General features: G+C 46.7%; 3 protein-coding genes, 1 non-coding gene and 1 pseudogene across 4 annotated transcripts; 1 reads left to right on the top strand and 4 right to left on the bottom strand.

The window, feature by feature from the left end:
* Positions 1-24,589: 24,589 nt before the first annotated feature.
* Positions 24,590-29,911, bottom strand: Hlx (H2.0 like homeobox). Its single transcript, XM_036202406.1, has 4 exons — positions 28,954-29,911; positions 28,097-28,276; positions 27,240-27,424; positions 24,590-25,449 (listed from the first exon to the last, which is right to left on the bottom strand). The coding sequence occupies exons 1-4, from the start codon at positions 29,540-29,542 to the stop codon at positions 24,964-24,966; spliced, it is 1,440 nt and encodes a 479-aa protein (XP_036058299.1). The 5' UTR covers positions 29,543-29,911; the 3' UTR covers positions 24,590-24,963.
* A 51,904-nt stretch (positions 29,912-81,815) lies between these two features.
* Mtarc1 (mitochondrial amidoxime reducing component 1) lies at positions 81,816-104,134 on the bottom strand. Its single transcript, XM_036202840.1, has 7 exons — positions 103,848-104,134; positions 99,697-99,870; positions 96,797-96,959; positions 94,955-95,095; positions 88,982-89,043; positions 88,824-88,895; positions 81,816-81,942 (listed from the first exon to the last, which is right to left on the bottom strand). The coding sequence occupies exons 1-7, from the start codon at positions 104,132-104,134 to the stop codon at positions 81,816-81,818; spliced, it is 1,026 nt and encodes a 341-aa protein (XP_036058733.1).
* A 3,376-nt stretch (positions 104,135-107,510) lies between these two features.
* Positions 107,511-143,536, bottom strand: Mtarc2 (mitochondrial amidoxime reducing component 2). Its single transcript, XM_036202886.1, has 8 exons — positions 143,172-143,536; positions 138,353-138,526; positions 130,161-130,329; positions 128,829-128,969; positions 117,532-117,593; positions 117,376-117,447; positions 114,462-114,609; positions 107,511-108,233 (listed from the first exon to the last, which is right to left on the bottom strand). The coding sequence occupies exons 1-7, from the start codon at positions 143,441-143,443 to the stop codon at positions 114,483-114,485; spliced, it is 1,017 nt and encodes a 338-aa protein (XP_036058779.1). The 5' UTR covers positions 143,444-143,536; the 3' UTR covers positions 107,511-108,233; positions 114,462-114,482.
* Positions 125,935-126,999, top strand: LOC118593224 (annotated as a pseudogene).
* Positions 132,323-132,426, bottom strand: LOC118593622. Its single transcript, XR_004946284.1, has one exon. It is a non-coding gene; the product is annotated as a U6 spliceosomal RNA (small nuclear RNA).
* Positions 143,537-144,179: the final 643 nt, after the last annotated feature.

The raw sequence follows: 144,179 nt of genomic DNA, 5'->3' as shown, positions 1-144,179 counted from the left end.
ATAATGAAGTAAGTGATTATTGAATTATTTTACAATGAAAAGATGTGCTGGGGAAATGGCTAAAGGTTAAGAGCACTTACTACTCTTGCAGAGAATTAGGATGCAGTTCCCAGTACCCACATGTCAGCTCACAACTGCCTATAACCAGTTCTGTGGGATCTGATGCCCTCCTCTGGCCTCCATGGGCACCAGGTATGCACATGGTACACAGACAAAACACCATACACATAAAATAAAAAATAAAATTCAAACTATTATTCAGGGGGGAAAAAACACAGCATGAAAAGCACCCAGGGATAAAGAGGGCCTTGGTGTGCACATCTGTGATCACAGCTACCAGGAAGACTGGGGCAGGAATATCGAAAAGCTCAAGGCCAGGCAACCTAGAGAGACCCTGTCTCACTATTTTAAAAGTACAAAGGAGCTGGAGTTGTAGGTCAGCAATAGAGTGCTTGCCTTACACATGATACTCTGGATTCAATCCCCAGCAATGAACAAAAAGAAAAGGAAAAGGGTCCTTTTCAAAAGGTTCTCATAGATAGACCCAGAAACTATCTCCTGGTACTTCTCAGGCCCAGCAAGTTGACAATCAGTGTAAGCTCTAGTCAGAGAAGAAAAATCCACAGAAACCCAAAGAAACCTTTGACCCATCACATCATCTTATTCTGGGGAACCCACCCGAGGGCCACACTTCTAAAGAGGAATACAAAGATTTGTCTGTAAATGTGTCTATTGCAACATTATATAGGAGAATTGAAGAGCAAATTAACCCTGCCAGGCATCGTGGCTCACAATTATTATCTCAGCATTCAGGAATTTCACAGGAGTGGGAGGATTGTGAGGTCCAGGCCTGCCTGGCCTACATAGTGTGGCCTTGTCTCGGAAAACTATTGGCTAGAGATATAGCCCAGTGATAAGTTATCTGTGTGCCATACCCACAGCCCTGGGTTTGATCCCTAACACTCCAATGGAAAAGAGAGAGAGAGAGAGAGAGAGAGAGAGAGAGAGAGAGAGAGAGAGAAATTAACCTAACCTTATGTTGTCAGTGACAGCTTATCTGCCTAACGCTCTTGCAGGGCAAATCTTCCAGCAGACGCCCCCCTGTGGTGGATATAAAGAAGCAACACAGACAAGGCAGGAAGTAATTTACACATGTTACTATAGACTCCACGACACAGTTTCTAAATGTTCCCATCAGAGCATGCATTGTTTTTATAATCGACACCAACTATTCTGTGTCAGAAAAAAAAAAAAATCAGACTCTCTCTTGTCTGAGTGTCATAATCCTGGTGATGTAAGAGGACTTCCAGTCATGTTCCAGCATTGGCACACACTCACATACACCTCAGAGAATCATCAGCAATACTCTTCAGCTGACAAGATGGCTCAGTCAGTAAAAGTACTTGCCTTGAAAGCTCATAAGCCTGAGTTCAAGAGCCAAACCTCACATTTAAAAAAAAAAAGCCAGATGTTGCTAGGGAGAGGCTAGGTGAACAGTAAAATACTCCCTGCCAAGCTTGATGACCTGAATTTATCCCCGGAGTGTTAGAAGGAGATAGATAATTCCCACAAGCTGTCATCTGACCTCCACATGTACATGATGATACTGCTCTACACACAAATAAATAAATGGTTTCACAATGCCAAATATGGTAGCACACATCTGTAATCCCAGCAGTCTTACTTCAAGATGGGAGATGGCAGCGTTATCAGAAACACACGGGCTAGCTAGCTGGGGAAACACATGAGAAGAGAAACCCTGTTTCGACGAGGTGGAAGCAGATAACTCCGAACGTTGTCCTCTGACTTCCGCACATGGTCCATGGCATGTGTACATGCCAATCACACACATTATAACATTACATATATATATATATATATATATATATATATGTGTGTGTGTGTGTGTGTGTGTGTGTGTGTGTGTGTGTGTGTGTGTGTGTGTGTGTGTGTATTCAGTAATAATAGTAATAAAATTTTTAATTTAAAGTCATACTGTCAGTACATCATCAATAACCTTTCTGGACAAACCTTGTTCATAAAACCAATAAAAAAAAATTTTATGACTTCAATGCCCTGTGCAAATACTCTGATAATAACTTTACAAAGCCCCTCAGAGGGAGACAGCGTAGTGTAACCAGTCTGTAATCTGAGCACTTCGAGCCAAGACAGGAGGAATGCAGTTTCAAGGCCAGCCTGGGCTACACAGCAAAACCACCTTCTCTCAAAGGAAAGAAAAAAGGGAGGGAAGGACCACCTGGCTTCACTGGCATGTCCCCTTTCTGTGGCCTGCTTCTGGGGTGCGGGTGGCTCACAGCCCCAAGCCCTAGCCTTGTTGTCTCTGGAGTTTTGTCTCTTGCTTAAGGACAGTGACGCTCCCTGCTGTCTCTCCAACTACAGACTGGTACTCTCGCTGGCTCCTTCCACATCTTTCCTAAGAGAGCAGCAGGAACCTATCAGGGCTGAGGAAGGTTAGACGGAGTCTTGAGGAGAAGTTTGGTCAAGAAGGAAGTTGTAGCTCAGCCAGAACTGCCAAATTAGTCTCCAGTGTTTCATCAGCTAAGATCATTCCCCTTCACACTGGGCCAAGAACCAACCAGGGGGACCTGAAACCCCAGCTATTTCATGCTCAATATTCCCTCTCTGATTGATGTCTTACTGCAGAATGGCCCAACTCCTTTTGAGAGAAAATAAAACAAATTTATAATCTACATCTACTTTTGCCCTACCCTCCCTCATGACAAAAAGACCTAGGCCAACCCCCAGGCTTTGTTCAGACTTCCCAAGCAATCCAAAACCCGTCCCCCATTTTATCCCCCTTGTCGATAATGTTCCCCATCCTCTGAGGCCTAGCATTGATATTGCCTCCCTCAGGCTACCCTTGTCCTGCCTGCCTCCCCACAGCCCAAGCAGAAGCCACGGCACGTTCACCCATGGCCCCCATCTCATGGCACTCACCAACAGTGTCAAGATCTGCTGCTCTCTGCTTCTGCCTCCACTCCACTGTGTGAAGACCCTCAAGAACAATGATCAGGACAGTGTTGCCATGTGACAATTGTCCTCCTTGGTCCTCTTGGAAGTCCCTATGAAAAAGCCAGAGAATTGCCACTCACCACAAGACAGAGAGGAAGTTGGGATGACAGACTCCACTGGAAGATGAAGGACACAGCTACAAAAGATGCAGCATGGGCACCTTGCCTCCCTGGTTTAAGAAGGACCACAGATTTGAGGGAGGTCTTCACAAGAGAAATAATATGTCCCTGGAGACAAAGTCAAGCAAATGGGGTGAGGGGAGCCCATCTCAAATAGCCACACAACTATCTATAAAGAAGAAATGAGCTCCACTAGACTATACTCGAGTCTTCTGATAGAAGAAGCATGGCATAAGCAAACCCCCAATAGGGCAGTGCTCCATGGTGCCCCATCTCCATGTTTGTAGAATGAGCTGAATGGTATCCACTCAATTGCCAAGGAACCAGACAGATTATAGAAGAGAATACAAACAACCTGTATATCAGTGTCCCATATAGGACATTAGAGGAGAGAAAAGACATGCTTTAAGAAATATGGAGGTACTAGACTAGCTCTATAACTCAGATCCCAGATCCCAAGCCATTGGAAGAAAAAAAATTAACCTCTCCCTCAAAGTAAATCAGTTTGGAAAATAGTCCAAGCTAGAAATTATGGAGAACTTGTGAGTAGGAAAATATAGATATATTGTTGAATGCATTACACTTAAAATGTCAAATTTTTTTCCAAGAGTTTTCTGGTATGGATTTTCAAATATGCAAATCTCTTGATTATTACAATCCAATAGTTAGTGAGGAAGATACTAAATTATGGCTGAGATGGGGCTAGAATAGTGGCTCTGAAGTGATGGCTGAGTTCATTATTGTCTTCAGTCACACAGAATAGTGTGCATTGCCTTCATCTCCAACACACATCCAAAGAGCTTAGGCATGATTCCAACTCCAGCTTTGTCATGAAGGTTGGTAAGTTTGGGAATCACTTTACCACACTCCACATTCAGCTTCCTCAACTACAAAATAACAGCAGTGACATTTGTGTATTCATTTGCTTCTCTGTTGCTACGATAAAACACCATGAACAAAAGCAACTTCAGAAAGAAAGGGTTGATTTAGCTTGCAGGTTACAGTCCGTCATCAAAGAGCTCAATGATGCCCAAGCAGGAACCCGGAGGTGAGAACTGGAACACAGACCGTGGAGGAAAGCTGTATATTGGCTTGCTCCCTCTGGCTTCTTAGCTTTTCCATACCCACCTGCTCTGGGACTTACCTGCTCACAGTGAGCTGGGCCCTTCTACATTAATTAGAAATCAAGAAAATGCCCCACAGACAGGTCCTCAAGCCAATCTGAAGGAGACAATTACTCAGTAGGCAGAGGGGTCCTTCCTCCCAGATGTGTCAAATTGGCAACTGACACTATGACATCTGTCTCTGAGATACCTGAAGAGAAATCAACTCTTCTCCTTATTTGTCCTCCTCTGTGTCCTACTCAGAATGTCTAATCAGAGTGTGGGGAAAGAACTGCTGCCTGGTGTATGGGTCTCACAGCTGCATAAGTGGAAGGCAAGGTAAACATATAACTTCTGCTGTGAAAAGCATAAAAAAAAAGTCAGTAGACTGAAAACCCCTGACGTAAACCACATCCAGGGGCAGGGATGGGGGAGAGTCTAAGATGATGGGTACAATGAATCAAGACAAACTTCCTGTGAGATGTGCAACATACAAAGAGAAAAGGATGTGAGCTTACTGGAAAGGAGGAAGAACTGGGAGAAGTCAGGATACCAAAGAAGGAAGGTTTTGGACATCTAAACCATAACGTCAACTGCAAGCTTTAGCGCAGCACTGCCTGTTAAGCTTTTGGGTCTTGTATTCAGAGGACAAGAAGAGAAAACACAGAGGTGTGGAGGCTATTCTAACAATTATCACTCCCTCGTCATCCAGAAATATATCTCCTTAGGCACATGAGTCATAGGAAGAGGATCCTTGAAGACAAAAGTTTTGTGTGGTCCATCTTGGTGGCCACTCGATGCCTAAATCAGAACTGCGCATCACTGTTAAGTCAGCTTTCCACTTCCCCATCTGGGAGAGATCTGATGGATGCTTTCTAACTTGAGTCTCCATCTACACCCACTTCTTACTCCACATTGTAGGATCTACCACAACTTCTTCTAGACCTTTGAAGATGCTTCTCCTGCCTGGAAAGCACTGCACAGATCCTAAGTAGGTCATGACATCCTCCAATAGGCCTTCTCTGTCACCCACCACAACACCTGACGACTTCCTCAAGCTCCTACCATGTGCTAGTATATTATACCATGATTTCCTGCCCCTTACCTGTCTCAGGGTCTGGTCAGGTTCCCTGAGGTCATATAAATTATTTTACCAATTTTTGTTTCCTAGATACCACATGTAATCAATATGTATGAATGGTCCATAATATAAACATAGTGGAATACCCCAAATCCTAGTCCAAATGGCCTAGAAATGAAGGAACTTGAAAGGTCTGTCTTGGCTCTGACATGTCTTTGCCCCTGGCAAGACAATTGTGGAATACAATGCTACCTAGTAGAGTATAGCTCAAGGCTAACCTTAGCCATTACATCTGTGCCTCCTCTGAAACTACAGAGTTCCTAGATGGGGCATACACCACACCCCACTCAGAGTATGCTTCTGTGTGATGGACATCCTCCACAACTCGACAGTGTCCTTTAATCAGCAAGCTGCCCAGGACAGACCAAGATAGCCCACGATTGTATCATAAACTCAATAACTTGAAATAAAAGGCTCAACTCACTGATTTTCTAACAACAACTAAGACAGGCATGGCTATAACCCTCCTCATCAGATCATAATGTGGATGCTCATTGGAACACCCCACAAAATCCAGGAATACAAAAGAAAAAAACACAGGCAGCTTGAGAAGTGAGGAGAGAGTACCCAGCAGTCAGTATAGCATTTCTAGAACAATCTATAAAGCAGCATAAAATTCCCCCAAAGCAGAAGCCCAGCATGATTCTCTTTTGATGGAGCTCTGCTGACATGCTAAAAATCCAAGTTTCCCTCTGCCTTCCCCCCTCGCCCCCTCCCCGCTCCCCCACCCCACGCTTCTATCTGCCTTACCAAAGAGAATTCTATGTCCCCAAATCTAGAGGGTGTGTGATGGTGCCTTCCAGAGAAGACATCTGTTCTGGAATGCATGAGAGGTGTCACCAACAAGAACACAGACTCGACAGCAGCCCAGCAGTGGACTTCAAAATCAAGCTAATTTTGAATAGCAATAACAGTTTCCTTAAATGCAATGATGTAAACTCACTTACTCTGCATTGCTCAGTGGGATGTACCTTTACCTCCAGCCCAACTTGACCAAAGTGGCCTGTTTCTGCTAGGAGATATCCCAGACTGTTAGATCATTTATCCCTTGATATCACTGTCAGATCTATGGTTTCTGATATGTGTATATCCATAGGTAGTGGATGCATGACTTCCTTAAGTGACTTTGGTTAAGGCTGCTCTGGATGACAGAGCTCAGTCCTCTGGAGTCCCTCATCATTTGCCTCTATCCTTTGCCCCCTCCAGACCCCTTTTTCAGTTAACTGCCTTCAAAAATAGACCATGACCACGAGAGTCTGTGCTTATAGGCTCAGCTGCATAGTCCACTTAAGATATAATTACTCCCGCCCTATGAACACGAGTCTAGCCAAGCAAGATCCCCACTCTATCAATTCAACCAACCCAAGTCATTTATCAACAAGATGGCTGATTCCTGGTGTCGGGGTAAGCAGGGAAATATTTCAGGAAGACATTTGACACTGTCCTTTGAAGGGTGACTGTCAGCACTATGAGTACCTCTGACTAACATCTCAAGGCAGCCTGCCTTCTCTGAAATTGTCCCTCTGTGGAGCTGCTCCAGGTAAATCCAGCTGGCTCCCACTGTAGGGACCTCTACCATTTCAACCCATTCATCAGCAATCCCATCTGTCCCAGTTCAAGGTGTTCTGTGTGTCTATGGGTCTGTTATGTCTGCCTGGCTTCTTCAAGAGTCCCTGGCCTCTGTGCAAGGCCTAATCCAGGCCTGTCATCTTTCCTAGTGATGGAGTTGAGACAGCTGTTGCTTCTTCCTAGATGGTAGGGTGGCTGCCAGGATGCCTGAGGGGCCCACCATTGTAATTTCCATGCTTCAAGAGAAATCTGCATGTGCATGATCTTTTCCTGAAACTGTAGGAGAGGGCTATGCCCCTCTGCCTTTCACACCAAATTGATTTAATGTCTTTCTAAAGAGCTCTGAGCTCATCTCCATGCCTGCTCAACTTCAAACGGCCAGAGATCTCATTAACCTAATTGCCTGGCTTTAAGTAACTTGCTTAAATTACCAATTAATGGATGACAATCCAGGTCCAAACAAGACATTTTTAAAGCTTTCCCACTAAAAAAGAAATCACTTTCAACCATGACAGATGACTCTCTCCCTTTGGAGGATTATTACAATAATTAGAGTCGCTATGCTTTAAGCCCTAAGGCATTTCTAAAAGAAAGGTACAAGTGACAAATTCCTGCAGACTGTGGGATCGTTCTCCTGTGATGGCATTTGTGGAAGGTATGCCATTCAACCAAGCCACACTGAATTATAAAGTCAGTTAGGTGTTGGTTCTGAAGAACATTTGTCCTTAGAGAGAAAATGTCCCTCAGGAAGAAAGAATACTGCCAGAAGCCCCTGTTGGCTACATTAAAACTAATAAAACTCCTGATGATAAATTCCTCAGCAATGAGGAGTCCCCGCTGTGCTGCCTCTGCAGTCTTTAGTCACAGGGAACAGGAGGCGCGGAGGTTGAATTATCGGCTAGACCGGTTTCATTGGTTTGGGTTTGGGCGGGGTGGGAGCAGTGGTTATATGAAGATTCTTTTCATGTCTTGCTTCCCACCTCCCTCAAGAAGCAGCTGGTTTTGTCTTTAGTTTCAGATGTCAATAAAATAATATGTCAGAGCCATCATTAGAAGGTAAGAATTTGGACATGGGTATTTCCCAAAACACCTGAGGCCAATCTCAGCCATTTTGCTAGGAAAAGACATTCAAGACTCAACTAGAGAGAGAAACTGAGGGGAGGGGAATGGGGGATAGAGAGCTGTGGTCCTGGCTGGTAGGTGGCCCTGGGGATGGAGAAAGAAGGATACCTAATAGGAAATGGCAAAAAGGAGGAAAGGCTGAGACATTATGGGCTGCTGGGGCTGCAGCAGCCCAGTGGGCTTACTCACCTCCCAAGCCAGGTTCCTCTCTCTTGTTGATCCAAGTGTGGTTTTAGCTGTCACTGTAGAAATGACAGCTATGCTGTGCAAGGTATCAAAATTCCAATGCAAGTCTCAAGGACAGTGTGGGGCAGCTGAAGACAAGGTGGGGTGGGGGTGAAATTGCCTGGAACTGTAACCTTCTCAAGGAGGCCCAAGGCTGGTGCTGATTTCAGATTGATGTGGATTGCTCTGTTGCTTAGGGACCACTCACTCTTTAGTCCCTTTCAAGTCAGCCAAACAGCTCTTCTCCACTTTAGGTTAGGCCACTAAGGATAATAAAGAGAAATCCAAAGCCTGGACTGAAATGAGTCTCCATCTCTCATCCCATCTCCTGAGGATGCATGACAACCCTGTGCAACTACAGCACAGGACCTACTCTGAGAAACACTGTTCACCTCAAGGGCTGCAATCATGCCCAGTGCTTAGCAGTAGCTAGTATTGATGCCCACCTGCTCACTGATTTCTCCCACATCCGTTCTCTACTCTTTTCTACATTGCTTGGTACCCAGAAGAATGACTTCAACGGTCCTCGTCTTCATCCATAGTTGTCGAGATTCACCGGTCGGAGACTAGAGCAAGAGATCAGGGTATTCCCCCTCTTCCCTCTGCTCTGCATTCTGACAGTTGCCCTCTACCCTCAATTGTGGGCTACGACAGCCCCACTTTGAACAGCAAGTTGGGTAACAGTCTCTGAAGATAAGCAAGCAGTTCGTTGTCCTAGTTTGGTCTCTGTTGCCGTGATAAACACTGACCAAAAATGACTTGAGGAGAAAAGTTTGCTTGGCTTATGGAGTTACAGACCTCCAAGGAAATCCGGATCAGAAACTCAAGCAGGAACCTGGGGGCAGGAACTGAAGCACAGACCATAGAGAAATGTTGTTCACTGTTCTTCCTGCTGGCCTGTTCAACTAGGGTCTTTATCCAATTCAAGCCCACCTGTGCACAGGTGGCAACGCCCACAATAGGCTGGGCCCGCCCACATCAATCAGCAATCAAGAAAATGCTCCACAGGCCGATCTGATGGAGGCAATTTCTCAACTGAGATTCCCTCTTCTGAGGTGTCTCTCTAGTTTAAGTGATTCATAAGAGAAATGGAGTTCATGGTATAAAATTAAGGTCCCATCTCAAGACTGGAAGGATGTCATCAACCACATGTGGTATACTCTAAACTTGCCTGAAGATCAGAGAACAGAGCCAGCCACAGAGTTAGCCACAGAGGTCAGGCAGTGGTGGCACACACCTTAATCCTAGCACTTGGGAGGCAGAGATCAGCCTGTGTAGTTCAAGGCCACCCTGAACTACATGAGATTAATCCAGTTTAAAAGAGAAACAGCCAGGCAGTGGTGGCACATACCTTTAATTCCATCACTTGGGATTACACACCTTTAATCCCAGTACTTAGGAGTCACACACCTTTAATCTCAGCACTAGGAAGGTTGAGGCAGGAAGTGATGTGGCTGGGCAGAGAAAGGAACATAAGGCAGAAGAGACAGGAATTTTAGGCCCTTTCGACTGAGGACTCAGGGGCATTCAGTCTGAGGATTTGTGGAGAGAGGATCAGCTGAGGAGTTGGTGAGATGAGAGGTAGCTGTGGCTTGTTTCCTCTGATCTTTCAGCATTTACCCCGTTATCTGGCTCTGGGTTTTTATTATAAGACCATTTAGGATTGGTGCAACAACAGATGGGATCCAGGGCATACAGTTTATAGCTTTTTGGTAGGTTGACAAGGGTGTTCATCAGGGAAAATAAAATAGCATACCTGTGCCCTAATTGAAGATATGTACAGTAGTGGGTTCCTGAATTCCGTCTTGTGTTTCCATCCCCTTTTCCTCTTTCCAAATCCCCTTCAGTGTCATTTGGGGAATCTCCGTGGACAGGAATGAAGAAGCTAACAGTGAGGCAAGCAGTGGCCTTCAGCAGCATAGTCAAACCTCTTCCTAGGGATTCCAGCGACAGCCAGTTGGTAGTGCAGCTGGTGTAGCACACACAGAAATGGAGGCTTGGTAGTGAGACAGAGGCCAGACTGAATGTTGGAAGACACAAGGAGAAGCATGGGGTAAGACCCTCTCACACAGAACCATGCTTGAAACTTCCTTCACCACCATGAATCTCCAATCATGTGAACTACTAACTCTCCTCTCCTGGCTACACCATCTTAACTTGCATCTAAAGGCACTACAGCCATTGCATTTTTCCAATATTTTTATTTAATTTTTAATTTTGTGGCGGGGGGGGGGGGGGGGGGGGAGGGGAGTATGTGCACAGGCATGTGGGTGCCTTAGAAGCCAGAAGAGGGTGTAGGAGCCCCTTGAGCAGGAGTTACAGGCACTCGTGGACCACACAGTGAACCACCTCAACACAGTGACCCATCAACCATCACCTCCTCCCTAGACCCAGCATTAGCACTGACCCAGGAGCCACCCAAAGGTATGCCCAGCACTTCGAGGAAGGGGTGAGAGCTGATTGCATCATCAGCATCTGGCTGTCCTTTCCCAACTACTCCAGCTCTTTGAGAGACTGACAGACTTTGATTCTCAACTGGGGTGGTCAGCTCTTAAGAAAATCTTTCTGATCCAAAGCCTAAGGTTTGATTGCCATTGATATAAAAATATTATTTGTGGGGAGGTTTCAGTTTTGTGTTTTCATTCTTTGACAATTTTATTCTGAATTGGAGGCATCTTTGCCTTCGTTACCCTCCCTCCATCTCCCCCCACCAAGCCCTTCTCAATAAGACCCCAATTTTGATGCCTCCCACTTAGTTTAATTGTGGCTGCTGACATGAATATGAGTCGGGGAATATTTACTGGCAGCTTATCAGTGGCTACACTACTCAAGAAAATTACTTCCCCTCCCCATCACCCATTAATCATCTACAGTCCCTCTGTGAGGAGAGAGGCCTCATGAGCCTCCCATGTGGGTAGTTTTGTTTGTTTGGTTGGTTGGTTGGTTGGTTGGTTGGTTGGTTGGTTGGTTTGGGTTTTTGGCTTTTGAGACAGGGTTTCTCTGTGTAGCCCTGGCTGTCCTGGAACTCACTTTATAGACCAGGTTGGCCTCAAAGGCACAGACATCTGCCTGCCTCTGCGTGCCACCACATCACCACCCCTGGGTTATGGGGAGATTTTTAATGTAGAGAGTGCCAGCTTTGCCAAATAAAATTGTTCTGAATATTGTTACTCTAATGTGACCCCCTTGACAATGCTAAACTATATACTTACACCTTATTGTCACCCTTTATGTATGGAGTATGTATGTATGTATGTATGTATGTATGTATGTATGAACAGAGGAACAGTTTCAAAGAACTGGCTACTGGTGCTCCCTTGGGCAGCACATACACTAAAATTGGAAAGAACTGGCTCCTGTTTGAACAAAAGGATGGTTACTGTTAACCTTATTACATAATGTGTCCCTCACAACATCCCTAAAGAAGGTAGTAGTGTTATCAATACTGTTCCCATTTCCTTGATTTTTTTACAGATTTTTAATTATGGGTAGGTGTGAGTGCAGTGCCCTCAGGGGCTAGAAAAGAGTATTAGATCCCCCAGAGCTATAAATTGTCTGACCTGACTTCTGGGAACTAAACTTGGGTCCTTGGGAAGAAAAGTGCTTTTTTAACCACTGAGTGCTTTTAACCATTTCTCCAGCCCCCGATTTTGCTCATATTTACAGAAGTCTGGTTATCCCCAACCGACAACGAAAAGGAAAAATTAGTTTTCTCCCGTGGCATTTCACTGGGTATATAAACCATACTCAAGGGCAGCCCCATGCCCAGCAATAGATGGCTACCCCCCCCCAAAAAAAAAAGAACCCAGTGGTATTTGGGGGAAATTTTTTAACCTTACTGGTCATATATATGGATTTTCTGTGTGGGCATGTGTCTCTGCGTGTGTATGTGCTTCTCAGGCTTTTTTTTTTTTCATTTTTTGTTTGTTTTGTTTCTCTGTTTGCTTCTATTCTGGTTTGTTTGTATTTTTTGTTTTCTAAAAAGTGAGAGGGGGGGTGGGTGGAGTTGGATTAGTGGGGAGGTGGGAGAGAACCTGGGAGAAGAGGAAAGAGAAATTGTGATCAGGATATATTGTATGAAAAAGATTTATTTTCAGTTTAAAAATGTTTTTAAACAAAACCAGACTGAGGCTTAGAATTCAAAGTAACACAACAAAGATTACAAAGACAGCAAGCACGTAACCGACCACACAGCCTTTCCTGCCTGGGAGGGGGCTCTCAAGACTTCGCTGACCTCAGAACATCTGAAAAAGTTACAGTGGAGACAAAGAGGTGTTTGTTTTTGTCATTGTTGTCCTGATATGCTTGTTTGAAACAGTCTCAGGTAGCCCAGGTTATAGCCTCAGACTAACAATGTAGCCCAGATCTCAAATTCCTCATCCTATTGCCTCTTGCTCACAGTAGGAGATTGTACGTGGTGTTCGTTGGTGTGATTGTATCTATGTTCATACATTACCCGTGAGCAGTGGAAACCTATGATAGTAAAGTCTGTGTCTCCCCTCCCACCCACCATCTAACCGCAGGGCGCTGTGGAGCAATTCAAATACAGCAGCTGCAGTCCACAAAACCTATTTTTCATCTCGTGCTAAAGTAAATGTGAACAGTCCTACGACAGGTATATTGCAACATGGAAACATAGTTTTGAAAAGCATTCTACTGAAGTATATTAAAAAAAAAAAAACTGAAACGTTTGTAAAATATTTTAAATGCACACAGGATGATGTCACCACTACAAACGTGGCCCCTGGGAGACTAGTGCGAAAGGTAATAACCTTTCATTGTGAAAATAGTTTTGACCTCAGGGATCTTCGGAAAGGACCCATCAGGGGCCCGGGGACCACACTGTGAGTCTTGGGGGCCTGACAGAGCTTTTCTCCCCCAGGCTCTGGAGGAGTCTGCCATCCTTCCTGTAGGAAATACCTCCTTACACTTTTTCTTCTTTTGCCAAATGCTCACTCTGGGTCCTTGCAGTCTGCTAAGGGTAAGAGGGCAGTGGTCGGGGCTGGGCTGCCTGGGGAGACTCAGCCCACCGGGTTCCCAAATCCGCGAGGGAGATCAAAGAAAGAAGCGCCTCAAGTCTGAGTCAAACTGCAGTGTGCTCTCCTTCCAGCAGGGAGGAAAAGGGGGGCCTCTGAAGGCTGGCGTGCGGGCTTCACCGGGTCTTCTGGGGCAACTTAATCAAAGAAATTATTTTCCCACAGACGAGGCCAAGAATATCTTAATGGCTTCTCCCTGATTGAGGGATAAATCTATTAATGCATGGCCCATCCGATCAGTTGTGTCAACTCCGCCCACTCTGTGAGAAATGCTTCAGAATCCCACCTATCTTTGTGATTTCCTCCTCCCTAATTCCCCTTCCTTTTTACCCCCCATTCCTCCTCTGCTTCACCCTAGTCCCTAGCATTTGCTCCAAATAAATCGCCAACTCTCCCAGTTGCACCCCATCACCCTAGGAAAAGTTTCCAGGAACAGCCAAACAGGAAGGGCACTCCCCACCTGCCTCATACATACAAAGTAAAGACATTAAGAAATTAAGCAGAGACAGTGTTCGCGGCAAAGCCCTGGGTTCCAGCCCCAGCACTGGGGGGGGGGGGGGGGGACACCTGGCTTGCCTAAAATCCCAGAACTGGAGTGCAAACAGGAGGCTCAAAAGTCCTAAACCAATCCTTGGGTGCATAGCAAGCCCGAGGCCAGCCCTGGCAACGTGAGAAAGAAAAAATTAAATTGTATCCGAGAAAAGATGGAAAACTCGGGTTTGGGGGCTGTGTGGACACGGGCATCCTGGGAGCTGGCTTCAAACAAGCCGGGTTCCTGCAGTGCGATTGGGCGCAAAGATCTGACCCCAACAGTAAATCAAAGCCAGAGGAGAGAGAAAAGCTGGTGTCAGGCAGAGTCAATTAGCACGCCCCGGGGGTAATTGCTAAACAGCTCCGCTTTATCTCCTGGACCACCTGCGTTGGCTGACCTACGCTGGAATCTTCCAGCGCCAGGGCCAAGGAGCTCGAGCTCCCTAAACTGAGGGACTTGAATGGTTAAAGCGACCCTAGCTCTCCAGTAATCCAGCTTTTTGTCGCCAGCAGGAGTTTTCGTATTACTGTAGAATACTTGTAACCTGGGCTGTGGGGAGAGGGAGAGAGAGAGAGAGAGAAAGAGAGAGAGAGAGAGAGAGAGAGAGAGAGAGAGAGAGAGAAAGAGAGAATCTCTTCCCAGTTCCACTTCGCGTCTGTCGGCAAGTTCATTTAACTGTCTTAACCTAATTTACCTATCCGTTAAACGAGGACAATAGAAGGAATAACATAATTGAAATTTTGGTTTAACAAAGCAAGTGAGCAAGTAGGTTTAGAACAGTGCCCAGCACATAGGAACACAATTTACTGTGTATAAATTGAAAGCCGTGGCTGGTACTGTAAATTCAACCGTACGGGGCTTCACTCCCGTTACGTCTTCACGGCGGGAAGAATAAAGAAGTCTATGGGGAGCCGGCAGTTCAATTTAATGCTGTTCCTGTGCTCGGGCGTGGCCTGGCACCCGCGAGCGGGAACCACACTAGGGCTCTGGCTTTACAATGTCAGCCTGGCCGATGAAATAATGAAATGGGACCTCTCTGTTCTCAAAGGGACTTCTGTCCCAGACGGGATGCTCCAGCCACTGTCACCGAAGGCCCACAGAGTTTTCGCACCCTCCCAGACTTTGGGGGTTATTCTTTACTGAAGCCACGAAAGAGCATCGCATCTGTGTGGTCCAGGCAGCCTCTGAAGTCGAGGGCCTTACACTCCAGGCCTGGTAAGCTGTCTTCACTTTGGACCACCACGCAGACAGTCCTGGGCCTACAGTTCCATCCTGACAGCGCCGCGCCCAGCTGCAGCCAGTATAGATGAGCCCCTCTTCGGGGAGGACCACTCTTCTGTCTCCCTAGGCTTGTCTTGCAGCAGCAGAGCTGCGGAGTCTGCGACCACTTCTCGCCTGGAATGAAGTTTTCAGCCGCTCCCGCCAAGAAGGGGATTGCAAAGCGACAGAATGGAGAGCTCCGGTCGGACACCGTAGGTGGCAGTGGCGCCCGCTGCCCCAACTCAGGGTCTGGATCTCCCAGGGCCTCAGCTTTCTGGTGCTCAGGGCTCTGGAGCCAGAAAGTGTATACACACCATAAATTTCCCCGCCCCACCCGGCTTGGCGCTCAGCGGTCTCTCAGCTCCAGCCGCCTTCTCCCGCACAAGTAACTGCAGCCTTCCGGTCCTCAGCAACCCTGGGCAGGGCTGTGCAGCTGTCTCTCCCGTGCAAGATCGCAGTAATAGCGTTAAGACTCTGCTCATCATCTGCAGGAAGCGCCCAGACACTACCTACCTAGGAGCGAAGATTTGGAGAGTTCAATAGAGTGGAAAGGAGGTGGAAGGGAGGGACTGGAGACCAGATGAGGATGGCAAGAGAGGAAAGAATCCTGGAAGGTCTGTGGCTTCTACACCCAATGTGTGTGTGTTCCTACGCTGTCAACCCACACAGGCACACAGTAAACAGCCCTTTGCTCAAACATGTCCTTGCTGTGAGCTCTTTCCCCATCCGTTTTACAGATACATCAAGAAGTCGCTTTCCCGGGGGATGCCACAGCTCATCGTTTATTAAGGATTTCTCAGAGTGGCAGAATGTTGCTTGGTGATGGGGAGCAAACATAAGTGGCTCTGGATTTTACACACACACACACACACACACACACACACACACACACACCACTGTAACCTAAAAGAAAACTTTTTCCCATAGTTGCCTTGAGCCTACACTCGGATCTACATGGTGTTTGAAATGATGACCAAAATATTTCAAAAAGAAAAAACAAAGCTTGACTGTGGACTTTTCTTTCCCCTCCTCTGAGGGAAGCATCATCAAGTCCCCTAGTTCTGGAATTGGGACAAGACAAAACATTTAGAAACTAGGGGAGGGGCGTCTTTGTTTTGGTTTGGTTGTCGATGACACTGGAAGGTCTTACAATGTTGCCCAGGCTAGCCTCCAAATCTCCCAGCCTCATCACCAGTGATTGCTGGAATTGCGGGCTTGCCTGTGACAACCTCTTTCCTCTGTTCTTATGCATGTGTAACTAGATGTAAGTTTATTAGTTCGGTGGTCAAACTCTTGTCTAGCATGTGTAAGGCCCTGGCTCCAGTCACCAGCATCTTTTCTCAGTTCTGCCTTGTCATCTTGCTTCCTCTGTGTCTGGCCGGCGACTCCTGACTCCTCCTCTGTTCTTTACCTACACACCCCATTGGTGATTTCAAACACTCAGTATAATGGTGTACTAGGGACAATAGCTTAATTAAAGAGTTCACAGACCCCCAGATTCCGTCCCCTCCAGTTGCCATGAGAGCTGTGTGTGGTTTATGATCCTGCTCAGTATCTGGTTCGAATCTCCCATCCTTCTGCCTTCAGGTCGCAGAGTCAGTTGGGGGTGGGGGAGGGGTGGAGATGGAGCAGGACATTTCATGGGAGAGCATGGGTAGGGGAAAGGTGAGATTGCTTTCCTTGTGACTTTTCTTTCGCAGGGGAAAGATAGGAGAACAAAGTGCAGGAAGAAACGTCCAGTTTCCAACTGGTAAAAGCTTGGGCTGAGGGAAGAGACCTCAGAACATTCACACATCTGTCCATTCCCAGACACCAATTGCTCCTGACCCAAAAGGGGTTGGTGTGCAAAAGAGTGGGAGCTTACACCACAGCTGTTGACAGATGGTGCTGAGGGTGTAGGTTGCTCAGATGTCCTGATTTGGCCACAGGCTTTCGAACAATGCCTCTGGAGAGAATGGAACGCTGCTGTGTGTGTGTGTGTGTGTGTGTGTGTGTGTGTGTGTGTGTGTGTGTCTCACTTGCTTGGGAATTGTGCACACCCATTAGTTTTTAAATAAGCTTCCTGAAACTGCTGCCTTTCGCTGTGTGTTGGTCACAGGCTACCCTACACCACCCTAGGAGTATCCCGCTGCCTGGATGCTCCACCACTCACACACCTTCTCTGTGGTCATTCCAGAACATGGCAGAAGGAGGTAAGGATGCCTCCTAAAATCTCAATAGGAGCTTTGAACCATTTCAGACAAGAAGGAAGGACAGAATACTGGGAATAGATCAAGGAAGAGGGAAGAAGCGCTGAGGACGTGAACATTGAGGAACACAAGGATGAGTGAGGAGAGGGGTGTCTGAGCTGTGCTGCGTTTGATTTCAAGATGGCACAAAATGAGTCGCCGTTAGTCGGCCTGCTGCTTTGATTGCTTGTCAAGGTGCCCCCACCCCAGCCTTAGAGGAGAAGCTAGGCCTAGGAGAGTTGTGGGTGAAACTCAGGGGAAGGAAGAAATGGGGAGTTTGAATTGTACCATCTTGACTGCCTCAAAGCGGACAGAAGAGGGGCAAGAGAGGACAGGATTTAGATTGCTGAGTACGTCCAAGGTGGGATGCACAACGATTAACTCTTCTCCACCGTGGCGAGGAGCCTCGGACTGGGAGCTTGCTCAGGACTAGAAGTCTTGCTTCGGGCTTGAGGATTCAGGATCTGGAACTATCCCCTAGACTCGAACTAGTCACAATCCAGGCAAACACAGAGAACCTTGTGTGGTAATGAAATCTGCGAAGGCAGGTCTGCTCGGAGCCTCCGGCACTCCTTTGGAGACCGCTTGGGGCTACCCCGCGTGCACACACAGATCTCAGTACAGATGAAGAGCCCAGTTCCCAGTTAGTTCACGCGCTGGGTTTCTCCCGCTTCCATCACGTGCTGTTCTGGCTGGAAGCCTAGTATCTCTCCCAGATTCGGAGAAACAAAAATAAACAGTCCTGTCAAATCAAAGTGAGGCTGAAACGTCCAGACCAGAAAAGGGGGGGGCGGGGTGGAGGGGGCGAGTGTGACAGAATAGCTAGCCCGCATTTAGCCCCAGCCCGACCTTGAACTTCTCCCACCTGAGTGCTGTCCTTACAGGCTTGGGCCAGCACTCTGGGTTTATGTGGTTGACGTGACTAACAAGGCTAGGGCGCAGGCAGTCCCAGCTCTCAAGTCCAAGTCTATGCTGTCTGTTCTCACACACACAACACACACACACACACACACACACACACACACACACACACGGCCCCCCACCTCCCCACCCCACCCCCGTTCGAAGACAGAGTTCTCCCTTGAGGGTCAGTGCTTTCTGACCAGAGGAAGAACTGAGGCTTTCAGGTTTCTGTCCTGGCTCTTATTTTGGTAACCAAGAGGAAGGTTGACCTCCGGCATCATTTAACACCTCCATAGTCGTATCCACCTACAAGCTGAGGCCAAGGATGCCCGTGGGCACCCAACTCCAGGTGAACCAGCCAGGAGTACCCGGAGCCCTGCCTGTGTACTCTCCCATGGCTGCACTGCGATGGTCTCAAGCTGACCCCAGATCCCTAGCGTTTTACTGCCCCAACACCCTTCCAGTGTCTCAATGATAGCTCCTTGCCACATCACTTGGCTTCCTCTTGTGTATGCAACTCGTTCACACTACACACAAGAGCCACAATAATTGTATTCATTTCTCCAGTAAATACTTTGAGGACACCAAGTACTGTGATAAGTGCTAGACTCTTCAACCACTTAGCAGAGACCCCATGAGAGTATCTGGGGGAGAGCATTTGTGTAACAAGCATGAGGTACTAGGTTCAGATCCCAGCTCCACAAATCATCACCATCATTATCATAACCATCTGAGGGTCTTTTCGCCCTTGAAAGTCATATAATTAATTTCCTGTTTTCTGTGTTGACCCCCCTTCTTACTATTAGTTAAGATCTTAAAGCTCCCAAAGCGCTATCTGTCCTGGCACATGTCAACAGCAGGCACATAACTCCCACCAGGGGACCCCATGGTAGCTTCAACTTCCATCAAATCCTGTGTCAGAAAACTCTAGTATCTTCCCCTTCAAACTCCCAATCACACCTACAAGGGCTGTAGTGAAGGTCTGTTGTCTGTGCCACAAGGGCTGCAGTTCCTGGAGCAGAAGTGCCTGAGGGATCTGATACTGACAGTGGGGACAAGTGACCCCGACACCTTCACTCAAGGCCTTCAAAGATTTCCAGCGAACGTTGGACAAAATGATCTCATACTCATAAGCTTCATTAGCTTCAGATGATTTGGTTTCTTGATGAGTAAGAATTACCTCGATTTCTTTTTCCCCCTACAATGTGAACACTAACAGAGATCTCAACAAATACTGCAACAAATAAATAAGTAAAAGAATATATCATGTCTAATTGTACACTGGCTACTTCCTTTTTTCTAATACAATTGATCTTCATGGCAATTTATGATTTAAGTTCATTTACTTGTATTGCATATAGAATTGGGGAAAACTGAAGCTAACGGGTTGAATGAATTTCTCAAAGTCAATGAGACTAATTGTTGAACCTGTAAGTGAATGAGTGCTTCTGGAGCTCATTTGGATCCTCCTCTACTGGCCTAGGATCAAGAGCCCTAGCTCCCAGCTATATGCACTAACCATTTGCCATACCCACCACCACACTGAAAAAGAAAGTGAGAAAGTCAGTAGAACTATCCCAAGGTCTAAATCAGGTGATGCCTCTTCCAAAAACCAAGTTAAGTCTGAGGGAGGGAGGAGGAGGGATGGAGAAATGGAGAGCGAGGGAAAGGGAGGGAGGGGGCACTGGAACCTCAGTACCCCCAAGTGCTAGGTGTAGTCTGCTTCCTGCCCAGAATAACAGAGATGACCAAGGACAGCTGAAAGGTACCACAGATAGTGTCAGAACCCCCGGAGCCCAGATGCTGCATAGCCAGGGACATTGCAAGTTGGAGAGCAGGGTGTCAACCAGCAGACAACCAGCAGGCCACCTCCAGAGAGACAACCTCTCAGGGACACACAGTCACCACCTCCACCCCTGCGGGGAGGGAAGAGTTCCTAGCCCTTGGTTCTGAGACTTTCATTCTCCTCTGCGAAAACCCAATGATCAGAATCTATTAGGCAGGCCTATCAATAGGAAGCTCTCATATTCTTGCATTCTTCAGAAGACGCAGATCCCAAGGTCCACATTGGTCCTGGCATTCATTCACTGGGTGACCTTGAACAAATGTGTTTACTTTTCTTCCTGTCGCTTGCCTCCTCCCTAGAATGCGGGCATCAGAAGTAATCATAGTATGGGAGCATCTACCTTTGTTTTCTAAAATGATGGAGAGGGAGGAAGCAAAGGGTGCCAGGGTCCAACAGTCCTGAGCTGGCCTGTTTGGGGAGAGCAGGAGTCCCTGCAGAGCCTGCAGCTCCGTGAGAACCGAGGTGGGAGGGTACTTTACCAAGTGCATCCCCACTCTGGGAAAGCAGGCTGGACTCTCCACGGGATGAAGGCATGCCTTATAGAAGAGCCTCCATTTGCCTTGGGGACCCTGAACAATATCAAGACATTTTAAATGACATGGTGTTCAAGATCTGTTAAATCCAGATTTTTTATCTCCCCTTTCTTAACATAGCACCTTCAGGTAGAGTTCTTAGAACCCAGCTCCCGTTCTCCACAAAGACTGTCAGGTGCCAGGTGTGTTGCCTACTCTACCTCCCAGAGGCTAAAGAAGAAGGAAGGCATTGTCTTATATGTTTAGGGGCCCCTGAGACTGAGTTCACATTATCTCCACCTGTTCTTCAAAAGGGGTGGGGGGGTGGGGGCTAGAAAGGAACCGGTGGAAAGAGGGTATTCCACCATCCACCTAAGCTTCTGGCCTCTTTTGTTGCTTGCCCCAAGCCTATCCCACCAGTCTGCTTAGAGATGTCATAGCTTGAAAAGAAGGAGGTCATATTCTTGAACTGGTTAAAATTCCGTAAAGTAAGGTTTGATTCAAATACCCTGCTAAAAACTGAGGCTCCTACCTTGCTTCTGGGGATTTCCCACCCTCAATAGGCAACTGCCAGTCTTTGTAGAGGAACTTGGGCCCAGTTTCAAGGTTCTTGGATCTCTGGTACGTTGAAGAAGAATGCGTGCCTGAGACTAGCAATATTACCTTGCTTTTTTTTTTTTTTTTTTTTTTTTTTTTTTTTTTTTTTTTCTTTTTTCCATTGGTGCAGTCTAGCCCAGCCACCATCCCTGCCAGGGGCTGGAGAAGGACAACAGCCAGAGAAAAGACTCCAGAATTCCTGGGTTTTCTTTTGGTCCCCTCTGAGGTTTGGAGGATGTGGGATTTGTGAGGCTTCCTCCAGTCCTTGGAGGGGTGAGGAGTGGATGAAGCTAGGGAGTGATTTCCTTGGCTGAGTCTGCTAGACTCTTCCTTAAATACTTGGCCTTGATATCGCTTAGAACCTGACATCTTTGGCCCCAGTGGGACTGGAAAGCAAGCGGGGTGGCACACTCGACGAATCCAGGTTCCTCCCCGCTTTCTGCAAATGCAGAGGTGGATCTGGTTTTCAGTGGTTTGGGTCTGTGACGCCAAATGCTACCAGACAAGCGTCCCACCCACAAAGACAGAATAAGGTGGTGTGAGGATCCTCTCCTGGCCTTCTTTTGCCATACAGAGGAGAATGGAACACACACACACACACACACACACACACACACACACACACACACACGACTGTTAAAACAGACAGTAATGTTTCTGTGAGCGGCTGTGTTTCTGTCCCTGATGGGTGTGTGTGTCAGTGAGTGCAGGGGCGGAGGTTGCCTGTCAGACCCCCCTACTCCTTTGCCTAGGGAAATTCACCCCTGCCTATGTTTTCCGAAGGCCGTGGTACCTTGGTTAGTGCAGTGGGCTCCTCATTGAGGGGTGCTCCTGCTAGGGATAAGGAAAAGCCCAACTCTGTTCAAAGAGTAACTGCTCCTTGAAGGAAGCCTCCGAGCCCGGCACCGCAAGCCTTAGTGCCCAAGCTTTAGAAGGACACGGGCGACGCAAGCCTAAGAAAGGGGACCCACCCGGACCTTGGCTGCCTTTTGCTCTGCTCGGCTCCAGACCCTCGCACGCCCACCTCCTCCAGGCTCCAGCCAGCCCCGAGGTCTTGGCGTCAGCTAATCTTCCACACTTAGCCTTCTCCTCTTCGCCTCAGAAACCTCCACCCTAAGCTACCCAGGCTAGGATCAAGCGCTTCCAGAAAGAACCCTACTGTCCAGGAAGCAGGCTCCAGCACAAAACCACCAGCCCCAACAGGCAGCTTTAAGTCCAGGGGCTTACGGAGGGGTGGGGGTTGGGGGTGGCTTCTCTCTGCAGCTGCCCTTTTTCCAAGTAAACGAAACTTCCCAGGGCTTGTGACATTGTGGCTGCTGGTGGAAGCGAGAGTTTCACGAAATAAATGGTCCGACACTAGAGGGAGAGGCGACAAAGCGCTCTAGAGCACCACCCTCGGACTACCCACTCCGGGTGGGACGCATTCGATTTCCATACTACCTCCTCCAGGTGACAGGCGCCGGGGTAATTTTGTCCCAGCTCCCGCGAGTTCAGGGCTTTGCCCAACCAGGCAGAAAAAAAAAAAAAAGGCCGGAGGTCTACCGGAAAAGCACACCATCACCTTATCCTAGCAAGGGTTTCTTTCCATCCTTTACTAAGTTAGAAGCCAGCAAGAAAAGCTTCTGCGGCCGGGTTTAGAAGAGAGCAGAGGAGAGGCGCCCTGAGCGGGAGACTCTGGGAAGTTTGCCGAAAGCACCGCTCCTCCCAGTCTCTCCCTAGACTGGCCCGGCTCCTCCTCGCTTAGGTAGATAGATACACCCGGGCTCTGCTCTCTTTAATGTCAGAACTGGGTTTAACTGTGTCCTAATTCGGCGTCTTTTCAATGTTCGGATTCCTAGTTTTAAATATGTTTGGAGTTGAAGAGAAAGCAAGGCAATGACTGCAAACTTGAGGTACAGGGGACATACTAAAGTTTGAGAAGGAAAGACCAATGGGAGATTTAGGAGCACTATTACACCCCGACCCGAAGCCCGGGGCTGTCTGTCGTAGAGGCTGCTGGTCGTTGTGGCCCCCAACTCTTGTGAGTAACTAGGGATAAATAGCTAGTTCACACTCCTCTTTAAATTGGGTCCCTAGTGGGGATGTTCAATCTTGATCCATTCTTGCTTTTCCCCAACTACTTACTCTATGATCTTTCTAAAAAAGTATCCCTCTTCTTCATTCCAGCCCTGGGCCACAGGTCCAGAGCCAGAATCCGGGAGCTAGCTCCAGGGAACGATGAGTCAAAGTGGAGAGGAAGATAAGCAAGACTGGGCTGACAGACCCAAACCTTGCAGTGCCTTCCCGAAGGAGAGCGCCTTCCCGAAGGACCCTCCTAGGGCCTCTGGAATCAGCACTGTTCCTCCCTTCCTCGGGCTGGACGAGTTCCAGGGCTTAGATGCTAAGGGGACTTGTGCCCTGCCATTACTCTGTGCCAAACATTGTTGGGGACATCTTTTTGTTGTTGTTGCTGCTGTTTCAATCCCCCCACCCAAAAGATGGTTACTATTTTAACGCTTTTCACATCATTTCAAGCGAAGCAGGTGTTAGAAAAGGGCTTCTTCACATTTTAAAAGGAAAGTATTCATCCTCGTGGCTGCAGTAAAGCGTCCCACTGTAATGGACACTGTCTCCTGCCTCCCCAAGGCTTGTAGTGGGTGCCTCCAGCGGAAGAATTGCAAAGGGAGATTTTATCTGGGTGGTAAGTATATTGCACAGATTCACTGGGCAAACGTGGGCAAGGTGGTCCACATCTGACTTCACCTCTGTCTAACATTCAAAGTCACCTCATTACTGCCCAATTATATTAGCCTCTTTAGCACCAGGGCCTTGGCACTTGGAAGACCTGGTCTCCCGTCCCTAACTATTGTGACCTTTCTTCTGTCTTTTCTTGAGATGTTGCTCGGGTTTCCCTACTTCTCCACTGCGCAGCTGCACTGGTCCAGCCCCCACACTCCAGGCTGGGAGCTCAGCAAAGGCCTAGTGAGCAACGGCTGCGCCTGGTTGAATTCCAGGAGCAGAGCGGGTTCCACGCTAACTCCGAGCTCTCCGCAGCCACGGAGAACGGGGAACGCAGGCGCGTGTGCTCCCTGCATCGCGACCCTGCTTAGGGAAGCCATCTGCAGAACAGGCCTAAGATTCTACAATTTGTCCCTTTGCAGGCCTCGCACCCAAGCAGTCATAGGTGGGGGTTGCCAAGGACTTCAAAGCTGAGTGAAATCGCTACCACCCTACGGGGGTCTCTGCAGTGAGGTGGTTCCGGGACGGCTTTCCTCCTCCTGCAGCTGCTGCCGGCTGCTCTGTGTCGGGGCTAAGGTTCTGGTCCCCGGATCTTTGGTACTTAACAACCTCACTACCCCAGCAAGCCAGCAAGCCAAACGGGCCTTTTACAAACCGTAGTAAACATTTTATTTACAAGTTAAAGGCCTCCTAAGTGCAGCGTGTCCTTGTGTCAAGCCCCCTGGTGCTCAGAGGAACAGTTCCATCCAACACTTCACAGTGTGAGCTGCTTGGGTAAGGAGAACAGTTAAATTCTTTGGCAGGGGAGCCTCACAACTCTCCTCTCATTTGGGAGCTGTGGGCCTCAGGCAGCCTAGTCAGCCAGAGAAAGAAAGGGTGTGAACCCCCAAGAAGCTGCCCTCGGCGGCGTCTCCCGTCTTGGCGACCCTGGCCACCAGCTAAAGCAGGCACAAACTCCGGCCAGTGTTGGGGAAGCTGCATGCCATGCCATGCCATGCCGTAGGTACCCTCGGTCCAGTCTACAAGCCTGCAAGCGGGCCTTGGGCAGGCTCCGGGCTCTGGGGATTGCTGGTGACGGATGGCTGGTGAGCCGGGAGGAGCTCCGAGCAGCTGCCGCCAAGGCTGTTGGCAGACCCGGCGCCGCTGTTGCTACTACCCAGGCCGCCGCCGGCGCTGCTGAAGCCAAAGCCCCCACCGCCAGCGCTGCTGCTAGCTGTGAGGAGGGCGCCGGCGGCGGAGGCCTTGATGACCGTAGTTTGGTGCAGGGACCGCTCAGTACCCTCAGTCCGTTCCGTGTCGCTGGGGGCCATGTCCAGGGACTCCGAGTCGCTACTCTCGCTCTCGGCCTCGCCCTCGGAACGGCTGGGGCTTCTCTCTTCCAGTTCGCCCTCGGCCGGGGCTCCGCCTGAAGGCTTTTCCATGGCTTCCTTGTCCTTGTCCTTCTGCGCCTGAGCCTCCTTAGAGTGTCGCCACTTCATCCTCCGGTTCTGGAACCACACCTTCACCTGTGTGCAACATCACAAGAGATGCGAGATAAATAACGAGCTCGCTACACCTAGCGTTAGCCCCCCTAAGACAGGATAGCACATGGACGCTTGCTACACCTCCGGAACCCAGACACCATAAAGCATAAAGATCCAGGAGCTATCAAGAGGTGAAACCGGCCCAACCCATTCTTTAAATGTGGCCCTCAAACCTCAAGCCTGAAATGACCTGGGCGCAAGGGAAGGACGGATTTCTTGTGAATTGCTTCCTAATCTCACCAAATTCAGGACTCCCATAGGACTGATTAAAATTAAGGAGTCCTGGCCCCAAAATTGCACATATACCCCTATTGTGTACACCATGTCAAGGATTTGGTGAGTCAATATTAAGAACTTCTGAGGGCCCTTGTCTCCAGGCATTCAGTACTCAAAGCAATTCACTGCAAAAATAAATTTTAATTTAATTTAATTTAATTTAAAAAAATCACTGTACCACTTCCATCTCCTTAGGATTTTTGAGACAGGGTTTCTTTTGAACCAGGCTGGCTTTGAACTTGAGATCCTCCTGCCTCTGCCTCCTGAGTGCTCAGATTACAGCCCTGGGCCACCACTGTTTGTTTTAAGGGTGGAAGTGGGCAAAGGACAAGGGAATCAAAGAGTTAATCCCACTGGAATGGGTACCTGCTGGGCTTTAAGTAAAGGAGAATCACCTTGGCATATTTTCACCTAAAAGTTGATATAGACCCTGTCTTTGTGTGAGACAAACTTATTCTCCTGGGGCTCAGAAAATGCTGGAATTAAATGTGCAGCGTGCAGGAATCGGGAAGAGATGGAGGGGAGAATCTATATAAATATACCATCCCCTAGGGGACCCAACGCATTCACACAAGTTCCAGCTTCCCCTTTAAAAATAACATGCACAGCTGGTAGAAAGCGGCTGGGCTTTCCAGTAGGTCTGTGTGTGCTGAGGAAGCCTGTTGTGTAATGGAGAACAGAAAGACAGGAGGACAGACGTCCAAACCAGGCAGCTAGAAAGGGAGCAATGAGCTTTGGCTTTGGCTCTGTGGGAGTCAGGAGTGCAGAGCAAGAAGAAAGCAAAGGAAACTCTAACTCTTGAAATTGAGAGAGAGAAAAAAAAACATTTCAGGACAATAGATTTCCTATTGTCTTAAAAAAAAAAAAATCTGCAGGACCTACTGAAAGACTTCTCCTCTAAAGTTCTAAGAGAATCTTTCCTTCCTTCCCTCACCCAGCTCCATCACCGACAGACACTCTGCTCGGAGGCCCGGCTGTTAGAAGGTGGGACTGTGGCTGCCCCAAGCCCACTCACCCCTGTCTTAAAGCGACTTGAAGCCATTCCGTTTGAAATTATATTTTCAGTTCCTCACAAGTGGGATTTCACAATCCAGTGAAGGAAGGCGGGGACCAACAATAAACTATTGACACTGGATTTTTATCTCTTCTGAAATAAACTGCCTCCTACAGCGAGGCGCACTCCAGTCTGGTGCATAATTATCATCTCCCTGGCCTATTGGCTTTCTCCGCGGTTCTTTGGCCTCTAGGCCAAAATAAACATCCAGTGCTTGTTGACATACATCTTCAGGAATGGGCTATTCTCTCCGTCGCTCTCCTCCATCTCCACCCCTACCCGCCTCTCTTCTGGCTTTGAGTTGCTACACCACAAAGCCTCATGAAATTCAAGACCTTATGTTTTGACTGCAGAAGGTGAGGGAAGACGTGGAGGAGGCCTGCGGGTCCCACGCTATTTGCTGTTCACTGCCTGCGGGAGAACAGCCTGCCTGTGGGCTTACCTGTGCGTCTGTGAGTCCCAGCATGGCTGCCAGCTGCTTTCGGTCTGGCTTCGTCACGTACTTCTGGATCTCAAACCTCTTCTCCAGGCCTTTCCTTTGCAGATTGGAAAAGACCGCGCGGGACCACGAGCGCTTGCGCTTGTATGTCTGCGGCATGGTGTCCTTGGTGAGCACAGCATAGGGACCTGCCAACCATCAGGAAGAGAGGTTCAGGGCCACATTAGTGTTAGGGCCTCAGCCTGCAAGTCTCTGGTTCTCAGGGATATTTGAAGGTGTTTTGAGTTCACAGTCGCCTCCCAGCTCCTTTCCCTTGTGCCAGTTTTTAAACAGACCTTTGCAGGACCACTTTAGGCCTAAAGCCGGGAAGAGCCCGCTACTCTGTGAATTCGTTCAAGAGAAATGCATAAACTTAACGGACAGCCACCAGACCTGATGAAATACTTGGAACTGTCTCTGGGGCCTGAATGACCCGCCAGTGACAGCCTTATACTCCCCGGCATTTGTCTTTCAGAGAAGATATAACCAGCAAAGCAAAACCGTGTGTGTGTGTGTGTGTGTGTGTGTGTGTGTGTGTGTGTGTGTGTGTGTGTGTAACCTGCATCTTTGAATGCTTCATTTTCAAACCACCCTCTCCGAGCGAAAAGACTAGGGACAGTGACTCACACCCATGTACACACTATCTTGGCTCCCCTCTCTTCTCCAACTGTCCTGCTAAAAAGAACATTCAGTTTCTCTCCTAGGACTTAGGAGGCTCCCACTCCATTTTACGGGGTTTCGATGCTGCCACTGGCCTTTGCGGAACCAAGCTGAGAGGCAAGGCTCAGAGGCTCACGGACTGAACTCGGGAAGTTTTCTACCTGGAAATGAGTCCTGGAATTGATGCTGAACAGAATTTCTTGGGTTGGAGCTTAAGGGGCTGAGGATAGCAGTCGCCTCGTTAATGGGATCTAGAGATGCGAAGAACTGTCCGGCGGAAGGTTGTAGGCCAGCTAGGTGCACCCCTGCAGGCCGCCCACCAGTTAGCAGCGATGTGAGATCTGGGGAGCGGGAAAGAAGAGTCAGTTACACCTTGGACAAACTCATACCCTCTGGGAAGATTTCTTCCTGCCTTTCCTTCTACCTTGAACCAGTTGTATCCAAGAAGGAAGTCAAAAAAGACCCCCGTATCTACTGGAAGCACTTCCCCCCACAGCCGCCAAGGGTGGGGCCTGAACGGCCCCTGCATGTGTCTGTCAACTATGTCCAGTCCACCCCACAGGAAGAAAAGGCTTTTCTTAAGCCAGTCCTAAGGTGGTAGGCCCCTCACTCTGCCTTCTCCCCTCAGAAGCTTAGACTAGCAGTTTTGCTTCCCCACAATTCTTGGGAAGAATTGTATTGGAAACCAAATAAATGCAAAACGTCCTCACGCTGAGATTTCTCTGTGACAAAGGCCTAAGTCTTTCTGTAGATACGTCATTCAAAAGATAGATTATACCCACCCACTTTTGCAAAAGTTTACAGCAATCAGTGTTGACACCCGTTCTGTGTTGTTTAAACATCCGAGAGTCACTTTTTACATGGAGTAGTTGAGTTTTAAATGCCTCATAGTTTTCTTACGGTTCATCTTCTCTCTCATTCTATTGATTTGCCCTTAAATGTAAAAGCACCCCAAACCCGCATGGGATCAGGGCCCTCATGACTGGTTGAGGCCTGAAGCCTCTTAGCCAGGACGTACCTCTTAGCGTGTTGCCTTCCTTGACTTTTGGGTCAAATTCTGCAGACAAAATTCGGTCGATTCCAAATTTGAGGTCTTTGCTGGAGGGGGCAGGGGCGGAGCCGCTATGGTGGGGGGCCACCCGCGTCCCTGAAGCCGGCGGCTGCAGGGAGCCCGCCCGGGGTGGAGGCGGAGGCTGTTGCTGCAACTGTTGTTGCTGCTGCGTTGGTTGTTGCTGCGGGAGATGCTGGTGGTAGGCAGCGGAGAGCGGGGATAACCGCTGAGGGAAGCCAGCCGGGACTTCTGAGGGCGCCACCACCGGGGTGGGACGTAGCGGGGACCTGGCGGCAGCTTGGAAGGAGGCGTGCGGGTGCACGGAGCCCAAGTGCGCAGTGAGGGCGGCCGAAGCCCCCACCAGTCCCTCCGCAGCCGGCCCCGGCTCCCCGACGCCGGCGTGCAGGATGTCCGCGATGCAGAAAGAGGGCTTCTTGACAGCGGCCGGGTCCAAGGGGAAGGAGCAGCCGCCCGGGCCCCCGGCCGAGGAACAGTAAGCGGCTGACCAGAGGCTGAAGTTGGAAGCGTAGAAGGGAGCCAGGCCGGCGGCGAACATCCTCGCAGGATCCTGGCGGGGTCCTGGGTGAGTGGGTAAGTGGGTGGGTGCTCGGGGAGAAGCGGTGCCCAGCCAAGCTCGATCTGCTTTCGGTTCTCCGCCCGCACTGAAGCACGGGGCCAGCCGGGAGCCCGGGCGCCACCGAGAGAGGAGACGACAGCCGGGTCGCCTCCCGCCACGGCCTGGGCCCCTGGCCTGGCTTGGAAGGCGGCGCGGCGAGCGCGCTCCCCGCGGGATGGAGACGATCGCCGGGTGCTGGAGCGGCGAGGCGGGTGCGGCCTCGCTCCGCTACTCCGGAGAAGCGGGGGGGAAGACAGGAGCCCGACACCGAAAGAAAAACCCAAACAGCTAAGCCCTGAGAGCTAAATTTAAAACAACAATAATGATCCGTTAGTTTAAAAAAAAAATTAAGGAGGAAAAAAAAACCAAAAAAAACCAAAAAAAAAAACTCCTCTCTAAAAACTCCCAAAGTTTTGGCAGGAGCTTTCGAGTCAGACTCGGGGTAGGACCTTGATCCGGGCGCTCATTGGACGTCTGTGTGACCAATGGGACTCAGGAGTGGAGGGGAATTGGGACAGAGGGGGCGTGGCCCGCCCTCAGCCACGCCCTGGCCACACCAAAGTGTTTTCTGCGGCCGCGTGGGCTGAGCTGAGTACTGTGAGTCCCCGGGAGCCGCTTAGGGGCGGAGAGTCGGCTCCTCCGGCCTCTGGCTGTCCTCTATCCCCGGCTGCAGCTCGGGGACCCGCCACCGGCAGAGAGGAGCGGGTCTCAGGAGTTTTCCCGGAGCTGCCGAGGAGGAGGGGAGCGGGGGAGCTCCCAAACTCGGCAGTAGTGCACAGCTTCTCTCTCGCCCCGGAGCAGGCGGGCGGTCCTTCTATAGTCTACTTTCACGCGAATCTTCTCCTCTCTGCTTTTATCCCAAGTGCTAGTGCCCTAGGCAAAGGCCCCATCTTTTCCGGGCCCCTGCAACCTAGAATCCCGGTCCAAATCTGCGCTCGGTCGGTCTGCCTCTCAGCTCACCGGGAGCTCCTCAGAGAAGCCAGAAGGGGGGCTGGCCGCAAATTAGTTTTATTCTGAGCTGTCATTCCGGTGACAACTTGAAAGAGTGACTTTCCAAACAAAATAAGATAGATGGCTCCAAACGTCTCCCCGAGACACATCCAAACTTTTGCCCGGAGCCTCGGAAACGACAAAACCGGCTTTCTCGCCAGGCCCGGGAGAGCAGCGCGCGCGTCCCCTCCCTGCACCTTGTAGGAAGTGCCACCCTTCGCGGCCACCACTTCCCCGGGTCACGTGGATCTGATATTTTGCAAGTGCCAGGGAGCGGTTGCCTTTGAGATTAAATACCTACTTTCAATTGGTGGCCGTTTTTCCAGGATCCGCTTTGGCCTGTTGGCGGGAGGCGCTGTCCCAGCCGCCATAGTCAGCGCCTTCCATTCTAGCCGGGTCTTTAGAACTCAGGGTAGGTGTAGTGGGGATTTTCTGTCACATCAACATCTCTATTTTAAGAATTCGTTCTCTTTTAAATTATAGTCAGAATGGATTTCCCCGCCCCTCTCCCAAACAGACCACAGGCCACCCAGATGAGCTGTTCTTGCACATTTTCAGGAAGAAAATAAAATAATGACAATAACGAAACCATAAAAAAAAATTGTTTTCGATTGTCCAAATAAGTATCTCCTAAATGAGATTCCAAGGCATGCTTTATTTCTCCTCAGCTCTAAGATACCAGTTAAACCCGAAAACGCAAGGGAACGTTGTGCCAGGCTGTTATCAGTTCAGGATTGGAGTGGGCTCCTGAGTTAATTAATGTCTAGCAGCTCCGTGGCCTTCCTCAGCGACGTTGCCATCATCAGCGGTTGCCTTAACCGCAATCAATGGCTAATCGATCACAGGATCTGCAGCCTCTGAGATTCTTCCTCTCTCTTCCCTCCCCACCCCTCTGGTCTTTCCTCACTTTCCTCCGGTCCCCTTCCCTTCCCTCACAGAAAGGCTCCCTGGTCCTAAATCCCGGCGACAGGGACAGAGGTAGTAACTGTTTCCAGAGGCAGGGGGGTATGGACAGCTGACGGCAGCGGTGCCTGGGGCGAGAGAGGCAGGAAATCGCGTCTAGCTAGCAGGGTGGGGGGTGGACTTGTGACAAGTACAGGGCCCGGAGGTAAGACTTTGGCTAAAGGTTCTGATGTTTCGAGGTGAGAGAGAAGTTTCACTAACTTCATTGGATGCTAGGGAAAGCAAGTCTAGGCTCCCCTGCTCACTCGCCTCTTTTCTAGAAGCCTTGCCATTCGCCATTCGGTTGCGATCCCAGTTTGACCGCAGACGTCCAGACAGTGAGCGGCCTAGACCAGAGTCCCAGTTCAAAAGGACTTAACGCTTTACCCAGAGGCCTACACCTTCTCCTCCCCTAGAAATAAGGCTCCCACCCTTTCTCGTCTTTGCGCTGTTTGAGACCCGCTGTGCAGAGGTGTGAGTGCAGAACCCGAACGCTCTAGGTATCTGGCAGTGTTCACGGTCGAATAGAAGAAACCAGGAGTGGCTGGCGGCTCAAAACCTGGATAGACAGCAAGGGCTTCTTAATCTACAGCTCCGGCTGCTTTACAGGCTCGGGGGCGATCCTCTATTCTCCCAGGCCCGCGGCATCATTGCAATCGTTGCAGCCCAGCTGCAGGCTCACCCGCTACCCAAGGCCTAATCGGAGCTCGGGGGCCGGGGCCGGGAGTGGGGGGGGGGGGGTGGAGGTGTGGTAGGGGAGCGAGGGGAGCGAACGCAGAAGAAAAATGAAAAAGACAAGACAAAATGAAGCCTTTAGGTTGGTGGGTCTTTCTTGCCGCAGGCCCAAGCCTCACCCCTGCAGGCCACTTAGTTGCCTTAGTGGGAGCCCGGACACTGCCCTCCTCTTTACCCCCTACCCTTCAGAACCAAGAACGCAGCAGGAAACCCAGGGCTCGCCAGGAGTTCAGGTCATCTCCTGTTTTTTTGATGGGCTCAAACTTGGACTAAATGAGCGGATATGCCTGCGAGATGGGTCTCAAAATAGAAGCGGTCCTAGTATTTTAGGATACTGCAGAAATCCTTATTTCTTCCGGAGAAAAACTCTATAATGACTCCTAGCACTTCCCCTTTCAATATTTGTGCAACTTTATCTCCACCGGCAAGTTGCTGTGGTGACGCAAATCCGCTCTTCTGTATTACAACTTCCAAAATAAATGCACGGAAATCAATTCCCTTCTAGCAATGAAAATATAAATACACAGCTGTGACTTTCGCCTTTAATCTTTGCTTTCCGAGCGGTTCGGGGCTGTGGCGAAATGAACTAGCTCAGAGCTGCTGTTGCCTCAGCAGGGAGGCCCTAGGGGCAGAGGCGTGGACTCCCGAGAGACCTTGTAACCACTAGGGATAGAAATGGGCCCGATTAAATCAAATTGCTTGAACTTAGTTCACACACGCGCGTCCTTAAAAACACTATCGCGCCTGGGGCGGCTGGTCATTTGTGATTCTTGTCTATACAGCCTGCAGCCAACCCCCTTTATCTTTGCCAGAAAAGACACAGCCAAATACTACTTCACAATACCAGGAATAGTCAAGGTCTAGGTGGGTGCCTTCTATAACTGACAATGTGGTTTATGAGGATTTAAGACTGATGAAAGCGATGGGTGCAAATATTCACACAAGAGAAGGGTTTGGATCTCTCTTTGGTTCTCTCTTGTGCTCAAAGGGGCAAATTCTTGCTTTAAACCCAGGGACACACACGGTCCTTTAGTGAGCACGCTAGGCATTCCTTATTGAGACTTTGGGGAATATAATATGTAAAGTTACTCCTATCTCTACATGGAGCTTCCCTCTTCCAGTTCACTTTAAAAAGTCTTTCCAACATACTTCCTTCTCAGGGTTTTTGTGTTGTTTTTATAAGGACAGAGAAATAAATGTCCACAGTCAAAAGGGGGAGGGAACACAGCGTGCCCTGGTATTTCAGCATTTGAGAGACTCTATGCACAACTCGGTGGGAACCTGTGTGTAGTGTGTCCATCCTTCTGCCAGCTGAGGTTTGATTTATAGACTGCATGCCCAGCTCATGTTTAGTGGTGAATGCTGGACTTTTCTTTCCTTGTGGGTTCTAGATAGCACAGTTTAGTAAAGTGGGGAGGTATTCTCAGTAGGCTCACCTCCCTTTCCTGATCTCCTTAGGGTTACTTGGGTTGGGGGAAACTAGACTTTCTATGAGGTGGGAAGAGCAGCAGGCACCTGTAACCATGTGATTTATCCACGCACACACACTCCTCCCCCACTTCCCACTCAGGTGTGCCAGGCTCTCTGGTGACCCACCCTCTCCTAGGACCATAATCTTTCCCCTTTAAACTTTATTTATCCCACAGGTCTGGCACCCAAATCTCCAAAGGGTCTATGGATCTGATCCCATTTGCCCTTTTCTGGAGGGCTTGGGGGGGGGGCACATCTCTCCTGTTCCCTTTTCCTGTTTCTAGGATGTGTCACTTCGCAGACATGTAGACACTTGGCTCTCTTCCTACCCCCTCATGTCACACCTTCCCCTCTCTCCCCCTCCCCCTCCCCTTAGAGATGGGGGAGTGGTAATCAAGGTAAGTGGTTTAAAACCTGCTCCTGATGCAGCCAACTCATCTTTAAATGCAGAAATGCCTCAGGCCTCAGAGGAGCTGGGGTAGAACCTACCCCACCGCAGATGTGCATTGGAGCACATCCATTTGCATCGAAACAGAGAGGATGTCTGGTGCACTGGGTACCGTTTGCTCATGGTCAGGTGTGCTCTCCAGCTCCCAGGGAATTAGCCATTGACTAGACACTGGGGTTTGTTTCCTGAATTATTGAGTCTGAATGGTTTGCTGCTGAGGGGGAAAGAAGGAAGTCTGGGTACAATAAACAAATAACTCCATGTTTAAAACAAACCTGCCATCCAGAGCAGTGCTTCTTTAAGGAAACACACAATGCAAAGAGAGTTGACATGGATTTTCCAAGCTGCTTCATCCTAGGGCAGAAAGGGGCCCCAAACTCACTCTTTAGTAATAAGCTCATTCCTGCATGGTGGGGTTAATTTCTAGGTGGGGACGCAGCTCTCATGACCTTGTTATGGTACGAATATGAAATGTTCCCCATAAGTTCATTTGTCGAACACGTGGTCCCCACCTGGTGGCATTATTTTGAGAGGTAGTGGAAACTTTGGGAGGTGGTGTCTAGCTGCAGAAAGTTAGTCACCGAGGGCTGCTTCTAGGTTCTGTGGACAAAGGCAGGAATGGGAAGAAACCAGCTGAGGGGTAAAAGATCCTGGAGAAGGACTCTGTAGATTGAGCCAATGGTGTATCTCCCCCTCAGAGCTCTGAATCTGCACCACCCCCACCCCTGAATTGGAGCAACTGTGAAATTATAGCCGAATCCACCAGCCCAGGCTCACCACTGCAGACCTGGGCATCTTTTCCCTTCCCTCTGCTGACACCTGCTGGACCATCCCTACACCAGCAACACTATTGAGATGAAGGTTGACTCTTTTACAAAAATGTGGGTTTCTAAAATTGGCTCTGACCTACAGTCATTTCCTTCCCTGTTGCCGACTGTATGGGAAGCCCTTAGGTCATGAGTTAAAAGTCACCAGACAGGTCGAGGGAATCAGTGGGTACCAGCAATAACACTGTGCTGCATCTCACCTACTCTTAAAATAATGGACCGCTAGGTCGTGGGAGAGAGAGTTTTTGGGCTTAGGAAACTGATACTCTGAGAGGTTAAGTGGCTTGTCCAAGGTTACAGTTGTTAGGAAATGATGTTTCAAGGAATGGGGGCTTGCATTCTGAAGCGCCTCCATCCACGCTATTCAGCACTAAGTGGTTGTGGAAGATTTCAGTGCCTTTCAACTCCATAATGTGAATTACCTTTTACTTCTGAGGCCCAAAATCACTCACACACACACACACACACACACACACACACACACACACACACTGCATATCATAGCCTATGCATATAGTCTGAGTGTTAAGTAACACTAGTCTTTTGAAAGAGAATTTGAAACAGAAGAAGTAGAAGAGCAGGCCGGGAATCACAAAAGGGGTCTTCCTGCTAAGCATTGTCCTGCTGGCTCTGCCTTACTTTAAACTGTCCTCAAGAAGATGGGAGTGGCATTGAATGTGTGAGATGAGGTGGAGTGAAGTGTGCAGGTGGGGGGCTGAGAGGATACTGGGTGACTCCATCCTTAAACAGACCCTGCCGTGGATATTTTTTGTTGAATGAGTGTGTACAACATTCCCTTCTTCATTGTTCTGCTTTCTGAGGTTTCAGTAACCCACCACCAGTTGCAGTCCAAAAAACATTAAGTGGAAAATTCTTGGAAATAAACTATTTGTTTATAAGGTTACACTTCTAAGTATCGTGGTGAAGTCTCACACCAGCCAGCACCATCTTGCCTAGAACACACATCATCCACACTGTGTGGATCACCCGTATGCTGGCCATCGTTTTGATATACAGTCCTGGAAGTAGAAATGTCTGCACCCTCCTGATAGCTGTATAATGTTCCCTACCCTTCCCAAGACAGCCCTTCACTCCTTAGCGCTCTCTGGGGCTCAGATTTCCTGGGCTGCCTTGGATCTCTGGATATCAGTGTCTGCATCAAGAGCCTGATGTGAGCCAACTAACTTTCCTGACAGCTGAAACTTTGACTTTGCTTGGATCTTGTTCTCAGCTCTTCTATTCTCATTTAATGATACCACGGCTGAACATGTCCAAATTTTAAGAAAGAAAGAGAGAGAGAGAGAGAGAGAGAGAGAGAGAGAGAGAGAGAGAGAGAGAGAGAGAGAGAGAGAGAGAGAGAGAGAGAGAGAGAAGAAAGAGAAAAAAGAAAGAAATGAGAAAGAAGGGGGCAGTAAAATTTAACTGCTCTCCAACCAAAAAGCTACAGTTAATTCTATAACAAACAGGCAGTAGTGGTTATAACTCATAAATATAACTCTGAAATATATGTTTAAAATACAACTGTTTAATAAGTTCAGTTGTAATATTATGCGGAGGGGGGGTGATACATGAAAACATGTGTACATGGATGCATGCTCCTGTAAGTCCTCGGAGAGAGGGGGACATTGGGTGTCCTGCTCTGTCACTCCCCACCTCATTCCCTTGAGATGGGGTCCTTCACTGAACCTGGAGCTAGGCTGGTGGCCAGCGAGCCCCAGAAGTCCTTCTGCCTCTGCCTCTGCCCTGAATGCTCGCAGGTGTACAGGGCCAGCCCAGGTCTTTCTGTGGGTGCTGAGGATCTAACCCCAAGTCCTCACTCAAGCCCAGCACGTGTTCTTCACAGAGCCGTCTCCACACACAGTGTCCTCGTTCCCAGTTCCCTTCTAACGTTCCCGATGTGAGGGCTGTGTGCTTATTTGGTGTAGAAATCTCTCAGGTTTTTGTTAATTTGGACATTTTCTAAGAACTAGAGAAAAATGTGACTATTTGTAAGGTTTCTTATCCTCATTTTAGTCCTATGACTGGAGACTATGTATTAGAGGGGGTAGCAGATTCTCAGACCAATGCCAGAACTAACAAACTCCTTGTGCCTGAGCACCATGGAACAGGAAAGATACCCAAGAAAGCCAGGATGGACCCGGGATGGAGCCCAATTGCTGGAGTGCCTGTCTACTGTGCATAACGCTCTGGGTTCAATCCCACCTGGTTGGGTGTAGTGACATACACCTGTAACTCTAGCATGTGGAAGGTTGAGAGAGAAGGTTCAAGGTTATCCCCAGCTACATAAAACGTTTCATGTTAGCCTGATTTACATGAGACTCTGCGTCCCCTCCCCCACTTTCCCCTTCCCCAGCAACAACAACAACAAACCAAAATGGCTGCACAGAGGACTTGTAACTAGGCTTTCACTGCACAAGAACTTATTCTTTTCCCTTCAAATGACAGATTTAAACTTTTAGTTGCACTTATTTAGTGTGTGTGTGTGTGTGTGTGTGTGTGTGTGTGCGCGCCTGTGTGGAGGCAGAGGATAACTTAAGGGAATCAGTTTTCCCCTTCCACCATGTGACTTCTAATATTGGACTCGGGTTACATGCTCAGCCTGATCAACACGCACCTTTTCCTTCTGAGCCATCTCATTGGCCCTGCACAGATAAGCTTTATACTATAGCTGGAAGTCACAAAGATGAATTCCGAGAAAGCAACAAGACTCCTAAAAGTGGCACAACATCGGCAGTTAAGAGCACTTGCTGCTTTTGCAGAGACCCACATACATGATGGCTCATAACCATCATAGCTCCTGTGGCAGAGAACCTAATGCCCTCTTCTGGCTTCTCTAGGTACTGCATGCACACGATGCACATACAAGTATGCGAGCAAAACACTTAGACATAAATAAACACATATTTTTATAAAAAGGGTTTCAGAATGACTAGAACCTAGGGAAGGGCCAGACCTTCTAAAATAAGTGTCTGAGGTGACAAAAACTTGGAACACTCAGTCCCAAATGGGATGTCTTCATCAAATCTCTCCCTTCAGGGTTCAAGGACCTCTGTGGAATCGAAAGTGCAAAGATCGTGAGAGCTATTGCAGATGGAAGACACTATGGAAACAGTGCCTTCTAGATACAACATGACTGATGTACTTAAGTGCTGCACGAATTCCTAAACGGTCTTAAAAAGAACCTGGAGCCAGATATTGGGGTAAATGCTGATCAGAGAGACAACAGAACAAGCCACTAGACAAACTTCTCACCACTACTGAATCCTCCGGCTGAAAGGAAGGCGAGACCCTGTCTCCACAAATCCTAAGACTGCAAGCCTCTGGGTCCTCTGTCAAAAAGGTCTAGTTCCTGTCTCCTCACGCCTTATATACCTTTCTCCACCCAGCCATTACACTTGCTTCCTAGTGCTGGGCTTAAAGGCATGTGACTCCCAAGTATTGTGATTAAAGGTGTATGCCACCACTGCCTGGCCTCTATGTTTAATCTAGTGCTGCCTCTGTCCTCTGATCCTCAGGCAAGCTTTATCTGATACACAATATATCACCACACTTAAGAATTCACAGAGACGGAGGCAGCATGCACAGGGACTCCACAGGTCTAAGGGTGAGGTCTCAGAGCTGAGAGGGAGAAATGGTAATAAGTTCCCATCCTTAACCCAGAAGTTATCTCCAATCAAGAATGGCTTACAGTGGAAAACTTAGTTTCTTCCAATGGAGTCTCACTGGGTAGACAAACCACACTGAAGGGCAGGTCCCATGCATAGCAGTAGATGCAAACACAAAATGAACTCTGTGTTAATTTTGGAGGGGTTTGTCTCATAATGCTTTGTCTGGGTGTTTTCTTGTTTTTGATCTTACAGATCTTTTGCTCATATATTATTGTTTCTGGTTTTGTGGTTTTTCGAGATTTCTCTGTGTGTGAATGTGTGTGTCTCTGTGTCTATATGTGTTTCTTGTGCTATTTCTTTTTTCTTTTTCTTTCTTTCTTTCTTTTTTTTTTTTTTTTTTGAGCTGAGGACCGAACCCAGGGCCTTGCGCTTGCTAGGCGAGCACTCTACCACTGAGCTAAATCCCCAACCCCTCTTGTGCCATTTCTTTCAGCTCTTTTTTCTGTTTGTTTTGCCCTATTCTGGTTTGTTTTTATGGTTTATTGCTTTATTTTACTTTAGATGACTGTTTTCTAACGAGAGAGAGCAAGAAAGGAGGTGGACAGGTCGAGAGATGGGATCTGAGAGAGGGAGAGAAAGCTAAGCAGAATGTGTTTTATGAAAAGAATCTATTTTCAATAAAAATTAAAGCAAACAGGGCTTCTAAATCTACCCGAGAAAACGTGGCATAGTCCAATTCCTACCATTCTCACCAGAAATGGTGGAATCCCACTAACAGCTCATAATCAGAACTACACATGGATTGTACTTCAGGAAGTCTTGTTCTTCAGGAAGAAGGATTTTCAAATTGCAGATGGATTTTTAAACAATTAATGTGGATTTGGAGTTCTAATCTAGTACACACCTTGAAAATAAAAGCAATTATTGTAAATTGGTTTGGTCCCTGAGCTTGGATTCACAACCTTTTCCAAAACATTTAAAACAATTCTGATGTAACCTTAGAGTCACTATTGACTACATTTTGGGGAATTTATGAAGAATGTAATCTTAGAGTCATTGTTGACTGCATGTGGAGGAATTTATGAAGAATGGGAAAATGGCCAAAACACAGAGACCAAAAATAAGAAAAAAAAATCCTCCAAATTTTAAAAGAGTTTTAATCCCCAAACTAGTAAATGTGATACTATTTCCTGGAAATTCCAGCCTAGAGTATTAAGTATCATTTATCTGCATTCTGAAAAGCTTACAGGGCCCATTGAAGCAGAGAGCTCGTTTTTTTCTTAAGGAAAAATGTCAAACCAGTAGTATTCTTATTTTTAAAAAAGATTAGTAAGTTGGTTAAGGGATTCACTCATTACATCTACACACACACACACACACACACACACACACACACACACACACACACACATATATTGAGCTGGGTCCTATATGCCAAGAACTCCTCTAAATACTGGGAACCTCAGCAAAAAACGGAAACCTCTTGTCTTCAAGAAGCACAAGTTCTTGTAGCAAAACAGGAAGAAAAGTGGCCAGATGTGTCATTGCTAATAGTGACAAATGCTGGGAATAAAAACAAAGCAGTGCCAGCGGACAGACGCTGAGAGGTGGGATATGGAAAAGCTGCATTTTCTATACGCAACCCACGGTGTGGTTGCTGCACACTGCAAATGTAGCGCAAGGCCTTGGATGCGACTGTGGGATGTCTGCTGATTGAATCCTTCAGCCTGACACTCAGTAACTGACTGGGTTCATTCAAGATCATAGATCATCTTGGCTCTGGTTCAGGTTTGATTAACACTAGTCTTTATGGTTAGATGGAGCTGCCCAGACATTATACCAAACATGCAGGGCAGCAAACACGGAGGATATGGTGTAGGTAAGGAGTGAGTGACACTGGGAGAGGAGGCAGGTTCTCAGAAGGGCACCTAGGAGACTGGGGAGATGGCTTGCTGTGTAGTGTTTGCTGCTCAAGATGAAGGTCCTGAGGGTCCCCAGCACCCACATGAAGACTGGGTGTGGCCGTGTGTACCTGGAATTCCAAGCTGGAGAGATGAAGACAGAAAGATCTAGTCAGAGCTCACTGGCTGGCTGCTGAAGCCAAATTACTGTGTTCTGGGTCCAGTGAGAGACCTTGTCTCAAAAGGTAAGGTGGCAAACTGCTTGTGGGGGCACAAGCCTTTAACCACAAGCTGGGGAGGGAGAGGCAGGCAGATTTCTAGGAATTCTCTGATAGACTGGTCTACATAGCCAAGTCAAGGCCAACAAGGAGTGCATAGTGAGACACTCTCTCAAATGAGAAAAAAAAAATGCTAAAATGGAGAGCAATAACAGAAGACCCCTGACACCAACATAAGGCCTCCACATTCACACACATGAACACACACACACACACACACACACACACACACCACCACCACCACCAACAACAACAACAACAACAACAACAACAACAACAACTGCAGCAGCTCAAACCCTTCCCATGTTAATATTTCAACAAGCAATTCTCAAACTCCCCATCACTGCTAAGTTTGAAATGAACCAAACAGCATCTTAAGGGTTTCCAAGTGTCCCTCAATCCCAGGAGGAACTGGCGGCAGCAGATGCTGTCCTTTGTTCCTTCCTGGCCCCAAACAAACACAAGCTAAAAGGTAAACTTTCAGGATAATAAATTTGGTTGGCTATCTCCTATCTCAAACACCCATACTGAGTTTGGGCCACACAAAACAGCCTTTAATTAGCCTAAAGTTAAAAGCCAACAGTAAGGGGATGTGGTAAATTATTTTCAGCCAGTAGGTCACATCAACCTAGGAAGAAAACAGTTTTTGTGCCCACCCCAATAAAAGTCTCAGTGGACAAAGACTTCTGTGAGATGGGTTCCCTGTTATTCTCCCAGGTCTCCTGCCTCTGCCCTTCCTGACAAACACACTGTCCTCTGCACTCTAGGCTCTTGCTTAGCGTCTCCTCTGCTCTCTTTGGGCTTTTGTCTAACAAGAAGCTCTAGGGAAGATATCCCTAACCTCAGGCCACCTTCCCCAAAGACTGACTAACAGCAGTGGTGTAAAATCGGTAGATATTGGCTGGGCATGGTTGAGCATGCCTGTAACCCTGGCACTCAGGAGGCAGAGATAGGTGGATATCTGTGAGTTTAAAACCATCCTGGCTAGTGAGTTCCAGGTGTTGAATTGGCACAGGCTAGACATAAAGGCAATGGAATGTGGCTGAGTAATGCCAGATCAACATAATGAGAAAAGATCATTCTTTTTAGCACGTGACTTATGGTAACTGGATGTCAGCACACAAAATTCTGAAGCTGTGTTCTAACCTCACACCATAGATACAAAGTAGCTCAAAGTAGATTGTGGACCTAAACAAGGGGGAAAAAACTGTAGAAGATATCATAAGAATATCTTTGAGACCTTATGCTAAGCAATGATTTCTTACATATGGCACCAAAATACAATAAAAAAAATTTTAACTGGGCTTAAAAAAAATAGAAAAGTTCTTAAGTTGGGCAGTGGTGTCACACCCCATTAATCCCAGCACTTGGGAGGCAGAGGCAAGTAGATATCAAGGTTTGAGGCCAGCCTAGTCTACAGAGTGAGTTCCAGGACACCCAGAGCCACACAGAGAAACCCTGTCTCAAACACCAAACTAAAAATAAAATTAAAAACTTCTATATTTCCAAGGAAACAATCAATAGAGTAAAAGAAAATCCATGGAATGGGAGAGATACATTGAAATTATGAAATTTCTGTACATAAAGGATTTGTACAGAGATTATGTAAAGTAGGCCAGCAAGACGGCTTAGTGGATATAGGCACTTGCTGCCAAGGCCAATGTCCTGAGTCTGATCCCTGGGACTCACAAGGTGGAAAGAGAGAATCAATTCCCATGGCTTGTCCTCTGACATTCACACATGAACACAGTGGAACGTGTGCAAAACACACACACACACACACACACACACACACACACACACACACTAAATGCAATTTAAAAACTAAAATGAAGTTCCCTTTAATAATGAACAGTTACAACAAGGCAGTAAGAGAGTCCAATTTAAAAATGGACAACGGATTCTATTGGGCATTTCTTGAAGACACGCTACAGCTAGAATTGTGTAAACAGATGTCAACATCAGTCACTAGGGAAATGAAGAGCAAAACCACAGTACTCCAACTCCTCGACATGGCCCCGGGACTATACTATCACCCTCCTTTTCTTGAGTACAACATCCCCTTTGAAGCATTCTCCTCTCCCCTCACTCTTCTGGCTTACTCCTGTTTGTCATCCAGAGCTGTCTCTTGAGACCCTTCTTCCCGGAAACTTCCCCTGACTTCATTCCCACTTTTTATTTAATTTCTTTGGGATTTCTCCTTCCCCAGGATCCCAGAGCATCTGTGTTGGCCTTGGTGACGGCCTTTAGCATGTTATGTTGCAATCTCACATACACAGACACATGCTCCTGGCTAAGAGTCGTGATCTCTGCACAGACTGACTCATTTCAAGTCTCCCATACCCAGCATGTGGAATGACAGACAGGAAGTGACCAGCAAATGATTTGTCTGTGATTGACAGAGACACTAGTCTGACCAAAATCATAGACAACGAAATTGGCATGAAAACAAAACAAAAACATTGATTGCATTACAAATACCAAATGAAGAAAGGATTCCAAGGACCTTACAAAGAAAAAGTCATCAGGATGACACCCAGAAAAGGAGAAGTATGGCAGGAGGTAACGGAAGGCTCGGGGCAGAGAACAGAATGTGAAGAACCTGGATTCCATCACTTGCAAAGAAAAGATAAACAACTGGGCATGTTTTTGCCCTCAAGACAAGTCAGGCTACCCAGGCAGGCTGGCCACCCTGTTCGATCACATATTTGTAATGGTATCTTCTGTAAAAGGCAGTCAGTCCGCTGATCCAGGTTTCCAGAATGGAGGAGAGCACACAGGGAACTGAGCTAAACATTAGCAGAACTAATGAGAAAAGCGGGGTCAAAAGGGAATACCAGGCTAACACATTTTTAAAAACTAAAACCGTTAAAGGGAGTTTTAGGATTCTCCCTCACACACAAAAATACCTAATAACAAAAACAGCCGATAGCTAAGACTTATTCTGATGCCAATTACTGCAGCAAAGACTTTATTATATAATGTCACTTAATCGTAGGGATGTTTTGTGCAGAACACACCAGAAATCATCTTTATTGATACTTTCTCTAAATAGATACTTGGCAACATTCAGTTTAATGTATCCTACAGAAGAAAAGAAAAAAACAACCCAGGGTTTTTCTTCTAAGGGGGCAGAAAATGAATGCGTTAATATTCTCTATTCTATTTTTAAATTTATATTTATTTATTTATTTATTTATTCATTTATTGTGTATACAGAAAAGGGTGACAGATCTTATTACAGATAGTTGTGAGCCACCATGTGGTTGCTGGGAATTAAACTCTGGACCTCTGGAAGAGCAGTCAGTGCTCTTAACCTCTGAGCCATCTCTCCAGCCCCCATTATTCACTATTCTATTTTTATCTTTATTAATTTTGTTTGTTAATGTTATTCTTGACTTAAAGGATCTGATTATTTTTGACCTGTCATTTTTTAAGAAACATATGTTTTCCAACTACAGATTTCCTGTATGTTGCTTCAGTTGTATCCCATATGTTTTGATAAGCATTTTATTATTTTAAATTAGATTTGCTTTGTTTTTACATCTGAGAACATGGAAAAATGCTTTAAACTTCCCATGTGGAGGTGTGTGTATGAGTGTGTATGTGAGTGAGTGTGTGTGTGTGTGTGTGTGTGTGTGTGATGTGTGTGTGCATGTATGTAGACGCTAGAGGCCAATGTCTTTCTCTATCATTCTCCACTTCTAATTTTTGAGACCACATCTCTCATTGAACCTGGGGCTTGTTTCAGTTAACACACCCGAGGAACACACCGGTCTCTGCTTCCAACTCCCACTCCAGGGCTACAGAAGCACACTGCCACACCTAGATTTGATGAAGGTGCTGAGAACCTGGATTCAGACCCCCACTCCTGCACAGCAAACCTTTACCTACTGAATCATCTCCCCATCTGCCTGGGTCACTGGTGTTTTCTTGAGACCTCTTGCTATAGAATCGAGGCTGGCCTGTAACTGACTACAAAGCCTAGGCTGGCACAGAACCTTCAATCTTTCTGCCCTAGCCTCCTGAGCGCAGGGAATTACAGGCATGCATTACCACACCCATTGCGATATTCCTCATATTATGCAAGGGAACGTAAAAACAAGGACACATACATATATATCTTAAGTGGGGCATACTGCCTCCTGGCTGTCCTTGCAGATAGCTGCCTTGGAATGTTAATGGGAATCTCACACATGTGAAATCTATGTTGACTAACCCTGACCCTGGACCACTCTCCTCTCTTTCATTTCTTATCATCTTCACTTTTTCCTGTTCTCACTCTTGCTCTGTCTCTTCTTTCTCCTCCCACCCCCACCACTGCATCTGATGAAATATTCCCAACAAGCCTTCTGAATGAGCCCGCCCCCAAGGGCCTTCCTCCTGAGAAATTGGGTGGCTGTGTCAATGCCTCCGAAGCCTATTTTTACACTCGTGTTTGTCCGGAGTCTGACGTGGTTTATCACAGTCTCTCCCAAAGGCCCATTGTTCGGCACTCCAAGAAGAATGTTGTTATATGGACTGTTAGTGCGTCAGCCCGGCTCTCTCTGGAGCAGCTCTTGGATGAAATTAGACAATTTCCATTAGGAGACCGTGCGTTATTAGTCCCTGGTGCCAAACTGGAGAAAGAGCCAAGATGACTATTTCTGGCCAGGCTCACCTCAGGAAGGAACCTTCTTGGCTTTAATGGGATTTTGCTATTGTTGGTCGCCTTCTGTTTGACACCAGGCCAGATGAAGCTTGGAAATTGTTTAGAAAGCTGCATGAAATATAATAGAGCCCTAGCTATTTGCTGAGGCACATTCCTGCACAGAGTTTATTTTGAAGAAGGGAAAAAAAATATATTGTCCTTGGCAGACAACAATTAAAAAAAGAAAAGAAAGAAAGAAAACAGTAACTGGACTCTCTGACCGAATGCTTCTTGTTGCCAGTTGTGTTTAAAAACTCCCTGCTGGTATCAGAGAAATTCACACCAAAGCAGTAAATCTCTTGTAATATTTATAAGCATCTTCATTACACAGATTCATTACAGATCCAGGAAGATGTTTAAACTCTTGGAGGCCTTCAGGGTTGAAGCTGTTTGGAAAAGGGTGAGTGGACAGGAGAACACTGAAAGAATATTCCAGACTCATGCTGATCCCCATTGGGACCAAAGATATGAAGTTCACAACATTTCCCCTGTCTCTTGTTCTAGTCAAATGCTCCTCACACGGCTGGGGATGTAACTCACTTGGTAGCATGCTTGCCTCGCATGTGCAAAGCCCCAGGGTTGATTCTTCAGCACCATGTAAACAGAGCATGGTAGCCATGCCCATAATCCCAGCATTCAGGAGGTGGAGGCAGGAGGGTCACAAGTTCAGGGTAATAGTACACTGGAGGCAAAGCTAGACTACATGAGATCGTGTCTCAAAAACAAACAAACAAACAAACAAACAAATAAATAAATCAAATGTTGCATCTCCCATCCTCAGCAGCAGAGCCTTAGCGAGTCCAGCAGAGTTACTGACTGACGTGTTGGGAAATGGCAGAACTGAACTTTTGAGGCCCTTCAGTCTTGAGGATGGAGGATCACACTAATGAAAGCGTGATCACCATCAGTTTGATTTTGGAGCAGAAGTTGTCTATTTAGGCACAGCTATTATCAAATCTTTTCCTTAGGATACTGAAGTGTCAGACGTTCTCCAATGATACTAAAAGCCTGAAATGGTTTTCTTACAAACCCTCTTGGTGTCCCAGCTGGCCTTGGTTTTTTGTCCAGCCCCTTTGAGGCTAGAGTGTGTGTGGGAAAATGGAAGCTAACTAAAACAAAGCAAAACAAAACCCCAAGGCAGAGTCTGAATAGACAAGCACTGAAAATGGCCATCGGATTCTATTACAAGACCGAACTGAATTGGTTCAATTAAGATGCTGTTTTCCCACGGTGCTTAATGATAACATCTTTAAGTCTAGAAGCCAGTTCCATCAATTGACATTCTGATGTCTTCAGACTTGTTGCTTCCTTTCACTTAGTAGGCGTTACCTTGGCCTTTTCCTCTTTAGTTCTTTCAATAAATAATACCTACAATTAAATCTTGACTGTCAACAACAATGTGGAAGCGGGGAAGCAGAGATAATTAAAAAGATAACACCCCAGGTCAGCCACCAAGTCAATTTGAGACATAAATGTCACCCCTTTCCCATGAAATCTTTCATTGCAGTTGCTGATCCATGGCCAAAGCAGAGTGATGGGTGGTGTGTGAGCCATGAACAAGAGGAAGAACCCCAGAGCCCAGGAAGCTGATGGAGAGCCTCTTTAGCCACACCTACGTAACGGGGCCATGCTCTCACCTGAAGGAGGCCAAGGCATGCTCAGTCCTAGGGACAACTTTGGCATGATATAGAGAATTATAAAGATGATCCCCCAAATGCCAAACTCCCATGTACATGCCACACACAATTCTCTGTGAGTACAGGTGAGTCCTTTGTATGGGAAGCTGCATTACTCCTCTGTCCAGGTTATATCATGCAGCAAAGAAGAGATTTCTCAGCTGTACTTGAGGCCCTGACTCAGGTACTTAGTGAGCCAGAGGGAGATCATCACGTGTGGGTCTCACCTCATCAAGTGGACATCTATAAGGGGACCTGGGACCTCTTCAGGAGAGAGACATTGTGCTGGTTAATCTTGATAGTCAACTTGACAGGCTCTAGAATTGCCTAGAACACAAAACTCTGGGCATACCTGAGAGGGAGTTTCAACACTAGGTTGACAGAGGTGAAGCGATCCACACTTCATTCCATGAGCCAGGGTCCTGGACGGAATGAAAAGGAGAAAGCAGGGCCAGTGAGATGGCTCAGCAGGAAAAAGTACTCACCATGCAAACTTGACAACCCAAGTTCAGTCCCTACAGTAGGAAGACACAATCAACTCCTGAAGGCTGGCCTCTGATTTCCAAGTTTGTAAGCGCGCGCACACACACACACACACACACACACACACACACACACACACACACACACACACACACACATTCACACACACACACACACACACACACACACATTCACACACACACACACACACACACACACACACACACACATGCACACACATGTGCACACACACACCTACCTGCAAATACATAAAATTTTAAAAGGAAGTGAGTGAGCTGGGCACCAGAATTCATCTCTCTGCACTTCCTGACTGCTAACACCCTGAGACTAGCTGTCTCAAGCTCCTGCTACCATTCTCCTCCCTTCTATGATGGACAGTCCCCTCAAACCTGTTCTCCTCCCCTCTATGACAGATAGTACCCTCAAACTATGAGTCAAAAATCAGTCCTTGCCTCCTCTAGGCACTTTTCCAGGTCATTTTGCCACATCAATGAGAACAACAAACTAATACCTCATCTTAATGAGTTTGAGTTGTCAGAGCAAAGTGCTGAATGGAGGTGGAGGTTTATAAACCTCTGGAAGCTGGAAGTCATGTGTTATGTGTCAGCCCAGCCGGGTACCAGTGAGGACTCTCTTCCTGGTGTGTAGACAACTGCCTTCTTGCTTACATGGTAGAACATTAGCTAGTACCCACCGGAGTCCTGTATGGTTTTTGAGGCAAAGTCTCTCTGTGTCACTCATACTGGTCTTGAGGACCCCGAGCATCCTCTGCCTCAGCACACTCCACGTTGTGGCGACAGATGTGTGCTATGGTCCTGATATAGGGTCTGTTGTATAAGAACATTAATTCCATCACTGGGCTTCCACCCTCACAACCTTATTAGCTCCCAAAGAAGGTTAGGATTTATTTTCAATATCTTTTATTTATTCTTTTACAATTTCATACTTGTATGAGGTAGATATGAATCTACTCTGAGAAAAAAGATAAAGAATAATAGGATAAATGGGTAGATCACTGAATCTACTGTAAAAAGAAAAAGGGGAAGATATAAAAATGACAAAAAACTACTGAATCTATTATGAAAAGAAAAAAGATAGAATATAGATATGATAAGATAAAAGGTCAATTATTGAATCTACATTTAAAAAGGAACTACTTGTTTTAAATAGGATAAGCAATGAAATTTTTTTTGTCTGAGTTTATCAAATGTTACTGGACTGGACATTGTTATATATCTGTCAAATGTTAGTGGACAAGACATCGTTAATGTAATTCTTGACTGTATGTATTATATATACTTATTGGATAGTTTTTCTCATATTAGTTATAAGCTTTTTTAAAATTTTAGACAAAAAAGGGAGAAATGTGGTGGTATTGTGTTCCCCGAAATAATGTGCACCCTAATAAACCTATCTGGGGTCAGAGACAGAACAGCCACAATATTAAACATAGAGGATAGGCAGTGGTAGCACACGCCTTTAATCCTAGCATTCCAGAGGCAGAAATCCATCTGTTCAAGGATATAGGCAAGCATGGTGACTCACGCCTTTAATCCCAGGGAGTGATGGTAGAAAACAGAAAGATATACAAGGCCTGAGGACCAAAAACTAGAAGCATTTGGCTGGTTAAGCATTCAGGCTTTCGAGGAGTTCAGCTGAGATTAATTTGGATAATGACTCAGAGGCTTCCAGTCTGGAAACAGGATCAGCTGAGGAACTGGCAAGGCGAGGTGGCTGTGGCTTGTTCTGCTTCTCTGATCTTCCAGCATTCACCCTCATACCTGGCCCAGGTTTGATTTTATTAATAAGACTCTTTAAGATTCCTGCTACACTTGTGTGCAGTATATCTTGATTATACCCTCCCCTAACTCCTCCTTCCCACGCTCCCACAACATCCCCCAACATGTTCCCTTCCATCTTAGTTAAGGGTAGTATTGCTGTAATGAAACACCATAACCAAAAACAACTTGAGGAGGAAAGGGTTTATTTGGCTTACACTTCCACATCACTGTCCATCCTCAAAGGGAATCAGGGCAGGAGCCTGGAGGCGGGAGCTGATACACACTCCTTCTCACCCTAACGTCCTCTCCTTCCTTTGTGACCTCAGGACCAGTCAGTGCTGCCTGTTGGAGAGTTAGCTGATCTCAGCTTGACTGTGTGCAGCTAACGCCAGCCTCAGTGAGTTCATGAGTGCAGCCTTGTTGCGTCCAGAGGACAGCACCTCACAGCTTTGCTCCCCACCTCCAGCTCTTCCCTCCCCTCTGCTCCCCATCCAGCTGTGTTCCCTGATCCCTGGGGGGCTGATAGTGATGTCCCAACTCAGTAGTCACCCTTCTCAGCCGTCTGGTTAGTTATGAGTCTAGGCATCAACTGTTGCCCCGGCAACATGAAGTATCTCTGTTCAAGGCTGAGAGCAGCACTAATCTGTGGGTATGAACGGAAGTACATAGAAGGTAATTTGTCAACAAGTTCATTTGTCCAAACAGTAGGAGGTGTGGTGGTTTGAAAACAAATGGCCCCAAAAGGAGTGGCACTATTAGGGGGTGTGGCCTTGTTGGAGGAAGAGTGTCACTGTCGGGGTGGGCTTTGAGGTCTCCTGTACACAAGCTATGCCCAGTGTCACACTTCCTGTTGCCTGTGGATCAAGATGTAGCTCTGTCAGCTCCTTCTCCAGCACCATGTCTGCTTGCTATATTCTGCTATATCCTGCATGGACTAAATAAAAAATGGACTAAGCCTCTGAAACCATAAGTTACCCCCAATTAAATGCTTTCCTTTATAAGAGTTGCTGATGTCATGGTGTCTCTTCACAGCGATAGAGACTCTAAGACAGTAGGTTACCGCTTACAGACTATAATCTTCTGAACCATGGCATTTAAATCAGGCTTATGGTACCAAGCCTGAATTATCTCCTGTCGGGTAGCTCTCAGCTCCAGTTAGAGAGCAGTTGGATAGCCCATAGCCTTCTTGCCATTCTTACATCAGTGATACATCTTGCAAGGCAGGTCAGTATTGGGATTCACTGCTGGGTAATATTGTTGATGACTTTCTTATTTTGTATTTATTTTTATTTATTTATGTTTCTTTGTTTGTTTTTTGAGACTGGGTCTCTCTGTAGTTCTGGAACTCACTATGTAGACCAGGATGGCCTTGAACCCACAGAGATTCACCTGCCTCTGCTTCCTGAGTTCTGGGCTTAATGGACAAGCCACCACACCTGGCCTCACTTTCTTTTGATAATGGGATTTACACATTTGAGAACATACATTCCTAGGCTTGAATATCCTATTTGACATTTGTAAATGGTGTTACTTGATCAAATCATTTAATCTCTCTGAGACTCACACTTCTAAAAAAAAAGGTGGGGGGGAATAAGGACCTGGAAGATTAATGTTCTCTTGTGATCCTGAAACTTATAAGGCAGAGGCAGGAGGACCATGAATTTGGGACTAGTCTTGGGCTACACAACAAGGCCCTGTCTCAAAAACCAAAACCAAATGAGAAAAACAAATTCATGTATATGAAGCACCTGTCTCTGGGACTAGTATGTAGCACTGCTAAATATATGCATCTTTTGAGATGGCATAAACTCTGTTAAACTACATGGGTCATTCTGCCTCAAGTGCTTACTGATGAGTTATTTCGCTTATTTTTTTAATAATTTATTTTTATTTTATGTGCATTGGTGTTTTGTCTACATGTATGTCTGTGTGGGGTATCAGATCCCCACAAACCAGAGATATAGACAATTGTGAGCTGCCATGTGAGTGCTGGGATTTGAACCTGGGTCCTCTGGAAGAGCATTCAAGTGCTCTTAACCTCTGAGCCATCTCTCAAGCCTGTTTCACTTATTTTTGCTTCTGTATTATCACAAATAGGATTGAAATAGCATTGATTCTTATTATGCAGTTTTAAAATTTTTATTATTTGAGAATTTTAAACATGTATACAATAAAATATGATCATATCCACTACCTATTTTTCCTCTCTAGCTCCCTCTCAGTCCCCTTGTAACACACCCCTCGCAATTTTATGTCTTCTAATTAGTAGATGATTGTTGCCCATTTGTGCATGGGTATAGGTCCAGCCACTGGAACATAGGCAAATTGTCAGTAGCCACACCCCCAAAAGAAAATGGTTCTCCTTCTCCCAGTAGCTATCAACCACCATAGCTCCCCACTTACAAGTGAGGCCTTGTGAGCTCTTCCCCATCCATGCTGGAACTTTGGATGGCTTGATCTTGTTCAGGTCTTGTGCAGATAAGTGAGTTCATGAATGCCAGGCCATGTTCAGAGGATAGCATTCTACAGCACTCCCCCTCACACACAGAGACCCATTCTCTAGCTTTACATCCTTTCTGCTTCCTCTTCTAGGACGTTCCCTGAGTCTTGATGGGGAAGGGGTTGATGAAAATGTCCCATTTGGGGCTAAGCACTCACAGTTGCTTATTGTCAGCACTTTGACCAGTTCTTGGTCCCTGCACTGATTGCTGCCCACTACATTAACAAGCTTCTGGGCTGGAGAGATGGCTCAGAGGTTAAGAGCCCTGGCTGCTCTTCCAGAGGTCCTGAGTTCAATTCCCAGCAACCACCTGGTGGCTCACAATCATCTGTAATGAGATTTGGTGCCCTCTTTTGGCCTGTAGGGATACATGTAGGCAGAACACTGTATACATAATAAATAAATAAAACTTTAAAAACAAATTTTTTAAAAAAGAAGCTTCACTTGAAGGTTAAGAGCAGCCCAGATCTATGGGTCTGTGGTGGTCAGGATAAGAAGGGTCCCCAGAGGCTCAGATTTGAATACTTGGTCCCCAGTTGGTGAAACTATTTGGGAAGGATTAGGAGATGTGACCTTGTGGGAGGAAGTAAGTCACTGAGCAGGGTGTGGTGGGGAGTTTTGAGGTTTCAAAAGCCCAAGCCATTCACAGTTAGCTCTCTCTACCTCATGCTTGCAGATCAAGATGTGAGCTCTCAGCTGCTGCTCTAGCACCAGGCCTGCCTGCTGCCAAGCTCTCCACCATGGTGGTTATGGACTTTAACTCCCCAGAAACCTGAACCACAAATTAAATGCTTCCTTTATAGGTTGCCCTGGTCATGGTGTTTTATCATAGCAATAGCAAAGTAATTAAGACAGGATCTGAAATATTTAAGGAATTTTGATGACATGGCCATTACCACAATAACAATAGAAGGTTCCATGAAAGAACCTAGGATCTTTTGACCAGTATGACAAGTTTTGTAAGAATTTAATAAAAGCTAAATCAAAATTGAGGAAAGCAGTGTTGTCTGTCTGCTGTGCTGTCATGACAGCTTGGAATGCTGTTGTGCCTCCAGTTCCATTTCTCAAACTGGACTTTGGACACATTCTTTTCTGCGTCTGACAGATTTGGGCTGGATCCCTAAGTCTGCACTGCTCATATGCTCAGACTCTTGTGGCGTAAGGTGCACACACCTTCCTTTCTGTTCAGGTCCATGTTTTGTGTTAAGAGGGCAGGTGCCATGACTGGTTAGACTCTACCATCCTCCCAGAGCCTCACCCATCCCCTTCCCTGTCATCATAAATGGCCAAGAACTGAACTGCCTGAGATCTGAATTGAAGAATCCACATCACATAGACATGACTTGTGCAACCCAAGAAACGGCAGTGACTCTGTGGGAGTGTTTGATCCTTTCTCTTGGACGGATCAACTCAAGCCCACACCAGCGTGTCTCCTGCCGTGTTTGAAATACCCCTATGTTAGGATCTGCCCATCAATCAGCCAACTGGGCCTTTATATGCGAGAAACACATACAGCTTTGGAGTTACAGCAAGGAGAGGATAGATCCCTGCCTCCTCAGCACTTCACAGCCTGGGGGCGGGACACTCTTCCCGGTTGGGACTAGTGTCATCCTCCCCCTGGTTCAGCTCTACTCACACCTCCTCTTCTGCCTTCAGGGACTCAGAAAACTCCCCAGGACAGCTGCCTGCCATCCTTAGCCACACGACCCTCACATATTGAAGGCCCATTAGTGTCACACACACACACACACACCCCAGCCCTTGTCTCACTTAAGTTCCATCTCTAAAGCAGGGATATGGATGGTAATGGGACTGGTAGGGTGACTGTGAGCAATCATTCATTCACATGGTGGCACAGAGCAATGAAAAGGCCAGGAGACAAGGCCATGCAGCATTCCCGGGCACTCCATTCATTTTCAAGGGAAAACAATTCCGATCAGAGCTATAAAAAGAACTGCGTAGGATAAAGCATGCCTCTCTCCCCACTCGAGCTGTTTGTTTTCAATGAGGGCCTGGGCACTTGCTGGCCTCCTCCCAGCCTTTATCACAGCACACTTCTCATCTGTTCTTTTATTCATGCTGGGTCATTTTCATTGTCCCCTGCTCAGAAACATATGATAAAGATCTAGCTTCGTAGCATTAGGAAAATCCGCTATTCAACAAAGGAACCTGCCATTGTGCCCTAGCACTTCAAAGCTCGCCCAGTATCTTATTTTTATTGTTTCTTTTCTTTCTCGTTTCTTTTTTTTTTTTTTTCCAACAGTCTGAACAATGTGGTTTGCATCCCAGACTATCTGTGGGAAAATGTACTTCCAGTTGCTTGGATCCCAAGCTGCTGACCACTGACAAAATGATACAGTAATTTATGCTAAGCTTTGTAAAAATGCTTTAAATTCTTTTCTCTTCTAAATAGAATACATCAGCAGCTGATGGAGATCTCACTGCAAGCATTAGTACTCAGAGTCAAGATGCTTCAACTAGATTATTAGTCTTCATCTTGGCATATATACATACCATTATTTTTTAATTTTATATTATTATTATTATTATTATTATTATTATTATTATTGTTATTGTTATTATTGTTTTTTCCAGACAGGGTTTCTCTGTGTAGCTTTGTGCTTTTCCTGGAACTCACTTTGGAGACCAGGCTGGCCTCCAACTCACAAAGATCTGCCTGCCTCGGGTGCTGGGAAGGCTCTCAGGAATCCACAGGTTAACCCCACCTTGGTCTGCTGGCAGTCTATTCTGGTGTCTAGCCTAGCAAATAACCTAGCTGTCATCATAGAGCCTTTGTCCAGTGACTGATGGAGGCATATACAGAGACCCACGGCTAGGCACCAGCCTAAGCTTCGGGAATCCAATTGATGAGAGAGAGGATAGATTCTGCAGGCAAGGGAACGTCGAGATCATGATGGGAGGACATGCAGAGATGACCAGCCACACCAGTGGAAGCCCATGACCTGTGGACTGGTGGCTGTGGAGCCCCCATGGGACTGGACTAGGCCCTCTGGATATGGAAGACAGTTGTTTGGCTCAAATCGTTTGGGGGGCACCCAGGCAGGGGGATCGGGATCTGTCCCTGGTCTACGAGCAGGCTTCTGGAATCCGGTGCCTGTGGTGTGACATCTTGCACAGCCTTGGTGCAGTGGGAAGGGGCTTGGACCTGCCTAGACTCAGTGTGCCGGGCTCTGCTGACTCCCCATGGGAGACCTCCATTTGGGGGATGTGGGGGTACGGTGTAGCTTGGGAAGGAGGGCTGGGGGTGGGAGGAGGAAGGAGGGGGAATCTGTGGATAGCATGTGGAGTGAGTAGAAAAATTCTTAATAAAGAAAAATGAAAAAAAAATCCGCCTGCTTCTGCCTCCCGAGTGCTGGAATTAAAGGCGTGTGCCACCACTGATTATTAATTAGGTATAAATAAAGCTTGATATATGGAAAGTGTTATGATAAACCAGGCATAAAAAATGCTTACATTGTCGCAGGTAAAGCTTGGTGGGTTCACCAGATGCCACAGCAAAGGGCAATATGGACAAGAAATGTGAAATGACGGTAGATTTAAGACTGGAGCTTTATAATTCTAAGGATTATTCTTCACAGTATGTAGGGTCAGTTTATCAGAACAAGGTCACACACACACACACACACACACACACACACACACACACACACGCACACACGCACGCATGCACACACACACAAGCAAAATCGTGGTTCTAGCAAGCGTGGTTCTTCTGAGCTTTCTTCAGCTCCATCCCAGTGCACCAGCGTCTCCAGTAGCACATATGTGCACAGTCATCCAGGTCAGCTTCCTAGACAATCCAGCAAGTACAGGAAACGTTCCCAGGTTTAAAAAAAAAAAAAAAAAGCCAGGGGTGGTGATGTATCCCTTTAATCCCAGTACTCAGGATGTACAGGCAGGAGGATCTCTAGGAGTTTGAAGCCAGCCTGGTCTACATAGTGAGTTCCAGGCCAGCCAAGGTTACGTAGTGAGACCCAACCAAAACAAAACAAAAACCATTCTCTTACACATCACATTCATTATAAAATTAAGTTCCATTATAAGTTTCATTATAAAGTTAAGAATGGTAACGTTGATGGCATACCGCTAGCTAAAGTGCACATTCAAATTGCATCCTGGGGCCCAGTGGTTTGCCCTCCCAAACCAATAGCTAATTTGGATCATGTTTTGTTTTGTGTTGACATATCTCTTTTTAAATTTTTCATAAAATAATTTTTATGAAAATTTTTTATAAAATTTAAAAATAAAAATAATTTTAAATTTCAATTGTATTTTAACTGGTACATAAAATATAAAAATTAACTCCAGTACTGAGGTACCAGGTGATGCTTCCATTTATGGCCTATCTATTTTCTCCTTTAATTTAGAATGGTTCCTCAGCCATTTCTTTGATTTTCAACACTTTTGAAGACTATAGACTGGTTATTTGTAGACTGTTCTTCAATTTGGATTTACCCAGTTTTTTAAAGATTTGTCTTAATTTTAATCATAGCATGTGTGTTGAGTGTGAGCGTGGGTATGTGCATGTATATGCCCATATCCATGGAGAGACCAAAGGTGTCAGGTTCCCTGGAGCTGGAGTTACAGATGGTTGTGAGTCACCCAGGATAGACACTGAGAATCGAACCTGGGTCCTCTGGAAAGGCAGCCAGAGCTCTTAACTGCTGAGCCCTCTCTGCAGCCTCATGATTACTTCATTCTTATTACTAATTTGATTATAAAAGTGAAAACTATATTGAAACTGAAACAGCTATCCCCATTGTGGGTGGAACCTTGCCTGGTTCTCTGTTATACCAGGATGTCCTACACTCATCTTAGATTTCTTTCCCCACTCTGGCATCAGCCTTTCCTCCAAGGAGCTCTGATTTGCTTAATGGAAAGTGACCCAGTATATGTCATGATTTCTAGGTCTTCTGGGAACTGAGATTACATAAACAAATGGGTGTATGTCCTTTATCATACTGATGTTGTGTTTAGACATATATACACACATATTTCAGGCTGTCATGATCATAGCACATGTAAGGGATATTTTTATACATCTATATAGTTATAGCTACCATATTGATGTTCATACTGATATCTCTAGTATCAACTTAGTAACACAAAGTACACCTGTTTTCTTTTCTTTTTATGGTAATTGTAACTCCAATGATAGGAAATCTACCTTTTATTACCATTGATAAAGTTGTTCATATGCTAACCCATACCTCTCCCAATCTGCAAATTTAATTAACATTCATTTCTAGTTTTCTCTATAAACTTTCTAGAAGTGAATACATAAATCTTACATGTACAATTCCACAGGCAGTGATAAACTCACACACTCATCTCTCTCACAGAATTCTCAGGATGGGGCAACATTCCCACCACCCCAAAAAATTCACTGGACAACCACCTTCCCGTCTATGACAGCCATTTTTAATAGTATTCACTGCTGATTCTTGTCTCTTTGCTTGCTCTTGAGAACATATAAATGAATCATCCAGGATCTACTCCTTTCTGTTTGGCTTCTGTCCTTCAACAAGATGGAGAACCTGGTCCAGGATCTTGCATTTGTTGACAATTCTTCCCCTCATATTGTATCAGATGCTATTGTATGACACACCACCTTTGGCTTATCCATAAACAGCTGTGTTGTTTTCAGTAGCTGGGTCTTATGAATAACGTTCTCACAAACATGCTTGTAAAACTCTTTCTGTGGGCATGCTTCCTCTCATTAATCTCTTAGAACCGTTTCTTTTGTTTTCGTAATGGCCTCTATTGTTTTTCCCACGTCGGCGATTTCTCTTCTTATCTCTGCAGTTTCTTTCCTAGTATTTACTACGGGTTTAGAAACTTAGACTTAATAAAGGGCCGTCCTCCACAAGCACATTGAAACTATAAATACCTATGTAGTTATATGGACTCATATCTATCTTTATAGTTTATTGATAATGATTTCTAATCCAATTCTATTGTAGCAAACAGGTTTCAATCTTTTGAAATATATTCAGACTTATCACATAATCCCACATACCATCCCAGCAAATGCTCCAGATGTACCTTGAGGTCTTTTGTTTGGTTTTGTTTTTGTTTTGAGATATGTTTTGTATAGCCCAGGCTGGACTCAAACATGCTATGTAGCTGAGAATACCCTATTTCTTCTTCTTCTTCTTCTTCTTCTTCTTCTTCTTCTTCTTCTTCTTCTTCTTCTTCTTCTTCTTCTTCTTCTCCTTCTTCTCCTTCTTCTTTCTTCTCTTCTTCCTCTCCCTCCTCCTCCTCCTTCCCCTTCTCTTCCTCCTCCTCCTTCTTTCTGCTGCTGCTGCCACTGTTGCTGCTGCTAGAGAATTTTATTATTAGATTCACATGTATAAGATTAGGGGAGGGTATTTGGGGTCCAACCCCCAAATCCTGGGAATAAATAGTTAATAGACTCTGGAGAGAGAAGGCACAAGTTGGGACGCTCTCCCCTGCCTAGACTATTCCCCACTCAGATTCCAGAGCTCCTGTGTGTGCTTGGAGCAGCCTTTCCTCACTCCCTCCACCCTCTTCTATTTTCAAACCTGTCTACTCATCTGCCCCTGAGTTAGTCCCACCTGTAAGACCCAACCATGGGTCTAGCACCCCAAGATTTGTCATGGGCCTCTCTTTAGTATGATTGGACAGGGAGGGGAGCACAAGCTGCATTCTACCTCAGTTTCCCCTCAACCTAATCCCTTCTCCATGCCTCAGAAAGATGGGTCCAAGCCAAGGCCTTAACACCTTCAGATGGGTGGTCCACCTCCATACATAACTAACTCTGCTCTTCATGGTCTGGTGAGCATGACAAGCAAAACAAACCCCTGTCACTTCCACATCTTATCTGTATGGTCCCACTGTTGGGGGAGGTACACACTAAGGTGTACTAAGCCTAAAGGGTAGACTGGCCTACGTGCTTATGTGGATGTACATGAACTGATCCTCCTGTCTCTACCTCCGAAAGTCCAGGGATTACAAGTATAGACCACCTCACTAATTAAACCCAGGTCGTTATGCACACTAGGCAGGCACTCTACCAGCCGAGCTATACCCCCAGCTCAGCTACACCCCCAGCTCAGCTACACCCCCAGCTCTACACATGTACTTGGAAGAGAATGTGTAACCTTTAGGGGTTGGCTATAAGGCTATAAGTGTCATTTAGATCAAGATAGGCTAATTTATTGTCTAGATCTTCCGTAATGTCACTGTTCTTGAGTTTTGTCTAGTCATTTGAATTTCTGAGAAAGACATAAAAAATGTAACCAATTCTGATTGTGGAATTGGTTTTTGTTCCCACTGATTCTGCCAACTTTTTTCAGGTCTTTTGTAGCTATCATTGCATGCATACATGCTTAGAGAGTTATTATGTTTTCCTGATGAATTCATGTTTTATTATTATGAAACTTCCTTTCTCTGGCATTGTGTCTAATCTTGAGGTATGCTTTGTCTGACATTAGCATATTAATCACCTATAATTAATAAAGATTTCCTGTGCCTCTAGCTCATCATTGTCCATTGTTTACTTTCAATCCGTGTCTTATTCTTAAAGCATCCATCTTGTAGACAGTAGATAGTTTGCTTTGAACAGTCATAAATTTTAAAGAAATTAAGAAGGGCATAAAAGGCCTTTCCAACCCAGCGGGGAGTTCTTTATTTCTTCTCTTATATATTTTTCACATCCAGAATTTCCATTTGGCCCAAGGTCAGAAGTTATTCCCTGTGTCATGTTTCCAATATCCTTTATTCAGACTTTGAAGCTATTTATTAAGTTTAATTTACATTCTTGTTCTCTTTGGTCCATTAATTCTGCTTCCTCTGGTTTTTGGCATTTCTTTCATGGTTCTTGTGATCCTCGTGTTCCCATTTCATTTCTTCTGAGCTCATGTCCGCTGGAGACTGTTAGCTACCTTCACTGGTGGTGCATACCTTGGCAGAGGGTCAAGAACCTCTACTCTCGATTTTATGGCCTCCAAGTGAGTTGGGAAAGCGGGCGTGTATCAAGGTATGACAAAGTGATGTAATTCTGCTTTAAACACACCTATACAAACTTGTTCCTCTGGGCATTGTCCAGAACCTCTACCTTAGCACAACTCATTTCCAGAGGTGACCTTTCCCTGTGATGACTGCCAAGGTCCAAACATTGCAGAGTGTTTTGGTGAAGGAAGTGTGAGAGGAGACTAAGACTATCCAGCTAGCTTCTGCTTTCCACCCCAGCGAGGGTGGAGGATTTTACTCTGCTGACTCTGAATGTACGTCTAATTCCCTGTTCTATAAAATACATGCAGTGGACAGTTGTCTGCTCGTGTGAAAGAAGCTTAAGGAGGAAACAGCAAGCTTTGCTGATTGGTTTGGTTGAGATGTGTTCCCTTTAAATAAATGAGTTGTTATAGCTGAAATTTGATATACCATCCGAAGAAGAAATATAACAAGCCATGAGCCCAGAGAAGTCAACTGTAACAAGTGAAAATTTTGAATAAGTCAATTAATGAGACTCACTGAGTGATAAAAACAGTATATCAAGCAAGCACTTAATCCTAGAGGGAATTGATTTTATAGATATAATGGTTTCAATGGTGCCGGATTTCTGGCCCCTGAGGGAGAGTTTCCCAGCCTCTTCCAAGTCTCCCCTTGCCCTGCCCATGCCTGTGCTCTTGCTCAGTTCCAGCTAGAGCATGCTGCAGTGTGAACAGACAGGCCCCCAACTGGGCCTAAAAGGACTGAAATGCAGAAAAATACACCAATAGTCAGTGTTGTGAAAACCTGGCTGGTTCTGTGTGGTCTGAGTTGAGAAGGAAGGAATCTTCCAAGGGTGCAGTTATCTACTCCCTTTATGCAGTGGGCAGAGCTCTGGCTACCCTTGTAAGAGAGGCATGCTCATGTTCACTCATGTGTTTTATTTCCTGCCAGGTAATGTGATTTCCAAAGAACCACTCTGTCACTGGGAAGCAGAGCCTGTTGAAAACCAGAAGTAACTGTGTAAAGAGTCTACCCACCTCTCAGTCGGGGAAACTGAGGTCTGGGTGGAGGGGGTGGTTTGTTCAAGATCTCAGTGGGCCAACCACAGGCCAGCAACCAGCCAATATGCCTTTTTTTTTTTTTTTTTTAAGACAAGGTTTTCCTGTGTAGTCCTGGCTGTCCTGAAACTCACTCTGTACACCAGGCTGGCCTCAAATTCACAGAGATCTGCCTGCCTCTCTGCCTCCCAAGTGCTGAGATTAAAGGCGTGCCCCACCACAGCCCGGTGCCAATCTTAAACTCATGGTTTCTCCACCACCAAGATTTCCATGAATGCCCATTTCTAAAGCCCATTCTTTATATCCCTGCCCACTAGAGGTCACCCATTGTGATGTCTCCTTAATGAACTCACATCCTTGGCTTCTAGAGATAGATTTTATCCCCTTTTGTTCTACGTTTTACTTCTTTTTCGGATTTTTATTTTATTTTCTGCTGTGTTTGAGCACATCTGGGAAGGGTACACATTTGTGAGCATACAGAGACTAGAGGGTGAGGTCAAGTCCCCTACACTGTCACTCTCTGTGTTATTCCCATGACACAGGGTCTCTCAGAGAGCCCAGAGTTAGACTGGCAGCCAGCAAGCCCAGGCAGTCCCCTCTTTTCCCCACACAGCAATGGGATGACAGAGGTGCATACACAACCACACCTGACTTTTTATGTGGGTGCAAAGGATTTGAACTTGGGTTCTCGAAACACACAACCATCTCTACAGCCATCTCTGCTTTTCATTTTTGACAGTTTTTCTGCATTGTCCAGGCTGATCTCTAACTCCTGCCCCAGCCTCCTCAGAGTGCTGATGTCACAGGCCTGCATTTTGACCAAAGGGTTTACAGAACCAGAATTGAGAGACACTCTGAGGACCACAGGGGACCCTCCTTTGCCTCCACAGCCTTGAAGGATGAGCCGTCACTGGGCTGTTTATTTAGCTGTCTCTGTTCTTTTCCTAAGCCACTGTGTTGTGTCAGCTCTGTGGGGTGCTGGGTGTATAGAACTGATCGAAATGGTTTTAGTTGCCTGGTAGGTGGCAAGTCACAACCCAAGAAATCATGAGCAAGCCAGGTGAAGTTGCACACATCTTTAATCTCAGCACTAGGAAAGCAGAGGAAGGTGGATCTCTATGAGTTCAAGGCGACCTTGATCTACACAGTGAGTTCCAGGCCAGCGAGGGTTCCACAGTGAGACCTTGTCTCAAAAATAAATAATAAATCTTGACTGCCTGCCCTGTGTGCTACCTGCACAATGAAGTTATATCTGGGCTCTGGGGATGAACCAAGGACAGACACCTACCCAGCAGACACTGATCTGAACACACTGCTGCCCCTTCTATACAAGGGTGTCAGGTCCTGTTTTCTCCCCAGCATCCCATAACGTCCACTTGTAGGTGGTGACAAGTAAAAAAAAGTCATGAATGGATGCAGAGCCAAGCATGACAGGCCTTGTAAATACAGCATAAGAGACAGACAGAGTCCTGTAAAATTTGTAAAGCCAGACCTCAAAGACATACAGCAGCTACTAGCTAAATCTGATCCACACACTTTCGTTTATGCCCTAGATCATGCTTGTTCTTGTTTGTTGGAGACAAGTTATTCTAAATTTATTCATTTATGGATTACATGTGTATGTACACACACACCACAGTGCACATATGGAGGTCACAGAATAACTTTGTAGAGTAGATTTTCCCTTCCACCCTTTCACGGGATCCAGGGAATTGAACTCAGGTCGCCAGGCTTGCAGAGCAAGCACTGTGCCCACCGTGTCATCTCACCAGCCCGTGTTGTGTTTTCTTTTTTAAGTTGAGCTATCTCTATCTGACTTTAAAATGTCAGTGTTCGGCATCTGTGGAAGCAGAGTAAATGGCAACACTGTCCATTTATTCCAGAGTGACTCTGGCTTGGGCTTAGTGGAAATCAGACTCTGAGATTATTAATTTTTTGTATTGACTTGACTAGGCTCAAGGACGCCCAGGAAACTGATGAGAACGTTGTTTGTAGGTGTGTCTATGAGGGAGTTTCTGGAAGAGATTATCACTTGAGTTGGTGGATGATAAAGACCCACCCCCACCGGGGCAGGCAACACCATCTCATCTACCCAGAGTTCGCATGGAGTGGAGAAGAAGGGGGAAATTCTGGTTTGTTTTTGTTTTGTTTTGTTTTTAGCTGGAACATCCATCTCCCCGTCTTCTCTATCTTCTGCCTCAGAAGTTGGCTTGTTTCTTAGACCTTCAGACCCAGGCAGTATGAAAATGCTGGCCTTCTTAATTCTTTAGCTTGCAGGCACCACATGGTGGACCTTCCAGGCTTTCATATCTGCTTGAGTCAATTCCCATCTTCAGTCTGTTTGACACACCCGATCAGTTCTCTTTCTCAAGAGAGACCAACTCACATCAGTTCCCTTAGGTCATACACAAACCTTGAGCTGCCCATGGTCCTCACTGTCTCTCAGGGTCTTCCCAAGACCACTTGTCTGGTTTATGTTGTGGATCTTGGAGACTGCATTCTTGGTCTGGACAGTCATAGAAATCCTTGTAGGGAATAGCAGGCTCAGCTGGGAAACTAGGGAGACCCTGGAGCTCTAAGAGCTTATGGAAAGAAATATAATGTGAGTAACGTGGAGCCATTCTGGAAAAGGGGTTAAGCAGGAGAGAAACAGAAGACCCTTTTCTGGAAGGAAGGCTTTGTTCCAACTTTATCCTGAGATTTTTCAACCAATCCTGGATTCTCACATGGGACTCACCTCCTTTGCCTCTTGACTGAGTGTCATCATGAGGACCAGGGATGTTAAGCTATAAGGAAGCAGTGATCTAGTCTCCTCTTCTACATTTGAAGGAGCTGAGTCTAAAGAGGAAGCAGACAGTGATTACGAGGAGCTCTTCATCTGGAGTATCCAAGCCAAGTAGTCAGCTCTAAACACATATGCATATGAGCACTGTTAAATGGACACACACACACACACACACACACACACACACACACACACATATGTGTGTGTGTGTGTGTGTGTGTGTGTATACATGTAATATATGTGTGTACCTATATGTGACAATAATGAAAGAAGAAGAGGCTGTGAATTTGAGAGGGAGTGGGGAAAAAGAGATGTTGGAAGGGGAGAGTGAGTGGTAGGTGAAAATGATGTAGATCTAGAACTCATATATGAAATTCTCAAAATTTCAAAAATTTTAATAAAAAATAAAAGGGGACAGCATCTTGGTGAAGGGACAAGGTCAAGACCCCAAATGACAGCCAACTCCTTGTCCACTTGGCCACCACTACACAAGAGGAAGACACAGAAAAGGAAATAAAAGGGAGGCAGATGTGGAGACAGGGAAGTCTGTGGGGTACCCTCCACCAATGAAATCTCCAGGACTTGAGATTCAGGGGAGTTCTTCTGTCCAGAGGAAATGTGTTTTTATAATCCTTCTCCTATGGCTGGTGGGAAAAGAATCCTTCAAATCCCCCAAGGAATCTTAGGAAAACTCCATTAGATTTTAGCCTTCAGCTGTCATAGTAACTATAATAAATTCAGAATGTGTATTTTCTTAACATTTCTCTTTTTGGATGGGAAGGCGGAGCTTACAAATGTACTAAGTGTGCCCGCTGGGATGGCCTCATCATTAGGCATGATCTCGCCCCATCTGGACGTCCAGTCAAGAAATTTTCTACAGAATTCCAGAGGAAGAAGGTGTTGGGATGCAGGAGTCAGATTGAGGTGGGTATAAGCAGACTCCCCAGGGCCCTCTGACCCTTTCTGTAAAGGGCAGAGACACAGACTGTTCACTGTTTGCACTCTGCTCCACTTCCAGCCCCAATACCACCACACTTCCACCAGGCTGAGGTGATTCTCTTTGGGGCTCAGCTGAAATACCTTCCTGGTACCCTGTGCTTCAGGTAGCTAACCGGTGTTTAACAACATATATATTGTGTTGCTTAACCCCTGCTCTTGACCTCTCATAAGCTCCATTTGTTTGTGTCTGTTTTGTCCATAACTACCACAGTGCTGGAACATAGTTGGTGATCAATGAAAATTTAACCAAAGCCCCTAAGATGCTATCCACTGCCTCCAACATGGCACAGTCCTTATGGAGACCAATCAGAAGGCAGATGAACAGTCAAAAGAGTTCATCTCTTGGCTCCGCCATCCCATAGGCACTGTCTTGAATCTCCCATTACAAACTGAGTTGTACATGTTAAAAGGCAGCCCCAGTAGACAGAGGATTCACTGGCATGGGTTGAAACAAGCAGTCTTCTCTGGGAGCTGACTGAAAAAGTGAGTCTGCTGTATTATCCCATGATTCCTGGGGACACAAGGCTGAGAAGTCCTATAGATGGAATAAAGAGTTCTCAGATTGGAGTCCCAGAGTCACAATTCAAGGACAAGTGCCCAGCATTGGGTGGCTTGGCTCTCTGGTGCCTCATTCCCCTCTTGGGAGATCCTGTAGCATTGGGCCCTTGGTGGCACTAAGATGATTGATTTTTACCAGAGGGACAATTCTCTGTGATTCTCCAAAGTCAAAGTCAACTATTCACAAAGACGAGTTCTTTCAACTTGGGGTGGGAACTCATTCCTATACATCCTGCTCTATGTAGGCTAGTGGTCCTGGCAAATAACTAACACTGAAGTGCTCTGCACACTATAGAGTGCTTTGCATATATTTGCTGTTAGATTCTCGCAACATTGCAGGGAGCTTTGAGCCCCTCACCTGTTTTACGGGTACCCACAGGGACCCACAAAGATTAGGACACCCAGAGAGTGGAGTTGGGGCGCGGCCAGGCTGCCCTTCTTGCCACCTTTGGGTCTCCCTCACTTGCCTCAGGGAGCCACAGCTTTTCCAGATGAATCTGGGATGTTGCTGGGGGAACTCGAGACATTTCCCAGAAGGCAGTTGGGCCCTACTAGCACATCAGTGTGGAACTACCCCATCGTTTTCTGTTCCCTTCCAAGACGGGGGATGCTCTCCTCATGGCCACATTGGTTGTTATTGTCCATTTATTCTGTAGTTTAGGTGCTGGATGTGGAACTCAGAGCCTCCATCATGCCAAGTTCTACCCTGAGTCACGTTCCCAGTCCTCAATACTGTTACTAAGCTCTATTGAGCCCCAACATCTGAGCCCCAACATTGGGTCCTGGCCATGTGTGAGGACAGGCCTGAGCCTGGAGAGACCCTGCCCACTGGCTGCTTAGGGAAGCAGGCCTGGTAGGTTTGGGAGAGATTAGAGAGGTGGGAGCTAGGCCTGCTTCTCAAGACTCCAGGTTATTGTCCTCAGAAGAGGACCCAGAAGGACCAGAGTCCTGGATGCAAAACAAAAGGCCAAGAAGGGAGGAAGCTGAGGAAGCCGCTTATCTCGTGTATTTATTCTTCCTCCCTATTTCCTCTGATGCTCTTCAGCCCAACTCCCCCCCCCCCCCCCCCCCCACCCCCCACCCCGCCCCCAGTCTCTGGTTTCCTGGCCCCTATCTAGCCAATAACCTCCCACATTTGCATTCTCAGCCCCTCTCTGCTCCCATAATCTCTTTTCCAGGCTCTTCCGAGGGCCGTATTTACCACCACACAGGATTTCCGTCGATAACAGCAGGGCCTGGCCATTCCAGAACTGCCCCATCTCCTCGTGGGTGTCTATTTACAGCAAGGCAGGAATCTTAATTTCTCCCCAGAATGTGACATTCCTTAGGTGTTTAACCTACACAGGACCACCAAGTGAGCTTGCAACACCTCGCTCCCATCCCTCCACAGCCAGCGCTCTGAATCAAGACTTAAAAAGAAAAAGTTGGCTCCGTCTGTGTCTCTCTGTATGTGGACGCCTCAAGTGCAGATATAAGTTACTCAGGAGGCTTGTCCAAGGTGGGTTACTCACCCACAAATCTCTCCTCTTAGGATGGTGGGTCCGCATCTTCAGCAACCCTGGGGAAAGACCTCTTGTGCACAGGAAAGGGATACAGCGCCGCCTTGTGGTCATTTCTCTCATCTCATTAACATCAGGGCTTTTGACTTAAAAAAACACACACACGCACTCACAGGCAAGGTGTTTAACTTCCAGCTGATGGGTAACAGGCATTCAAAAAAATGTACAGCTTCACACGCTCAAAAAACTCCGCCAAATGGACACACTCAACTAAGCCACAGCCTAGAGTATTTCCCTAGTCTGAATAAGCCTTTCCCATCCTCCGACAGCCACCCCGCCACCGCCATCCTCTCCACCCCGGCCTCCCACCGGAGCTCCCTAACCCCACCACCCAGGGTAACTGTCCTTCTGGGACTCACCTTAAGAAGCAGCATTCCAGAGACCTAGAGGATAAAAGACCAATTTGCCTTACAGTAAGAGGAGGCCTTAAGCCCGACTGGTGTTTTCATGGTTTTAATTGCCGAGATCACTGACTCCTTACCGCCACACAAACTGCCAGGACCTACTAGGGAAAGGATCCACAGCTGTGGGCAGAATGCCGCGTGTGCAGGTGAAATTAAATGAAGAAATGAAGGAGCTTGGAGCCTGAGAGGCTCCGCCTCCAGCCTAGCACTGGTGGAACTCAAAACACGTGTTAGCATTTCTCACCAGGGAGGGGAAAGAGTTCAAACCTGTCCCACCATCTTCAGCCCAACATATACCCATTTTCCCCGCCATTTCTAGAGACTTTTTTTTTTTTTTTTCGGGAAACCATACCCTCGACCCCTTTAAACAAGGATTACATGTCAGAAGCACACTGTGGCATGTGTCAATTGTTGTGGTGGCAAGATATGGCTTTAAAAACATTTATGAGGGCCATCGAGAGGGTTCAGCAGGCAAGGAAGCTTGTGGCCAAGCTTAACAATCTAAGTTCAATCTCTGGAACCCATGTGTTAGAAGGAGAGAACCTACTCTCAAAAGGTACCCTTGATCTCCACAGGCATGCAGTGGGAGGCACATGCCCACCAATAAATACACACTACACACAAGACGAATGAATCTTTAAAGGTTTTTTAATTACTATTAAGGACACTTAATACAGTCACAATTCCATATAAACCAGTAACATAGTTTAGTCCTAGAAGATCTCCACCAACCCCAGAGAAGCCCTGTGCTCACTGCATGGGTAATTCCATCCTCAAAGCCAGAGTGAGGTGAGGTGGCCAGGCCTTACCAACAGGTGTGTCACACAGGCTCGAGGGCCCTCTGTCCTTGTCAGGAGAGGGCTGCTAACCTTTCTTTCACAGCATCCATGAATGCAGCTGAAAGAATAATGGCCATATTAAAAGATAAACACTAACGCTAATGACTGGATTAAATTAATTCTAATCACTTACTCTAATTCCACACATTTAAGTTATGACATTTCAACGAAATAAAACTAATTCCCAGTGACCTTTTACACTTTGTTACTATGAAGCCTTTGAAATCTGCTGTATAATTTATATCTACAGCACATCTCCATTTGAACGAGCCACATTTCAAGTGGACAGTGGCTACGGAGCTGGGCTTTGTGGCTCCGAACAGTGTGTGGAATGCTGTCAGTATTCTGACTCACTGCTTAGAGAAGGATTGTTGGGGGTGGTGAGATGGCTTATCCAGGAAAATAGCTTGCTGTGTAAGCTAATAGCACGTATTCAAACCCCAAAACCCACAGTAGGAGAGAATCAACTCCTGAAAGCTGGCCTACACCCACATCATGGCATGTGCCTGCATGCATGTGTGTGACTGCACATGCATGTGCATGTACACACACACACACACACACACACACACACACCATACCCAAACACCATAATAACATTTTACTTAAAATATTTTTAAAAATTAAGTACACAAATACCTTAAGGTTGTATATTCATTTGTAGTCTATCTTCTTAATCACAAGAAATAACGTATTTGGTGCTGAGAACGCTCCATTGGTAACAGTTGCCTAGTACCCTCGTTGCTTTCCATAGCTGTGATAGATACCATGGCCAGAAGCTGCTGAGGAGGAAAGGGTCTGTTTGGCTTACACATCCCAGGTCACACTCTGTCACTGAGGGACATCAGAGCATGGGCTCAAGGCAGGAATGTGGAGGCAGGAACTGAAATAAAGGCCATGCAGGATGCTACTTACTGGCTTGTGCCTTGTGTCCTGCGCAGCCCACTTTCTTATGCATGCAACTCAGGACCATCTGCCCAGTGGCGGCACCACCACGATAGGATGGACTGTCCCACATTCAGCCATTAATCAAGAAAATGTCCCCACAGACATAGTCACAGACAATCTGATAGAGAGACAATTCCCCAATTGAGGTTCCCTCTTTCCAGATGGCTCTCTTGGGTCAAGTTCACCTCCCCCCACACACACACACACAAACTAGCACATTTAGCATGCACAGAACCCTGGGTTCGAGTCTAGGCACCATATAAGTGGGGTTTGGTGGCACATTCTTGTAGTCTCAGGGCTCAGGAGGTAGAGGCAGGAAGATCAGGAGCAGAAAGTCATCCTTAGCTATGTAGTGAGTCCAAGACCAGCCTGGGCTACACGAGAACCCATTTCAAAAAGCAAGCATCCAAGGCAAGTATTCACATAAAAATGATGCATGGGCAGCAACACAGAGAACTGTAACCATGTTCAGCACTCACGTGTGAGCTCCATTGCTCTCGTTCTTGTGAGCTCCCACTTTGTGTTATGAAACTGAAGTGCAGTACAGCTGCTGACCCAGGATGCCAGAAGTAAGGCAAGGCCATGTGGGTGACTGTGAGAACAGCTGCAGGTCATCCAGTGGTCCAACTGCCTGGTCTCCTGCCTCTCACCTTTTTCTTTTTAATCCAGCAAAGCAGGGGGTGATCCAGCCAAATGCAAGAGCACAGATTCCCAGACTGATGTCACCAAGAGCTGTTCTGACAGTTCAGGGGACCACAGAGACGACGAACCCAGAATGTTTTCAACACTCATTTCTCTGCACAGTCGTGCCTCTGGTTTGACTTAGTGTGGCTCGCTTTCTGCTCCCTGCTGCTCCTCCAGGTGGCTGCAAAAACCTTCTCTAGAAGCCTTGAAAAGGAGAAAAATATCATTGCCTTAAAGACTTGTTTAGAAAGAAGGTGAGGCCATTGGATGAACTCACTGTCTTTGAACGTCTTTCTGACCAGGAGCTCTGCATTAGTCGGTTTTGTCCCCGGGACAGAATTCCTGGACTAGCTGAGCTTGAAAAGGAGGAGCCGCTTATTTGATCTCAAAGTTTTAGTGGTTTCAATCCATGTGAGTCATCCCCTTGTCTGGGGCCTGATGACAAAGGAACAGAGCATGGGGGGGGGGGTCGGATAATGAAGGAAGCTGCTCCCCCTCTTGACAGCCAAGAAACAGTGAAGAACAGTAAGGCCCCAGGATCCCCTGCAAGGCGTACCCCAAACAACCCAACTTGCCCCCATTAGGACCCATCTCCTAAAGACTCCACCGAAGCGAGAGCTCATAGAGGGGTGTGTGTGTGTGTGTGTGTGTGTGTGTGTGTGTGTGTGTGTGTGTGTGTAATATATATCAATTTATTAAGGTGCAATAGGGAAACAGACTCATTAATACAGAACAAGGAAGACATCACTGCCGCTGTCCTGTCCTGTCCTGAGCGGGAAGGGGACCAACCACAAGCTGCTTTAAGTCACTTGACCATTTGTCTGGGCCTCAACCACCCAAGAGAACCAACAGGCATTCCCTCCTCAATTTTAACCAGTCAAGTACCCAGAAAAGACCACGCCCATCGAGCCAGATAGCCCAAAGGTCATTGGCTGAACTGAACGAATTCCCACAACACTTCCCCTTTTTTGTCTAAATAAAAGGGTTCTAATTCTAGCATAAAGCTGAGGACCAAGCCTTCAGTACCCTTTAGAGGATACTCGAAGATGTAGACTACAGCAAGAGTTTCTCTCAGGAATATTTGAGCCTAAGTTTGAATTCCAAATGCAGAGACAGGTGAGTGGGGATGAGGGTGTGGCTCAGCAGATAAAGACCTAGCCTACCTGACAGGGTGTGGAGCCTCAGTATTCATATAAAAAAAAAAGCACAGCCCTGAGGAGATAAACACAGGAGGATTCTGAGGGCTCACTGGCTAGCCAGACTAGCAGAACTGGTGTGCCCCAGGCCAATGAGAGATTTTGTTTCAGAAAACAAGGAGAGATAATTCAGTAGTTAAGAGCACATAATGCTCTTGCAGGGCAATATCAGTTTAATTCCCAGCCCTACCTTATGGAGCAGCTCACAACCACCTGAAAGTCCAGCTGTGGCTGGGGAGTGTGTGTGTGTGTGTGTGTGTGTGTGTGTGTGTGTGTGAGAGAGAGAGAGAGAGAGAGAGAGAGAGAGAGAGAGAGAGAGAGAGAGAGAGAGCGCTCTGGCCTCCACAGGCACTCACATGCACAGACATGTGATTAAAAAAATATGGAAGCCGAGCAGTGAGCAGTGGTGGCGTACATCTTTAATCCCAGCACTCAGGAGGCAGAGGTAGGCAGATCTCTGTGAGTTCGAGGCCAGCCTGGTCTCCAAAGCAAGTTCCAGGAAAGGCACAAAGCTACACAGAGAAAACCCTGTCTTGGGGGAAAAAAAAATATGGAGAAGAGCTAAGGATGACACTGGAGGTTGGCCTCCACACTCACTGTGCATACATGTGCATGTGTTCATTCGTAAACACACACACACACACACACACACACACACACACTCAGCCTGGCTGTCACTGATCTGAACAGAAGCAGTGTTATTCAGCATTTGTGTTCAGAAAGAAGTAAGTCTAGCAGATGTCAGGGTATCAAGAACGCAAAAAGATTTTTCAGAAGCTCGGTGCCACGATGCCCCAGTGGGAGGAAAAAGTGCTGCTTTGTGTCCATCGCTGCAACTGATCTTGTCATGTAGTTCTGCCCCACCACAAACAGGGCAGGTACCTGCAGATTTATTACATCCTTCTATTATTCAGACTTAAGTAATCACAGTCAAAAGCACGGCAGGGGAGGGGCGGGGGCAGAGGGGTGCTTATTATTCTCTAGGACCTAACATTCCTGAGAGATGGGTTATTTTCTAGAAGGATTTAAGGTTTCAGAGCTCTGGACAAAGCCTGAAATTCATCTTTCCCGGTTTCCATGAAGCATGGCGGAGGCAGGGGGAGGAAAGCCAGGACTCCCTCCCTCCCTCCTTCCTTCCCTCCCTCCTTCCTTCCCTCCCTTCCTCCTGCTCTCCCTTGCAGGGAATGTGCCAGCCTCAAGCAGCTTTCCCCATCCTGGCTTTGTCTTAAAGAAGTCAATGGGTGCAGGGGGAGCAAGGCCATGCTGCTGGCCCCCATGCTTGTGAAATTGGCCATGATGGATTCTGAACCTTCTTCTATTTACCGACTCATCAAAAAAGTAGCAGCTGATTTTCTTAAGCGGACATTCTTTTGAAAGTGCCCTGTCCCGTTTATTCTCCCACACAAACGTTCACACATACAGGCACATGTTACACAATTTGCACATCCTAGTTAATCCCCACGCCTTAATGATGAGGGTTACTTCATAATAGGCTAGTCCCTACTTTGGGTGGAAACTCTGTGGGAGGCCTGCTGCCTCTAGAGTTTTGCCATGTTTCCCATCTTTGGGGGCACAGATGGGGCTCTGGGGCATCTCAGAGTGGAGGCTGTGGGAGGTGTTTGAATCCCTGTGAACTCATCACCCCAAATGAGCACATCCCTCCTAAGCCATGATGCATTCTAGTGGGTTCCGTTTTCGCAGAGAGCGAGAATGTATCATCCTGGCTAATTTCTTTTTTATGGAGGATGTTGACATTAATGTCACTTGAGCAGAGTTGGAACTTGGTGTACAGAAAAGAGGGGAGAGTTTTACAAGTCTGGGGTCCGGAGATTCCTAAGACCCACTGCAGACCCACCAGCTGGGACCAGCTTAGTCATACACATGAATAACCACTTTAAACAAGAGTTCCGGGTGATCCAAACACACGTGACACTTACTACCCCAAGCTCTGGTGTCTATCATTAAATTGCAAGCAAATATTTAAAAACAAAAATGGGGGGGGAGTTTCCAATGGACAGCACTCTTCCATTCTTTGACGGGATAGCCATGTGTTTCCAGAAGCCAAAGCCTTAAGTTCTGATTCTAGCTTCCCATATATAATGTGGACAGATTATTTAACCTTCTCAGGAGATGCGGGGCCAGGAGAGGACTCATAGCTTCTCAGAGACCTGTATCCTTCCTCCATCACTCACTAGAGAGTCACTCCTCAGCCTTCAGGTCCCCCTACAAACACAAGGTATAATTGGGCTGGAGGGGGGGATTGGGGGGAGGCAAGCCTGGTGACCTCACTTTGATCTCCGGAACCCACGTGAGGGTGGAAGGAGAGAGTTAACTCCATATAGTTGTCCTCTGATCTCCACACTCACTCTGTGACACGTGGGGCCACACACGTATGTTTTATATATACACACAATAATACTAAGTACAATTTTAAAAATCATATTTATATTAGCCACTTTTGCTGTTGCTGTGATGAAACACCATGACCAAGACAAGTTATAGAAAGAGGAATTTATTTGGGCTTATGGTTCCAGAGGGAGGCCATCACAGTGGGGAGATAAGGCAGCAAGTGGCAGGCATGGCAGCTGGAGCGGGAAGCTGAGAGCTCACATTCTGTTTGCTGTTATCCTTTTGTTTCAGGGAGATAAAACTACCTGCTTCTCTCTAATAAAGGCCTGGCTTGGGGGTCGGGGTGCAGCTCAGTGACAGCATTTAGGTAGCAATATTGGCAGCCCCGGGTTCAATTCCCAAAACTGTAAAAAGGGAGGGAGAAAAGGGAGAAAAAGGGAAGGAGGGAGAGAGAAAGGGAGGAAGAAAGGAAGGGAGGGAGGAAAAATGGCACATGATAAGCTGGAAGCTGAAGACATGGTTTAGAAACTTTCTGGTACCAAATCCCAGCGTGGATTTCATCCTGCCAGCCTCAGGCAGCGCTAGAGAACTTCGATCCCCCTCCAGCTGGGACAGGGTCCTCTTAGCCAAGGTCACCAGAGCCCTCCATTACCTCCTAGGTGTGCAGAGCCCAGAGGAGCAGGGAGGAGAGAGAACAGTGTCTGACGCAGCCACTGGACACTTTACCAATCACTTTACACAATTACAGAATGTGAGGTCGCCAGGAGGGACCAAGACTAAACCGTGTCTCTCCACTCAGGTCCAGGGGGGTAAATACGATGATAATGCTGAAGCTGCTTATAGACAGGTAGCCAGGGTACCACCTCTGCTCCAAATCCCTCAACTTGAGGGGCCTGCAAGATGGCTCAGTGGGTAAAGGGGCTTGCTGTGTATGTTAGTTTCTTGTTTGCTTGTTGTCAATTTGACACATTAGAGTTGTCTAGGAAGAGGGAGCCTCAGCTGAAGAAATTGCTCCTTCAGACGGGTCTGTAGGCAGTCTGTCCAGTATTTTCTTAATTGATGTTAATGTGGGAGGGGCCAGCCCACTGTGGGCAGTACCAGCCCTAGGCAGGTGGTCCTGCACCCTGTAAGAAAGAAGGCTGAGCAGGCAGTGGGGTTGCTTCCTCTGGCTGTTAGCAGCGTTCCTCCCAGGCTTCTGCTTCAGGTCCTGCCTTCCTTGATGATGGACTGTAACCTGCAAGCCAAACAAACCCTTTCTTCCCTGAGCTGCTTTTCATTGGAACATTTTTATTATGGCAACACAGATGCAAACTGATACACTGTGCAAGCCTACCGACCAGAGTTCCATCCTCAGAGCCTATGTAGAAGTGGAAGGGGAGAAACAACTCCACAAAATTGCCCTCTGACCTCTGACCTCTGACATATGCACCCTCACACACACAATAACTAACACAATAGAAGTTTCTTAAAAAATGCTCGATTTTGTATTCTTTGAATCCGTGATGCATATGATTAACTGAACACAGGAGAGATCCTCCCAGGGAACCAGCCCCAAACCCGTCTCCAATATAGCTCCTCAAGGTAGGGCTCCTGCCCCATGAGGCCCTCAGATGAATCAGTACAGCACAGCATGGCCCAAAGACCCTCCTGTCATGGAGAACAGTCTCCCTCTTCTGTCTCCCATCTCAAATTATCTCCATCCTCATTGACCAGCACAATCTACCAGGGCTGAACAAGAAAATCAAGTGGTATCATAAACATGGCCCAACAATAAATGCCAAAAAAGAGAAGATAATGACACTTTAGATCTGAATGTAAACCCCACCAACGTCAATGCCAAGGAGTCCCGTGTCCTTATGAACCACAGTTCAGAGGAGGGAGCTGAAGGACGTTGGGTAACTACCTCACTCTCAATGAAGGCATGGCTCAAAGACATTAAGTCTCAATTTCATTTGCTTTAGTCTCTGGGAGAAGGCTCCTTCGTGGGCCTGGAGAGGGTGGGATTCTTCCCAGGGCTGATGCCTACGGTGTCTTTCCAGGACAGCCTTGAAGTTTAAATTCACCTGTAAGCCCCTCAGGGATTGATCCTTTTCCTTCTTTTCCTCCTCCTCCCCTCCCCCCTCCTCCTTCTCCTCCTCCTCCTTTTCTTCTTCTTCATATCATGTTTAAATCTCAGCAAAGTGTACAGAGCATACAGTTTGCCGAGGAAACCATTCCTCATTGCTGTACAGTGACTCCCTGGACCTTGTTTCAGCTTGCCGGACTGAAGCTCTGAACCCATTAGATAGCAGCACCCCAGGCATCCAATCCCTGCTCTCTCCACCCTCAAAGTATCCCTTCTTTCTGCTTTTCTAAGTTTGACTACTAGGTACCTGCATAAGTGGAGCTGTGTGGTATTTATGCTGTGTGGCTGGTTTTGGTTCATCTATGTTAAACACATGCCAGAGGGTTGCTAAAATTTAAAGCTGAATAACATCCCACTGAGTACCTATGTTTGCTTGTCCATCTGTTCGAGCACGCTTGAGTTAACTGTCTCTCATGTATTGTGAAAAACTATGCCATGAAAATACTGTGTATGCCTCGATTTCTAAACCATCAAAAGGTTAAAAGATACTTTTTTTTAGGACAAGTTTAGAAAATAATCCAGGCCCTTGTCCCAGAGAACTCATCCAGGCAAGATTACATCCTACAGTCCAATGTTTGGTGCTATTTTTAAAAAAATAGCGGATTCGGTTGGGGAGATTCAAGAGCCAACGTCTTTCACTGAAGAGTCCATCCAGCCTCATCATTAGGTGACCACAACCCACAGAGAAGTTACGAATGGCACCAAGTTGATCACATCAGGGGGAGACAGACTCACTCTAAAAACAGTCTTCTCTGTGAGAGGCCCTGAGATGTTCCTGTTTTGAGCATTTTTTTCCACATTTCAAAACAAAATACCATTAAAAAACTGCTTATTTTCTACCTAAGAAGTTCAGAACACAGTCACTGCTAATAAAGTCCAGCCCTTGAGAATGTGGTGTGACACAGAGGAAAACAGAGTGTGCCTCCAATCCTGCCTACAGATGACACCCGGAACACTGTCTGCCGACATGTGGCTTACCAACCAGTGTGAGGCAAGATGTCAGGCACACATCCACAACAGAGGTCCTGTCTCACAGGAAAGAAGATCCTGGAGAGTAAGGAGGATAATATAATTTAAAAGCTGGGACACAATATAACTCAGAGACATGTCAGTTGGGTAGCACGTTGCCAGGACTTAGGATCTTTTCTTTTTCTCTAAAAGCCCTGTGAGCACAGTGAGAAGAAAGCCTTAAGAACTAAGATTCACCCCACCAGGCATTAACGGTGTCCAGAAACTATGTGAACAATCTCACTCGACATCCTTAAGACATTTATATCTGTCTGATACAGAACCAGAGGGGGAACATGTTAATTTTCTCAGCCTGCAGATAACACACATACAGAATCTCACAGGCCCGCAAAAAGCTCCCCATATTCTCTAGGGCTCCCACTGCCTTAAAATATAGACTTGCATTTATCTTGGCCACATTAACGAGGTCTGTTTGACCAATACATTTATATTTATGATGACTGAGGGCAGATTATGGTTGTTAAAACTTGTCCTCGGGACATGAAAACACTCCTCTGTCATTAATACATTTGCTAATATAAACTATGATGTCAGGTCAACGTAAAGGGTAAAAATGTTCCTAAAGTACGCGCACATCATTTTTTAAAGCAATTGAGCCTAATGGAATAGCAAAGGTCATCATAACAAACCATTACAGTCTTCGTCTTGGCTACACCGGCCACAGAAGAACCTCCAAGAAACCGTCATCATTCCTCCAATGTTATGGCATCCAGACGACAGGGATGGCTCGCAAGTGAGTCATCCGGGCTCAGATCCGCAGTAGCTATGTGAGTGCAGTACAATCAATTATTCATGTGTTTACAGAGAGCTTTCCTGGTTGATGTTAACCAGAGCTGCTTGCAAAGGACAGCTCTCCAGCTGTCCTCAGCCATCCCAGGCCTCCAACTAACAAGTCACTTTAATTGCTGGAGAAGCCATCTGGAAGGTGAGCCTCCCCAGCCCAGGCCCTGAGACTTTATTAGGTGCAAAAATATTAATCAGGGATAATTATGACAATACTTTATATACAGGACTCTCAGAAAAATCCTAAAGAGGGTGAGAGAAGGTAGGCTTGACCCAGAACCCATTAGGCTCAATGGGGATGGACTATTGAGGACCCAGGTCAGGGATGCATGGAGAGCAAGAGAAGAGAATGAAGGGGAAGACTGGGAGGCTGTGAGCTCTAGTGCAGAATGCTCTGTGAAGGTTAAGGCACAAGACTGAGGACCACCAAGGGTGAACGCTTTAGATTGGTCAATAGCCAAATTGACCCACCCATCCAAAATGGCCTCAGGAGAAGGTGGATGGGAAACAGGACCCACAGGCTGTCCAAGAAGACTAATGCTGTGAACAAGGGTAACTCCTGCCTCTGAGCTGGGGCAGTGTGGGAGCTGATAGCTCCACTGGTCTGGCCAGAGTTGTGTCTGGGTTGTAGCCAAAGCTGTGGCCTCACTTCTTAGGAGGGTATGGTTAGAGCATATGGGGGATGGGGGGGACAACAGGCACATTTTTTTATTAGATAGATTCCAAGGACTTGGTGGTACTGAGAGATTTTTTATCCTCTTGTTTGAAATGAAATGATTTACAATGTTGTCATAATGTAGGGCTGGTGAATGTAGTGTGGTTGGTAGAGTGCTTGCCTAGCATGCATGAAGCCCTGGATTTGATCCTCAACACTGTCTACAACTGGGTTTGGTGGTGCACACCTGTAACCCCAGCACTCAGGAGGTAGTGCCAAGAGGGCCAGAAGTTCAGTCATCCTTGGCAATATGGCAAGTTTGAGGCCAGTCTGGGCTCATCAGACTCTACTTCAAAAAGAACAAACAAATAAATAAATCTGTCACAATAGAGCTGTCCCAACTCACTGCACCATATCTAACAAAGTGGCAGAGGTAAACTGTCTTCTTGTTAACACAAGCACAGTTAAAAAGGCATATAGACAGGTGTGGCAGTGAATATCTCTCAGCTCAACACTGGTGAGTCTCAAGCAGGAGGATTATGAGTTTAAGGCCATCCTGGGATATGCAGCTAGACCTTCTTTCAAAAATGTGCAGATGGATGGATAGATAAATAGATAGATAGATAGATAGATAGATAGATAGATAGATAGACAGATGATAGATACGTTAAGAAGGCCTGTGGTATAAAGACAAAGCTATCAGATGGAGAGAGGGCATCTCTCCTCAGTACACTAGGCATCCTTGGGCACTTCCACCACTGGGTGTTGTCATGAGGCCAGGGCTGTGAAGGGTCTAGTGGTGGGGTCACTTTATCTCCTACAGGTTTCCCATGAATGTGCCATGCCTGTTGAATAGGACTCCTGTGCTCTGCCACAAGTTTCTCTAGATACCAGAATGACGTTTCTCAAAGGGCCAAATGAAATACAAGCACATGTTGACACAGGCCTTTCCAAAGCCTTCAGATGGGCTGTTCTGTCTCTGAAGAAGACTGAGGCATGCTGGGCATCTCAAACTTATTGTTTCATGGCATTCTTTTATAAGAGCACACACCCCCCACACCCTGGCAAACTCAGGCTTTCACTCTGGAAAATGCAGCATAGCAGTGTGTGACCAACAATACTCCCTAGATGTCTGGTCAAGGTCATATCTGAGAGCCACTTTCTAGGAACTCAAATCCAAGTGATTCCTGACTTAGAACAGTCCAGCTGAGGACTTGTTGATTTGATGATAGTGAGAAAGTGGTATGCATTCAACAGAAGCCCTTAGATTTGAGGTATGGGATATGAGGATCTAAGTCCAGATGTTTAGCATCACATTAAGAAGACAGGTGCATCTGTAACTCCAGTCAGGGAGGAGGGGAAATGGACACAGATAATCTCAGGGACTCACTGGCCTGTCAGCAAATTAAAAATGGTGAGCCTCAGATTAACCCTGGAGGGGTTTATAGGAAAATATCTGATATTGACTTCTGGCATTTTTACACACAAACATATACACATGAAAATGAAGGTCAGGGGCTTGTTACATGACCCAGACTGGGCATGTGATGGTGAGTTTTGTGAATTTGACACAACCGAGAACCATCTGGGCAGAAAGTCTCAATGAGGCATCATCTACACTGGAGTGTGAAGAAATCTCACTGAGCATAAGCAAGCAAGGGAGTATGTATGCATTCATTTCTCCCCCTGCTCTTAATTTTGGGTGCAACCAACTCCCTCAAGTACCTGCAGCCTTGACTGCACATGATGGACTGTAACCTAGAACTGTTGGCTTACTAAGCCTTTTCTCCTCTAAGGTGATTTGGGTCATGGCATATTATCACAGTAATATAAACAAAAGGAGGGCAGGCCTCAGACTCACTGTATAGCCCAATCATGGTAGTCTGGTACTCTTGATGAGCCCCTGGCTCAGTCCTTCAAGGGCTGGGATTATAGGTTCACACCACCACACCCAGCTCCATTCTGCTTTCTTTCTGCTCTTGTGTGCCTAAGTTGCCACTTTACTTCCTGCTGGCAAGTTCCTAGGTCTTTCTGTGGAATGTCAAGGCAGCAAGCCTTCAAGAATACCCACCAGAGTAATTCCACAGTCCCACCCCTGCTTGGCAGCCCTGGGTTTCACCTCTTGGCCATGATTGCCCCATGAAGTTACCATGCATAGAACACCCGCAAAGGACAGATCTTTGGACCTGACCTCACATGTCCATCACTGGCGGTTGTGAGCTCTTTCTGAAGGTTTGTGATGGTCCTGGTCCTATATTTCAAGTGAATGTAATCAGTATCCAAAGTAAATGGGACATCAGCTTTGCCCTTAGCACTAACCCACTCATTAATTATAAAATAAACACTCGTGAATGGCCTTTAAATCTTACTGACAGTGGTCTTGAGCGATACTCGGAGCTTCCTGAGGTCACTGGCTTCTCTGTCTTCAAGCAGAACCCTTCATCCAGGGGACAGAAGGGAAGTGTTATGTGAGAAGGGTGTCTGGTACCCTCTTCCATTTGGGGGTTGCTCTGCAGTGCTAGTTCTAGCAACCCCACACAAGGTTCTGTCCAGAGACAATGAGGGGGTTCACCTGAAGTGGTGAGCCATGGGGAAGTGGATGCCATTTTCACAAGGTGTTAGGAATATGGGTCTAAGGCCAGTACGATGACCTGGGGTTAAGGGTGACTGCTGAGCCTGACCACCAGACTTGAATCTCAGCGTCTCACATGGTAGGAGAGAACTGACTTCAAGTTGTTCTCTGACCTCCACTTGTATATCATGGCACTTGCGCGCGCGCGCGCACACACACACACATATTTTTAATATATTAATGCATACATATATATTTAAAAATAAAGTAAAATTTTAAAAACAAGAGAAAGTCACCTTCCTGAAGCAGAGAAACACAGGGCACCTAGGAGATCCTCCAGTTCCTTCAGACAGAAATGTTTCTTCTACAGAAAACTAGATGCAGGCACAAGATGGCTTTTTTTTTTTTTTTTTTTTTTTTTTTTTTTTTTTTTTAACTCAAGGTGGGCTAAACTGTCAGTCACCACCACTAGATGGCGCCATATCCTCTTGGGGCCATTTCATTCTGTCCCTATGGAGAGCCATCATTTCCCTGGGCAAGATCAAATCTCATCTTAGACACCCAGGGAGACGTCCCTCCCTCTCTAATGTCACTGTTTGCCCCCACACACTAGGAAAGATTTTTGACTCCTTAGTAGGATGTGTAACACTTTGCTTCAAGGATAGAAAATCTCCTTGCTTTTCACAAAGCTGGGAGCCAGCCTGAATGCTCTAGAGAGCTGGTTTTGTACCCTGACATTTCAGAGGCGTTCCTTGAGTTAAAGGATCTATCAAGTCTTTACAGACACTTTCTACGGATTCAGAAGGATCTACGGAAAAATTAATCTCTCCAGTGCTTACTCTTTATTAAGCCTCTTCCAAAGCCAGCCCTGGGCTTGAGGAAAAAAGTAAAATGTCATCATTCCAACCTTACTTGGGAAAGTATTTAATTTCCATTGTATGCATGATGTCCAGGGGTAGCAAAACATTCTGGAACATTCTTCTGGCTTATACAGCCTTCCTCCTGTCTTTTTTCCTCTCCCCAAAGAAGGGTAGGGAGATGATGGACATCTGCTGCCTTGGCGAGAGAATGCAGAAGTAGAAAAATTACTCCATAATTATAAACAGAGCATTTTCATAATCCCTTCATTCTTCAAGAAACTCGATGGAGTCCTGCTAAGTCCTGCAAGACTGGATTTCTCTACTTTGTGTGCTGGGCCCAGGAAACACTGAGACAGAAGATCTGAAAGAGGAAAACTTGGAAATCACAGACTCAAAGAAAAGGCTGAAGAATCATTTCAAGTGATGTCAGTTTCAAAGATGTTTCTGAGAGACATCTGTTGTCCCCAGAACACGGAGTTCCCATCACTGGCTCAGAAGGTACACAGGGTCTCCCACTTTGACTGTCCCTGGATTTTCCAGAGCAAAATACTGCCCGAAGAGGGGTAGCTTTCCATACAACGATTGTTCCGAAGGGTCACACAGGCGGTAACTGCAACAGGAGAAGACCTTGTGAGTCACAGGGAACAGGAAGAACTTGAACCCCACGCGAGTTTGTCAGGGCTGAAGCAGGTGTCCACCCACCCAGGCAGGCTGTGCCTAGAACCAGGGTGCAGTCAGACCTAACAGCCCAGTACCCCCTGGGAAGGACCAGAGAGCCACAGGCCAGTTGGAAGCACCAAGGCATGGCCAAAGGTTACATCCTGATGGCTTTTCACTCTAGTGATTTTCCTTTTCCAGCATCAAGAAATTGGGTGCTCGGGGCTGGAGAGGTGGCTCAATGGTTAAGAGCACCGGCTGCTCTTCCAGAAGACCCATTCCGGCACCCATACCAGGAGGCTCACAACTGTGTGTAACAGTTGGATCACAGCAGCTCTGTGACCTAACTCTTCTTCTGACTTTGTCAGCACTGCACACACATGACACACAGACATACAAGCAGGCAAAGTGCTCAAAGCATAAAAAGAAATAAATAAGCTTAAAATGTAAGAAAGATTTAAAATTTTTAAAAGAGAAGAAATTAGATACTCCACATGCCTGGACGTGCCTATAATTTTTCTTTCCCCTCTCAACTCTTCCACATACATCACCTCATCCAAGGCCCTGAACAGACTGCCACCCCCTCCTTTCCACCTTTCCCTTCCTTGTTCCTGGCTGCCCAGATCAGAAGTCCTCGGAGAGTACCGTTTGACTCTGCTCCCTTTTTCTCGAAAAATGTTGCTGCAGACATGCCCATGCTACACTGGAAGTGTAATGTAGCAACTTCTTAGCCAACCTCTCTCCAGTTTTCCTTCCCCGACACCAACTTGGTATGGACACTATTCTATAACTGTCTTTTTATTTTTTTTCCAAAGATTTGTTTATTTTTATGTGCACTGGTGTTTTGCCTGCATGTGAGGTGTTTACTTTTATGTGCACATGTGTTTTGTCTATGTGAGGGCATCAGGTCCCCTGGAACTGGAGCTACAGACAGTTGTGAACTGCCATGTGGATGATGGGAATTGAACCTGGGTCCTCTGGAAGAGCAGCCAGGGCTCTTAACCCCTGAGCCATCTCTCCAACCCCATGACTTTCTTTTTTAAAAAGAGATTTCTTTGTTTTTACTTAGGTGTACAAGTGTTTCTTTGTACGTGTATATGAGTGTCACATGTGTGCAGTGGCTGAGGAGGCCAGAAAAGCGTGTTGGCTCTCCTGAAGCTGGAGGTACCAGTGATTATGAATGCTCCACATGGGTGTCAGAACTGAACCCAGGTCCTCTGGAAGAGCAGCTAGTGCTTTTCATCACTGGGACATCTCTCCAGCCCCATGCTGTCTTAACTTCACAGTGATCATGCCGTTCTTCAACTAGGAAACCCTCTCTGGCTCCCCAGTGTGTAAGGAATAACACTGTCCTTCCCTGCATGGTGTACAACGCCTCCTGCCTGGCCACGGACAGATTTCTCAAACCTTTCTCTCCTGCTACGTAGGGCACCCATGCAACACTGCAGGATAGATAACCCACTGTGCTCTAACCACCACCTGACTTGGTGACTCCCTAACTATCCCTCCTCCCCTTCCCCAAGCAGCAGGATCCCACCCTTTCCTCCAGGCCCAACCTGTCCCAGGGAAGAAGGCCACAGTCCCACAAGCCAGTGGCAATTTCCTGTTTCTCAATTTCTCTGCTCTTGCCTCTTTTTGTCCTACAGGTTCAGGTCACACATCTGTCTGTTCTACGGGACGGAGTGACCCTGGGGAACTCAAAGTGTGTCCAATTCCCTTGTCCCACTTACACCTAGTTCTGGGCCTCGTCAGTCACCCCTGGCCCACGCGTGCTTGTTGAATGGACAAGAGTATTGGTAAGTGACATTCTTAAAGACAGTATGAGGTCTTAAAGCTAGATGTGGTCAAGGAGACTGAGGCAGGAGGAAGGAGGCAAGGGGAAGGTCAACCTGACTACACAGCGAGACCTTGGGGGTGGGTGGGTAGGAAATTCGCCTTTGTCAGGCAGAAAACTCAAGAAGCCCTGAGCCAGTGTGGAAATATCACAGAAAGACCCTGCCTCCAGCAGGGGAGCTTGCTTCTGTTTCTCACTTAAGCTAACCCCAATTCTACAGCACTCTTCTATTTAAAGCATTGTTATTGAAAGCATTGATTTTGTTCTACTTCACCTTTAAAACAACACACTGTAAAAAACAGTTCTAACTACGCTGCTTCAAAACAGAAATGGCCTCTGAGAACAGAGGCCCAGACAAGACCCCACATGTTTGGGATGATATGGCCTTAAGCAGAAGGTACAGCCTAGGATAGCCTTGATCTTGGTCCTCCTACCTCTGCCTCTTTAGAGTATCTTTCTGGTGTGTGCTACCACAACCAACAGGGATCTAAATGTTCTGCTGAGGATGTAGACCTGAGGCAAGATCTCCTGTGGTCCAGATGGGTCAGGAGCTGGGTGAAGCTGGGAGACCACAGCACTCATGATTCTCTCCTGCTGCCATCACAGGCCTGTGCGACACTGTCCCGGCTTAGGAGGTGCTGTGGAAGGAAATGTGGGTCCTTTGGTATGCCAGGCTAGCACTCAAGCCCTGACCTACAGCACCAGAACGTATAAATGTGTGGGATTGTCAGAGAATAAATTAAAAACAATAACTAATAAAGGAGCAAAAGCTGAGCCTGTCTCCTCTGGAGCCCCCAACCTCTCCCCAGCTTATGGGATGGCAGTATGTCTCCCCGTTTGCTGCTATAGTCCTGCTACGGGACCTGGCATACTGCAGCCATTCAAGAGAGGACTGGATGGATGGATGGATGGATGGATGGATGGATGGATGGATGCATGGATGCATGGATGCATGGCTGCATGGATGGATGGATGCATGCGTGCATGGATGCATGGATGCATGGATGGATGCATGCATGGATGCATGGATAAAGCTGCTATTCTGGGCTATCTCAGCTTGCCTAGTGTTTTTCCTCATGGTACAGCTTGCAGTAGCCTTGGACCATGAACCCAAGCATCTTTTTTTACTTGCCTCTCTCCCTTGGTCACCATGTGATGAAGAGGTTTGGGGGATGGGGGAGGGAGGAGACAGCAATCATTTTTGTGGCTTGGCATCTCTTATTCCTAGGCTCTATACTGTGGGGCTGTGTGATCTACTTATCTCAGGGAAGTCCTGTACCTCTCACATACTTGCATATGCACCAAGCACTTCCCACGTGACTTCAATACCTGCTACAAAGCCTTTGATAGGAATGTGTGACTCACCTATACAGGTGAGTCTCAGAGCCAAAAACCTATGTGCCCAGGATCCTGTATCCAAATGCTAATCTGATACCAAAGCCCAGCCCGAGGATCAGGATTTCAAAGGTATCTCATCCTCTAGCAAGGATGCTGCCACTCCTCATATTTGCATCTTCCTAAGCAACCCTCCTCCCCAGGCCTGGTAAGAATCCGGAGATGTACAATCACTCATCTACCTTTAGCCTGGCCAGTTAGTTCCTGAATGCCAGGTGAGGGAGACAAAGTGAAGCCAACAGCGGCCCCTGGTGGACATCACTAGGTATTGCAAGAGGCGTATACCAAGCCTTTTCCTTCAATCTTGCCTGATGAATGGATCTTCTCTGGCTTTACCTATATATCTACATCTACATCTACATCTACCTCTACCTCTACCTCTACCTCTACCTCTACCTCTACCTCTACCTCTACATCTACACATACACATACACATACACATACACATACATATACATATACGTATATTCTATGTATTTATATCTATATCTTTCTCCCTTTCTATATAAATACATGTGCAACCTCTGTTGGTATTAACAAATTAAAGTAAGATAAGACCTTACTTTATAGCTCAGAATGACCTGGGACTATGTAGACCAGGTTAGCCTCCAACTTACGGCAATCCTTCTGCCTCAACGTCCAAAGTACTGAGACTACTAATGTCAGCGACCACAGTGAGCAATAAATTATATTTCAAAGAACATTTCTCCATGTATTTCATTTCAATGCATATAGAACACGCAATTACTCTGATATTCAAGAGATCCTAAAACATGCTTTTTAACCTAAACAGAGGTCTCGAAGAACTGGACATTGTAGCTCAGTGGTGCAGCTTCTGGCTTGAGGCTCTGAGCTCCATTCCAGCACTCAAAAATAAATTTTTTTCAAACTCCCTCTCCTCCTCCTCCTCCTCCTCCTCCTCCTCCTCCTCCTCCTCCTCCACCTCCTCCTCCTCCTCCTCCTTCTCTTTCTCCTCCAATTAGACATCTCCATCCTTACATGGCAGTGTGAACGGAAACATTTCATCATCTATAAAGTGCTGTGCACTAGTGAGGAGCAGGGGTGAGTGAGTCACACTGTCTTGTTCACACTGTCTGTTTAGTCACATCAGTGACCAGGCATGGCTACAGGCGAGGTCTCTGGTCAGTCCCCAGGTGGAGAGCACAAAGCCATGGGCAGTCCTATGTCTGAGACCTCTAGTCTATCTCCATGCCTGGGTTCTGAGGTGAGCATCACTGTGACGGCTCCCAGAGCGGGTGACACATAGACACTGCCTCCACCCCTTGCTACCAACCAGGTTAGATTAGGTGTCATCAAAAGAAGTCAGCCTCAAGAACAGAAAATTCCTCTGCCTTCTTCTGCTCTCAAAGTGTCAAATTGATACAGCAAGCTGTTAAGGACCAAGTGTGCTGGAGCCTGGGGGTCAGGACCTAATCACCTATTGAAGATGATACAAGTTGCTTTATTTCAGTTATGAGAAGTCCTGTAAATTCAGTTCTTACAAATATGGAAACTGAGACCTCAAGATCCTAAGCAGAGTAACAGAGTGCTTGCCTATCATGCCCAAGATCTTGTGTTCCATTCCCCTAAAAAACAAAGCACCTGCTTCAGTCAGTCCTTTAAGAAAAAGCAGAGTGGGGCTGGGAAATGGCTTAGAGGTTAAGAGCACTGACTGCTCTTCCAGAGGACCTTGGTTCAATTCCTAGCACCCATGTGACAGGTTACAACTGTCTGTAACTCCAGTTCCAGGGGACCCAACACCCATGGCAAAACACCAATGCACATTAAATAAAATTTTTTAAAAAAAGAAAGAGTAGAGTGATTCCATCCTCCTCCTTTCCCATGAGCAGACAACAAGCCTCCCCATGCTTGTTCTAACCAAACAATGCTGTTGTCCTAACCAGACAATGCTGGAATAATTCTCTGTGGTAGGGTCTTCCTTTGTCCAGCTGGGCTCTGGCCATATAGAAGCAAGGCCGGGCAGGTGGGGGAGAGGTCAGCCTCTCCACCCAGCACTTTCAATGCAAAGCAGCAGCAACCCCTGGGCACCAGCGATACCCGGAGATGCCGTGGAAGGGGCTGTGTGCCCCGCCTGTGATTTATACCCTGCAGTGGGGCCTCTCCCTGTCTGATTTATGACCACCTGTCCTGGGAAGAACATAATTCACTATACTCACAGCATTTTAAATCTCAGGGAGAGCTAGAAGACACCCCGGCTGCCTGCACTGTCTCCCTGGGTATTAAAAACAATTAAGGCAGGATAGCTAGGCTGTAAGAAGCCTGAAGAAGATCAGGAGGTGAGGATGGGCTCCTGTGATTCCTGCTTACTCTGTGTTTGGCGTCCATTATGCTCTTTCTACAAACATAGCCTCCCAAGAGAGGGGCTCTGACAACACAGAGAACCAGCCCCAATGCTTTGAGGAGTCTGTTCTCCAAGCACCAGAGCCTTTCAAGGTCAGAAGGAAAGGAAATCTGAGACCAGGGAGTGTTTGAGAGAGAGATGAAGAAATACAGGGTGACAACCAGTTCCCGAGTCGTTTGTCTGATGCACACAGAGACTTACCCAGTTTTACCCCATTTCTTTTATTTTATGAGGACGAGAGCCATGCCTGGTGGTACAAGCCTATAGTCCAAGCTACTCGGGAGACCGAGACAGAAGAACCACAAGTCCAAGGATTACCAAGGCTACAAAGTGAGCTCAAAACCAACCTGGATGACTCAGTGAGACCGTGCCTTGAACTAGAAAGTAAGAGCTACTTAAGAGCACTGGCTGCTCTTGCAGAGGGACCCTGGTTCAGTTCCCAGCACCACATGGCGGCTCACAACTGTCTGCAACTCCAGCTCCAGGGGATCCAACACCCTCTTCTGGCCTGTGTGGACATCATACCCACATACATGCTGCACAAATACATGAAGGCAAACACCCACACACATAATAATAGTATAATAATAATAATAATAATAATAATAATAATAATAATAACAAAATAAGAGGTTAAAAAAAAAAGGGTGGCTGGAGACAGAGCTCAATGGTAGAAGAGCTTGCCTAGCATTCCTGAGGACCTGGATCCAATCCCTAGAATCCTCAAACAGAACAGTCAGGGCCTGGCAGAAGGAGGTTTGCTGACAGTCACAGTATTGCAATGGCCAGGTCTCTTTCTGCTGCCCAGCCTGTCTTTCTCTTTGCTCTATTCCCTTGGTTCCATGGAAAATAAAAATACTAGATTCTCCATTGCTCAAATGTGGAATAGATGGGAATGAGAGCTGGCTGCAGTGTGTCTCTACCTCTGCCTCAAAGCCTGCTCCTCTGCAGTACCTGCCTTACATAGTGACATTTCCCGCAGTACCTTATAGGAGTCCCCTTTACTCTCTGGAGATACTTTCCAAGACCTCCAGTGGGAAGAGCAAACCATAAGCAGTATGGTACCCTGGACATACTGGTTTTTCTTCTGTACATACCATCTACTCAGTGGTCAGGACTCCCTAAAGCTCCCACTCTGCATGGGTGTGATATTTCCACAAGTCCTTTTTATAAACATTAATAAACATTAATGGTTCCTCGGACACCTGAACCTCAGGATGAGACCCCATCTGCCTGGTTCTACCTCTTCAGTGTTTCCAGAGGCTCCTTCCTGTCCATGACGCCGGTGTCCGGATCCACCGTTGTTAAAAGGCACCTAGACACAGATAAAGCATCGCACAGGGAACAGAACAGAGAGGCAGCCCTTGCCCCTCCCCCCACGGGGACAGGAAAGAGTCTCACCTGGAGCAAGCCATGACCCTTTTCAGTTCCACATCCCCAATGAGGAGCTCATTCCAAGAATCCTAGAAAGTCAAGAACAAATTCCCATGAGCACCTCTGGGCCCTCACCTGTGCAGTGACTTACGGGGATTCACACCTAATGATGTCATTACATCAGGGGTGGTGGTCTTCACCTTAATCTGGAGAGGCCAAGGGACACCCCACACTTTTTGAGTTCCCATTCTTCCTAAGCAATGTCAGGCCTCTCTCCTCTGTGAAAACTTACCCAGGCATGACATCCTAGGCTGGACCCACAAAACTGTATAATCTGAGCATGATGTCACACACCTTCTATCATAGCAGTTAGAAGGTAGAGTCAGAAGAACCAGAAGTTCTAGGGCAGCCTTGTTATATAGCAAGTTTGAGGACAGCCTGGGATACACCAGGCCCTGTCTCGAAAACAAACACTAAGTCATTGTGTGGCCTGGTGTTCTTATCTCCCATCCACCTCCCCTGTAGCTCCAGTGTCGAAGCTCCCACAAGGGATGACCTCTCAGGGGCTGGCCTGTGGGCAAGGCTAGTGGAGACTGTGCCTCAAGGTCAAGCAAGTCAGTGGACTGAGCCCCTGCAAACTCTCAAGTTCAGTGAGAAACGGGGTAGATACACGAAACACTGAAAATAAAAGGATATTCTCTTTTTAAAAACCCAGGGCAAATGGAGTGGTGCAGTGAGTTAAAGTGTTGGCTGCCAGCTAGCCAACTTGAGTTGGGTCCTCAGGGAGAGGGAGAGAACCAACCCACTCTAGTGAGCCGTCCTGTAGCCTCCATACATACACTGTGACACACACACACACACACACACACACACACACACACACAAATCAATTAATCAATGTGATAGATAATTAAAAGTAAAAGACCACAGAAATAAGTGAGGATAAGGGGGGAGTGTGTTAAATGTGTACATAAAAACGTCTCAGTGAAATCCATCATGTTGTAAATAAAAAGCACAACAGACTTCCAGGAAACTTAAGAAAAGCATTCTAACACAGCGTGCTCTGTGTTGGTTGAAGTACAGGCGAGGATCCCAGGATTCCGATGGCACACACCATGCGAGGTTGGCTTAGGAGGAGCCTGTAGAATAGCCAAGTGGGCAGAAGGGTGAGGGGACCCCAGCCAGGGAGGAAGTCAAAAGGAAGGCAGGGCTGGCCTAGTGTGCCTGAGGTCCTTCATCCCCAACTCCAAAAAGAAAAAGAAGGAAGTCACGCCTGAGAAGGCCAAAGGACATGGAAGGAGGTCAGAACTTCCCCGACAAGGGAGGAAGCAGAGCTGATGGGGGCCGGAAGCAAGTATCTGAGGTGAGCGAGGTGCTGGTGTCAGATCTGGCAAAAGAGTGTCCTAAGTTGTAGCCTTAGTCCTGATCATTCATGCTGTTCTCTATGGCTCCGGCATGAGTTTTGTTTGGCTAGGTTTTGCTTTTTATTTTTTATATTTTTAGACTTGATCACTTTAATTTATGTGCATGAGTGTTTTGCCTGTGCGTGTGTGAGCATACCATGTGTGTGCCTGATGCCCACGGAGGTCAGAAGAGGGCCTAGGATGCCGTGCCTTGGAACTGGAGTTAGGGATGGGTGTGAGCCACCATGTAGGTGCTGGGAACTGAACCACGCTCCTCAGCAAGTGCTTTTACTGCTGAGCCAGCTCTCCAGCCCCCTTGGCTTGATTTTAAGTTAACACAGGTCCTTTCTCTAGGTCACAATACGTTAGAAAACTGGGCACAGAAGATTCTAGTAACCACAGCCTGTTCTGTGAACATGTCTCCAGCAGGGGCCACTGTGGTAAGGAAACACATAAAAGGAAGCTGAGTCAGACCCTGGTTAGGGAATTAATTAGTTATGACTCAGAGAACTATTCCCAAAGCCTCTTGTAGATGGAAGAAAACTAGGAGGAAATTAAGACATAGAACACTTGGAGATGTGGCTCAGCAGTCAATTGCGAGCATTGCTCCTGTAGAGGGCCAACACTCAGTACCCAGCACCCATTTCCGGCAGCTCATTTATGTGCATATACATAATTAAAAATAAATCTTTATTTAAAAGAAGATTGTCAAGTGTAGCGTGTGTACCCCTTTGATCCCAGCACTCAGGATGGATTGCTCTGAGTTTGAGACCATCCTGGTCTACCTAGTGACTTCCAGGCTAGCCAGGGTCACATAGTGACATAGTGAGATGCTTCTCTCCAAAAAAAAGGGGGCGGGTTATAAAAAAGAAAATTAAGGTTAAAAAAAATTCCACTGTGTGGAAAGAACCTGTTTAGCAAAGGGAAGGAAGAGGAGAAAATCTGTTCCTACTGACCTCACACCAGGCCTGGAAAGGTGTTGACCCAGAGGAGGCCATGGGAGTCTTCCATCGGGACACACTGGCTGGAGGTAATTTCTCTGAGATGGGCTCGGAGTCAGAAAGGTCTGGACAGAGCCACGTCTGGCCTGGGTTTGGTTAACATTGCTGCAGGTCCCGTTTGCTGTTTGGAAAGCTTTTACGGGAAACAAGAAAGTCAGCTGTGCCCCAGTGACAGAAGAGCTTTGACTGACTTGAGTGTTGGAGAGGGGTAAGGACCTTTTTAAATTAATCACATATGTGGTTGGCTCTAAATTTTATTATTTATTTATTTTTGCATGTGTGTGCGAATGAGGAGGAAGAGGTCTATGTCCTGCCTTTACACAAGTTCTGGGATCAAACTCGGGTCGTCATGTTTGTGTGGTAAATGCCTTTATGAGCTGAGCCAGCTCACAGGCTTAGTATGGGCGTTTTTTGAGAGACGGAGAGCTACTGAAGGCTATTGAGCAAGGCAGTCACATTGAAAAGTGTAAGAGGTCCCACAGGGCCCCTGGGAGCTTGTCCCTTGCCTCTCCAGGGTTCAAGAGAGAACATTTTGTGGCCAAGACATGATGATGTGTCAGAGTCTGACCTAGCAGGTGGCCAAGAACTGAGAACCACAAGGCAAGTGCATGTGACTGGGCCTGGAAGGGGCAGGGCAGAGGGAGGAGGCAGAAGCAAAGGTCCAGGGCTAAGCTCTGTGAAACAGTGTTCTGCCCCAGGCAGAAGTTGGACCGTGAAAAGGACTTGGGGTAGGAGAAGAGCCTGAGGGCAGCCTGGGAGAATGGACCTTCTTTAGCAACAGAACTCAGCCCTTCAGAGGAAGCCCAGGGCTGTATGTACCTAAGGAGTGACAGGGTAAGTGACAGATTAGGCAACCTACAGGAAAATGGTGCAGATCACTGAGAAAGAGGGGGGGAGGGGGGATCACTGTATAAGGATGCAGGCAGTTCACTCACTGCAGAGTCACTGTATAAGGAGGCATGCAGTTCACTCACTGCAGAGTCACTGTATAAGGATGCAGGCAGTTCACTCACTGCAGAGTCACTGTATAAGGAGGCATGCAGTTCACTCACTGCAGAGTCACTGTATAAGGATGCATGCAGTTCACTCACTGCAGAGTCACTGTATAAGGATGCATGCAGTTCACTCACTGCAGAGTCACTGTATAAGGAGGCATGCAGTTCACTCACTGCAGAGTCACTGTATAAGGATGCATGCAGTTCACTCACTGCAGAGTCACTGTATAAGGAGGCATGCAGTTCACTCACTGCAGAGTCACTGTATAAGGATGCATGCAGTTCACTCACTGCAGAGTCACTGTATAAGGATGCAGGCAGTTCACTCACTGCAGAGTCACTGTATAAGGATGCAGGCAGTTCACTCATGCACAGACTACAGAGTCACTGTATAAGGATGCAGGAAGTTTACTCACTGCCCAGACACTCACCATCTTCATAGGAATGCACATGTTTGGATCTGAGACTATGCAAGGAATGTTTTCTATAAAACGCCAGAAGTAAGCTAGCTGGATGGCTCACTGGTAAAGACACTTGCCACCAAGTCTGAAGACCTGAGTTCAGTTCCTGGGACCCACACAGCTGAAGGAGAGAACCAACTTCCACAAGTTGCCCTCTGACCTCTACATGTGCACTGTGGCATGTACACACACACACACAAAAGAAACAAACAAATAAATACATAAATAAATACAATTTAAAAAAATTGTCAGGGATGGATGTGTGGGAATGGCATTCCTAGATTGCTCTTTCCTCCAGCATTCCTTGTCCACCTTCCATAAAAAAGCTGAGAGTCAGAATTAGTTCCCCAATATAAGGGGTTAGAATTCAGCCACTCAATCACTTGGCCGTCTTTCCCTGGAATCCAAGGAAACTGGAGAGGTAAGAGCCTCTTTCTTGTCTTCTCTGCCTCTCCCATTCTAAACACAAAAGGCATGATCAGATGTAAATTCCTATTGGAGGGCTGACATCTTCACTGGGTACCCATAGCTGGCCTCCATCACCAAGCCTCGAAGGCTTCTTGAAAGTTTTCCCAGGCACAACCACTTTTTATATAAGAAATTTTTATGTGATCCCCAAGCATACAGACATACAAAATCTGTATACAAATAAAACATTCATTGATAATAAATCATAACAACTATTTTAAAACAATTCTTCAGACTGCTTACCATTTATCAAAAACTAAAGTGATTATGTGTGCTAATGAGATGAATGTATTTGTCTGATCAAATATAATACAGAGATATTCTACTTGGATATGTGCTGAGGAGTGAAGGTAGGAAAATATTGCCTTTGTTTTTTTTTTTAAATAAAACTATTATGTTTCTGAAAGAGCAGAAACTTTGTATGCATAAGAAAAAATCACCACAATTCATAGCAAATGGAAGTCTCAAGTCTGAGCCAAAGCATTCTTTGGCTTGTTGTGTAGCATGTTGCAAAGTGCATGTCAGGTGTTTGCAACCAAGACTGCAGCAAAGTCATGTGATATGATATGGGTCAGGACTGGCCGAAACACATCAGATTCATTGTGTGTTTCTGAGTTGTTGCACATCATCACTATCTTGGTTACTTTCTGTTGCTGTGATAAAACACTCTGACTAAGGCAACATCTAGAAGGAAGAGTGTATTTAGGTTTATGGTGCCAGGAGCTAGAGTCTGTGCTGCTGAGTGAAAGCTGAGGGCTCGAACCACGTGTTGGGAATGCCACAAGGTCACACCCCTAAACCTCCCCAAATAGTGCCACTATCTAGGGATCAACTGTTCAAATGCCCGAGACTATGGGGGACATTTCATTCAAAACACTGCTATTGCCACATTCTTCACAATCCTCACATTCAGTTCCATCATGACCAGCGTCTGACTTCATAACCCATCAGACAGAGTAAAGTAAACATCCAAAGGCTGTTACAAAGACCAATCAGCTGCCAGGACGTCCCAGGACACTAGAACCAGCGTCATAGTTCTCCTTGCTGAAGGCCAATGTGGGATACCTGAGGGCCCAAGGAAGGGAGCCCTGGAAGTGTTTGGGAACACCATCATGCTGATAAGCACCCCACCCACTACCCAGTAGTCATGCTAAAAATGCTGGGCTTCTTCAAGGGAGTCAGCAACTAGGCAGAAACCAGGCAGGTGAGATGGGCAACAGGACACAACAAACAACCTTGTTGGTTCCATGAGTGACACAGACCATGTAGTCCATGCTGAGTCAACAGCCAATCTGCCGACTCAGGAGTCTCCCTGTAAGCCTCAGACCTCTGCCTCGCCTGTGTGCATCTTCTACACATTAGCTTTCGCTTCTTGGGTGGGTGCTCAACAAACCTAAAAGTAGAATATGGTGCAGCACAGAGACAATGAACAGCTCACTTCTAGCAGTAGTCTAATCCAACATTAATAACTGTTATGCTTTTGCTGTTGTTGAGATGGGGTCTTGTGTAGCTCAGGCTGACCTTGAACTCATTAGTAACTGAGGCTGGCTTTGAACTCCCAGTCCTCCTGACTCTATCTCCTGTGCTTGGATTACAGCGATGGATCTCCTGGAAATAACTGCTGCACCTTCCACAACAGAAAAGGAAAGAGGCTGTGCAGGCCAAATGTTACCTCTGCGTAAACGCCACATCCTGAAATGACAATGTTGGGCCTGAAGTTGGTCACTTTCACTCTCTTCTCCATCCTGGAGTTGAGATCTTCCAAGGATGCCTCAGAAAGGACCAAGAATGGGCTTGCATCTGAGTAGGCCACCTGAGAAGGAAACAGATATTGGGATACAATGTGGCCCAGAAATGCCTCATAAGGGACACCATAGGTCTAGTCCCTGAAAATTCAGCCCCCCAACACACACACACACACACACACACACACACACACACACACACACACACCTTTATAACTATTTTTCTAGTTCTTTACATAGAAATGTCACAGCAATTCAAAGCCTTAACTGGTCTTGCAGAACTGCATGACATTAAGAAGGGGTTGGAGAGAAGGCTCAACAGTTAAGAGCACTGGCTACTCTTGCAGAGAACCAGGGTTCAATCCCCAGCACCCACATGGCAGCTCACAACCATCTGTAACTCCAGTCCTAGGAGATCTGATGCCATCTTACAGCCTTCATAGGCACTACACATATATGGTACACAGACATACATTCAGGTATAACACCCATACCTATGAAATCTTTATTTTATGAACAGAACATGACCTCAGAGTTCGAGAGCTATCACTAGACATGTTTCCTTAAAGACATTACCTCACCTTCCTGAGCATCCATTTCCTTAGCTTAATAAGGTGGTCAAGTTTGATGGTTTCATTACATTTGAGAAAATACCCACTAGTTCTATAGGTGCCTATCTTTATGCAACCTTCAAATTAATGTGAAGTATGATTGTTGGCCCTCATTTTTTTAACACTAAAGTTATCTAGCCCTACCAACCTACATCATGATGAGTTCCTGCAGCCTTACGACTTGAAGAAACAACCTGACCATGTAAATTCTGGGGCTCCCCACACCTGTTTCACATACCTGCTCCACATAACTGCTCTGACCTGCACTTGTAATCTGACACATAGTTGTAAGAAAGCTAGAAAATTTGGACCCCAGTGTTACAGGAAATGATACCACTGTAGAATAAATAGTGCTGTGGAATAATCCTTCTGTACACTGTGAATATGTATTACTTTCATTGGTTAATAAAAGGCTGACAGGCTAGTAGCCAGGCAGGAAGTACATGCAGACACAGAGACTCTGGGAGAAGGAAGGATGGAGTCAGTGAGAAGCCAGCCAGCCAGCCACAGAGGGAGCAGAACATGCTGGAGGACAGGTAAAGCCACAAGCCATGTGGCAGAATGTAGATGAATAGAAACAGGTTAAGTTGTAAGAGCTAGTTAGTAATAAGCCTGAGCTATCAGCTGAGCATTTATAAGTAACATAAGCCTTAGTGTGGTAATTTGGAAGTGGCTGCTGGGATGGAAAACCACCTACAAAATAGTATTGTATTTCTATTGGCACCAGAATGCTTACATAAATAGGAAAGTAGATACTTCGGGGGAGTGGAGGCTCTCCCCAAATCAAGAAAAAAGGAACCCCACCCCTGTACCCATCCTGGCAGGAATGAGTATATTCCCAAGAGACACTTGTGGCTCTCCCTTTGGCTATGAGACTACAGACACAACAGAGCCCAAGAAACTGGAATACTCCCAAGGAGAGAAGAAAAGGGCTGGGGCCATGGTGTCCGCCGGGGGGTGGGGGGTGGGGGGGGGTGGGGGGGGTGGGGGGGTGGGGGGGGGGGGGGGTTGTCTCTCAGGAAGATGGCACACATTTCTGACAACTTCCAGAAAAGACTGGAACCTGGATAATGGTGACGGGGAGGACTTATTAGTTCCACACACCTCTGGCCCTCTATTTGAAGCCTGACTCCACCGAGCCTCCCACAAGCCTCTGACCTGGTCCTCGGGCCGGAACTGAGCCCTCATCTGGCGAGAACTTCTGGGGCTCATGTGGGGCTCGAAGTGTACTAGGCGCACGGACTGTGTCTTCAGGAAGCTGGTGATCCACTGAGCAGCCGCTTCTCCACAATCCCTGCCCTGCACCTCCAGACCATGCACTCTGCGGTGGGGACAGGGAAACAGGCAAGGACAATTCAGAGGCTCTGAGTAATGTAATACTGTATTCCTGGACAGGTCAGAGAGCTGCAATGGTCCAGCTGTGACATGGCCAACATCCCTTCTTCATCGGAGAACCTCACTTTAGCCCATGCCTGCCTCAGGGCCACTGTAGTCACAAAATGAAATTGAAAATGCTGTTTCGAGCCTTGCTTTTCTCATTGGCAAAAGCCACTGAATCTCCCTCCCTGAAGGGTATGCTTGGAGGGTGAAGGAAGATAATAGGTTTGACATGCACTGAGTTTTCAGAAGAACATAAGCAGGCTGGAGAGATGGCTCAGTTGGTACAAGCATGAGGGCCCAAAGTTCAACACCCCCCGCCCCCCAGAACCAAGCCTAAAATCAGCTGAGAAGAGCCTTCATTGAGGAATTGCCTAAATCGAGTTGGCATGTAGGAGATTGTCTCGACTGTTAATTATAGGAAGACCCAGCCCACTGTGTGTGTGTGGGGGGAGCGGTCATTTATTGCAGTAGTAGGCTTTGAACCCAGGACTTTGTACATGCTAAGCAAGCACTCTACCACTGAGCCACATCTCCATTCTTCTTTTTTATTTTTTCTTCATTTTTTTCAGACAGGGTCCCACTGAGTTAGTTGTCCAGGCTGCTATTTAATTTATGATCTTCCTGCCCAGCCTCCCTCCTGTTGGGATTACAGGCTGATGCCACCAGGCCTGACTGAGGTGAATAGACTATGGGTTTCCTTGGGCATTCATGTTTGTGTTGTTGTTGTTTTGTTGTTTGTTTTTGTTATTGGGGTTTTCTTTTTTTCTTTTCTTCCTTTCTTCCTTCCTTTCTTTCTTCCTTTCTTCCTTCCTTCCTTCCTTTCTTTCTTTTTGTTGACAGGGTTTCTCTGTGTAGCCTTGGCTATCCTGGAACTAATTCTGTAGACCAGGCTGGCCTCAAGCTCAGAGATCCACCTGCCTCTGCCTCCCAAGTGCTGAGATGAAAGGTGTGTGCCACCATGCCCAATTCATACTATACATTAATTAAAAATGCAGAAACAGGGTTGGGGATTTAGCTCAGTGGTAGAGCACTTCCCTGGGTTCGGTCCTCAGCTAAAAAAAGAAAGAAAGAAAGAAAGAAAGAAAGAAAGAAAGAAAGAAAGAAAGAAAGAAAGAAAGAAAGAAAAAAGAAAAATGCAAAAACAGTCAAGTGTGGTGGCACATGCCTTTAATCCCAACACTCGGCTGGCTCTCTGTGAGTTCAAGGCCAGCCTGGTCTTCAGAGTGAGTTCCAGGGCAGCTAGAGCAGTTACACAGAGAAACCCTGTTTGGGGGGGTGGGAGTGCAGAAACAATAACAAAGTATAATTAAGCCAAGTCATTGTCCCACAGTGGGAAAAAGGAAGTTCTAGCTGCAATTTCTTAGCTGCTAAGCCAGGTCCTGGAGCAGCCGCCTTCCCACAGCCCATCAGTGCTGAGGAGGTAGGCTTCTGTATGAGTTCCCCAACAATGTCCTCCTCCCTCCAACCTCCACCTGAACTCAGGACACCTCTTCAGTTACAGCTGTTCTTTTCCACTTTGCATCCTCCCCCTCAAGCTAAATATCATGTCTAATAGGGCACTGTCACAAGAGCCCTTTGCAAATACAGTCCTGTGACGGACTACAGGACTCCCCCTCTTCCAGGACACACTTCCTACCTGCCACTGCGCTTGGTCCTGGAGTCTTCAGTGGGGCTATTTTTCTCTTAGTTTCCTGTTGATGTGTTTTCGCCCCCATTGCTTTCCACATTAGACTTTAACTAATTAACTAATTTATGTTGGAGTTGGAGTTTAAACCCAGAGCTTCAAGCATGCGAGGCGAGTGTTATAACACCAGGTCACGTCCTCAGCCTGCCACATTGGGCTTTGGTGGCCCTTGTCCCTACACAAACTATTTCCTCATTTCTCCTCTCATGATGCAGAGGACTGAGTGTTGGAGGGAGGGTCATGTGCAATCAGCGGCTCACTGTTGATAAGCTGCTTTCTGGAGACACTCCCCCCCCCCCCCATTGCACATACTTCCTAAAAATTCCAAGAGTATATACACAATCTGGATTTCAATACAAATATATATCTTCAAATGTGTATATATAGGACATGAACGTGAAGAGGGACTATGCATGGGAGAAAGAGGTCTAAAGGAAAGGGGGGAAATTTTTCACATTTTCTGTTATATGTAGAATCTAGATTTAATTATCTGTCTATCTATCTATCTATCTATCCATCCATCTATCATCTATCTATATAAAGACAGGGTTTCATGTAGCCCAGGCTGGCCTTGAATCCACCACATAGCCAAGGATAACCTGAACTTCAGATCTTCCTGCCCCTACCTCTCCAGTGCTGGGATTACAGGTATGTACCACCATGTGTAGATAGCTATGTAGTATCTAGAGTAAATCCAGGACTTTGTGTGTGGTAGGCAAATACCCTACCCCTGAGCTGCATCCCCGACCCTATATATACATATGTGATATGAAATATTGAGACAATTATTTGCAGGGAAGAAGGAACCAATGGAGTGGTACAGGTCAAGGGAATACAGGGCTAATATGAGCAATATACAATGTGTGTAAAAATGTCGTAATGAAACCCATCTATTATTTTGTAAGCTAACTGTGTTTTTAAACAATGAAAGGCTAAAGTAAAGAAAAATGTCGTGCATATTTGGTCCCCCAGGCCAGAGGCCTGCTCTACTCACCTGCACTGGAGTAGTGGGTTTGTGGTGGGGGGTGTGATGGGCAGCAGCAGGTCCTTTGTGTAGGCTGCACTGAGAGTCAGGGTGTCATTGTCACAGGTCAGGGAAATCAGGACCAAGCGAGGTTCCTGCCGGGCAGTGACCATGTTCCCGTCTTCATTGATCACAAGCCAGAACCTGACAAAGCAAAACCAGCCCAGGCTGTCTCAGCCATTATCAGAGTCACAGTTACCCACCTCGTATTTCCTCCCTGTAAGAAACCTGGAGGGCGTGTGTGTGTGTGTGTGTGTGTGTGTGTGTGTGTGTATGTGTCTGTCTGTCTGTCTGCCTGCCTGTCTGTTTGCCTTGGCAGCAACCATGTATGTTAATTTTAAAGGGGCAAATAACCACTCAAGAATTAATGCATAACAGGTGGGGCACTTTGAATCAAAGAGGTTAATTATACTTCGCCCCAGTTGCCAGGACTTCACCATGTTCATTAAACATGTCCCAAGAAGATGTTAAAAATCCAGAGATTCGCCAGAAGCAGTGTTCTCTCAGGAACAGAAAGATGGAGTTGTTCCTCAAGGAGTTTGCAGCCATGGAATTCAGTGGAGCAACGTACACTACTTTTATTTATTTTTAGATTGTATATGTATGGTTGTTGGTGGGCATGTATGTATGTGTGTGCACCACATGCACGCAGTGCCTGCAAAGGCCAGCAGGGGGCATAAGATAACCTGGAACTGGAGTTACCAGTGGTTGCCAGCCTCTGCATAAGGACTGGCAACGAAACCTGGGCCACCTGCAAGAGCAGCAAGTGCTCTTAACTGCTGAGCCATCTCTCCAGCCCTGCTCACCACATGTTTAAATACTGGGTGCTGTGAATTCTGCAAGTTGCTAAGAAGGTCTAGTGTCCATCTTTACCATACTTTTCTAGCCCACTATTCCCCAGGCTTGGAGATACTTACTTCCTGAGAAAATGGTAACTGGAAACAGAAGAGCAGTAACTGTTTCCAGAGGAAGAACAGTGCATCCTCTCTCCACTGGCTGCCAGCGGAGTGAAGACTCGGGGCAGAAACTGAAGCAGAGGCCACAGAGCAGAGCTACTTACTGGCTTGCTCCCCATCATTTGCTCTACCTGACTTCTTAAACAACCCAGCACCGCCAGGCCAGGGGTGGCATTGCCTGCCATAGGCTGGACCATTCCACATCAATCATTAATCAAGAAAAATGCCCCAGAGACTGGCCCATAAGGCCAATCTGATGAAAGAATGTTCTCAACTGAGGTTCTTTTTCCCAGAGATCTCTAACTTGTGTCAAGTTGACAAAAAAATTACCAGGACAATATTTTACCATTTTATGTCTATGAATAATTGGGCATTCATAAGATCGAAATTAAATGCATCATGGGAAGAGACATGTGCAGTAGGAAAAAAAGCGTTTATATGAGCTATTATATCATCAATCAAGGTAAAGATCCACCCTCATTTTATCCCTTAGTTACCAGGTCCTCCTTCTCTTTATCCCCAGCCTGGAACAATAATCAGGCTTCACGTGGCACCTTTTTTTTTTTCTTGAGATAGGTGTGTTGGTTTGAAAGAAAATGGTCCCCAAAAGGAGTGGCACTATTAGGAGGTGTGGCCTTGTTAGAGTGGGTGTGGCCATATTGAAGGAAGGGTGTCACTGTGGAGGCGGTCTTTGAGGACTCTCTTATGCTCAAGCCACACTCAGTATCTCAGATCACTTCTTGTTGCCTGAGAGTCAGGATGTAAGAGCTCTCAGCTCCTTCTCCTGCACCTTGTTTGCCCATATGCCACCATGCTGCCATGCTCCCCACCATGACGATAATGGATTAAACCTCTGAACTATGAGCCACCATAATTAAATGTTTTCCTTTATAAGAGTTGCCATGGTCATGGTGTCTCTTCACAGCAACAGAAACCCTGACTAAGACAACAGGATTTCCTTGTGTAGCCTGGTTGTCCTGGATCTCACACTGTAAAACAGGCTGGCCTCAAACTCACAGAGATCTGCCTGCCTCTGCCTCCTGAGTGCTGGGACTAAAGGTGTGTGTCACCACCTGCTGGCTTCTGTCATTCTTGATAGCGTATTCCTCTAGAAGCTGTCCTGTTGCTTTACTTCAAATAATGTTACCAACCTCTCTGGCAAGTCTGTATGGGCCCTGGATTCCAGCTCTTTGCATAAGAGACCAAGAACCCGGCACAGACCCAGCCCAGACGTGGACCATGAGTAACATAACCCAGTTCAGTGTTGTGTGTAACCTTCACCACTGTTTCCAGACCTTCCATCTTTCCAAACTCTGCACTCATTAAGCAATGACTTGCCACACCTACCTTCTCCAGCCCCAGAGCCTCCACTCCACTTTCTGACTATGAATTTGGAGTCAAGCGATTGGAACTGAAATCCTGCACAGCTGGTCCCTCTGCCCTGCCCATTTAAATTAGTGTTCTGTTTTCCTTGTTCATCCATGTTATAGCAGGTGCTAGACCTCCACTCCTTTCCAAAGCTGGGTGACATTCCACCATTTGCATAAACCACATTTTGCTTGCTCTCCGAATCCATTGATGGACATTTGGGCTATGTCCACTTCTTACTTGCTGTGCATGGTCAAGTTTCAGTGTTGCAAAAAAAGCATCCCTTATATTCAAGCCCGTTCTGCACTCCTTCTGGGAACACATCAGAGTGTGCCAGTCTTTAAGCCTGGGATTGATGCCCAGCTCTCTAGAACGCTGTACAGACTTACCTGGAGAGTGTCTACCATTCTCTACTTTTCAGTGTAAGCTGCTGACTGCCTTTGCTATAGTCTCCCTGAGTGCCCCCCAGATAGCCTCCAGGACCCTTCCTCTGTTTCTCGGCACTTGTCACAGTCCCCCAGGGAAGAAGCTGATTATTATTATTGTTGTTGTTGTTGTTATTTTGGTTGGTTGGTTGGATTTTTTTGTTGCTCTTTATTTTCTGCCTAAGTCCCCTGGGAGCTTGTGACAAGAGTGACGAGTCTGCCACCACAGCTGCGGTCCAAATTCGAAACATGTTTTCTGAATCGACCCGGTAGTCAAATGCCAATGCCCTTTGCCTCTGGGGCTGACAGAAACTAAAGTCAATAAGCTACAGTATGTGAGACCCCACTCTACAAAGCTGGGAATGTTTAGGATTCTTGACTGCCTGAAGCACAGGTGAGCGGCTCACTTTTAAATTTTGTTGGGAACTGCTGTGTCTGGGTGAAAAGAGGGAGCGTTTAGTGTATTTTCAAGTGGGGGTTGGAGGGTAGGGAGCCTGGCAACCCGCCAGACGGCATTGGAGCAGCCACCTCCAGCCTCAGTGAACTTTGTTCCTGAGACCTGGAGAACTGCAAAGCACAAGGTGATAAGGGTCACACAAGACAAGGTCCACACCATGAGGAGGAACCCACCCACCTTTTGTAAAAAAGCCGCCTCAAATCAGCCAATGGACAAGAAGGGTTTGGAACAAGAATCCCCATTTCTTCTCCCTGAGCCGGTCTATCAGCGTGTCCACTGGGCGGACCTGGTCCCAGCTGGAGACCAGACCCAAGAGAGTAGAGGTGTCCTTCCCCGAAACCTGGGAGTCCAAGCCGGTCACTCCTCAGCCAGACTTTTAATCGCTGTTTACAAACTCTCAGTGGCTAAAGACAGCACAAACCTCAGGTTCATCCCCTCCCCCGCCCCCCTGGAGCCTTTCTTTATCTGACAAGAGCCTGGGGGAAATAACACTTGCAGATTGTTAATTTTCACTGCAAGAACGTGTTCAACTGCTGCAGTAACGATGTTCTGTGCCTAGGTGCCCCCTGCGCTCTGGGATCAATTGTCTTGGTTTCTCTATCGAGTTTAAAGTAAAAAGTTAAAAGTAAAGTGACCAAGGGCCAATCCCTTCTGGCTGTGTAGGTGGAGGGAGTTTGAAGTTTCTGCTTGCTGACTGGCCGGCGTGGGGCATGTCTCATAAGGAACACAAGATTTTCTCCTGGAAGTGAGAAACTTGCAGACTTCAGAGTTCCAACTCTCCCGAGATGGCTAGTGGAGAGTGAGGGTCACTACTCCCCCACCCGCCCCCCGTTTCCCGGCACCCTTCCCTAGCTCCTGGTCTCCCCGCACCCACACAGCCTCAGTCAGCGGGGCGCAGCGCCAGGCTCCTCGTACCTGTCCCGCAGGTGGCCGCAGCGCAGCCCCATGGCGGTGCACTCAGCCTCGCTCACCGACACCCCCTTGCAGGACTTGATCGGGTAGATCCAGAGCTGGGACACCGTCCCCACCTGCCGCAGCCGCCGGCGCCGCCGGGAACGCGTGCTACGCCAGGCCAAGGTCCCCAGCGCCACCGCGGCCAGTCCTAGCGCGGCGACGCCGAGCCAGGTGGACCGCAGCTGCCGGGGGACCCGGGATGCGGAGAAGCCGTGGAGGGCCAGAGCCCGGGAGCCAGAGGCACCCATGGCCGGAGCAGGGCGGGCGGGCGCTGATACACCGGCTGGACTAAATGCAACTGTCCCCGGTGGCCTGGGTCTGGGGCTGAGCCCAAGGGCCTCCTTCCCCACCAATCCAAGTTGAGCATCTTCACTGGCCTGGGCGGGAGATGGTGGCTCAGCTGTAGAGGTTCTCACCCTTTGTCCCTACCTCCCTCCTGCCTTTTCTCCCTCCCTCCCTTCTTCCCTCATTCACTCACCCCGAACCTCACCCTTCGATCAATCAGTGTAGAACAGTGTTTGCAGGGTTGTTTATTTGACCTAAAACACACAACGTTTGCCGAAACAAGGTGTGATTTTGAAATTAGAAATCAGGCTGCTGGGCAGCTGCCCCTCTGGGAACTGTGGAGAGCAATTTGGCAGCCACTGGGATCTGAAGGTGGAAAGATCTAAGCCCTGAGGCTCTACAGAGCTGAGCCAGGTCTGCTTCTCGGGAACAGCCAGAGACCAGAACTAGACCTTAGACAAGCCCCCAGGCCTTTCCCTGCAGGTCTTGCAAGGTGAGCTCTGACACTTGTCACTATCTTATTTTAAACAAAGCCAAGGCCAACAAGGTACCTTAGGCACCTCAGGCTTCTGTTTGATGTGTCAAGTTGTTAAAGTGTCAAGCCTTTATTCAAGACCATTCTAACGGGGAGAAAGCTATTTCTCTACTACAACAGAGCAGAGGGATTTGATAGCCATGGTGGGCGGGGAAGCATGTGAGTGGCTGCCAGCCACAAGGCAGGAATGAAGATTTCTCTGAAGAGAAGCTTTTGCTCTGACTCTGGCTGTCAGACTATTGAAACAGTGGACCCCCCAAAATAGAACCCCCCCTCTTTCCCACCCCAAGTCTCCGACTGAGAGAAGGAAAAGGCTAGAAGCCTAATGCCAGCCAGAGGGCAGCCTGTCTCCCAGGAAGAGATTTCACAGGGTTCTGAGGACCTCAGATTGTGGTAGAGTTGGGGTTCCTGTGAAGATTCCCTGAGCGGCCGTTGTGTGAAGCGTGGAGAAAGCAGAATGCTAGCATGCATTGACTGTTTCTCCCGATTTGAAATCCTCATGATCTTTTGACAATGATGGACACTCCTGCCTCAGCTGGCAGCTCACTTTGGGGCCCTCTGGTACTCAATATCTGTCCTATGACAGTAGGTGTCCTGTAATACACCTAAATATTTTCTCTTGCCCATGGCCCAGCTTCTGCCACTCCTCATTCCCACAACACCCAGCAATGATCAGAGTTCTGAGGTCACTGCACTCAGCCAGCTGGTTATCTTGCTTCCCTGGGTTTGGGCTGTTTATTGTGGCTGGACATGAAAGTCACCTTCTAGCTCTTATGTCCCCAGCTGGTGACACTATCTGGGGAGGCTGAAGTATGTTTAAGAGGTGCAGCCTAGCTGAGGAGGAGGTCTCCTGGGGGCTTGCTGCACCTGGACCCTTCCTATCTTCTTCCTATGCTTATCAAGTAAAGAATACCCCCTCTGCCACATGTCCACAGATGGAACCACTGGAACCATGGGACAAATGAATCCTCCTCCTTCAAGTTGTTCTCTTGGGGATTGTTGTCACAGAGAAGTAGAGCCGGTAGAGCAGAGATGGGTGCCACTGGGGACCAGGCAAGGCTCAAATTCTCTATGGAAAGGCATCTCGAAGGCACCGAGAGCTGAGTATGTTTATCATCCTTCCTATTTCTCTTTGGAAATGTAAAGGGGGAAAAGGCTTAAAATTTAATGGCTGGCTTTAAACTGAGTATGACTTTTTAAAAAAATTATCATTTCCAAAATGTACCCAAGACACAGCTTGCCTACCACTTTTACCTCACAGCCAGAGGGGTTGAACTCAGGCCCAGGATGCAGGCAAAGGCAGTGAGTGTTAACAGCCTGGGAGTCCAGCTCCCAGGACTGCTACCCAGGGTTACTCAGAGAAAGACTTCTCATGAGCAGGGATAGAAAGATTTATTATCTATAATAATTCACCTACGATCTGAGGGTAATTCTCTTTTACTTCATCTTTAAAAAAACTTCTCTCTGTCAATCTGTGTCTTACATAGTTACCATCTCTATACCTACAGCTCTATATCTCTCGTAACATACATTTCTCTTTACCCTCATCTCTCTCCTACACAGCTCTCTTCTATGCATGCTTCTTCTCTCTACCCTGCTACATTTCTTCATTTCTAACTTGCATTTCTCTTCAACATTTCTCTCATTCCCTCATTTTATCTCCTCTACACACACATTTCTGCCCCACATACACATCTTTCTCCTGCACAGCCATATATTTCTATATACAGTTACATGTCTCCACACATTCTCCACACACACCTCTCTTCTGCACACTGCTACATCTCCCTTTCAGCACACCCACACATGCACTTACATACACTCACACACTTTCTCCCTTTCAGCACACTCTCTGGACACTACACGTTACATTTCAGGGTCCGACCCATTCTCATAACACATGATAAGTCACATAGTTTTTCTTGGGCTAGGAATGTCATGCTGACCAGCCAATGAGTAATGCTTGGCCAAGCATGTAGCCTGAGTAGTTGGTTAGCATTCCCAGACAGAGGATGACATTCAGGACAACAATAACAGTTAATTGGCTGAACCTTGAGTGATTGGGATATGTGCAGAAAGAGAATTACTGCAGAGTTATGTCTACCAAAGTTGCTTCATGTCTGACCTTCATTTAGCAATAAACACCTGGGAATTTGTCCTTGTATATTCTCAGTCTGTTTTGAATTTGTTCTGAAGTCCAAAATTAGCTGTCTTTGTGACTGAGAATACTGTTTCTTTCCTATATCAAGTGGGGCTCCCCAACAGAGTTATTAGTCTGGTGTGTTATCCTGTTAAATACTAGTTGTCACCTGCTCTGTACTCCCACAGCCTCATGCATAGAAGGAAACAACAGCTGTCCCCTGTTGACTATTAGATGTCTCTTGAAGTCATCAGCCATAATGCCTTAGAGTCTGCGACCTTCCTAATGCTGTAGCCCTTTGATACAGAGTCCTTTATTACAGAGCCTCATGTTGTGGTGACCCCCAACCATAAATTGTTTTGTTGCTACTTCATAATTGCTACTGTTATGAATCATAATGTAAATATCTGATATGCGACCACTGCAAAAGGTCGTTTGGCCTCTCAAAGGGCTGCAGCTCACAGTTGAGAACCACTGGCTTAGACAGGCATGTTCATGTAGTTCAAGGGGCCCTGTACACCCCAGTGGCAAGAGGTAATGTTTGGAAGCAGGAAGATGTGTGGCAATGATTCTGGAAGATGAAAAGAAACCCAGAAGCAAATGTCACAGATGAAGCTGGAAGAGATTCACACTTACCAGTGACAAAGAAACCACACAATTTTAAGTGGGCTAACTCATTTATATGTTACATTACTTCTTACAGCAAGCTAGTTCATCTTTGTTATGAAAAATAGATATGAACATTTAAAAAAATGCGTTCATGGTTTCTCCTGCTCATTCCTACTTCCGAAGATTCTATGCTTTTAAATTCTGTTTTCTTGTAGAATTAGAGAAGTTGACAATTAAAGATAAATTTTATACGTCTTCACAGAATCAGAGGGAAAATAGAAAGACACAATCTATGCTCTACGAAATCATCTCTCCATTTAAGCAGAACCCTGGCTCTGTAAGGCAAAGACAGCCGTCAATGAAAACTCAGACCGGCTCAAAGCCAGGTCAAGAGCAGGCACCTGTGAGCACACAGATCAGGAGGGCTCGTTTTCCCATTGCTCACACTCAATACCCCCATACAAAGTACAAACCTTAAAAATGCAGCAGCTTTTAAGTTGACTCTAAACTTTTGTTACTCAGCAGTATTAAAGGCAGTAATTAGAAAACGTGATAGTGGGAGTATTTTCAGAATAATCATACACACAGTTTTACTTATTTTTAAAATAAAAATATCTAAAATTTATTCGCCCTCACATTCTCAAACCACCTCTGGTACTTTCTCAAATTAACTCCAGGCATCCGAAGCTCCGAAGGAAAAGTGGAGGTTTGTTCGTTTTCAGGAAGACAGTCGTGGCTGGCAGTTAGGACTTGCAGAAGTATCTCCTGGACCTGGAAGCTAAATAAATGATAAGATCTCTACTATTGTGTTACTCAGACTATTGGTCATAAACAACTCAAACTTGAACAAAACAGTCACTACTGAAGTTAAAATGCAGGGAATGTAAACTATGACCTGCAAAAACTACCATTACAGAAAACAGCCGCTTCTGAAAACGGATTTCCATCAGGATCCTAGGAAGGGGTCCTTTTACCTGATGCTGTTGGCTGTGGTCAGACTGTGCCCTACAAAGGCTCAGGTATAGTGACACGAGAAGTGATGTGACTCCTCAAAGGTGGGACCTCGTGAGGGTTCATTAGGTCAATGGACTGGCCTGTGGGCAAGTCTGGTGCATTACCCTGACTGACGGCTGATGTGGGAGTGCCCAGCCCATGGAGGGTGATGCCCAGCCAATGGAGGGTGGTGCCAAGCCCATGGAGGGTGGTGCCTCCTGAAGTGATGGCCCTGGGTTCTAGAACAAAACAAGCTGAGCCAGGCATTGGTGGTGCACAAGGCAGAAGCAGGCAGATCTCTGCAAGTTAGAGGCTATCCTGGTCTACAAAGTGAATTCCAAGACAGTCAGAACTGTTACACAGATAAACTCTGTCTAGAAAAAACAAAAAAGAGAGAGAGAGAGAAAGAAAGAAGGAAGGGGGAGGGGGGAGAGAGAAGGGAGGGAGGGAGGGAGGGAGGGAGGGAGAGAGGAAAGAAGGGAGGAAGAAAGGAAGGAAGGAAGGAAGGAAGGAAGGAAGGAAGGAAGGAAGGAAGGAAGGAGGCTAAGCAAATAAGGAGAAAGCCAGTAAGATGTGTTCCTCCATGGACTCTCCCTCAGGTACTACCTCCATGTTCCTGCCCTGCTTGAGTTTCTGTCCTGACTTCCTTCAGTGATGGACTGTTTTACTTTTATTTATTTATTTTTAAGATTTATTTATTTATTATGTATATAGTGTTCTGTTTGCGTGTATCCCTGCAGGCCAGAAGAGGGCACCAGATCTCATTACAGATGGTTGTGAGCCACCATGTGGTTGCTGGGAATTGAACTCAGGACCTCTGGAAGAACAGCCGGTGTTCTTAACCTCTGAGCCATCTCTCCAGCCCCCCTGTTTGTTACTTTTAAGTGCAAGCAAAATAAACCCTTTCTCCCTAAGTTGTTTTCGATCATGGTATTTACCACAATAGAAACCCAACTAAGACACCCAGTATGGAGGTCTGAATGAGAATGGCCCCTTAGGCTCATACATTTGAATGCTTGGTCACCAGGGAGTGAATGAGTTGAAAATGATTGGAATGGTTAAGAGGTGTGGCCTTGTTGGAGGAAGTATCAGTGAGGGGTGGGCTTTGGTGTTTCCAAAGACCACACCAGGCCCTTTCTCTGCTGGTAGATCAGGATGTAGGTCTCAGCTACTTCTCTAGCACCATATCTGCATGCCACCATGCCCACAGCCATGATGATGGACTAAGGCTCTGAGACTGTAAGCCAGCCCCAAACCAAATGCGGTCTTTTCTAAGAGTTACCTTGGTCATGCTGTCTCTTCACAGTGATAGAACAGTGGCTATGACACCCTGCTTGCTCCCTGAAGAGATATTTGTCTCAAAAGAGCAAGTCTGGCCTTCTCCACCCTGTCTTCCCGTCTCACCATGTGAGCTCTCTGCACCACCATCAACCACACTGTGACACAGTCAAGAGAGCCTTACCAGAGACCAAACCGAGGGGACCGCCTAACCTTGGACATGCAGCCTTGTGAACCAATGAGCTAATTAAACTCTCTTCACGATGGAGTGTTCAGCCTTAAGGGTTTTGTTAGAGCAACAGGAAATGACTAATGCAATATGACATGTACAGAGTACAAAAGGAAAACAACTCTTTTACAAATAATTTGTCAAGATGCTAAAAAAAATATGTGCTATGGCCAATAATTCTACTTTTTTTTTTTTTTTTGGTTTTTCGAGACAGCGTTTCTCTGTGTAGCTTTGCGCCCTTCCTGGATCTCGCTTTGTAGACCAGGCTGACCTCAAACTCACAGAGATCCACCTGCCTCTGCCTCCCGAGTGCTGGCTAATTCTACTTTTATAAATATAAGTTGTAGAAAATCCTCTAGTTTTGAAATGCTCTGGCCTACAGAGAGATCCATTATATTGTTATTTATAACATAGTTGGGTATAATACAAGCAGCAAATACTGTAAGAATGTTTAAAGAGTATCTTTCATTTAAATAGTATATTATTAAGACATCAAAATTAAATTTGCATATAGTGGTAGGCTATGAAATACATGTATCACAGATACATGGAACAAACGAAGCTTCTACCTGCATAAAATGTATAAGTAGGTGATTTCCAGCCTTCTAATTCTCTGGCCTTTCCTGAACTTGCCATGGTTAACATGTATTGCCATTATAATGGAATACAAACTTTTGTGTTTAAATTATAAGTAAGCCACACATGGTAGCACGTGTCAGTCACCTCAGCACTCAGGAGGCTGAAGCAGGGGTGGGGATGGTAATCTGAGGCCAGCCTGGGCAACAACACAAAACACCCTGTGTACAGCACCCTCCCCTTAGTTTTTATGTAAACAAATAACAGAACTAACTTTGGTGCCTGTCCCTCCAAAATGGACCTTCCAACTTCCATCCCGTGGGCCCCTGGAGCACCCCCTGATCCTTCTCGCCTTCCTCAGCAATGTCAGGCTGCACTTTGTTCTTAGACTTTGCTCCACCACCCCACTGGAAAAGCTGTCCGTTTCCCTGAGCTCCTAAACACTACACAGTGCCTGGCAGAGTTTCTTCTTCACACATAAAATACAACAGGACTGGGTGAGGACTGTGCCTCTTGGCTGTCTTCTCAGCTCAATCAGCCCACAGGAGACTTGACTGTTTATCTATTAAGTGTCTACTATCATTTCCCCCTCACAGGCCCTACCAGGGTGGTGAGAGATTGTCTTAGGGTCTTTAAAACTCATGGCCTCCTGGAAAGTTGAGCAAACAGAAGTTGCCAGAGGGCTGACATGTTTGTATACTGCAGCATCTGAATAGGTAGGTCTATCACCAAGTGACCGGAGGACTTCTGAAGATCCTCAGAAGTCACAGAGCTCAGGCACTGGCCCCAGGCTCAGTCACCCACAGCTGGAACAGCAGGACCAGGTCCTATCAGATCTGCCATTTCCTCTCTAGTATCTTCTATATTTCATCAAATCCAAGACAGATCCAATTATAAGATACATCAATTTTGAATCACAAGGATTTTATTTAACGTTTTTTTTCCTTTTTTTTTTTTTTTTTTTGGAAAAAAGGTCTTATTAATGTAGTACTGGCTGTCCTAAAATTCACTATATAGACCAGGCTGGCCTCAAACAAAGATCCATCCACCTGTCTCTGCCTCCCAAGTTCTAGGATTAAAAGCATGAGCTATCACATCTGGCTATTTTAAAATGTTTTAAATTGCATTTATTGATGGGGGGGGGCATGGCACGCATGTGGAGGTCAAAGGGCAATTTGGGAGAACCAGTTCTCTCCTTCCACCATGTGGGTCTAGGGAATTGAACTAAGGATTTCAGACTGGGTGGCAAGCACATTTACCCCCTTAGCCACCTCTGGCGCTCTCACAAGGAGTTTTACAAAATGCATGGGGTCAGACATAGTGGCCTTTAATCCCACACTCAGGAGGCAGAGGAAGGTGATCTCTGAGTTCGAGGCCAGCCTGGTAAAGTTTTCTCCATGTTGTCTCAGCTAAGCCATCTTTGGTTTCTACCTCCTGCCCTGAAAAGTCCTGTGGGAAAGCTCCCACCCCTGTTCTAGAAGCTCAGGGTGGAAACACCCCAGCTAACGGCATGATCTTGGCTCTTGTTAGCTGGCTTGCTCCCTCTGCAACTGCCAGCCAGAATGCAGTCTTTCTCTGTTCTTTGGCTTGAAAAACTCCTTGTAATATGCATTCGGGCTGCTCTGTGAGAGGGTTTCTCTCCAGGCAATCGCAGGCTGGCTTAACAGAGACTCTGATTCGATCTTTGGTAATGCCACGTGGTCTCTGGGCTTTTACCCCATAGCAGTAGTCAAAAGACATTGATTTCCTTTTTCACATTTTTACTACAATGTCCCTTAAAGCTGTGCCACAGTTCAAAGGGGGGGGGGGGGGAATCACACCTAATATGCATTGAGTACCTTTACATTTATATTATATTCTGATATAATGAATTAATACCAAAATAACTTTTATTAAGTGTTTTGGTGGGGACAACCCTTATTTTCTATTTGCAGCCCACTGAAACTCAGAGCTAAGGATGAACCCAGTGTAGCTATTGTTATACTCAGTCCACATGAACCACTAGGGCACTCTGTCCTTAGGATGGTGTGCTGGTTTGAGAGAAAATGCTACCCCCTCCACCACAGGGAGAGGCACTATTAGGAGGTGTGGCTTCGTTGGAGTGGGTGTGGCCTCGTTGGAGGAAGTGTGTCACTGTGAAGGTGGGCTGTAAGGTCTCCTAAGCTCAAGCTACGCCCAGTGTGGAATACAAGCTCCTTCTGCTGCCTGAGGATCAAGATATAGAGCTCTCAGCTCCTTCTCCAGCCACGTCTGCCTGCACGCTGCCATGTCCTGCCAGATGATAATGGTCTCTCTGAAACTATAAGCTGGTACCAATTAAATGGTTTCCTTAATAAGAGTTGTTGTGGTCACGGTATCTCTTCACAGCAATGAAAACCCTAACTAAGACAGATGGTCAGTCACATGGGGAGGTGGCAAGGCTGCAGAGGGGTGACCCTATGTGAGAATCCCAGGGAAGAATTAGAGAGAAAAGTGTCAGTCAAAGGTTTTGGCCATGAGATGACTGGAAAACAGGGGATGAGGGCTTAAGAGCACTGGCTGCTCTTACAGAGGACCTAGGTTTGGCTCCCAGAGTCCACATGGCAGCTCAGAACCACTTCTAACTCCAGTTCCATGGACTCCCGCACCCTCTTCTGGCCTATGCAGGTACTACATGTATACAGTGCACATACAGGCCTGTAGGCAAAGCACTCTAACACATAAACTGAAAATCAGTAAATCTTTAAAGAGAAAAAAAGAACAGTGTTTTGGGGGGACTGGGTAATAGGTTTTGCAAAGGAAGCCATTTAGAACCTACCAGGGAAGGTCTTCCAACGACTCCTCAGTCCTGTAACTGAGGGTTCGGCTTGTGTCTGTAGGGTTCAGGGCTCAAACTGACTTAATGCAATCAGTGTGAAAATATTGTTTTCTATCTCAGCACCATGATCTAGTCATCTTGACACTCGGACTTTTTTCTTTAAGTTACATTTAAGTGATATCTTATAAAACACTAGCTTTCAATATTTCCCCTTTTCTCAGACAGAAAAAACAACCCACCTAACCCCAGAGGATCATGTCCCTTCATTCTTTAGTCCTTTTTCTTGTCAGTGAATCTTTGCTTTTATAAGACAGGGTTTTCTCTGTGTAGCCCTGGCTGTCCTGGAACTTGCTTAGTAGACCAGGCTGGCCTCGAACTCAGAGATCTGCCTGCCTCTGCCTCAAGTACTAGGATTAAAGGCATACACCACCACACCAGGCTCCTTATCCCTTTAAAGATGCTCCCGAGGGAACCAGTGGCACCTGCCAGTCTGACAGGGCAGCCCCTGTTGGTATTTTATGACCAAATGGGAAGCAGGAATGGGGAAGGCTGGGTAGAAGTATAGAGATTATTGATGGAACAGAGGGAGAAAGAGGGGGGGTGCTCTTCCTGATTCCCAAACTGCTCATTCTCCCAAGAATTAAATAGCATAGGCTTTCTTTCTTGTTTTAAGCATCCGAATGAGCTAGCTCAGTGGTTAAGAACACTTGCTGCTCTTCTAGAGGCCACAGGTTTGATTCCCGGCACTCATGTGGCAGCACTCAACCATCTATAACTCCACTTCTGGAAGTCCCCTCTTCTGACTCCCTTGGGTACTGTGTGATGGGGGACACATACATGCAGGCAAAACATCCATGCACAGAAAATAACACAATATTTAAAAAAAAATTTTTTTTGATGTTTCAAGACGGGATTTGTCTGTGTAGCTCTGGCTGTCCTGGAACTCACTCTGTAGACCAGGCTGGCCTTGGACACAGAGATCCACCTGCCTCTGCCTCCCAAGTGCTGGGATTAAAGGTGTGTGCCACTACCAATCAGCAAAATATTTTTTAAAAATTTAAAGTATCAGAAAACAAGAAAACGTGGTTGTGTTGTCAAAACGCTGGGTTCTAGAAGCAAAATGAAACTTTTACCATGTCATCCAACTGAATCCATTAATCCACCATCTGATACACAGGGTCGCCGACTCTCAGGCTTCCAATTCTTTCCACTGAGAAATACATCCCAAAGAGTGGGGCCGTCTGGTACAAACTCTTCACGGAAGGATCACACTGGCGGTAGCTGAAAGAAGTCAGAACCAGTCATCAGGCCCCAAAAGGAAACAGGAGTCTAGAGATTTCTACAGAACTTAGATGTTTGCTCCTTAGGCTAATTATGTGCCAACAACAAGGCCCCTTCTAAAGGTGGACAGGGATGACTGTAAGCAAGTAGCCAAATAATTGTGGGTTTTTGAAAGCCAGGTGTGGTGGTGCACACCTGTGATCCCAGCACTTGGGAAGCAAAGGCTAGCTTGGTCTACAGAGTGAGTTCTAGGACAGTCAGGATTACAGAAACCCTGTCTCTAAAAAAACCAAAAGAATAATAGTTACAACATTAATAACAGTAAGTGTGGGTTTGTATAAGTATTATACAAATATTTTATTACACAGGTACCTTGGACTCACAACTTATGGGAAAAAAATGCTCATGAACTTTCAAAATGGAACCACCCTTCACCCATTGTGTTGATTAGCTTTCATTGTCAATGACACAACCTAGAACCACCTGAGAAGGGAGTCTCAGTGAGAGACTGTCTGCACGGGGTTGGCCTGTGGGCATGTCTTAAGTAAGTTACCAGCCCACTGTGGTGGCACCATTCCCTAACTGTGGAGAAGTCAAGCTGAGCGCAGGCAAGCAAGCATGTGTGCATTCATTTCTCTGTCCATCTATGGGTGGGATGTGACTGTAAGTCCCTGCCTCAACTTCCCCACGGTGATGCACTGTGACCTGGAACTGTGAGCTAAACTAAACCTCTTTCCCCTTTAAGTTGCTTTTGTCAGGTTTCATTGCCACAGAGATAAAATGGAAACACTTGCCAAAGCTCTGGCTTAAGGCATTAACCCCCTATGCTTTCAGCTTCTCCAACATGAAGGCTCAAAACTGGAGTTCCCCTGGAAAGGAAAAGTAAAGCTGAGATGCCACTGGCCAACGGGGCTGCCCATGAAGTCTAAGACCTGGCTGAAGAAAGTTACCTTCACTGTAAATCCGAGGGGGTCATGAGACAACCTCTAACCCTGTTAGGAACAAACAGCAGAACAGAGGAAGAGCAGACAAAACACGACAACCCCAAAGTGTTAACTAAGGGGCTTCGTCCTTTCCCTTTTTTGTGTTTGAGACAGAACCCAGGGCCTCTTGAATTACTAGAAATTGATGAGAGGGACTGAGTGATGCCTCAGTTGGTAAAATACCTGCTGTGCAGGAACAAGGACCTGGGTTCAGATCTCCAGCAGCCAGAAAAAAGCCCAGTGGCACCTGCCGAGAATCCCGGCATTGGGAAGACAGAGACAGGTGGTGCCTGGAGCTCACTGGCAACTGCCAGGCCAGTGAGAGACCTTGTCTCAAACACGAAGTGAAGTGCATCCTGAGTTGGCTTAGCCATGGCAACTGTCTTTGCCTCCTTGCTATGGTCAGCCCCGGCCCAGCCACTCAGCACCGCTTTGTGCCCCTGCAGGAAGAGGCATACATAGCCAGTCTCTGGTACTTGCACAGATGCCAGAGGGTCACACATTTTTACTGCCAGTATAGTGACATGCTTCTTTGATATTAAAGGAATTCAAGGGTGAGTTCCATGTCTTAGAACTCTAAGATTGGCCTAGGAAACTCTCAGTCCCCTAGCATTTTCTAAAGCCCTGGGCTCAGACAGTTTGGACCAAGTTGAGACTATTGTGACCATGGAATATGAATTTAAGTTTGAAATTCCAGATTTCAGAGAGAAGTTAATGTGTCCATAAGGAATTGTGCATGGCACTTCAGATAAGAAGGCTGCACAGAAATAAAGCGTGGGAGACCTTTCCTCACCCAGGAGACTCAGAGAACACTGTCCTCACCCAGGGGACTCAGAGAACACTGGCTGCAGTGTCTAGGAGTTCTGCCCTTTGGAAATAAATCTAGGGGCTGGAGAGATGGTTCAGCAGTTAAAAGCACTAACTACTCTTCCAAAGGACCCAGGTTCAATTCTGAGCACCCACATGGCAGCTCACAACTATCTATAACTCCAAGATCTGACACCATGACAGACATACATGCAGGCAAAACACCAATGCAAACAATTATCAAAAAAAGAAATCTAGGGGCTAGAGAGATGACTCAATGGTTAAGAGCACTGACTCTCTTCCAGAGGATATGGGTTCAATTCCTAGCACCCACATGGTAGCTCACAACTATCTGTAACTCCAGCTCCTGGGGATCCTCAGACAGACATACATGCAGGCAAAATATCAAAGCACATAAAGTAAAATAAGAACAAACAAACAAACAAACAAATAAATATTTTTTAATAAGAAAAGAAATCTACTATAAATCAAACCCAAGGGCTGGGGAGATGGCTCAGAGGTTAAGAGCACTGGCTGCTCTTCCAGAGGTCCTGAGTTCAATTCCCAGCAATCACATGGTGGCTCACAACCATCTGTAATGAGATATGGTGCCCTCTTCTGGCATGCAGATGTACATGCAGACAGAACACTATATACATAATAAACAAATAAATATTTTTTTAAAAGCCAAAAAGAGTGAAAAGTGACTGAGGAAGTCATTCAGTGTCAACCTCTGATGACAACGCCTTCCCCCCCCCCAACACACAAAAGAACTTGAGAGATTTAAAGTTTCAAAATAGAATATTGTGCAACTAAAAATGTATCAGAAAATTAAAGAAATAAAAAGGAAGACACTCACACACATTGAAGGAGAGATACAAATCACAGGGGTGCCTGGGGGCTGGGACACAGCCCCTGGTGCACAGGTAGTTCGGGCATAGGTGGCATCAATACAGGGCACACACCGGCCGCCTACCTCTTCAGGGTTTCCAGCGGCTCCTTCCTGTCTATGATCCCAGTGTCTGGGTCCACTGTAGTCAAAATGCACCTGCCAAAGACCCATACTTAGATGATGGTTGCAAACCACAGTACACCCCACACCCCAGAGGCCACGTCCCAGCCCAGTCTTTACCTGGGGCAGCTCAACACTCTTTTCATCTCTACATCACCAATTAGGAGTTCACCCCAAGTATCCTAGGAGAAAAGGGAGAGGCGTCTTTGAGAGTCAGGCTTCCCTCATCTTGGTCAGAGGTACTAGGTATGACATCAACGGAAGGAGGGAGACACAGAAGGACACAAAAACTCTAGAATGCACCCGAGAGAGGCGGTGCACTGCCAGGCCCAGGGCATGATTCACCTTCAAAGAAAATTCTTTCACAGCACTGGGAATGGAACCCAACACCCGTGCACAGGAGCCCAGCCCTCGACCACTGCACCGCCTCCCAGGCCCAGGCATGGTCCTGTTGATTCACAATCACCTCACTGATTCTGCCAAATCAGCAAGAACAGGCCTTAAAAGCGTGCAGTTCACAGCAGACTCATCTGACTGCTTCAGTGGCAATCAATGAGAAACTGACAGCTTCTGAAACAAGCCTACTGTTGCGGACGGTGTGGCTCAGGGTTCTCAACCTGTGGGTCAGGACCCCCTTGGCAAACCTCTATCTCTAAAAGATGTTTGCATCATGATTCCTAGGCAGTAGTAAAATTACTGCTATGAAATAGCACCAAAACATTTTTATGATTGGGGGTCACCACAACATGTGTCACAGCATTAGGAAGCTTGAGAAACACTGGTTTAGGTGTCGCAGAGGCTAGTCAGAGTCTGAGGGCTCGGTGTTGAGTGAGACGTCACCTGAGTGTGGTCAACCAGGATCCCTTCGCTTGTCCTTCCCTCAGGATGCATTGTGAACACAGGACAGCACTCCATGGCCACTGACTGCCTGGCCTGAACACCGGTCTTCAATTGGTCCTCATGATGTGACGAGAGGTGCTATGACAATCCCCATTTTCCCCAAGAGACACATATGCAGAACACCATAAAATGTTCTTAAGTCATACCAGGAGGAAGCAGGACAGCTAGGTTTGAAATCTTTTACTGTGAAGGCCAGGCTTTACATCCCTCCACATATGTGACATATACACACAAACACACAGCTATGTGTACAAACATAAACTTATATACACCTATACATTCCAGTACATATAGACGCAAATACACAGATTATGCATACAGATACATATACATGAAACTTACATGTACATATACACCAATACACATACAAACACATGCACACAAATCTGCATACACATAAATCCAAATATAGATACACACACATACATACACACACTTAAATGCACACCTATGCAAACATATACATTTATATACAAGAACACATGCACTGGGGCTGGAGAGATGGCCCAGTGGGTAAGAGCAATGGCTGCTTTTGCAGAGGACGTCAGTTCACTTCCCAGAACTCACATGACAGCTCACAACTCTAGTTCCAGGGAATTTGATGCCCTCTTCTGGCCTCCACAGGCACTGCATACACATGGTACACATACACTTCACACATACATAAAAAAGTAAAAGTAACTTTTTAAAAAAGAAACACATGCTGGGAGGTGGTGGTGCACGTCTTCAATCCCAGCACTCAGGAGGCAGAGATAGGAGAATCTCTGTGAGTTTGAGGCCAGCCTGGTTCACAGAGGGCATTACAGGACAGGCTCCAAAGATACAGAGAAACTGCCTCGAAAAATAAATAAATAAATAAATAAATAAACACACATACATGTACACACACATAAAACACACTATATCATAACACTGCATATGGTTTACAGACACACAGTCACTTGCACACATTTCAATGTCCTTTGGTGTCCAAAAGAGGATTGTTTCCAGCACCCTCTTCAGAATCCCAAATCCTCAAGTACTTATCTCATACATAAAGTAGCCTGGTACTGTGTCTTCATCTAGTCCTGCTTTAAATCATCTCTGGATCACTTATGATACCCAATGGAATGCAAGAAAAAAGTAAGTTATAGGTACATCGTTTCACTCAGGAAATAATGACCAGTGCAGTTCAGTACTGATGTTTCCCCCAGTATTTTAAAACATTCTTTTAAAAAAAAATTTATTTTATTTGTTTATATGTATGTGTGTGTGTGTATGTGTGTGTGTGTGTGTGTGTGTGTGTGTGTGTGTGCCTGCACCTGTTTGCATGCAGAGGCCAGAAGAGGGCTTTGGATCTCTCAGAGCTGGTTACAGGCGTTTGTGAGATACCTGGCTTGTTACATGTACCAGGGCCTTATGACTGCACAACTTGCAAGCACTGAGCCCTCTCTCCAGACACTAACTTATGTGTTATCTGCAGCTAGTACAATCTGTGAAGCTGCACACATACACCCACATATACACAGATTATGTGGATTACATCCTATAGGAGGCAAATGTCTCCTATCTTCTTGGAAGTTTTCAGCTAAGTCTGATAATTAAGTTGACATGAAACAGAAATAAAAAGAAAGGCATACATGTATATGCACATATATGTATATGCACATATATGTATATGCACATATGATTTAATGTAAATCTCATATGACCTGTGCCTTCATAATGAAGAGTAGGTTCAAAGACACGGCTGGAGTTGAATAGTAACACACTGCCTGGGGCGAAGGGCATCAGGCTGAGAACGGTGAGAAGGAGGAGGACTCGTGACCAAACCCAGGAAGACCAGCTTCCCTCGGTGTGTTTATGCAGATCCCCCAGCCCCAGCTTCCTGTCTCTGGGAAGGACGCACTAGCCTGGGCTACATGGGAAACAGCCTCAGCATGATCCCCTGCATTTGCCTTTTCAAGTAACTTCAACTCAAAAGAATCAATGTGCCAGAGTGTCATGTTTTGGAGTAGCACATGTAGAGTGTTTTGAATACTACACCTGCATATTCAATATCACATAGTCACATGCTTATATAAATCTTTATATATACATATATGTATATATAAAGATTTGCACGATGCCCTATGCCTATAATCCCAGCCCTTGGGAGACAGCAGCACAAGAATCAAGAATTCCATGATTCAAGTCACCCTTGGCTACCACAGTGAGTTGAGGCCAGCCCAGGCTACACAAGGCTCTGTCTCAAAAGAACATATTCTGAGTCCTTATCTTGAAGGTTTGTGCCGGTCCTGCTGAGACCCACTGATAAACTGTTAAACTTAGGTTTAACAGTACAATCCTTTGTCTAGGTCTCTAGGAAGAAACGGGGGGGGGGGGGGATTTGAGGATGGGGTCTTAATACATGTCCCATAAACCAACAACAGCATCTACAACAGTGGTTCTCAACCTTCCTATTGCTGCGACCCTTTAATACAGTTCCTCATGCTGTGGTGACCCCCAACCATAAAATTAATTCACTGCTACTTCATAACTGTGATTTTGCTAGTTATGAATTATAACATAAATATCTAATATACAGAATATCTGATAAGCAGCCCCCAAAGGGGTCAAACCACTGATCTACACTCAGATGCAAAGAATGTTCCTTGCAAACTGACCTCAACCAGGTGAGGTTTCTGAAGATCCTGAGTCTAACTGGTGTGCAGAGAAGTCGGAAAAAAGAGTCCCTCCCTGCTTAGCTAGTGGCTTTGACTCTCTCGGGGCCTGAGAGGGACCTAAGTTTCTGCAGAGGGCAAAGCAAGGGCAGGGACAAGCACTGTCCAGTCTTCCCTCCTGCAACTGGCTATGACATCATGATCCACTCCATATTCAAAGGCAAACTCCTCTTCGGGGCCTATAGAAATGATTTATCATAGCACCATGGGTGGCCCAGTACCAAATGGGTCTTCAAAGTCAGACATCTCCCACCCAGTATGACCACAGCTACAGTACAGAGGTCTCCACAGATGCCCTGTCCCCCCCCCACCCCCACCCCCCAGTCATCCACCAAGAAACTGCTTCTGGTGGGAATAAACTCCATGTTCCAAGCAATCAGTTGGCCCAGGAACTAGGCAAGCTTTGTAAAAGCAAAGGTCATACTATGTGACAAATGGAGCTATGACTTACAACACACCCTGTTCAAACAGTGGAACTTCAAAGGAAGCTCATGCCAAACCTACCGCTAGAGGGCGACCAGCACAGCGCCTGTCTAGGGAAGGGAAAGGAGCCTAGGACTGCACACAGCCAAGGTGTCAGGACTTCTTTCACCACACGAGGGCAATGCAGCCACCAGCAACCCGGTAATCCAAGACCTCACCATCTTGTATTCAATTCCCTGTTCCAAGCGACAATGAGTTCAACATTCCAAGCTACTTGTCTGTGAACTTCTGCATCGTGGCTTTAACAGAAAGCCAGAATCTTGAAAAGTTCAATTAGGGTCTTAACTAAACAAGACAGATTTAGGTTACCTTCTGTTCCAAAAGTCAGCTGCTGGGCTCATTAGCAATTTGTCTGGCTTCCTAAGCATTGTCGTTAACTCCTCCAAGTGCTAACTCTGTGTCTTGACACTGTTAATAGCTTCATATTAATAAAGTCATTCACTCTCCTCTCTCACTGTCCACATTTTGGTTCAAAAGCACTAATTGCTTTGAAAACAACCAAACTTAAGTTTAAATGCAATGGTTAATCCAGTTCCTGAAGAAAACAATACATTTTAAATAACTGAAAAATTAAATTCATAATGGTTGAGTTTAATATTCACTAGACATATACAACGCAAAGAAATACACTATCCAGCAAGATTCCAGGGGCCACTGGAAGAGCCTAGTGCGCCCCCTGCTGGTTGAAAAGGCCACCTGCACTCTGACGAAATCAGGCCCCTAGGGATGTCTAGTCAGCGCAAGGAGGAATTTGTGAGCTGGAAGAAATGAGAGGAAAAGAGAGAAATGGTCGGAGAAGGGGGTGAGGGTACTCTGTGTAATGGGCTCCGCTCTGTGGACTTAACACTGGGAACTTTACTTATTCATGTGTCTTTACTTTTATTTATTTATTTACTGCATATGGGTATTTTGCCTGCATGTCTGCATACCATGAGCACTCGGTGCCCGAGGAAGTCCAAAGACAGCATTGCATCCCCAGGAACTGGAGTGGTAGATGGTTGTGAGCCACCATATGGGTGCTGGGAATCAAACCTGGGTCCTCCCCAAAAGCAGCCAGTGCTCTTAACTGCTGGGCCATCTCTCCAGCCCCTCCTGGGAATTTTCTGCAGGGCTGTACACATCTTGTAAATAGAAAACTAAGAGTACACGACGCTTCCACCATAAGCAAGACCCAGAGAAAATGTAAAATAAGGGCCAGGGGCAGTGAGAGGACTCACACACAAGCAGTGCAGGTGAGCGTATTCTTCGGGACATACATTACAATCCATGCATTTGCCTTAGATGTGTGGAACAGAAAGAAGAGCAATGTAGAGCCCTTTCCTCCCTTCTTATCTCCCTCTCTGCGAGCAGACACAGTTATCTCCACAGCTATGTCTCTCTACATATACATCTCTCTATATAAAATATACTCTACATGTGCAGAACCATAATACATGTATGCGTATGGCCAGAGAGAAAGTGCACATCCCATGACAACAAAGCTGAAGTGGAGTCTTAAATACCAGCCAACCACGGAGACCAGGGAAGAAATAACAGTTGGGACAAGCTGAGTGTCCTGGTGGGGAGCTCAAGTTCAGGTGTCAGGAAGGCCATCTACATCCAGCCCTGCCTCCCTGGTCTTAGCACTAGGTTGGGGTTTTTCCCCAGTCCAGGTTCTGACTTTCCATGGCGGCACACAAGTTACCCTGCTGCAGTGTGCATATGGTTACTAGAAACCACCTTAAATTATTTTGGTGCAAGTTGAAGGAGTGAATGTATGAATAATTAAACTTTTCTGAGACTCAAATTCAACCTTCTTGAATTTTGTTTATGTGTTGCGTATGTCTACACAAACACATGTGAGTGAGCCATGGCACATGTGTGGAGGTCAGAGGATAACTTATAGAAGTCACTTCTCTCCTCTCACCCTGGGGGTCCCAGGGACTGAACTGGGGTCATCAGGGTTGGCAGTAAACCTCAGTCAGTGGCTTTATCCACTGAGCCAAAAATGTCTTTGTGATTTGTTACTGATGACCCCACAAAGTAACAAGAAGATCAGAAAACCACCAACCGAGCACTCACAGTACACACCATTATTATTACCAAGGTATGAGAAATGAAAAACACACAAGAGTTGTTAAGTGAAAAAAGAGCCCCGTAAACAGTCTCATGTTATTTCCCAACCCAGATGTGCTCACACGTAGTTGTTACGCCTAAATCATAAAGTGCATTGACACGGACCTGTACAGTACAGCATGGCCTCTTGCTGGCAACATCAGCAGCTCACCTTGGATATGTTGGCCATGCTGAATGAAACAACATGAAACTGAACTACGCCCGAGAGAAAAGGAGACAGAGTATGCACAAAATGTCAGACAGTGCCGCTCCTGTACGATGATGAGACCCTACTCAGCGAGCTGCCTTCTGATGAGTGAAGACATGAGCCAGTAATGGCTGGTCATTATCCTTGTACGACAAACCATACATAATTGTATTGCTACAAGTGGCAGTGTGGTGGGCTTCTTTACACCAGTATCGCCAAGAGCAGGTGAGTAGCTTTATCCCACATTATGATACTGTGATGTCACCAGGAATAAGAACTGTGTGGCTCCATCAAAACTTTATGTGGCCACTGTTACATGTGCTCTACGCAATCACTGTAGACCACATGTCTAATCTGTATACATAGCTACATGTATCAAAGCCGGGTGAGGTGGTACATGCCTGTGATCCTAGGACTTAGGAGAAGTGAAGGACAGATGTTTACAGTCATCCTCAGCCACAAAGAGCTAGCCTAGATGAGACCTTGATGCAAAAAACAAAACGGGTGGAAAGATGATTCAGCTGCTCTTGCAGAGGACCCGGGTTTGATTCCCAGCACCCACAGGGCAGCTCACAATCATCTGTAACTCCAGTTCCAGGGGATCTGACACCTTTTTCTGACTTCCGTGAATACTGCATGCCTTTGGTACACATACATGCATGCAGGCAAAACACTCATACACATAAGATAAAAATAAATGCATATAGATTTTTGTTGTTGTTTTGTTTTTTGTTTTTCAAGACAGGGTTTCTCTGTGTAGTTTTTGGTGCCTGGCCTGGATCTTGCTCTGTACACCAGACTGGTCTCGAGCTCACAGAGATCCACCTGGCTCTGCCTCTTGAGTGCTGGGATTAAAGGCATATCGATTTTAAAGAAGGAGAATAAAAAAAAAAAAAAAAGCCAAGTGGGCATGCACAGCTGTTGTCCTAACTCAGGCCATCAAGAGACAAAGGTCTAGAAATGAGGATTGGGCAAAATGTCACCTTTCACCTGCTAGAAAGGGCAGGACTGGCAGGGCAGGGCCACGCCAGCAGTGAGTCGTGAGGCTGGGATTCAAACCATACTGTCTGGCTTTGGGAACATCTCCCATCCAAGTGTGTGCCAGTGCTAACCCAGTTAGCCCCTTTGATCAAATGAGACTGGGCACTAAAGATGTACTCGTGGGTAGAGTGCTTGCCCAGGATGCATGGGTAGAGTGCTTGCCCAGGGTTTGACTCCCAGCATCTCGCAAATGGCATGCCTGGAATCCCAAAGGAGGCAAGAAGTTCAAAGTTATCCTCAGCTACACAGGGAGTTTGAGGCCCAACAAACAAACAAACCCCTTCTCCAGAAGTTTGTAGAAACAGCCCTTCCCACGTGACAGAGAATATACTGTGCTTTTTCTGAGGTTTTCTCCCCCAGCTCTTTCAAAATGTAGACTGAGGATATACATAAAAAAGATGCCCCATCCAAACACTTCAAGTTCAGCTCAGGACAGTGAGCAAAGTCCAGGGAACAGAGCCCCACGGTGGCCAGGGACAGAGATAAGCAGCAAATGTCAACATTGTTTTTAAACCTCACCCCTCTGTGTTTCAGAAATTAAACACACCACACTGTGCCAAGCCCTTTAAAGTTAACTCCATCCTTTAACTCCCCAGGGAGAAGTCCACGATACTCTGCACCACGAGCTGCAAATGTCCACAGCGCATTATCATCCTACTGCCCCGCATTTACAATAAACAATGGCCTGGACTTCGGTATCATGCTAAGGTTTGCTGTATATTTTATTAGTTGAGGATTAAATATGTATGTGCCTAATCACTCAGATTAATATTTGAATGAGTTATGATGGCAGGAGATAGGTCAGTGCATCAAGTCCTTCACGACTGGGCTTCCTCACTTCAGGTGGACTAAATCAGCAACAGTAGCATCATTTCACAGACTCTCAGCCATGATGGACTCTATCCCTCCAGAACGGTATGCCAAAATAAAACCCTTCCCCTCCAAGGGGTATTTTATCACAGTGGCAAGGACGTAACTTGAGACAGCAGTATAGCATCAGCTAATAGCCATCTTCGATGTACACTACTGTTTCAAAACTGTCAAACTGTGTGGACATACGAAGTGTGAATCTAACTAATCTTAATCATAAGCACCATGAGTCAGATATTGAAGGTGAAAATTGAAAGATCAGAGAAGCAGAGCAATCAGCCACCCTGAGAATTCTTACCTCTTCAAAATCCCAGCTTGGGGGCCCCTTCCCTCCTGCCTCCTCTCCCTTCACAGAAGTCAGCCTGGGCGCCTAGTGAGGAGACAGATGCGGGAGGCGCCCTCTCACCCACAAGAACACCATGTACCGCAGGGTCAGGGGGCAGCCCTGCATGCCTTGGGCCCTGCCTCTGCACCTACCAGGCTGGACGCCAGGACTCTACCATTCCCACCCAGGCCCCACTCCACCCACTTCTCCATCTTTTCCTCTTCCTCAGGCTCTCCCACCACCTGTCTCTCAGGTCCAGGCTCTCAGCTCATTGTGGGTGGTGGCTCTTCATCTGGGAAAGGGGGAGGAGGGACCAGGACCTGAGTTGCACGATGGTTGTCTGGATGGGCTTAGGACCCCCTTTCCCCTATCCTGGGGCTTTGATACCTTTCCAAGGTCCTGGAGCTTCCCACCCTTTCCCTGCCACCCCGTCAAGAGATCAGAGTATGGAGGGACACCCGGCTACCATGTTTGAGAAACTGAGACAAGAGCTTCCTACCCTCTTCCTTCGCTCCCATGACTGCTCTGTATTCAATGAGCATTCAATGAATTCATCAATGAGCTCCTGAACATCCTTACCAAGAGCCAGACATGGTACCCTATGTCCCTGACCCTTTGCTGCTTCCCGGCTTGGAACTATTTTGCACAGTTTTGGTTGGAGATTCTATAGCTGACCCACTGCCCTGAGAACCGGACCCTGCAAGCCCACGGGTGTCTAGGAGGTCTGCCCACACATATGTTATTCCTGCGTTTCTACAGGCGTGACAAAGAGCAGCTTTATGGACCTCTGATGCCTGTTCCCCCCTCGACCTGAATTCCAGTGGCCTCATTTGTCGCCATCACCTGGGCAAGCTGACGCACGCCTTCACGCTTCGACGCCTGTGAAGAAGCTGCCAGTGGGAGCTCTGGCGGCCCTGGGGCTGTCAGAACCAGAGGCCAACTTACACATGTGTTCCAAGGCCTGATCCAAACTCAGGTGAAGGCATCACTGAGGATTTTGCTACACACAAGAGGAGGTGAAGGTGGCCAAGAATGTCCAGAGCTGGCCACCTCCCCTCCCCTCCCCTCCCCTCCCCTCCCCTCCCCTCCCCTCCCCTCCCCTCCCCTTCCTTCTTCCCATCCCAGGCTGCTGTGTAATTTAATTTGTAAATCATAAAGTTTAAGCAACAAGGAAAAAAAAAAGATCTCAGCCCGAATGGGCACTGTCCTGTCTCCATGAATCCTCAAAATGAATGGGCAGGACCCTGTCTCTACCAGCCTTCTATTCTTGTCTCCACCTCCCTGGTGCTGGGATTAAAGGTGTGAGCTACCACTGTCTGGCCTCTGTGGTTAACTAGTGGCTAGCTCCATCCTCTGATCTCCAGGCAAGCTTTATTTGTCAAAACACAAACAAACTCACACAACAGACATAGGCGTAAGTTGGCTCTATACAAAGGTTTATCCTAAAGAACCATGGAAACCAAAAAATAAGGGCACGTTCTATGCACACAAAAGGAAGCACAGCCACCCACAGGAGCAGAGAGCTGAGGTATTCAAGAGCTTCTCTGGGTGCTAACTGCCCAGGTCTCTACAGTGACGTCCTCACCCCAGTTCCACAGAGGCAAGCCTTGGGTGGTAACATCAGCAGTTATCCCTCATCCGCTGGGCAGTTGAGGAACCTTTCTAAGCCTGTTTCCTTATATAAAGGGTATAATACTGCAGACTTCACAGGGTTGAGGGAGGTCCTAAAACTAAGTCATTAATCAGTTCAGGGCCTTGCACCCCAAAAGCTCCTCCCACTCCCCCCATGCTCAGAACAACCACTGAAGCTTCTCATGAACCAGCAGCCTCCAGCTGTGTGGAGGCCATGTTCACCGGCTTCTGATGTAATTGTCCCTTTAAGGCTGCAGTGAAGGAGGAAGGTGGATTTCCCGCTGTTAGTCACTGGGGAAGGCACAGAAGACTGGGACCACAGCAAGGGCTGTCCCAGGGTGCTGCCCGTGGGTGCAGCTCCTGTACCTTCATAGCCTCTACATGGGAACCTGGAACTGAAATATTTGAGCATACTCCCGGCAGGGGGTGGAAAGGGCTGTCCTCTTTGTCTTCCTTTCCTTTTATTATACCTGGGCTACAGGTAGATAGAGCAATCTTGGCTGTGAGCTGTGTTTAGTGAGCTCTAAAGCCTAAGCATGAGACTGTGAACAGCGACCCCTGAAGGCCAGGAGGCCATTAGCAGCCAGAGTCTTCCCATCACCAGCCTTGGGGGATCCGGGTCATTGCAGGGACTTCAGATTCACCAGCTCTGAGGGCAGCACATCTAAAGCATGAATCTATTTAGTCTTATCAATAAAAACCAGGAGTCAAATATTGTGGTAATAACCTGAAAGATCAGAGAAGCAGAGCAGCCACCAGTGACTTCTTCCCCCTGGATCCTCTGACCAAAGGGATCCAAGATCCTGTCTCTCCCCGCCCCCCACACACACCTTATATTCCTGTCTCCACCTCCCAACTGCCAGGATCAAAGGCATGTGCCACCACTGCCTGGCATGCCACTTCCCAAATTACCACTCAGAGGCTTACATTAATTATAAATGCTCAGCCAGTAGCTCAGGCTTATTACTAACTAGCTTTCACACTTAAATTAACCCATAATTCTTATCTATGTTTAGCCAGATGGCTTGGTACCTTTTCTCAGCACGGCATTCTCATCTTGCTTCCTCTGGGTTTGGCTACTGGGTATTTGGGAGTTGTTAGCTGGACAGAAACTTCTGTCTACACACATCTAAGTTGGATGTCTGTGTCAGTGGCCCCTTACCTCCTCAAAAGCCTCGCAGCCTGATACCACGATGTTTGGCCTAAAATATTCCATCTTCACTTTCTTCTTCAGTCTGGTGTTGAGATCAACTAAGGAGGCTTCAGAAATCATATGGATAGGGCTGCAGTCTGGGTAGGCTACCTGTTACAGGACACAGTACAGTCAGGTTTCCCCACACACTGGCATTGCTCTCCAGAGCTCAGCAAAGCCCAGATGGAAAACCTCACAAGTGCAGAAGAGGGGAGCTATATTCAGAATGTGAGCTATATGTGAGTACTAAAACATGACTTCTAGACACATGCTGGACAAGGCAGCAGCTTGGGCTGGCTCTTGTTATTCCATTAAATTATTTATGTATTTATTTGAGACAGGGACTAGGTAGCCCTGGATGTCCTGGAACTTATTAAGTAGATCAGGCTGTGCTTGAACTCAGAGAGCCACTTGCCTCTACCTCAGGAATGATAGGATTAGAGATGTGCACCACTAGACCAGTGGGCTGTTATTTGCCAGCCTGCTCTACTGCCTCATCATACAGAGGAGTCTGCTGCCAATACAGTACATTCTAGCAATAATTTCATCAACACCAACCATTCACTCAAAATCTATTGATCACTGGTAGATACCTGTCACTGTTTTAGGTGAGGAACATTAGTAATAAAGCAAATAAATAATAATATCACCAATTATATTAATAATAATAAATAAGCCTGCCTTGGCTTTGGAGGGGATCCCTGGGGTACTTGCATCTTAAACCGTGGCTCACTACAGTTTTTCCCTGGCAGGAACTGCCTTCCTGGCCGGAACTGCCTTCCTGGCCTATGAAAATAGTTGTCACACACACAGGCAGGGAAGGTGGCCTGGACAAAGTCTGAATCAGGAAAGGCACATTTAGTCCCATCACTGCACTCTCCCTTGCGGCCAGGCCTCTTCTCTCTCTTTCCTTTCTGTGACACAATCTAACCTTTAGCCCGGGCTGGCCTTGAATTCACAGCAATCCTCTTGTCTTGCCCTCCTGAGTGCTAGGATTACAGGCATGGGCCACCACACTCAGCTTCCAGCCAGTTTCCTCCAGAAACTGTCCCCATCTCCCCAGAAGTCACCCTGGCTCCTCCCTCCACACATCTCCCATACATAACCCTCTATGTACCTCGGATGTCCCAGCACTGAGCCCTCATCACACGTCCCCCAGCATCCTTAATGTGTAGGTTGTACCCTGGACCACCCCCTGAACCACTGTGAGGTTTTCTAACTGAAGTCTCAGAGGGGCTCTTATAGACAGAGAAGGAGCACAGAGACCCAGAGTAGCCAGCAGAATGAAGTCCGTACACTCACCTCATAGCTCTGAAGGTAACTTTCCGAAGGGTAAAGCTTCTTTGTTGTCCTCCCTTTCATGCTGGTATCAAACTGAACCAGCCTGTAGGGTTCTGTCTTCAGGAAGTTGGTGAACCATCGTGCTACCTCATCGCCACAATCTCTGCCTTTAATGTCAAGACCAAATAGCCTGGAAGGGTTGTTAAAGAACACCAGGTTACTTGTGTGGACACACTGAGTGGTGGTGGCCTGAATATACCAGAAGGCTGCTAAGAGGTCTTCAGAGAGGAGCCAGGAAAGAGCAGAAGAGGATCCAGACTATGCTCTGGGGAAGAGCTCCCCAGCTCGCATGTCTACAAGTCACCTAGACACATGTTCAGATGCAGACTCTGCTGGTCCAGTGGGTTGGGGTTGGTATTAGCATTTAGGCATCTGTCCTGGCCTGTCCTTAGGGCAGAATATACCTCAGCTGCGGCCACTAGGAGCACCCCCTGGGCGCCTTCGCCTTGCACACCTCATGTCCCTTTCTCTTCCTTCACTCTCATTCCAGGGACTGCTCTCTGGCCCCTTCTCTGGCCCTTCTCTCCCCTCCCCTCAATAAACTTCCCATGTGGGCCCTGTTGTATGGGTTGATTCCTTCACACCATTTTTAAAATACAAGTTGGAATCTGGAACTTTGCATTACTGACATGCTTCCAGCCATCTAAGTGGCTAGGTCCATGGACCATTATGAATACCAAGGATTCAGGTTTCTTTCAGAAGAGGGGGTGCTGCTTGAGGCAGGTACACCTTTGGCTGGAAATTCTCAGACCTGGTTCAGATTGGAATCAGTCATTTCCTTGGCCTGTTGGCCTTTAATAAACTCAACATTTTTGCCTCTCCTCTGTCTCCCACTATAAACTGGAGATAAACACATTCTACCACCTGCTGGGAGACAGGTGGGCGCGGATGTCGGACAACACCGTGACCTCTGCTGTGCTCTTGGTTTGGTTTAAATTGACTTCTCTACATTAGTTGTTAAAATTGTGTGTCCACAGAGTTTATAGATTGGTATGTAACTATTTCAATTCAACTTGTGAAACACATAATTTCCTTGAATTACAAACACTGACATTTAAAATGAGACTATACTTGATTTTTTCCAGTGATTTCTAAATACTATCAGTTAGATATCTACCATTATCCATTTTTAAAGTACACAAATAAGATTTTCTCTAAACAGACCGACTATTGTTGCTATTGTTTCTGTCTTTGAAACATGGTCACTGGTAGCCCAGGTTGGCCTTGAACCTGCTTTGTAGTAGAGGCTACCCTTGAATCTCCTACCTCTCACAGTACTGTTTCCACCGGCCTGATAAACGGTCCGAAGTTTTAGATAGTTCATTGCTTTATTCTGGAACACATACGTACATTCAACTTTTCTCACATAATTTCATACTGATATATGACTACTGACCTCTTAAAATATTTCCTCTGAACCAATAAAATTTTTATTCTTAAAGATCCATATGTGAAAGAATTTGGGAGAGATTAAATTATCTTTACAATTTTGATTTGTGAAGTATTGATCATAACAAAATGGGTATGTTGTAAATTTTGAAGGTCTCCAAATATAAAGTAGATTTCAGCTGAAATTAATTTATTAATGAGCCCTAATAATAGCCATGAGTCTAACTGAATTCTAGACAAGGTTTAGTATCAATTTATGCTCCCCACACACTTAAGCAAGGTCTCACAGTGTAGCCAAGTGGTGAGGATTTCACAATGTTGCCCAACGTGACTCCAAATTCACAATCCTCCTGCTTCCAGCTCTCTAGTGAATCACCAGGCATGGTTCCTTCCTTTCTTTCTTTAACAGCTCTGAGAATGAGGGGGTGGGAATGATGGTATACACTTCTAATTCCGGATTTTGAAATGCTGAGGCAGGAGGATATTGAGTCCAAGGATAGCCTAAACCACATAGCAAAACCCTATTCATTGATATTTGAAGAAAGGGGATTGAGATAGGCCTCACTATGTAGCCTTGGCTGGCCAGAAACATGCTATGTAGACCAAGGTGGTCTCGAACTCACAGAGATCTACCTGCCTTCCCCTCCTAAGTGCTGAGATTAAAGGTATGTACCACCACACCCAGCTACTTTTTAAATTTAATATCTATTTGTTTATTTTATATTTGTTTTAAGAAAAATATGGAACATTTAGCAAATTTGTGTGTCATCCTTGCACAGGGCCAGACTAATTGACTCTGTATCATTCCAGTTTCAGTATATTGCTGCCAAAGGAAACACAACAAAGTTCTGTTTAAAAAAAAATAATAATAATAACAAAGAAATGAGGTCTGGCTAACTCAGTGGTAGAGTACTTACTTAGCATATACAAGGCCCTAGGGGGCTGGAGAGATGGCTCAGTGGCTAAGAGCACTGGCTGCTCTTCCACAGGTCCCAAGTTCAATTCCCAGCACCCACATGGTGGCTCACAACAATCTATAATGGGATCTGACACCCTCTTCTGTAATGCAGGCGTACAAGGCCCTGAGTTCCATTCCTAGCACGTCAATGGGCAGCGGGGAGTTTGAAAGAAAATGGCCCCCAAAGGGAGTGACACTACTAGATGTGGCCTTGTTGAAGTGAAGTGTGGCCTTGTTGGAAGAAGTGTGTCACCGTGGAGGTGGGCCTTGAGGTCTCTTATGCACAAGCTTCGCTCAATGTGACAGTCAGGCACTCCCTGTTGCCTTCTGATCAAGATGTAGTCAGCACCATGTCTGCCTGCACATTGCCATGCTCCCTACCATGATGATAATGCACTGAACCTCTGAAACTGTCAGTGAGATACCCCAATATTTTAAATGTTTAAATGTTTTCCTTATAAAAATGTTGCTGTAGACACAAGTGTCTCTTCACAGCAATAAAAATCCTAACTAAGGTGGGGAGTCGGGGAGATGCTCTGTGCAAAATATGGATTTAAGGATCTGGAAACTGATTTCTTGAAAGTTTCCCCTTCCCCTTCCCCAACATTATAAGAAGTGCATGCGTGTGTCCTTCACACACACACACACACACACACACACACACACACACACACAGAGCCTGTCGCAGTGTGAGGATGCCTGAGGTCATGTGTGCAAAGGAGTTCAATAGAAATACCCAGAATACTCATTAATAGTTGAACGTCTGAGCTCTTGAAGGCTCAAAGTCCTCCACCTCCCAGAGCTGGGATTGCAAGCATTACCACCACACCCCCTGGTGTCAAATCTTGACACCCCTCCGTTAAGGCTTCCAGGTCCCCCTCCTCCTATCTGAAACCATTCTTGGAGCACTGTTTGGATCTGTGGATCCTTCTTGGTCCTCAATTGCCCTTCAATCATTCTCCTGAAACTGCAATCAACCTCTCGACTACTCAAAACAGAGCCTAGCCACTGGTGAGCAGCACTAAGGGTGCCCTGTAGCTCCTTCAGAACACCACCCATATGAAACTGCACATACTTCTACCACTTATCATCCACCCACATACAGGAGGTTGGCATTGGCCCTTGGAAAAGTAGAAAGTACCAAACAGGGCAAGAAGATGCCAATCAACCTGTGTCCTTCCAACTGATAACAGGTATTCCTGTGCCTGCTGCAAATAAATAGATAGATAGATAGATAGATAGATAGATAGATAGATAGATAGATGGATGGATGGATGGACGGACAAATGAATGAATAATTTTTAAAAATCTATGTGGTAAGAACCCCAAGCTTACCCAATGGACCCCACTCTGAGGGGGTACAAACCAGCACATTCATTTTAGAAAAGATTTTGGCATTTCTAGAGCCTCCTGTTTTGTATAGACCTATAATCTAAGAACAGGGGAGGGAGGAGGTTTAGGAGTTTGGGCCAGCCCGGGCTACATAGAGAATCCTTTTGACCTCCATGCTTTGCACATGTACTCTTCAAAGACACACATACGAATGTCTGTAAGGGGGCTGGGGATGACTCAGTGGTTGAGAGAGCTTGGGGCTCTTCTGGAGGACTGTCAGTCGACTCACCATGGCCTGAAGCTCCAGTTCCAGGTGATTTGACACCTATGTTCTCTGAGGGCACACCTGTACCATACTCATACACAGCTACACACATACACATCATCAAAACTAATAAACATAAACCTTACAGAATACTCATAGAATATTGTTCATATTAGAGAAAAAAGCAATGTTTATGAGGATGAAGAAAAACAATAACAAACAGGTTGCCAGAGACTCACACAGTGGAAGCCACACTGTGTTGGGAAAACATGGCCGATGGTAAGAAGCTGAAGGATAATTGCATGTTACCAGGATGACTGATGGCTGGGGTCTCCAAAGCTGCCTGAGGCCACGGGAGCCAACCTCAAGATCAGAGTGCTGGACTTCAGTACCACAGCCCCTGATCTCCAAGGAAGGGGCAGAGGCTGAAGGTTGAGTTGATCAGTGGCTGATATTTTATCAAGCACACTATGTAATAAAGTTTCCATAGGTTCACAGAGTTTCCTAACTGCTGAACACCTAGAGATGTGTAAAGGGAGGCATACCCAGAAAGCACACAAGAGTTCGGTATTGTGGAATAATCCTTTTCTACACTATGAATATGTATTACGCTCATTGTTTCACAAAAAGCTGACAAGCTGGTAGCTGGGCAGGCGTTAGATAGGAAAGCCCAACCAAGAATGATAGGAAAGAGGTCAGAGTCAGAGAAGTCACCAGCCAGGCACAGAGGGAGCAAGAGATGAACATGCCATGCTAATAAAGGTACCACCATGTGACAAAGCATAAATAGAAATATGGGCTAACTTAAATGTAAGAGCTGATTAGTAATAAGCCTGAGCTATTGGCTGAACATTTGTAATTCATATTCAGCCTCTGAGTGGTTATTTGGGACCCAGCAGTCAGAATAGGAACCGTCTATTTACAGTTCAGTTCCCTACATGCCCCATTGATCTTACCCTTAGCCTTTAGAACATCCTTTTTAAATACCCGGCAAACATGATTTCCAATTTCTAAGAGGCACTCTAGCAAATGAACAGAACCCAAGGAAGAGGTGGTAAGTCAGAGTCAGGTTACCACCCTCACTGGCATTTGACGCCAGGGATAGTCCTATGGGACCAAGTCTTCAGTCTGTGAGAGCTGATGCTAGCTAGCTCCAGGCAGATGGAGTTAGGACCGGACTGGTGGATGCCAGCTGGTGTGTGCTGGAAGAGGTTTGCTCATTGAGGACCCAGAGGTGACACGCACTGTAGTAAGGAATGAAAAGCATGCCTCTTGCCTTCCTTGGTGGTTGGAATGAGAACAGCATCCACAGGCTGATAAGTTTGGTTACATGATCCCCAGTTGGTAGGACAGTCTGGGAAGAATTAGGAAGTGTGGCCTTGTTGGAAGAGATGTATCACTGGGGCTGTAGGCTCTGAGATGTCGAAGGCCTGCACCGTTCTCACTTGGCTCATCCCTCCCCCCCCTCACCCCTCTCTCTGCCTCCTACCTGCTGAGAAGGATGCAAACTCTCAGCTCCTGCTCCAGCACCATGCCTGCCTGCTGCCATGCTCCCCGCCATGGTAGACTTACTCTATGAAGCTGTACCCCAATTAAATACTTTCTTTTCTAAGTTGCTTCAGTCACGATGTCTCTTCGTCACCACAGAAAAACAGCTAAGACATCATCCCATCACACCCACTTCTTGTTCGGTTTCTCTCTTCAGTTACAGAGAAATCAAACTTCAGTGGGACTTTACAAGGTTGAAGCCACGATTTTCTTTTGCTTTTGACTTTTAGGGGGAAAAATGCTATGGTTAACAAGACAGACAACTGCCACTTCTGCACCTGATTTAATTATACCTGCGTATACATATATGTCAACTACATGTAAAAATCAAATGTTACTTAGCTAGTCTTTTTTTTTTTAATCTGTTAGATTTTTATTTGTTTCTTTATTTTTATGACTTAGGTAGTCTTTAAAACTAGACCTCAAAGGCTTTTTGTTAGACCAAAGATAATTTCTTCCTTCCTCTTCCTTTAAAACAAAAGCATGGGACTGGCAAGATGACTCAGATGGTAACGATGATTGCCACCATGCCTGAAAACCTGAGTTTAATTCCCGGGCCCCTCGTGGTAGAGGAACCAACTCCCTCAAGAACTGATTGCCAGGGGAACCTGCTCCAAGATTGGAGGTCTGGACTTTAGCGTCACCCCGACTCCCTGCACCCCCGACCTCTGAGGGGGCAGAGGCTGAAGACTGAGTTGATCAATGGCTAATTATTTTTATCAATCACACCTATGCAATAAAAGCCCAAAGGGCTGGGCTCAACGAACTTCCAGATTGCTTAGCACACAGTGTTGTTTGAGCTCACTGTGAAGCTGGTTCTGGAAGGAGGCTGAGCCTCCTCGCCCATTCCAGACCAAAGCATGTGTGTCTCAAAGTGCCCTGCGAGGCCCACTGTCCAGGGACAGGCTGCCCCCTTCTTCTATGGCAGTGAGGATAAAACAACCTGGGAGAGAAAACATTGTGCCCTCAAAACAGCTTACAGTAAACCAGCCAGAGATACACAGTGAGACTCTGTCTCAAAGAAGAAAAAGAAAGAAAGAAGAGAGAAAAGGAAAGCTTGAGGGCTGAGTGCACAGCTCAAGGGTAGAGCACCCACTTAGTATGCACAAAACTCTGGTTCTAACCCCAGCACTCAGCTGGTTACCAAGGGATCCACAACATTACATCATCTCACAGCAAACACCTAAGTTTCTGTGATTCCCCAACATCAAAGAGCTTTAATCCTTAGTAGCAGCAGACACACACACACACACACACACACACACACACACACACACACACACACACAATTTTAGGCAAGACCCAGCAGGCCATGGGACATCGAGAGAGGATGCCAAGACCTGACGCCTCGCGCCTGCCCACACACATACCCCTGCTCTAAGTCCTCAACCTCAGCGACACATTTGAGGGGCTGGAAAGTTCCAGCATGCTTGTTATCTATCCAGCTCTGAGATCAATTGGTAAAGTCCCCAGTAACTTCTCTTAGCTGGATGGCGGCCTGAGAACTCTAAACAGTGTCTCTCCAAGGGCCAGGGAGGTGGTTCAGTGGATAAGGGACTTGCTGTCAAACCTGAAGACCTGGGTTTGATCCCCGGAACCCACATGGCAGAAGAAAAGTGACTCTTCTAAGTGTCCTCTGACCACCACATGTGTGCTATTACACGTGCACCTAGACACACACACACACACACACACACACACACACACACGCACACACGCACACACACACTGCTGCATATGTGCCCATTATTAAATAAACTACACTTGGGTCAACTACACTTTCTGCTTTGCTATCTTGAAGGCCTTGGAGAAGGGACAGCCACAGCTAAAGACATATTCCTCGGGACAATAGGAATTGTCATATCACGCATGACTTGTAAACCCTCCTTTATGGAGTCCTTATCTACAAGGAGCATGTCAGGACTATAAGTTACACAGCTGCTATGTGTGAGACACCCCCCCACACCCCCATGCTGAAGTTACTCTAACCTGAACCCTGCTTAATCCCTTGCTTTTTCTCTCTTTCCTGCAGAAGCCCAAGCAAAGGCTCTGGGCTGTGGTTCCCCTTCCTTGACTTACCTCTGGCCAGCCCCACCCCACCCCCCAGGCTTCCCTATGTTAGCTCCACCTACTTCTAGGAACCCATCAATGGAATGATAGTTTTTCCTGGACGAGTCATTTCATCATCTGCAACTCTCACAGGCCCTGCTTAAAACGAATCCCGAGGTGGAGGCCATGGCTCTCGTTTGGTACAGTGAATGCCCAGCACGCCCAAAGCCCAGGGTTCGATCCTCAGCACCACACAAACTGAGTGTGGTGGTGCAGACCTGTCACCCCAGCATTCAGGGGGTGAAGGCCTAATGGTCAAAAGTTCAAAGTCATTCTTGGTTATACAGCAAATCGGAGGTCAACCTGGGATGTCAGCCCCCCACCTCAAATAAACAAACAAACAAACAAACAAACAAACAAACAAATAAATAAATAAATAGAGCCCTGGGTACCTTTAACAGTTGCTCCCGCTTGAGCCCTACCTTACAGACTAACGCCCCTTCAGTATTTTCCTGCACCAATTCCCTCATCTACAGTTCTGACATAAACTGTAACAAATGCAAGGAAGAACCAGGTCTCTTGCAGCCTCCCCACTGCCCCTAAGCAGAGCACCTGCAGTCGTGGATCTTATTCGAAGAAGGCAGCTTGATAGGCAAAACCATCTGGTCCATGCCTGGAGCTTCGAGAGTCAGATAATTGTTCTCCAAGGTGATGGAGACCAGCACAAGGCGAGGCTCCTGGCGGGCAGTGACCATGTGTCCATCTTCCTTAACCACCATCCAGAACCTGCAGAGAGTCAGACAGGTGTACATTCAGAAAGTTTTCCCCAATCCTCGAGAACTTCCTCTAGCTCTCCATCACCTCAGAACTATCGACCCACCCTGGTGTGAGAGCCGATGGCAGATTGTGCAGGTCTGGACAGATCCTTTTGGTCCAAAAGTGGTTGGCCCCAAAAGAAGCTCCCTCCAGCACTCATGCGACGCCCTTTGCCACCTTAAGATGCAACAAGAAGACCTCACCAGACACCAGTGTGTGTTCCTAGACTTCCTAGACACAGTAACTCCCAGCATGCCCCAGCTCCAGACAAGACTTGGTATGTACTCCACCAGACACATCATCACTGGCCATCAATCCTTCTCCAGGCTGAATCTTCTCAGCTCCCATCCACCCAAAATCTCCCTCTCACAGTTGATACCCTTCTGCTTTAGCCCAGGCCACTGTGTAATGACTTGGGAACTCAATACTAATGTTAAAAGTGTGTGTGTATGTGGGGGGGGGGGGGTTGGAGAGATGGCTCAGAGGTTAAGAGCACTGACTGCTTTTCCAGAGGTCCTGAGTTCAAGTCCCAGCAACCACATGGTGGCTCACAACCATCTGTAATGAGATCTAGAGCCCTCTTCTGGCCTGCAGTCATACATGCAGACAGAACACCGTATACACAGTAAATAAATAAATCTTTAAAAAAAAAAAAAAGTGGGAGGGGATGCTCAGTGGCCTCCTGCTAATTGCTGGGACTGAAAAGGCAAAAGTCCACGCAAGAGAATTCAACCTTGGGACTGCACAAAACAGATAAAAGGTTAAGAGGTTAATGTAATGGTTGATAGCGACTGTCAACTTGACAGGATCTTGAATTACCTGGGCCTACCTGAGAAATTGTCTAAATTAATTAAGGTGCAAAGACTCACCCTAAACAGGGATGGCATCATACCATGGGCTGGGCTTCCAGACTGAGTAGAAAGGATAAAGCCAGCTGAACACTGTCTTCTCTGCTTCCTGACTGTGGAGGCAGCTTGACCAGCTACCTCCCCATCCTGCTCCAAACCCTTCTTTCCTTAAGTTGCTTCTTGCCTCAACAATAAGAACCATTAACTAAGACAGCTGCCACACATAACAAACCTGAATCACCTCGTTACCCTGCCAACCTTCAGGATACTTTTTTTTTTAATCTTGTGCACATAAATAATTCCCGTAAACAAATGATCTGCTGTGCTCTGCCAAGGCCGAAAGAAAGGATGAGACTAGGCTGTTTCATAACCAAGTTACCCCAACTTGACCTGCAGTAAGAGTCAGCACCCTGATTTGACAGTAAAGCACAAGCAGGGGGCAGCTGGACCAGTGTCACAGCCCAGAGCTCAGAATCCCCACAGGAAACGGGGCCTTGAATGACCAATGTCACGGTGGTGAAGCTGAACCCAGGGCAAACGAAAAATCTCATTCAAGTTAAATACCAGCCGGCAGGGCTGGGGTGGAGCGGGGCAGGAGCAAGGACTAACCTGAAAGAGGAGATGGGAGAGAAAGATGGAGGTGAGAACGAGAATAAACATGGCGTGGCGTGTGTGTGTGTGTGTGTGTGTGTGTGTGTGTGTGTGTGTGTGTGTCCCTTTATCAACAGATGATAAATCCGTGTAGAAGCAATAGACAGCTGGCTACAAGGAAGGGTCTGGGCAGAGAAGGTGACTGGCTTGACTGTTTAAGGACATTTACAAGGTCAAGGAAGGAGGCTACTCCCGAAGCAGACAGCCTATGTTAGCAACTTCTGGGAGGACCTTGAAGACCTCACAACTCAGGGAGCTGGGACAAGGTCCAGACCAAATGGGCCGAGAACACTAGCAAAGATCCTCAGTAGTTGGAGGCACCGGGCAGTACAGAGGACAATCCAGACACAAATTAAGCAAAGGGGCTCTTTCCCTGCCCTCCAGAAATACCGATGGTTGTGCTACTCGGCGGAAAACAAGGGTCATTAAGCAGCATTCTGGCTGGCAAGCCTGCTTCTGAATATTAATCACCCTTTGATAAATAAAACTCAAGCTCTTTTTTTTTTTTTTCAAACAAAACTGAGGCTCGGAGAAGTTAAATGCCTTTGTTCAAGGTCTCCTATGCACTTCTCACATTCCTGTATCACACAGTGCTTTCATAGAAAGAGTGAATGCTGTAGTCACCTAGATCTGAATTCAAAACCCCCAGAACAGGCTGGGTTTGTGATCCCAGCTGACACACTCAGCCTGTCTAATACTGACTTCTTAGGTCCGAGGGATGGAGACATTCATATCTAGCCCACAAAACCAACCTTAGACTGGACAAGTTACAGGACAGGATTCAGCCCAATGCCGATCATATATTCATTTCACTGACTTTTCCTCCACTCCAGACCACATCATCTTAAGAACATATTGCTCGTGCTGGGCATGGTAATGAAAAACCTGTAATCCCAGCACTTAGGAAGCAGAGGCAGGTGCATCCCTGTGAGTTCAAGGCCAACCTTGTCTACACAGCAAGTTCAGGCCAGCCACAACTACATAGTGAGGTCCTCTGGAAGAAAGAAAAGAAAGGAAGGGAGGGAGGGAGGGAGGGAGGGAAGAATTTATTGCTCAAAACAAGAGAAACATCCAATTCTATTTATTTTATTGAACCCTCAGGAAGCAGAAAAGCAGGAAGGGGCAAAGGACACATTTTTCTCTCGACACTAGCAATATTTACAAGGAGGCCATGATAGTCTTAACGATGAGCAGACGTCCCCTGATGATCTGAAGAAACACGGGTGGATAGTGGTCACCTGAGAGATACCCTCACGTTCTTAAACAGGAAGGAAAGCAGCCGTGTCGGCCTCTCGGGTCAGCGCTCTGAGCTTCAGCACCTCCCGTGTTTGGACTACATCCAGCACCCAGTATCCAAGGTCTTTCCAGCCTCAAGCACGTGCTCTTATCCTTCGCACTGAAATAAGCTCTAAATATCCTCGCCTTCACAACAGTCTCTGTAAAACCCTTTTAATTACCGCAGGCGAATCACCCGGGGAGACTTCAACACGCTACAGAAGTCTCCTTCGTTCTTGGGGATGTGAGTTAGTTCGTCTGGACAGGAGTGGACTCTTGGGAAATACTCTATGTTGTTACTGCAAAGCCCTCAGGCAAGACACTTGAGACGACATTTTCCAATGCATCAGGGGCCAGCATTTCTTTTAGGACAACGGTCTTCAAGGGTCGGAACACACAGGTGTACTGGGATGGACACTGGGCAGCACATGACCTCTGCTATGAGGTTCCTCAAATGACCAGTTTGCAAACTCCCTCCTTTGCCCAGATACAGAAGTACAACTACCATGTCCGCCATGGAAGAAGACATCCAATTATAAGAAAGAAACCTATGTGCTCAGCCTGGGGAGGACCACCCACCTGTAAAAGAAGGGTACAGGCATTCCCTTTGACAGCCTAAAAATCAAACCTGCTGCGGGGTGAGGAAAAGGGTGGGGTACACTGCCACCAGGACACATGTCACGCTGAATCTGCCTAGGGGAACAACTTTGCTCACCCTAACAACACCTTTCAAGGTTTGAGAAATATCTATGTGCTCAGTTGTGCCTCTTGACCTAGGCTTTCCAAGGGTTCACACTTAGTCACAGTGACAGCTGGATGTCATACAAGCCCAGGCTGGCCCTCCTTCAACAGAACTCTCACCCAGTCTGGCTGAGCCTGTTTCCTGATCTATGTATTTGTTCTGTACAGGGCAAACTGTCTTTGCTTTGCTTCATTCTAACCCCCTTTATGATTATTTTACACCTCGGTTTGCGACTAGTTCCCTGTCCTCACTACCCCCTCCCCACCCACAAATCATGTAATTCTGCTCTGTTACTCATTAAAGCGCTCACCAGAACTAGAGGGAAGGAAGGATCCAGTGCTCTGAAAACATTCATCCAGTGGCTTTTTGTATTTCTAGTATCCTACAAGTGGGAGAGCTGGGCAGACAACCAGGTTGTGTGGTGTGTGTGTGTGTGTGTGTGTGTGTGTGTGTGTGTGTGTGTGTCTCCCCCCTCTCTCTCCTCTCCCCTCTGTCTCTGTCTCTCTCTCTCTCTCCCTCTCTCCCCCCCTCCCCTTTCTCTCCCCTCTCCCCCCTCTCTCTCTCTTCTCTCCCTCTCCTCTCTCCTCTCCCTCTCTGTCTCTGTCTGTCTCTCTCTCCCCCCCACCCCCACCCCCACCCCAGGGGTCCAGCGTTGCCCTAATCCACTTTTCCAAAACTACTTTACCAAGAAGCATAGGCCTCACAGCTAAAGGATCAAAACTCGAGAGCCCAGGGGATTCTGCCAGCAAACCGCAGTTGTCTTGATAGCTGCAAGGGGAGGGATCAAAATCAAGGCGCTCTGCTCCACGCTACAGTAAATTAACTTTGCATATTGTAAAGCTAAAATTCTCCTCCCGGAAGGCCTCCCCCACTGCCATTTTCGAACTTACAAACTACGATTTCAACTTGAACATGCTCACAAATGTGCACGGTGTTAACAGTCGGTGGCAGCTCTTTCCCCACGTGTGTGCGTGTTTCCCAGATGCAGCAAACCCTTGCTTTCTTGGTTTGGGGAGAACGCGGCTTGCAGTGTAGAACCCCTCTCAGGAATGTCACCATGCTTCGGCGGCTCCACCTCCCTCGTCCCGGCCCGTCTTACCTGTCGCGCACTTTGCCGCAGCGCAGCCCCATGGCGGTGCACTCGGTCTCGTACACCGACACTCCCTTGCAGGACTTGATCGGGTAGATCCAGAGCTGGGACACCGTCCCCACCTGCCGCAGCCGCCGGCGCCGTCGGGAACGCGTGCTACGCCAGGCCAAGGTCCCCAGCGCCACCGCGGCCAGTCCTAGCGCGGCGACGCCGAGCCAGGTGGACCGCGGCTGCCCGGGGAGCCCGAGGCGAGCCAGAGCCGAGGAGCTGGAGGCGCCCATGTTAAACTACCCGGTGCAGGCCTGGGCTCTCGAGCCCCGATGGCGAGGCGGGGCTTAAGACTCCGGATGGGTGGGAGGAGCCAGAGTTGGCGCAGCCGCACCGCCTGTCAAACCTCTGGCCCTGAAGTCTCGACTCATGGTGGAGCCAGGTCCCAGCTCATCGCGGGTGGCAGCCTTGCCTTGGGGTGGTCACTCTTATTTTACTTTGCCTTTGTTTCCCCTCTTCACCGCATCCCACCCCCCCCCCCGTTTTAGCGCGATCCCGCCCCCTTGCCAAGGGACCCTCCAGCCCTCTATAGTCTTTACCCTTTTGCTTCTAAAAGGAGCGCACTCAGTTGCGCCGGAAGTTGCCCTGAAAGGAAGAATGGAAGATTTCATGGGAGCAGCTTTGGGCAGGTCTCTAGAAGATCTCGGAACTTTCTTGAACGCTCAACCTAAACCTCGGCAGGTGGAGAGACGAGATGACTGGAGTGGCTTCTAGCAACGTGATCCAGGGTGACAGGCACATAGGCCATTTCAGACGCGTCCTGAGGAAACCAGGATGGAGGTTCTTCTTAGACAGCTTTCTAAACAGGATTTACAAATCAGGCTGCAGCACGGGGGTAGCGCTAAGTTCAAGACCATCGTGGACTATGATAGCCAGACCCTGTCTCAGAAACGTCAGCGATTAACTCATCCGTGGAACAGAGCTCTACAGGTCAAGGTGCCAGCTGCCAACACTGATGATCCGAGTTCA

Source organism: Onychomys torridus, chromosome 11 (genome assembly GCF_903995425.1).
Source record: "Onychomys torridus chromosome 11, mOncTor1.1, whole genome shotgun sequence".
In the NCBI taxonomy this organism is placed as follows: domain Eukaryota; kingdom Metazoa; phylum Chordata; class Mammalia; order Rodentia; family Cricetidae; genus Onychomys; species Onychomys torridus.
This window is presented reverse-complemented; position numbering and strand designations above follow the sequence as displayed.

Bases quoted from the DNA above. Each gene is read 5' to 3' on its own strand.
- Hlx (XM_036202406.1), bottom strand. From the start codon at position 29,542: ATGTTCGCCGCCGGCCTGGCTCCCTTCTACGCTTCCAACTTCAGCCTC. The intron at 28,277-28,953 runs GTACGTCCTGGC...CCCGCTCCCCAG, and splicing joins GGAAGGCAACACGCTAAGAG to ATCTCACATCGCTGCTAACT. The intron at 27,425-28,096 runs GTAGAAAACTTC...GATGGTTGGCAG, and splicing joins ATTCCAGGACTCATTTCCAG to GTCCCTATGCTGTGCTCACC.
- Mtarc2 (XM_036202886.1), bottom strand. From the start codon at position 143,443: ATGGGCGCCTCCAGCTCCTCGGCTCTGGCTCGCCTCGGGCTCCCCGGG. The intron at 128,970-130,160 runs GTGAGTGTACGG...GTCCTGTAACAG, and splicing joins GTTACCTTCAGAGCTATGAG to GTAGCCTACCCAGACTGCAG. The intron at 117,594-128,828 runs GTAAGGGGCCAC...CTTTTCTCCTAG, and splicing joins GCTGCGAGGCTTTTGAGGAG to GATACTTGGGGTGAACTCCT.
- Mtarc1 (XM_036202840.1), bottom strand. From the start codon at position 104,134: ATGGGTGCCTCTGGCTCCCGGGCTCTGGCCCTCCACGGCTTCTCCGCA. The intron at 99,871-103,847 runs GTACGAGGAGCC...TTGCTTTGTCAG, and splicing joins TGCGGCCACCTGCGGGACAG to GTTCTGGCTTGTGATCAATG. The intron at 95,096-96,796 runs GTCAGAGGCTTG...TTTCCTTCTCAG, and splicing joins AGTTCCGGCCCGAGGACCAG to GTGGCCTACTCAGATGCAAG.